Source organism: Haliotis asinina, chromosome 11, assembly GCF_037392515.1.
Source record: "Haliotis asinina isolate JCU_RB_2024 chromosome 11, JCU_Hal_asi_v2, whole genome shotgun sequence".
In the NCBI taxonomy this organism is placed as follows: Eukaryota; Metazoa; Mollusca; class Gastropoda; order Lepetellida; family Haliotidae; genus Haliotis; species Haliotis asinina.
Window position 1 is genome coordinate 34,415,700 of NC_090290.1, and position 111,791 is coordinate 34,527,490.

Genomic DNA, 111,791 nt, shown 5'->3' on the forward strand with positions numbered 1-111,791 from the left:
TTTCTGAATCTTCAGACTCACTGGCCTCTTTTTCATTTTCAGTGGGTGTATTTGTTCAGTCAATATTATATATCCAGGAACTATAAGCGGTAGTCTATACATCAGTGGGCGCAGTACTCAGCACAGCCTTGGAGCAAGGCTGCCATACTCGGGACTCTCGCGTTTAATTGTTCAATCGATGTTTTGAATCTAGTTACTACTCTTGCACTGGTCTGTATCATTTGTGTGAGACGTCGTTTTACTGTGTTGGTAGGTTTTCATAAAGCAACAAGCTTAACTGATATTAGATCATAAACAACGGTTCAAATTTTCAAGAAGTTCCTGATATCAAAGAAACCTAACCCCGAGCCATGGAAAGTACAGATCATATGTGGAACTCTCTCTTTGTGCTTGAGAAAATGCAAAAGGGTCGTACCCATTCTGATAAGATCATGAAATAATTCGAATAAACGCGTTTTGTGATAACCAGCGCAGGGAGATAACCAGCGCAATCGGGAATTCGAACGTACGATCGATTTATTCTTGTGCACCTACTATCGCATAAATGTGCAAATATGTACATGCGTGTGCGTGCATGCCTGAGTGTCCACTTCAGTGAAAATTCCAAGAAACATAAGTAGTTATTTCAACATGAAATATAAAACTTTAGTGAGAGGAAACGGGGAATGTAGGGGTAGCATGTGCGCGTGTGTGTGTAGTATATTCTATAAAGATCACGGCTATGTCTAAGAGCTATTTAACAAACTGGCTCCGAGGAGATAGGCCATTCTCCATGAAGCTCTTTCATAGACTGGCACGTGATCAGAGGCGTATTGAAAACATTTCCCCTCACAATCGCCCCTGAAAACCAGCCGTAATATGAAGGTACCAGACATAGCGCTGGTTTTAAGATAGTGTGTTCTTGTTTTTAAAAGCTGACTGATATCTGACATACGATAAGTACACTAACATTGTTTTAAAGAACGAATGCACTGCGTGAACAAAATAAATCACATTTTTCCTCTATAGAATATCCCTTTCTCTGTTTCTCAGACTGTAATGCTCATCACATTACACGGCGCAGCAAAGGAGAAACGAGGGTCTTTGCGCAGGCTCGTTGTGTGACCTGCCTAAGTGTGACCTTCACGACAAGTGTGACCTTCATGATGAGGGAATGTACGAAACCTGCTTCGTTTCCGGTGTTTAATTTCGCGACATCTTGTAACTCGAGACATTTTCGACATTACTCAGCCAACAGCACTACCCTATTTCTGCCGTTTGGACCAACTATAATAAACTTAATGATAAGTGCCGTTTTCAGAATGTCACAACAGGAACATCTAAAATGTGTCATGACACATGATCGTCAATGTACTTCAATCAGTGTATCTCTTTTGTGAATGCTGAAGACTGATTTTGGTAAAACCCCAGCAATATCATGGCTGAGACATCAGCAATGCGCAACAGACATTGTAGCCATTTTGGGAATCGAACCCTGACCTTCCTCCTTGTGAGTGAGTATCGTTTTACACTGCTTGTAGCAATATTATAGCAAAATAACTACGGGGGACACAAGAAATTTGCTTCACACAATGTAATCAAATGGGGAATCGAACCTGGGTCTTCGACGTGACGACCGAACACTTTAACCACTAGGCTACCCGACAGGCCGCTTGATATTAACGAACACCGTGGCTACACCATAGCCACCTCTTTTCTCAGATGCAATATGAGATACAGTTTTCTCGGGTATTTATTGATAATTTAGAGGAAAATATTCAAAACAAAGAATACGTTTCTAAAACAAAGTGACGGCGATATAGCAAAGTAGTTAGAAGGTTTGCTCGTTACCCTGAAGGCCCAAGTTCGATTCCTATCATAACAAAAACCCGTGAAGCCCATTTTTCGTGTCCCCTGCCGTGGTATTGCGGCAATATTACCAGAAGCGTCGAAATACAAAAGTCACTCCAAAAACAATTATTATAAATATACGCACCATGCTTTCTTCTACAAAGAAAACTAATATCAAGATCGGAATATCTGTTGATATATTATACGTATACAGTATGTAATTATGTATGGCACACAATATACACAATTTCAAAAATTATTAATGCGATCATATGCAGTGAAATTGTTTTTATTTAGGTGTAGCTGGCACAAAAAGTATTTTCCTGAAAACATTTGATGATTTAAACCTTGAGAACCAGCACCGGAAGTGGCACACAACTTAATTAGGATGCGTAAGGGTGTTCCCCAGCTAGATGCACGATTTTTACATGCTTAGAGCAAGTGGGGGAAAGTGCCCAATCTCACGATTAGCTGTCTACGTGAAACTTGTAACGGTCTCGTACTCCCTCCACGTGCGTAACTAATCTCGAGATTAAATGCTCGAGCTGATATCGCGAGACAGGAGCCCAGTCAAGATTGACTTTTTGCTGTGCTATCCCACCCTGACAAATTAAGCACGGCTCGGTGCCAATTTTTTTTTTGCCCTCATCTGATGAGGCAAAGGAAGAAGCTGTAGTTTTCATAACAGTATCAGTTTGATGAGTGAAAGCCGCATGGTGTTGTTTATCAACAAATTACTCACGATGAGGAATGACGTGACAACAGCTTGTTCATCACAATGCGTAAAAACCATTATATCAGTAAACAGCTTGAGATTAACTAAACTTCCCAATGCTCTCGGTTTCTGAAAAGGTGCAGGTCTCTTCATCAGATGAAGATGTCTCAGACAGCACTCAACGGTTAAACCCAGATAAATCAGTCGTCAAATCCTAGATAACATCGCCGGTCCTGGAATAACTCTCAATACAGCGACATTCCGCATAACAGGACCACGTTAAAACGGAAACCGCTCCAACCAAATTGTTAAAACTGTCCACAGATTATGAAATAGCTGCTATTCCGTAACCACGGTGTTTTTTCCGAAACGGGATAATTCCAAAGATTCATTTATCGGTTTCATATCGCGTTAACTGCCTGTGTTTGAAGTACATGAGTGAGTTTAGTTTTACGCCGCCCTCAACAATATTCCAGCTATATGGCGACCTGAAAATAATCGAATCTGGACCAGAAAATACAGTGATCATCAGCAGAAGCATCGATTTGCAAACTTTGGAGCCCATGACATGCGTCAACCACGTCAGTCCACCCCATCCCGTTTGTCGTCTCTTAAGACAAGCATGGGTTACTGAATGCCAATATTCTAAGCAGAATCGTCACCGTAGGCCTGTGTTTGAAAAATTGGAAAAGATTATCGATTTAGGACAGAACAGTCAGTATTAAAACAACAATATCGGTTGTAAACTGGAGGTTGCACAACCCGCAATGTTGAAACTATGCAAGGTCAACCGGTTGTTTAATGCCGCACCCAGCAATATTCCAGCAATACAGTCTGGAAGAGACAACCCAGCGATCAACATCATGGCCATCGGTCTACGCAGTCAACCTAGTCAGCGGGCCTGACCACCCGATCCCGTTAGTCGCCCCTTTCGACGCGGATGTGTTGCTGAAGACCAGTTCTAGCCGAGATCTTCAGGGGTCATGCATCTGGCGACGCATTGCAAAACGAACATAGAACAGTTACCTGAAGGAGTTTTCCCCACTATCACAGACATCTTATTCCATTCTTTACGTCCCATTTCTGGTTGCTTTTTTACGTAATTCGTCAGCAGTTATAACTAAATTACAACCGACGTGACTAGAAATCTTAACTCACTCACTCATTCAACACAACCAATAGAAATCACATCTGCCTTTGTTTACAAGACTTTGCGGAGGCAGAATGTATTCACCTAAAACCCATTTTTCATATTTTTCATGTTTTCACATAGAAAAACTTGTCTAACCTTGTCAAAACGTCCTGATGCTGAAATTTTGCCAACAGATGCTAAACGCAGCATCTTTAGCAGATAAAAGTTTTCACAGCATCAAACGGTTGGTATACGTGTTTAGCGGACAGTTTAGGATCTTATAGAGAGAAATTGATCTGATCTGCCCCAAACGATTAAAATTCATGTAAATAACAAGCTGGGAGAGTAATATTCACAACGCACACTAGAAACATTTTTTTTATATACAAAGGCTTCGAATGTGAACCCCAAACCTCTTTAAATCATTTTAATAACAAGCCCGTGTGATCTGAAGGAGAATGACACGGTATCACGTGATACACACAAGAGCGATAACAGCGTCTATTAGTTGTCTAGACTGGCGACAAATCTAATAAAAAGGCCTTGTTATGTCATAACACTTGGAGAAATAAATTAGCGATCAAAGGATCTCTCCAGAGGGATCGGGTTACTTGTCTCGGATTTTACGGGCGGTTTGAGAAGCGACTAATGACACTTTTGGTTCTGCGAGATGTTCGCAGTGTTAAACAGTAAACATTATGTTCCCAAACGTTTGTGAATAATTTCTTAACTTCGAATAAAATTTATTCGATTGAAGCACTCCATTAAGAACGTTATACATAAAATTGTCCGTGTTCAGCCGGAATTAATTTTAAAAGATGGGCATCAGATGTAGCGCTTGCTATTGTTTCCAGCAGAACAGGTTCTCGTATTACGAAGGACTGATCACTTATTAATCATATAACACTAGCCAGCGTTCTTAACGGTATTACACTCTACAAAGTGCGGTATTACGCTGTACAAAGTGCGGTATTACACTCCACAAAGTGCGGTAATTTCTTTTTAAGAACGAAGCGACTGTGATTCCCTTTCAACGAGCTATATTTTGATACCCTGCGGCTAAGGATGTTTCAAACACATGTCCATCTAGCCTTGCTCCAAAGCCGTACTGAATGCTAAGCCCATGGATTACAGTAACTGTATGCTTCGAAGAGGCAGTCTATTGATTGAAACTGTGCAGTCTAACGATCCTGGTCTCTTATTTCAAGTATAAATTCATTATTTTTTAGAGATTTCCATTTATCTCATTATTTACTATCCTCTGTGAATCTTTTGCAAGAATGTTGTATTTTCAAACATGTATAACTCTTCCACAAATAGACTTTAGTGCATCAAAGTTTACACCCGTTTAGAAGAAGGACTGGTAATGTCTATATAACCAAGCAGATACTGACAGATAAGGGAGACGTTGAGCGCCATGGTGACGAGGTAACACGACCCCGACGTCGCTCTCCTGACTCTCAGACCATTCTCTTTCAACCTGTTCCACAGTTTGACCGGATATCCTCTGAAGTCCAGGCACCCTGGCTGCTGTACTCTCGCCCGTGGCAGTACGACCACGCACCTGTACATGTAGTACCGGGATGCACCGATCTTGGACTACAGTGGTAACTCGAAGTCTGCCTGTACGGGGACAGTCATTTGTTATACCTGTTTGGTTGTAATGAGCTGCAAGCCACGATATCTTCCTCAGACAAACATTCCGACGCCTGGCAACAGAAGATTGGTTATCTCCAGGATGCATTCTTTCAGTGGCAATGTTCATGTCGCAGAGCTAAGCCGTGACGTAGTGATTCGACCTTGAAACTCCTTCAAAACGAATGCCAATTTCTGAAAGTAATATGAAAGAGTGAATGCTCTTTGCTGCACAATTTCAACTTTCAACTTTCTGTTGCGTAGTGGCGATGCCTTTCTTAACCTTGTAAGAAATCTAAATAAAATCAACATTTACAGGTAAAAACGATTTTTTAATTGTGCAATTGCGTAAAAACATGTTATCAACGCTGTTGTTACATATTTTGACGATTGTTTGAAGACAATATTCAGTTAACAGATATTTTAACAATACAAATCGCCTATGGGTTTCCTTTTTGGGGATAGTATATTAATGTATGCCTTCGAAACTTGTGCAAGTCTATTGTCCCCCTTAAACCACCCACCCTTTCCCCAACCCTAACACTAAAAGGGGAAAATAAATATGCATAAAAGTCCCTAAGGATCTATAAAGTACAAAAATACCTGGATTCAGGCATCCTTTTTCAAAAAGTTCAACTGTTCAAAGTGAGTGAGTATGGATTTATACCGCTTCTAGCATTATTCGATCAACATCACGAAACCAGGAATGGGCTTCACTCGTTAATTGTACTCAAGTGGGGAATCGAACCCGAATCTTCCGCATGGCGAGCGAACGGTTTAATCACGAAGCTACCCTACCCACATATCTGAACATTCTTGTTAAAAATCATTGTTTTCACAAATGGTTGCACCTGTCAAGCAAACAAATCGAGACAGCCAAAGTTCGAGACAAATATGAGAGTTGATTTGAGACCGGAATGACTGAAAAAATCAACCAGCTTGAGGTGGCAAAATCCGCTTTGTTGAACAAATAGGAGGTCGAGTTAATCAACCTGGACCAACATGGACTTGGGGTTTAATTTGACATCGACACTTTAGTCTTCTCAATAATATACGGTAAATCGATAATCGCATTGCCAGACCTACTCATTGTCCTTTTACGAAAGTCTTTGCCAAAACATTATTTCCATTCTTTAACCATTGAAAATCCTTTCTGCGTCAGTTTATGGTCACACTCTTTTGAACTGTACACTGATATTATGATACTCCACGGTTTAATGGCCTCATCTAAAATATATTTAACACCATATACGACTTTATATCGGGAACTACTTGCCCGTCCATTCTGCAGATAACTGCTTCAGGCGTCAGCTCAAAAGCCTGAAACGCCAGTCCACGTTTGTGGACGATGGTGGCTGAGATCACATGGCTCGTTGGCTAATGATGTTATGTTTCGAAGAATTAAATGGCGGACCAACGTTTGATGTTAGAGTGGTCTCAGAGCCGCACCGATCAGGAATGCCGTAATATCATAAGCACTACATTTACCATAATTGTTCCGGGGAGCGTCTGCTGTTCTACTGCGTCGCAGACATGAACGCTTGATGGAGTCAGACTGGGAGACCGGTTCACGCAGTACGCATTTGGCTTTCATTTAGGTGTAAATTTGGTGTACAGTAATTGGCCCCTCCCGCTGGTGAATTATTGGACTGATGAGTTAGGTATATAGAAATAGTTGTTCTTAACAGATCCGACTGCATGAAGAACAGTAAATATACTGTTGTTTATTAATTATTAATCATATTCCAGAAGAATTTCGTGCCTGTGAGCGACGGTGTCTTTTAAAATACATCATAATTATGACTTAATTATTTATTAAGGAAGATACAACCGTGTTACACTACTACTACTACTACTGCTACTACTACTACTACTACTACTACTACTACTACTACTACTACTGCTACTGCTACTGCTACTGCTACTGCTACTGCTGCTGCTGCTGCTACTACTACTACTACTACTACTACTACTACTACTACTACTACTACTACTACTACTACTACTACTACTACTACTACTACTGCTACTGCTACTGCTACTACTACTACTACTACTACTGCTGCTACTGCTGCTGCTACTGCTACTACTACTACTACTACTACTACTGCTACTACTACTACTACTGCTACTACTACTACTACTGCTGCTACTACTACTACTACTACTACTACTACTACTGCTACTGCTACTGCTACTGCTACTGCTACTGCTACTGCTACTACTACTGCTACTACTACTACTGCTACTACTACTACTACTACTACTACTGCTACTACTACTACTACTACTACTACTACTACTGTCGGGGGTAGAATAGTCCTTCAACAACCATGCTTGCTGCAAAAGGCGACTATGCTTGTCGTAAGAGGCGACTAACAGGATCGGGTGGTCAGTTTCGCTGACTTGGTTGACACAAGTCATCGGTTCCCAATTGCGCAGATCGATGCTCATGTTGTAAAATTCAACTCGCTCACGCACTCACTCACTCACTCACTACTACTACTACTACTATCATTACTACTATTATTATCATTACTACTACTACTGCTACTGCTACTACTACTATAATTACTACTACTACAACAACAACTACTACTATAACTACTGCTACTACTGCTACTGCTACTGCTACTATAACTACTACTACTGCTGCAGCTGCTGCTACTCTTACCACTACTCTAGAGTCTGATGTGTCGCTCTGATGCCACAAGTAATTTTAGAACTGCCACAACAAATAATTGATACTCCTCGTAATTATTTTGTTCAGATAATTTAGAACTGATTTTCTTACTGTGAAATTTACTCATTTCAGACACTAGATATTGGTCTGACGCTGCTGCTGCTGCAGACGCCATCACTGGCAGCAGCATCACCAACCACGATTGCATATCATGTTTCATTGTACTAACACTCAACGTCGTCACTTTCTCCTTGACTGGTTTCATGCTTTTTTGACGCAAACACTCCTCTCTGGGATGCTGTAATAAATTCCAGTGTGTATGAGAAATATGCGGAGGAATCTATAGGATCAAGTTATTAACCGTTAAGCCAACTTTCCCGAGCCTCCAAGACCCCCTGCAGCCCCTCCCCTCAAAACACACACACACATCTCATCCCACATTCACATGTACCTATGGCAGTGTTTATCTCCATGAGTGATCTCCTGCCACGAAAACAGGATACACTCAACGCATGTTGGTGGCATGGCGTTAATTGAGGCAATATTACGTTCGAAATATACAGCTGCGATGTGAGGTAACCTTCTCCAGCTGTGATGTGTCAATGTCAATATGACATAACCACACACATATCAGGGGCCGTCTCAAAACCCGGGACATATTTAGAACAATCCCTGGGAATGCTTTGTTTGGCTGCTTGGGACGTTTCTTGTAAACAATGTCAGTATGACCTGGAGCCATGAAGGACATCTCCCTGGCGTATTACATTTTTTTTCAAAGAATTCCATTTTAAAACGTACCGGTTTCCATGACATACGCCGATGTATGAAGTACAAGCTTAAGAAAGAATGGAAACTGATTTTGACGGAATAATTTACAAACGTTATCACTGAATAAATAGAATACCGATTGAAACCGCGAAAACATAAGGTCCGAAGCGGTTGAACTCTCAACAGAACTCTTTTTGTGTCCTGCAGTTTAAATATCGTTAAACCTCGTTTTTGCAGAGATCGTGTATTTGTCATGATAATCATCTGTAATGGACTGTTTGTCTGCTTTATACTCATATCAATAAAGATAAAAGGTCATAAAAGGTCATAAAAGGTCATAAAAGATCAGAAGGTTAAGAATAGCAGGTACCGGATGTAGATAAGACTATTCCTGTCCGATAATATAAATTCAGTACAAAAATAGGCGGTTTGAAAAGCAGACATTGTATTACTTGATGAAACGCAGTAATATTCTCCGTTTTCATCGTACACAGTAAAAAGCACAGTGCAAAGATTTATTTATTCGGTATCTTTGTGGAAACTGCGAGTTAACGCTATACTGCCTGATATGTGATCATAACACTATAGGAAATTTATTTGTATGCTTATATATAACGTCATACGTTCAATGTAGAAATAGGTTCCTTTAAATGACGAAACCGTGACGCCCGCGCGCGCGCACACACACACACACACACGTACATTCACAAGCAAGCAAACAAAGAAACCATACACAAACCTAATTCCCCCTTTATAATTGTACATTCCTCGTCGACAGAACAATATTTAATATATTTCATCGTATTTCTTTAAAATATATTTCGAATAGTTCATAACCACGTGGCATGTGATACACAAAGCATTTAAAAAACAAAAAACTGTATTTAGACGTAATAAATATGTACAATACCTAAAAAACTACGAGGTCACGAAATGTCAAGGCATCTGCATGTGCACTTGAAACGCAACGATTAACATATGAAGGATCAGATGACAAGTTACCAAAAAGTCATCAGTGTTAAAAGAAAAGGATTAGATGCAGATGTTTGCAAAGAAGGAAGAACATCTTCAAAAACATACTTCGAACCAAATAGCTGTCAGGAACAAGAGGTCGATTGGTACTGATGAGAGAGCACGGCAACCGTAACGTCTGGAAATGTCAGACGTTCTTAACCTAGGCGACGCGCGACACCTAGCAAGCTCAGTGACAACAGATGGATGGCCCAGCATCGAGACAAAGAAAGTTGCTTTCTCTCTCCTTTTCTCTCTCTCTCTCTCTCTCTCTCTCTCTCTCTCTCTCTCTCTCTCTCTCTCCTATTCATCACCTAAGTTCAGCTGATACTTTCTGGGTGAAAAACGTGATGTGCTACTTTTTGTATTTCTTCGACAAAACATGTGCAGCGTTCGAAAGACGTAAATGTAGTATGAGTTGGAGACGATGCTGCATTAACTTCTGTCGTCCCCGTGTCTCAGAAACTAACTCTCCATGCACAGAACTGTCCTGCCACAAAACTGATGCTCGATACTAATTGTGATTGAAATGGGAATCGACGGATTAAGAAAGTAGGTACAGTTTAAGGGTGTGATCAGGGGATTTCCTGTATAAAATAAAACCATGATGCTCTTACATTTGTCACGCGTTTTTCAGTTTGAAAAGTGAAAAAGTTCAGAGTGAAAAAATAGTAACTGTTATATTTGCTTATAGATACAGCAGACAAACTTCAACATAAAACCGGATAGTCCATATTGTGTTTATCCGTGAACCTATCCCCATTTTTTCACTCAGTATAAAAATAAAGGGACAATATTTAGATTCTTTAGATTCTTTAGTTTTACGCCGCACTATTTCAGTCATATGGCGTAGTATTATCTGTAAATAACCGAGTTTGGACCAGATACTCCAGTGATCAAAGGTATGACCATCGATCTACGCAACTGGGATACGATGACATGTGTCTACTAAATCAGCGCGTCTGACCATCTGATCCCGTATGTCGCCTCTTACGGCAAATATGGGTTCCTGAAGATCAATGCTAACCCAGATCTTCACGACAAAACCGTTTCTATTTTCGAAAGTAATCTCAGTTTTGACTCTATCATAAGTATGTTATTGTCTGATGCTGCATTCAACAGTATTACAGCTCTACGTATCTGTAAACAATCGAGTCTGGGCCAGACGCTCCAGTGACTGACTCAGGGAGATATGAAAAAACATGATTTGATAATACGAAATTTGATTTCACGAATTCACTAGTACTACAAACGTCATCTCGGTTGTTCTGTGGCTGCATCGTGTAACGTACAACTAGGACACCGTAACATAGCACCTTCAACTGGAAATGTAATGTCAGTTATATTCACTTTATATGAAATATGGTGAGGTAGCCCATTGGTTAAAGCGTTCGCTCATCACGCCGAAAGCCCGTGTTCGATTCCTGACAAGCGTACAATGCGTGAAGCTCATTTCTGGTGTCCCGCGCACAACTGGAATGTTGCTACAAATGGCATAAAACCCAACTGAGTCACATTCCCCGAAACACCATAGCATCTATTTGAATGTGTCTAGGGAGCTATGACGATATGTCAATAGATATCGATTGTAATTTTCCCATTACATCTGTAACTGAACCAAATAATGCTGAACAGACGAAACAGATGACATGGCTCAGAACTAACTCACATTCTTGAACTGGAATCGAGTAGCATGTGCATACGCACATATTTTCATATTTTTATTTCATGGACAGATGCCATTCAAATGCATGAATATAGTTTAAAAACAGAATGGAGAGAATATTGATGTTTGAAACGATGGGTCTGTATCACAGTCGAAATTGTTTGAAAATTAAAACAAAGTAACCTGAAATTATTCTCATTTTCTATTTCTGAAAGGACATGTTTCATGCATTCAAAAAGTATTCAATTTCTCGCAACACTTTCTCGTAACATTAGGATGTTTTGTACATTTACATAGGAACAAGGCAACAAAATGTACATGAAAGTGTCTGTAAATCTCTTTCCCATTCCAAATTAGATGAATGTTCAAGAACCTTCGAGAAACATGAGAGCATTAAAAATTAGCGTGTACCATAAATCAGTCTCTAAGGCTATTCCAAATCATTATGTACACGTCCTTCCTAGGACAATTGTTTGTTTGTTTGTTGCTAAACACAGTTTTTTCAAAATATCCGGCTGCGTAAAAGGAAGAATAGAGATGGGTACTGGCTACAATAACAACATTTTATGCAAAAACGTTTGTTTCGGTCTCAGGTACAACCTGCGTTAGGAGTGAGCTATTTTATTTTGCCGTCCGTGAAGATCCGGGTTAGAATTGATCTTCAGTAACCCATATTTGTTGTATGAGGTGACTAACTAGATCGGGTGGCCAGACTCGCAGACTTGGTTAAATTGACACGTCATCGTATCCCAATTGTGCACATCAATGCTCATGCTGTTGATCACTGGATCGGCTGATTCACACCCGATTATTTACACCGTCATATAGCCGGAATAATGTCGGGTACGGCGTAAAACTAAACTCACTCACCTATATTTTGCTACTTTCAAGGCAAACCGAATAATCTCAGTGGAGATGTCTGCCAACCTTATTGATTTTGTTTATCATATAGTGAAGCTGTGTCTGCCACTCTACGTCTGGTAACTGACAGAAGTCATTCTGGCAGAAGTCAGTAATCAGTGGTCAATAACTTCTTTTTCACAATACAGAGCAGCAGACTATTCTGTTTGACCGGTGCCATGTACGTTCAACCAAATGAACGAAACTGCTGTAAATAATAAACATCCACCAGCCTCTTACAGAACGAGCTATGGGTGACACGATTAGAAGTCGTCTGCTGCTCATTTCCTTGACAGACGGCAACGATGAGAGTGCATGCAGCCCCTTACACATCCCCATATTGCTACAAGACGTCAGTGGTGTACACAACATCTAAACTGGGGTAATCGTCACGGGTAATGTTTTAGCTGTATCGGTAAATAGCATAGTACTTCGTGACAAAGTAGTTGGTACTGTGAAACAAATGCACGTACGGTACGTGATGAGCGTTAACTTAGACCAACCATACTTGTAAAACAAAGTGATTTGAAAATATGATCGTTTGTTACCAACTTTTATCCTAGGTTGAATGAAAATCTCAGACTAATATGTTCAGTTGGCAAGGTAATATTATGAGGATTCGCAACCTTAATTTCAATTTATTCGATTTATGTTTTTGGGTTTTTTTTGTTTGTTTTTTGTTTTTTTGTTGGGTTTTTTTGTTTTGTTTTGTTTTGTTTTGTTTTTTTGTTTGTTTGTTTTTGTTTTTGTTTTTTTTTTTTTTTTGTTTTGTTTTGTTTTTGTTTTGTTTTTTGTTTTTTGGTTTTTTGTTTTTTTTGTTTGAAATTAAATTCATCGGTACGTCTGCACTGTAAACACACTATAAAAGGGTATATGTTTTACAGTCAAAATTATATATTCATAAGCGTTAGTCTATTTCACGATTCTCGTAAGGTTTATTTGGAGAAGGAGAATTATTTCATGTTGTTGTGGTGTTACAGTCGCGACTGAAATGTTCTGGACCTAATTATAGTGTGGTGACTGGTAAGTCATCCTCATTGAAAGAAAGTGCAAGACTAACTAGTCTCTGAAATGAGAGTATTTTACAGAAAGAACAATGAAAACAAATATATCAACCAGAATGAAAAAGAGCCCTGAGACTTTCTTCTTTTTCAGAAACTGAAACTGGAAAGCAACACTTGCCACACATTCCAGACGGACATGGGTTTTCATGGATTATTTGTTTCAGAGACTGTATAGTTTCTCGTACACACCCTAAAGCAAATATATTTAAAAAAGCCCCTGCAAGTCTAGAAAATATGGCAAGTCTAGATTTCCTTAGCTTCTGAAAATGAAAAAGTCTCAGGGCTCCATTTCATTATATAATTTTTTACTATGAACATTTTTCAGTAAAATATTGTTATAGTGTCTACTCCAGGACAGCCAAATAGCCATGTCCAAATATTTCTACAGACCAAAAACTATGCAGCCAGGCTATATGATATTTAGTTATTATCATTCAATCTGCAATCTTGATCTTTATCACTACCGCAGAGTACATTGTTTTGTCAGCTACCTCGTTCCTCTTTGTCACTTCCATTAATTACTGTATATGATATTTATGGCCTTTATTGGTCACCCCCCTTGGTTGTGTCTGTCATCACATGAACTGTAGAAGGAAGTGCTATTTCTTTCTCTATCTGTCCATTGTTGAATCTTTGCCTGTCTGTTGTTGTTAAAAACTATATATATGTATGCTCACATCTATACTGGGACGTGAGACGTGAGATGTGAGTGTGGAGACCTGCATTCTGTAGGGACAACAAAGGAATGGCAGGAATATGCCACTCGCAGGAAAGGCCCTGAGGTTGAGCTTGAAGTCCGCTCACCTCATTCATGTAAACTTGTTTGTCATGTCTTGTGAAACCAACTAAAGAAGTTCGAACTAAACTATTGCCTTCGTCTTCATCAACGTATTCATCATTTCGTCAAAGTATTGCATGTATGTAACCACGTCAATCACATACTACGCGTTGACATAGGATCCCCGTTGACAATATGTTCATTTCAGAGACTAGCTGTTAGTCCGGGGACTGTACGATAAACTATACATTGCTTAGTCTTGCCCCAAATATTGTACTGAACACTAATCTTTTGAATGCACAGTAATTCTATCTCTTAAAGAGGTAGGTCTAGATAAACGGACGCTCGTCTGTTAGAGGTACACTTATATGTTTTTAGAAATTATTATTTAAACTGTTCATTATTACCTTAGAGACTTGTGCAAGTCTATAGTTCGCCTAATAATTGCCAGAGTGGGACATCGAACCGTTTCAACTTCGGTAAATACAGGGGATTCTTACTTATTTCATGTAAATAGGTATTAACTGATGAAAAACACACATTTAGTTTTCCAAGATATTTGACCTTCACATCGTCGCCTTAGGTGACCAGAAGAATGTGTGCCATTGGAATCACATGCCAGATGAAGGTTAGCACTGGAAACTTTTCCACTGCGTTGACTTTTCTGTTGTCAATGTATGAGACTTGTGACAGCAACACTCAGTAACTAGTCTTTCAACAAATTCGATTTGGTGCCATTTAATACGATGTAGAATCTCGCGAGATATGACCGTGGAACGAGAACTGAGAGCGCTGAAAGCCCTTGTCATGGCCAGTATATATTATCATTGATCCTGTTCTCTTTTGGGAGATGTCTGCTCTATTGGTTAAGTAACGTGGGTGACTTCGAGGTTCCAGGTGGACATTTTGTCCATTTCAATCACCAGAAAAGACATAGTTGCACTAATGTCTGCAGAAATCGTAGTCTTCCTGCTTGTGTATTTTGTTCAGGTGCAGCCAGCTAGATCCGGTTTGGTGTGTTTGTTCGTTTAACACCGCGACAATATTCCAGCTATATGGAGGTGGTCTGTAAATAATCGAGTTTGAACTACACAATCCAGTGATCAACAGCAAGAGCATCGGGATAAGCAACTACGACACGATGACATATGTCAACTAAGACCACCTGATCCCGTCTGTCAACACTTACGGCAGGGTCGGGTTGCTGAAGATCTATGCTAACCCGGATCTTCACGGGTCTCCCTCCACCCAGGTACATGCAATAGAAGGTCGCAGAGCTGGAGATTCCTCTATTACCTTCCCGACAGTCACAGCTAATGCCATATTGTATATTGCGAGAGGGTATAAAAAGAGATAATCTAAGTATTTAATGAATTAATCATTGAAATGGCTATGGAAAATCAAATACACAAGAAAGCCATTAAAGCGTTCATCTCATAGTAAAGTATTTCGTTTACTGTAAAATCCCAATTTCCAACATAAGTAATGTTCACATTTTTAAAATGGCCAATATAGTAGTCGTGTTGCAATCGTTCTTAAGGCCTCAGCCATCTTGTTTCAAGATATAACGTACATGTCATACGTTTGCTGTGATACATTTTGTGAGTCCTTGCCGTTTTTCCCATCCTTCGTTGTATAGTTGAATACAGATTCCCGTCAGTTATCTCTCTAGCAAATTTTTGTGACTCCAGTCCTAATATTCGAACCATTTTTGTTTATCTGGAAATATTTGTTAAACGGAAGATTTCAATGACGCTGCCCGATTTAAGCCAATTTTTCAGTACAGATATTCACAGTAGTTTGTATCAAGGTCTGATCTCCAGATCAGGCGAGAGATGAAAGCGCACCCTCCACCTGTTTGTCTAGAAACCTTGCTGCACTCTTCACTTCACACATAATTTGACAAGATAACACTAACAGTAAAAGATAATACGCTCTGAAGTTAAATAAACGAAGCAAAGGGGCATGCACCGAAAACTCAATACCGCTATCGTTCAGCCGGATATGGTTTATTTTTCTAGGCCAAGAAACAGGACAAGAGGCAAGGTTGTTGTGAGACTGATACTGTTTCTTTATGGATAAGAGAAAATTTAGACATTTTGCGTCATTAGAGCCCCTGGCTTCAGCTAAATGTGATGCTTCCTGTCAAAAGATTTTCAATGTAAAATTCTATTTTAAACACAGAAAACACAGATGTACGACGATGGTTATACATTAATACCAACATATTCGAGAAGGGCGAAGCAAAGAATGCTCTTCTACGCTGAAAAAATATACTGACTTTTTTCGTAATCCATGCGGAGCTGTCCTCTATCAACAAGTAGTTTCTGCGGCACTTGATAACAACCGGTTTCTGAGTGACGAAGAGTTTCAGTTAAACAGACTGGTATCTGATTGGAACCGACCTGTACAAAGAGCGGGACCCATCTTTCGTGTCTGTGTTCCATAAATGGCCGCTTCCATGTCTGCGAGTGAGCTGAGTGAGTGAGTGAGCGCCACAGCCCACTCTGCGAAATATAGGATTAAGGGAGTGAATGAGCTGCACAACTGAATCTATGTGTAAGTGAGTGAGCATGGTTTTACGCCACCCTGAGCAATATTCCATCAATATCTATCAAGACGGGCTTCAGTTCAGCTTGAATCTGTTAAGAGCCTAAAATATGTTGAGAAGAGGCATCTATTGTCTCATTCACACGGATTTACATATACCAATCTGTTCCACCGGCGGTCCCAACGCCAAGCCAAGCATTTTCTCAATCTGCAAAGTATCTGAACTCATTTAGAAGTGAATTATGGTCTGGTCGCATAAACGGTTATGCGGAGCTTTTTTCAACTTGTTTTCCATACAAAGACGTTATATATGTCTCGGCAGTCCGACAGACGATCAGTAAAAGCAACCGTGTTTTTAAAAATAAATCCCAATAATGACGATGTAAATCTGTGACGTTAAAAATAAAAACGTCTCTACTTAAAATGCCATATTGTCGTGAGATATCACCCACTTGCGTAAAGTACGTCAGTAAGCATGCGTCAAGTAGGCATTCGAAGTCACCTTTGAGTACTGGGAACGGCGTAACGAGCAAAAAACCGGGTCCGTGTTGAATCGCTCTTCCCATGCTGTTGTTTATTTGTGGCAATAAATTACCTCAGGAAATTCATCCATGTGTTTATCACCGCCTTGGGGGCATCAGGGACTTCGACAGAAAAAGAAAACGATAAACAACATACATCGCTGTGCGTCATGTTGTGTGTTGATCAATAATATAATGTTTTCTGAATATAGCCTTTGGCTGGAATGGATAGTCTTTTTGACAAAAAAAATGTTTCTGCAGCAAAACATGTTGTAACCATGTGTGAAGGTTTCTAGCGATCAACCACCGAAAACCTGACAGATTCACCTATCTGATCTTCAGTAAGAGGAAACTACCGGGATTTGTTGGTCAAGTTCACTGACACACGTCATAGCGTATCTAGGAGCGCATGCTGTTGATCACTGGATTGTCTGGTCCAGAGTCGATTATTCTAAGACGGCCGCCATATAGGTGGAATATTGAGCGTTGCGTAAAACTAAACGCATCAATCGCTCACCCTCTCTCTTTCCTTCGCTGTCCCTCGCTCTCTCTCGAGCATATGTGATCGAAGGGAGGTAACTCCATTAATTTAGAGGTCCATTAATTTAGATGCGCTAAATATTAATTCGTTTGTTTACTGGTAATCCTCGCTCGCTTATTACCATGTGTACTGTAGCTGCACAAAGGATAATTCTAAAACTTCAGTTTATCAAGAGTTTAATAGTTATTTTATGGACGTTGTCTCCTGGAGGTGGTCACTGCAAGAACTACTCGAAGCGCACGTAAATATTGATTAACGCGAATAAGGCAATTACATCCTGTAAACATATGAACAGAATACGGTGTGACTAAGACCGTATGATGCTCTGGAATAGTAATTGAAATATTTGTTTAAGTGTTGTGGGCATCCCGTAAATAACTGTCGTTTTTTCCTATCCAAGAGTACAATGAAACTTACACACCAATGAAAAAAAAAACAAACAGAGAACAAAGGCACGAGCTGAGAAACTATCACCAGTTGTTGTGTACAATTTTACAGTATTAGATTTTTTAAAACACATGACATGGAACAGTTATTGTTGTCAGTTGCAGATGAATGGAAGATCTGTCCTTAATGTAGATATTGATGGATACACTTCTTCGAGCAAGTCTTATATGAAGTCACTAACAACAGATCGTGTACTGATATGAAGTTTCAAGGTGCATGAACATATCAAAATAAGTTAATTATGCTAGGATTATAATAAATTTATAAGGCAAACATATAAAGACGTGCACTGATTTCGTTTTCTTTCAATCCTAACCTTTTAACAACTTCCAGAGGAAGTTTAAGTCTAAAAGGTTTTGATTTGTTATCATAACAATCAAGATGGAAATATAATGGGTAAACAAATCATCTTTGCTGATCAATAGAAGGATAAGTCCATACTCTTCTTTAAGTGGCATGTTTAGAAGTTGGTGAATCAGATAAGCACAAACTAAAATATGATGAACAACTTTTTTATTCACATGATGAATTTGAATACGTTTCGATACAGATTCTTGCATCCTTGTCTTCTTGCTTGACAACGATAGATCTACAAGGTCCTACACTGAAACGTCGCACCATGCGAAAAAAGATTTTGTTTATCCATGGATAAACTTGGCGCAGCTGAGATAGGTCCCCGGTCATTTCATCAGAGTACTTGGGGAGAAAAAACACAGAAACTATAAGCATCAACCTAAAAACCCTAAAACTTAAACCTAACCTAACGATAGTGAAAGGTTGTTTGTCTCAAATGCAACTGGTGAGCACTGGAGCGTGATGCAAACAGCGATATAGCGAGACAGTGGGTTCGCGATATAATGATCGGGTAGTTGCTCCGCATCGGGTATGCAGCGCTGGCTGTGACTGCGCCCAGTAAACTGTATTATACCCACAATCAGTCCGGAATTGCTCAAGATCAGTGCTCCTTAAGTTTTTTAAAGCAAACAAAAAAACTCCTGATCTTGTTAGTTGACACGGTGTTAAAATGTTTGGCTATTCAGTCATTTGTGCGAGTGTGCAGCGAGCTGTTTCAGCACGTATTGTTTTCGGTTGCTACGGAAACACCCAATCTTCCATAACAAGGGTCGGTAACTCCGTGTTGTTGTTGTGATAGACGACCCCGTCATTTGTAAATTATTACAGAATTGGATAAGAAGCAAGCACTGACCCAGCAACGAATTCTGAGGTGCTGATTTCACAACAGCATCTGTTACAGGTGAGACCGTTAAACGAGAACTAATACATAAAACAGCATCAACAGACGTTCGTGACAGACGTGCTCACGCTAAAATGGCTCCGTGCCAAAACAGCTACAGAATTGTCATAGAAACAGACACGTTTTTTTCTCGAATCGAAATTCCACAGTAGCTATTTGAGCAGAGACCAAATAATAGATGGTCTGTCACAGGCATATTAAGATCAAATACATTTTATGAATGTATGGATTATTTATTCATACATTATTTTAATTACGTCACACATAAGGCATGATCACATCTTCAGTCATAGTCCTAACATGGCATAAATGATTTATCTTGGGCACTTTGAATGTAAACACAAACACACTTAGACACCCACACAAACATTCACTTAACTCAGAGAGGGTTTTGTGTTAAATTTCTATTTTCAGGGATGATATTGTATTGTTATTCTTCCTTCCTCACATGTAAAGGAATCTATATAGTAAGACACTTTCTTTTTCATGGCATAAAGTTTCATTAGTATTCAGTAAGCAGTCACACTGTCACTCACTTTGTTTTGATCAGTTCACAGAATGGACTGTGGAGGTCCCTCCCTCTCACTCACTCACTCGCTCACTCACTTTGTTTTGATCAGTTCACAGAATGGACTGTGGAGGTCCCTCCCTCTCACTCACTCCCTTACTCACTCACTTTGTTTTGATCAGTTCACAGAATGGACTGTGGAGGTCCCTCCCTCTCACTCACTCACTCCCTTACTCACTCACTTTGTTTTGATCAGTTCACAGAATGGACTGTGGAGGCCCCTCCCTCTCACTCACTCACTCGCTCACTCACTGTTTTGATCAGTTCACAGAATGGACTGTGGAGGTCCCTCCCTCTCACTCACTCACTCGCTCACTCACTGTTTTGATCAGTTCACAGAATGGACTGTGGAGGTCCCTCCCTCTCACTCACCCACTCGCTCACTCACTTTGTTTTGATCAGTTCACAGAATGGACTGTGGAGGCCCCTCCCTCTCACTCACTCACTCGCTCACTCACTGTTTTGATCAGTTCACAGAATAGGCTGTGGAGGTCCCTCCCTCTCACTCACTCACTCCCTTACTCACTCACTTTGTTTTGATCAGTTCACAGAATGGACTGTGGAGGCCCCTCCCTCTCACTCACTCACTCGCTCACTCACTGTTTTGATCGGTTCACAGAATGGACTGTGGAGGTCCCTCCCTCTCACTCACTCACTCGCTCACTCACTTTGTTTTGATCAGTTCACAGAATGGACTGTGGAGGCCCCTCCCTCTCACTCACTCACTCGCTCACTCACTGTTTTGATCAGTTCACAGAATAGGCTGTGGAGGTCCCTCCCTCTCACTCACTCACTCCCTTACTCACTCACTTTGTTTTGATCAGTTCACAGAATGGACTGTGGAGGCCCCTCCCTCTCACTCACTCACTCGCTCACTCACTGTTTTGATCAGTTCACAGAATGGACTGTGGAGGTCCCTCCCTCTCACTCACTCACTCGCTCACTCACTTTGTTTTGATCAGTTCACAGAATGGACTGTGGAGGTCCCTCCCTCTCACTCACTCACTCGCTCACTCACTGTTTTGATCAGTTCACAGAATAGGCTGTGGAGGTCCCTCCCTCTCACTCACTCACTCCCTTACTCACTCACTCACTCACTCACTGTTTTGATCACTTCATAGCATGGGCTGTGGAGCATCTTCTGGATACACCAACTTGGAAGACATTAGATCCTACTCCTCAACCACAGCCAGCAAGCCCACAAACAACATGCAGGCAGCTCCAGAAACGGCCTCCATGACAAAGAAGGATGAAGATTCAAAATCTAATGCTGAAGAGTTGATGAAAGATCTGAACATCAGTAGAGATGATGAAACTGTCAAATGGTGGGATTTGGTGGATGACCTGATTGTCCGGGATACCCCTGTGATCAAACCCCACACAAAGGTGAGAACTTCAGCTAGGAATGTGTGTAAGTGAGTTTAGTTTCATGCTGCACTCAGCAATATTCCATCTATATATCAGTGACCAGTAAATAATTGAGTCTGGATCAGGCAATCCAGTGATCAGCAACATGAACATCGATCTGTGCAACTGGGATACGATATCCTGGCAACAAAATCAGTGAGTCTGACCACCTGATCCTGTTAGTCAGCTCTTATCAGGAAGGTTGTGATGAATGGAAAATAAAAGCTCATGTTTCAATGGTTTGATGAAAGCTATATACCTAAGGGACAAATCATGTCTATTCTTTAAGAACTTGTTACATATGTCCTCCCAAATGCTTACAACCAATTTTACCTTAGAGTATTCCCCTAAACCCCACCCAAAACCCCACCCAAAATCACACCCACACCTTTCATACCCTCCCAAATTTTCTCTGGGCATGCTGTATGACTTAAGAACTTGAAAATGTGTTATGGTCACTGTAAATGTTTTGAGCTCTTGTCACTGAAAATATGATAAAATATTGTAGCAATACAAGTGACAAAATAGAATGATCAAAATATATCAACAAACTGATTACTACATCTCTCTGATTGGTCTCTCGTGAAGACTTTGCTATACTCAAAATGTTGCATACTATAACCAAAAGAATAGATAATAATTTTAAGGCCATGTATACATGACTTACATAACCCAAGGTGCTAGAAAGTAATTGGTCATGTGACTTATCCCATCGGGTACCCATTTTCTACCAGGTGAACAGATAGAGCATTTTGTGTTATTATTAGTTGTTTTACAAATTATTATAGATTTAATTTGCATATACAGAACTGATATTGAACATAATACCAGTATGCCATTCTTATACATTTGAATCTGAAAATTGATACTTCAGTTTGTAATCAATGACATTTCTAATCTGACCTGAATAAAATGATAGTTTGTCTAACACTCCTTTCCAGCGCAAGACATGGAAGACAGTTCGTCTCTTCATCAGCTCCACATTCAAGGACATGAGTTCAGAGAGAGAGGCCCTGGTGAAAGGGGTGGTTCCATCACTGAGACAGTGGTGTACTGAGAGGCGCATACGCCTCGTGGAATGTGACCTCCGATGGGGTGTACCCAAAGATTCTGACACCCGGGAAACATTCCTGGCCTGCTTGTCGGAGATTGACAGGTAGCATCTTCACCTTTGAGGGTCAGTGAGGTAACCTAGGGGTTCAAGCATTGTCATGACAAAGACTCAGACTTGACTCCCACCTGGGTACAACATGTGAAGCCCATTTCTGGTGTCCTCCACTCGGATATTGCTGGAATATTGCTAAAGGCAGTGTAAAACAGTTATCACTCTTTAACTTTGTACATTTTTACTGTGGCAGATCTGTACATTGCTGTAATATTGCTAAAAGCAGCGTAAAACAGTGCTCACTCTTTAACTTTGTACATTTTTACTGTGGCAGATCTGTATATTACTGGAATATTGCTAAAAGCAGTGTAAAACAGTGCTCACTCTTTAACTTTGTACATTTTTACTGTGGCAGATCTGTATATTACTGGAATATTGCTAAAAGCAGTGTAAAACAGTGCTCACTTTTTAACTTTGTACATTTTTACTGTGGCAGATCTGTATATTGCTGGAATATTGATAACAGCAGCATAAGACCATACCCACCCAATCACTCACTGTTCAACTTGTTTACTTTGGTGGACCTGTACAATGTGTCATATATATATATATGTTTTGGTTCGCTGTTTGAATGTTTGTGTTGTCAAAAATGGAGAGTACATTATTGCAGCAATTAATGGAACGCAACCTGAAATTATTGTCATTTCTTGTTTGATTCTGATTGATATGTACCAGCAGTCTTTGAAAATCCTGCTGGTTTTCCCGTCTGATGGTACAATATTTTGATAAGGATAAACAGAATTTGAAAAGACTTCCACCCCTAACCCCCTAACACCCTTAAAGTGGATTTATACTTTTCAAACCATCCATATTGTGATATTATCCGTGAGTATTTTGGCAAGAAGTATTGCAAACATTTCATGTTTGTTTATTATTCACATTGTTTAAACTAAAATCGGCATAGAAATTCATTCACAAATGATGTTTCAATTCAAAAGAATCCAAATGACTCACAATAATCTTCTGACCCTAATTTTTTTTCAATTAGTAACTTGACATTTTCTCACTGCTTATGCAATTTCCACACTCCCCATATCCACTGTGTCAATAAATGCCAAACCATGATGCATGAAAACATTTAAACTTAATATGTGAGATGGATTTTATGCTACTTTGGCACTGTTCCAGCTATAACATGATAGGGTAATGAGAAATTAGGAATCAAATCTGGACCCTACACCCCCTTACGCTAACTGATGTTGTAACTGAAAAGTATAGCTTGACATGCACCTATGTGAGTTTATCGACCCTCTCATCAATATTCCTGCAGTATCAGGGCAAGGGACACCAACACTGGACTTCACACATTGTAACCATGTGGGGAATCGAACCCAGGCTGTCATCAAGAACGAACACTTTAACCACTAGCTAGGGTATCCCTACAATCACAGTACTAAAGAATAACCAGACAAATGTTGAAAAGGGACTGATGTATTAAAGAAAAGTATCTTGTAGTACCATACAATAGTAAAGTGACCATACTGTTTGTCTATGGTGTTGAAAAACAAACAAAAAAATACAAAATTAGTGTATCACTTATGTTTCATAGATATATGCTGATTTTTGTCTGTGAAAACGTACCAACATATGTTTCAGAGGAAATATTCTGTTTTCTATACGATCTCTTTTTTTGTAGATGTCGAGAACAAAATGAGTGCCCATACTTTTTGAACATGTTGTCTGAGCGCTACGGGAGTGTCATGAAGCCGGAGGAAGTACCAGAAGACATCAAAGTCAGGTAATGCATGGAACAAAAAGAACCTTTGGTTACTAACATCCAGGGTAGTTAGGTATTCTGCAACTCAAGACAGTGTAGCGGCATGGTAACTTACTTTGTTTGCTTGTTGTTTAATGAACACTCAGCATTATTACAGCTATATGGTGATGGCTTGTAAATAATCAAGTCTTGACCAGACAATCCAGTGACCAACATCACGAGCATCAATTTATACAACAGGGATATGATGACATGTGTCAAACAAGTCAGGTAGATACCATCCAATCATGTTTGTCAGTGTGCCTCTTACACCAAGCATGGGCTGTGTGCCAGTGACCTGCATCCAAGTTCCATTCCTTTGGAAATGTTTCATCTGTATGGACATATATTACTTTTTCTCATATCTGTTGGACTGGCAACACTGGTTGCTCACAAAAGGGAACATACTCTACCTTTCTTTAATGGTATAGAATGTCAACAAATCTATATTGGATTCCCATTGTTACACTATCTCGTAATAAGACATGTTCATATCTAGATCTGTTCCCAATCTAGTTGATCTATTTAACTCAAAAGTTCATCAATAGTGTTTATATTTATTTGGGGGGAAAGTGTGTATCCCTCTTATACATACAACATCCATTTACCTTATCCACGCAACCCACCATCATACATATCTACACGTGCCTTACTATGAAATCTGTAATTCTATGTTGCCAAAATGAATGGCATATGTAATATTATTGAAAAAGCTTCATAAACACATAAAATAGAAATCAAGTATAATTTATCCCCAAAAGTGCCCCATATGCAAGACCAAACTTTCCACATGTCAGTTCATAATTTAAACAGATGTCTAACAATATATCTAGATGATAGCATATCAAAAAGTCTGAAAATTTCAATGAAGTGGCTACTAAATTACACAGGAAATTAAAAATACATGTAATAGGTCAAAACAATGCTGATCAGGCAAGTGGTCTCATGTAGTAGATTGTATTACTGATGGCCCACTTTAAATAGTATTTTCAATCAATATATTAAGAGAGATTCATTATCAATTGAAAATGTTATTGTGTTGACCTTCAAGTCATGGTTAATATCCATTAGGTACCATCCATTTGACCCAAAATGCCTTCAAATATTTATTTTTTGAAAGCCATCACTGTCATGTTGACTTTGTAGGTCAGGGTCACAAAGACAGACAACTCATGTAAGCAGTAATCTCTGACAACTAATTATGCTTCTATAAATGGGCAGGAGCTGCAGTATGCCAAATTTAATAAGGTTTTATTAACTTTAATAAAAAGTAAAATTGGAAACATTGCTTTTTTGTAGGAAGTGAAGCTGAAGATTAAAAAAAAACAGCACAAAAACAAATCACCATTCTTTAAAAAAGAAAAATTGTGAGGATAATGCTATAGACTAATGGTTAGATTTTATGAATCATCCAAAATCATCTTTCTCTGTTGGTATACCATTATAAACAGTGTCTGTTGTTTAAGGTTGCTCAGCTACAGTTTTAGTGTCAGAGAAGTAAGTGATGCTGTTTGATTGGTATGTCATAGTAACCAATGATGTCACAATGGTCTTCGAAGCATTGTGATGTAGTTTCATTGAATGACAAGTCCTGTGGAAGACTGGATGATAAAGGTTTTATTTTCGTCAGGTACAAATGGCTGCAAGGGATGTCAGTGACGGCACTTGAAGTCTTCACAGGTGCATACTGGGAGAGGAACCCCAATGTGAGATGAGGAGCTTTGTAATGTTTATACTTGTTTAAGATTAGTGTCTATATGTAAACCTAACAAGTGTGTCACGTGTGTGCGTGATGTGCTTAAATACAAAATGAAAGCACACACTTTGTTTGTGTGTTCATTTGTTGCTTAAGCCACACTCAGCAACATTGCAGCTATGTGGCAACAGCCTGTCAGTGATCAAATCTGGACCAGTTGATCCAGTGATCAACAACATGAGCATCAATCTATACAAATTGGATACAATGACATGTGTGAACCAAGTCAACAAGCCTGACCACCTGATCCTGTTGTCACCTCTTACAACAATCCTTGTTTCCTGAAGACTAATTTGGACAAAATATAACATGAAAGCACACAGAGAGGTTGATCAGGAAAGTAGTATACTGCACATTTGGAGAGGACTGTGCACTGAGTTGTGGTTGTGGTTGTGGTTGTGGTTGTGGTTGTGGTTGTGGTTTTGATTGTGGATGTGGTTGTGGTTGAGGTTGAGGCTGAGGTTGTGGTTGTGGTTGTGATTGTGGATGTGGATGTGGTTGTGGTTGTGGTGATATTAAATATAGAGAAATATATGTGTGGAGATAGAAGTTATTTAAGTATCATAAATTATGCAATATTGTAGTAGAGTTGGAATGATTCCTTGATGTTGGAAGCATTTTAGTTGAATTCAGAAGCTAAATTATGTTTTTGCAGGCGCTGTTTATGATGCGTCAACCAGGCTTTTTGAAAGGTATAAATGATGAAAACATTCGCAACATTTATCAAGAGACTGATCCTGAAAAAGCTGAGTCTCTTCGGGTCCTGAAAGGTGAGTTTTGGAAACTTTTATATATCTATGTATTTATTACAAGTGTAATTGTGTTTGTTTGTTAGTTTGTTTAACTGCACTTAGTAATATGACAGCTATATGACCTTTGACCTGGTCCTGTCAACATTTTAATAGACCCAGGCCAGTGGCATAGTGTGAATGTTGAGCCCTGTAATTGTAGTGCTAAGATGGCAAGTGGGCCCTGGACTCATGTTTGTCTCTTTGTGTGCCAGGCAAGATCAGAGAGAAGTTCCCCGACAGGACATGTGACTACAGCTGCCATGTGGAGAAGACGGAAAACGGCAAGTTGATACTTGGGGGACTGAAAGATTTCAGCATGTATGTCCACAACCATTTCAAGGTAATGATAATGATAGTAATAATATATACTGAGATAAACACTGGTAATTGAGTGTAGGAAAATTCAAGAGGTCCTTTGATATTTTCCAGGTCTCATCACCAGCTTTGAATAGTGCTGTAGTGACGAAAAGTGGAAAGTAGTAAAGGAATACTTGAATTTTAAGGTGATCCTTTATTTGTTTGTCTATATGATGACCTTTACCAGCCTGACTGTGACATGATCACCCGAATACCAGGTTCATTGTGTGCAAGATTCCATTCCCGAGTGCGAAATAGTCTCCAAATGTTGCTAGCCAGTCAGGCAATTTATCCCTTAAAGTTTCCATCTCACAATATAATTCACTAGCCAGAACTTTCTGTGCAGAAACCATGCAAAAGATTACAAAAATGTAAAATGCCATGAAACAAATAAGAAAACACAAGTCTGAATTCCTGAAAACTCTCTAACCAGTTGAGCTAGTGATTGTAGAGCCTTACCAGCCACAGGCTAGAGATTTCACACACTGTCAATTTCCGAGGCATTTATTTATTAATATCCCCAAATTCTCAGCTCCCTGGGGACCATACAAGATGAAGGATTTTACAATATCTCAACAATCTGAATGTTGATTATATTCAGAATTTGAATTTGAATCAACTAACCAACAAGGAGAAGGGCTTCATTCAGACTGAATGTCTGGATGTTACATGTATATCTGAAGATGTATAGAAATTCTAGATGAAAAGTCTTGATAACCTCTTGCTTTCTTCTAGACGTGCAGGTGGTGGGGTAGTGTAGTGGTTAATAGATACAATGTGTGAAACCCATTTCTAGTTGCTAGGATATTGCTGAAAGAACGGTATCTAAACACACTCACTCACTGTTCCAGGCGTGTATTGAGAGGCAGTACCCGGATGACTCTCTGCAGCAGCAGATGACGGAGGTAGAGGTGGCATATGCTGAACAGGAAGACTTCCTTCTCCTCAGATCTCAGGTAATGATGATAATAATTACAAACATATTCACAAACAAGGGGGCAGTGGTGTACCCTGATGGTTGAAGTGTCCATCGACTCTCACAGTGATCACCCAGTTAGGTCAACTACAGTGTAATGCCACAATTAGGCGACCTACAATGCTGTGTCACCATTAGGTGAGCTACATTATAACATTACAATTACAAGAGCTACAGAGCAGTGACTCAATCAGGTGAGCTACAGTTTAGTGTCACAATAAGGTGAACTACAGTATAATGCCACAATAAGCTAAGTTACAATGTAGTGACACTATTAGATGAGCTACGTTACAGTGTCACAATCCAGTGAACTACATGTAATGACACTATAAGGTGAGCTACAGTGTAGTGTCTCAGTTAGGTGAGCTACAGTTTAAAATTGTCACAGTTAGGTGAACTACAGTATAATGCCACAATTAGGTGAAGTACAGTCTAATGCCATAATTTCTTGTTGATTGTTGCCAGGGTTTGAAAGGCCGTGATGACATACTTGACAGAATCTCCAACTACATCAACACCAATGCTGACAGCAGGTGCGTCATGTACCTGGCTGGATCAGCAGGGGCTGGGAAGAGCTCTCTGATGGCAGCCTCAGCTGGGAAGGCCATTGGAAATGACAAGTTCAAGGTTGGTCTTGTGGTCAAGGCACATGGACTGAGGCTTTGTGTTTGGGACAGACTGTTAGATTCGGTCCCCTCTATATAAACCTGAAGTGTGCTTCTCATTCTATATTAGGTCATCTCTTGTCTTCCCAGAATAACCGCATCTGAGGTCTTTGTTTTGTAAGTAAGACCTCTCATCAACATTCAAATGAATTGTATGAGTGTTTGAAATCAATTGAAAAATATCGTCCATGATTAAGTGCAAATGTTTTCCCAAGCAAGATGGAACTGCATCTCTCAGATTTGTTTGCAGATGCTCTACCACACGGCCACCGGGCCAACAAAGGATGTGGGTTTTAGTTATCTGTCTATAGTTACTGTCATTAAGTTGATTTCACTTGTGCTTCAGTTATTGTTGTGTAGCTTCATTAAATGATCATGTGCATTGTAATTATTCATCGTTGACGGTATATATGTGGAAAAAACACTTCTCATCAGTTTTCGTAGACAATGTCAAACTATCAGGGTCAGGGAATCCCTCGGGGCTATGTCCTTCCCTCCCCTTCATGTTTTACATTGTCTGCCAAAGCCTCAGAGGCACCTTTTCTCCTGTACATAGTGGAGCAGATGGAGTGTCGCCAAGGAGAGTGGAACATTGGTGGTTGGATCTAAAGGGTTATATTTGAGATAACACTTTCTGACTAAAGTGTAGGGTGGTGGGATAGCCTTGAGATTAAAGTGTCCGTTGGTAATGACGAAATGAGTGATATTGCTTAATGTCCCATCACCAGTTTTGCAGCTATTTGAGGTGATCGTCACATTGAAGACCCAGTTTCAATTGCCACATGGGCACAATGTATGAAGCCCATTACTGGTGTCCCTCACCGTGATATTACTGAAATATTGCTAAAAATGGTGTAAAACTGAACTCAGTTACTCACTAAATCACAGATTCTAGTAATTTTATTTGTTTGAGACCCCTCTGGGATTTCGAAGTCACACCCTCAGTGGTAGTCACCTAATCATTTGCATACAACATCCATCTCACTTAGCCAAGTGCTGGTGCTTCAGTGCAGTGGAAGTCATTCACCTGTCTGTCCTGGCTGTGGACACCTCTGGCAGTGGAAATTGGCATACCTACCACTGTACGACTTTGGAAGGCTATTAATACATAATGCCATTCAGACAGATTTCAAATGTAAAAGTACTAGAATCTGTAATTTACTCAGAAAATGTAAGCCCAAATAATCATATCATATGCTACGTTATTTACTACATTCTAAATAGCATTGCATATTCATTATGGTTTGACTCCTTAACTGAATCTAAACGTAGGTTTATCTTGACGCCCTGATGAGTTGATATTTGGCTCCGTCACTGAAGCAAATGATAAAAATATTTGAATATTTAGCTTAAAATTTCCTTTTATGTCTGGATGTGCAAAATAACCATTTTCAAAAAAGCTACCATCAGTCCATATTGTGTTTCTCAGTCTTTCAGCCAGAGCCATTTAACTGTGAAGTCCTGGATAATCCCTGCTCTGGTTTTAGTTGCCATCTGCGCAATAGAGCAGAAAATCAGTGATTCAATCCAGTGGGCTGTCACACCAAAATGCTCAAGGACAGTACTTGTTGGTACTTTACCTGATGCTCAGATTCACAGTATTGAGACAAGAATGGTTTGGTTTGGAGTCAGCATGCTGATGCAGTCAGACTTCCAAGTCCAATAGTGGCATGGTATCTCAGTGAGTGAGTGCATTTGGTTTTATGCCACTTTTAGCAATATGACTGCACGGGACACCAGATACAGGCTTCACACATTGTGATCATGTGGAAAATTGAACCCAGGTCTTCACATGGTTTCATACGAGGTAGATTTCTTGCTGTCTTACACCACATCCTATGGTTTGAAATGTAGTTATCACCTTGTTCATTCACACTGTCATTTCTGTTGCCTTGATGACTCAACAGAAAGTCCTAGTACAGATCCTTTGATGTATAGCAATCCAACAATTGGGAATTGAACCCAAGCCTTCAGTGTGACAAATGAACGCTTTAACCACAAGGCTACCCGCCACCCGGTATCCCAGAGAAGTGGCTGTGGGTGTTGATTTAAAGGTTCATGTAGATCACTCACAGCCCGCTTTGTTAATCTTTCCAGGTGTTCTTCCATTTTGTTGGTGCTACTCCAGACTCCACAAACATGTACCGAATTCTGTCAAGGATGTTTCATGAGTGCATGCCCCCAAACACCGTTCCTCCCATTGACTCTGATGAGATGATGCGGTACACAGAAACCATGTTTGAGAAGTCCACAGAATATGCTCTTGATCAGGGATACGAGAAGCTGGTTGTGTATATTGATGCTCTGAATCAGATGGATGATGAAGGTAAGTCCTTTTCTACCTGGGGATACCTGTAATCAGGTGTCTGAGATTACAATGAACATAACATGTTTTCGATGTAGTGCCTTACAAATGTTGCTTACTGTCACAGTGTACAACAAAAACACATTTTTACAGATCATGACTAATAGGATGGAGTGTTCAGGCTAGCTGACTTGGCTGACATAAGTCATTGTGTCCCAGTATTGTATATCAATGCTCATGCTGTCGATCATTGGATTGTATGGTGCTGGTTACATACTGCCATCATAGAGCTTGAATATTGTCATGTGCAGCATAAAACAGACCTTGGTCTTCGACATGATAAGCAAACACTTTAACCACAAGGCTACCTCAACAATGTGTGAAGCCCATTTCCAGTGTCCTCAGCCGTGAAAATGCTGTAATGTTGCTAAAAGTGACATAGAACCATACCCACTGACTCACTAACTCACTAACTCACAGTGTAAGATGAAACCCAGTGTTAACAACGTGATCATTATCCTCAAACAGGGATGGCTCATAAACTTGGATGGCTGCCTCGTAAACTTCCAAAGGGGATGCGGCTCATTGTCAGTACACTAGAGGGAACCACCCTACATGCTATGAGGTCACATGAGGTCCAGTGTGATGAGGTTATGGTGGAACCTCTGAACCAGGACTACAGGACCAAGATTGTTAAAGAATATCTGGCCGACTACAACAAGCTGCTGGACAAGGAACAGGTAATTACAACAGTGGCTCAAATGAATTCAGTGTTGGTTGGTTGGTTAGTTAGCTGGTTGGTTGGTTAGTTGGGTTGGTTGATTGGTGAACAGGTGGGTGGGTTGGTTGGTTTGGCTGGTTGGTTGGTGGGTGAGTTGGTGGGTGTGTTGGTTGATTGGCTGGTTGGTTTGTAGGTGGGTGGGATATTGTTTGGTTGGCTGGCTGCTTGGTTTCTTGGGTTGACAAGTTGGTTAGTTGGTTCTTGGCTGGCTGGCTGATTGATTGGTTGGTTGGTTGGTTGGCTGGCTGGTTGGCTGGTGGGTGAGTTGGTTGGTGTGTTGGTTGATTGGCTTGTTGGTTTGTTAGTGGGTGGGTGGGATATTGTTTGGTTGGCTGGCTGGTTTGTTTCTTGGGTTGACAAGTTGGTTAGTTGGTTCTTGGCTGGCTGGTTGATTGATTGGTTGGTTGGCTGGTTGGTTGACTAGTGGATGAGTCGGTGGCGTGATTGGTGGACAGGTGGGTAGGTGGGTTGGTTTGACTGGTTGGTGGGTGAGTTGGTTGGTGTGTTGGTTGATTGGCTGGTTGGTTTGTTGGTGGGTGGGTGGGATATTGTTTGGTTGGCTGGCTGCTTGGTTTCTTGGGTTGGCAAGTTGGTTAGTTCTTTGCTGGCTGGTTGATTGATTGGTTGGTTGGTTGGCTGGTTGGCTGGCTGGTTGGCTGGCTCGTTGGTTGGTTTGTTGGTGAGTGGGTGGGTTATTGTTTAGTTGGCTGGCTGGTTGGTTTCTTGGGTTGGCGGGTGGGTTAGTTGGTTCTTGGTTGGTTGGTTGGTGAGTGGGTTAGTTGGCTAGCTGGCTGGCTGGTTGGTTGGTTGGTTGGTTGGGGGGTTTGTTGGTTGGTTGGTGTGTGGGTGGGTTGGTTGGGTGGGTGGCTGGGTGGCTGGCTGGTTGGTGGGTGGATGGGTGGGTAGGTGGGTTAGTTGGGTGGCTGGTTGGTGCGTAAGTTGCACACTCAGCAGTGTTCCAGCTATATGGTGACAGTCTGTAAATAATCAAGTCAGGCAAGTGTTGACTGACGCAAATGACATGTGCCAACTAAGTCAGTGAGTCTGACCATCCAATCCTATTGGTTGCTCCTTTAGAAAAAGCATGGGTTACTATCACTATCTTCACAGGCATAGAGTTAGTGTCCACCAACAGCTTTAATCCTCTCGCTGTTTGTTATTCTTGCTGCAAGCAGTACTGTTATATCCTCACTGTGTTCCTGTCATTTATCATAGGTGAGTGCAGGCTGTGAAACAGCTACTGGCCTGCAAAGCTAGTAAAAATTCAGTAGAACCAGTAGACAGTAAGTGAATTTTCTTGGGGTCATTTTGTAAATATATCTCTCTCTTCAACTTAATTTATAATACACTTTCAAATCTTGCAAGATTATGACTTGATTGAAATGTTCATATCAACAACTCAGAGATGAAACCCATGTATATATTCTATGTCGGAGTAGTGAATTTTTCTGTGGGCTAGTAACTTACTGGCATAACTGTCCCAACTGGCTTGCAAAATTTGCAAACTTTCACACTCTGGGTGAGTGAGTGAGTTTGGTTCCATGCTGCATGTAGCAAAAATGGGGGGACAGCAGAATGGCTTCATACATAGAAGCCATGTGGGGAATTGAACCCTGGTTTTTAGCATGAGTGAATGCATTAAACAAAAGACTACCCCACCATCCCCATTTCCAAGATCTTAGATGACATTTTAAATGAATAATTTGGTCATGAATATTTTGTTTTGTTGCAATTCTTGAGATTTAATGTTGATGTTACCACCCTTGTTTCTAGGGCCACTGGAGTAGTCTAGTGGTTAAAGGACACACTCATTCTGCTGGAGATCCAGGTTCGATTCCCCACATGGGTACAATGTGTGAAGTCCATTTTCTGGTGTCCCCCGCCCTGATATTGCTGGAATATTGCTAAAAGCGGCGTAAAACTAACCTCACTCACTCACTATAACAACCTTTGGTTATTGAAGATCAAATCTATACTGGACCTTCATGGGCCAAGAGATTGTGACTTTTGTACGACAAATCCTCTGGATTACAACTTGACTGAGATTTCTAATGTGTTCAAGTTCAAGTTGCACAGTGAAAATTTAATGCACCTAAGTCACGCAAAACTTCAGAGCGAGAAAACCCTAGTGATTGACCACTATCACCACTGATGACCTCTTTGTTCATATGGTCAAAGCCTTTGATGTTCATTGTTTGGCTGCTGTTTGCTATAGTATTACATATATGGCAGAGGTCTGTAAATAATCAAGTCTGGACCAGTCAATCTAGTGATCAACAGCATGAGCATCTTCACAATTGTGTTGTGATGACATGTAGCGAGCTTGACCACTCCATCCCATTAATCGCTTCTTTTCCATCAAGCATGGGTTGCTTAAGACCAATTCTAATCCAGACCTTTATGGGTCCTTTGAAGCTGGATCAGAAGGGTTGTACTTTTTGTATCCTTGCATTCACAATGCATTCAGTATTTATTACATTTTAGAGGAGAATTTTGAGTATTTTGTTCCTCTGTTTATTCAGATGCAAATATTGGTGACAAAGCAGGATGCAGGACGGCCGTTATATCTCGCTATCTCCTGTGAAGAGCTCCGAGTGTATGGGGACTTCCGGAATCTGACCAGTAAGATTCAGAGTCTGCCTGGAGACCTGTCTGGTGTTATTGAAATTGTAAGTTTGAACATTCTACTGAGCACTAAAATTTAAAAAAAAATTGTCTGAAAGAATACTGTACTCAAATTACCTTCATTATTTCATTATACTAGACATTTGTATAGTGCCAATATCCATTTCGTCAGTTCAGTAGCTCAAGGGCACTTTGTTTTTCTCCCGATCATTGGATGTCCATCACAACAGCATGTCATATTTTCACTCTCGACTTCCTGGGGACATACAACTCTTGCAGCCTGCTAGGCACACCAAGTTCACAGCAAACAGTAGATATTGATACTTTTGGTTGTGTCATAATGTAATTTCTGCTTGAAACTGTTCCTTGACAAACATGGACACCTATAACCTCTTCCTCAAAGCAAACTCAAAACCAAGTTGATTCTTTAACAATGGCTTCTGACAGTCATCACACTGTGTCTAATTGTGTATGGTTCAATTGTTTAATTGTAATTATCTGTGTAACATAACTACATTTCACATGTATTTCAGGTGTTTAATTTCAGTAGGGGTGTCTGTAATCTACATAGGCCCATGGTTTAATTTTTCTACCTTCCCTGTTTTTCATGTCACATGTATTTGAGATGTTTAATTTCATATGGGGTATCTGGATATGGTTTAATTGTTCTACATTCCCTGTATAGCAGGGCATGCTTTCAACCCACTGATGACATCCTTACATGCTCAGCTTACTGACGATGTTAACCTCTTTGGTCATGTGGACAAGGGGTCTGACTTTGAATCAGAAAATCCCTAGTTCGAATCCCAGCACGCGACTCTGTAATTTTATGGCATCTACACCTGCTTTACATGCATGCCTCCTGTATTTCAGGTGTTGAATCGTATCATTAAAGAATATGGAGGGGACAAGGTTTCGGCCACACTGTGTCTCATTGAAACATCAAGGTTTGGCCTGTCTGAAGCAGAGCTGGTGGAACTCCTGGCAGTGGAGCCCCTCATCCCAAGCAGCAGCAGCACTGCAGTCCAGTTCACAGGGCAGAACATTCATATGGCAAAGGTACTGTGAGAATACACAATGTCATGTAGAACATACTCAGATGTAACACAAAGTGGCATGCGATGTTGGGTTTACACTGTCTCAGAAACATACAGATGCTAGTACTTTTAGTGATTTGAGTCATATCCTGGATTTAAACCCACATCGTGAGAATCATTCACCTAATTACCAGTGCTCAAAGTCAGCTGTGTAACCCACTCAGGAAACATAGGGGCAGGGTGGCTGAGTGGGTTGAATAGCTGAGCTTGTGTACTCGCAATTAGGTGCCAGACTCTGACAGTGTACCATATATCACCATGTATAAGCCGACCCTACAAATAAGCCAAACCCCTTAAAATCAGAGTCAAAATGGTATCTTTCATACATAAGTTGACCCCTAGAGATGGGTCGCAGCCAACTTACACCAAAACACATCTGGCAGTTACTGTCTTGGATGTAAAAACATAAGTATATTTGGTGAGAATATTTATAATATAATACAGATTATATGGACCATTATTCTAGAAACCCATGTTTGTTTTCCTTTTCATATCCACGATACTATGTTAATCCATTCAAAAATTAGGGTTTTGTTTAGTGTTAAGGTAAGATTTAGGGTTTGCGTTAGGGCTAAGGTGATGTGACACTAGTAGTCCCATATTCTGTAAGTGTACCAACACCATATGCCGAAAAACCAAATGAGCACATTTTATCAACAACTCAAGAACAGTGCTCTTAAAAGTTTTCAAATGTTAATTATAACTTACTATTTCCATCTTTTTTGAGCGATCGTGTAATGTAATTCAAGTGACATCTTGGCCTTTGTTGCCTCAAACTTTATGCATGGACTCAATGTTTAATGCTGAAGTACCTAACACAATACTTACACTAAGTTAGAACTCAACCCAACAAAAGTACCTGAATCTCTGCTTAACTTGGAAAGTGTAATATGAAACATATAGCGTGTTGCAGTATTGTATACCTACTTAAATCTGAAATGCATTAATACATACTTATGGTAAGGGCTGGCTATCTTTATACATCAAAGAGTTGAATAACCGTCAACAAAATCTTGATCGATTATTGATTTTGGAATTATTACAGATATTTGCTTTCAGCATGCAGCTGAATGTTGTACTCTTTGATATGTTGCATCCACAGTTGGCGATTTTTCTTCAAAACTGGAATTGGCATTCAGCAATGCCTGCTTGTCCAGGCTTAGTTATTTACAAACTGCAATCATATAGTTGTAGACTGTTAAACAACAAACAAACAAAACCAAGAAACAAGTTGAAATGTGCAAATTCCCAATCAGTAAAGGGACTTAACTCTGCCAGGCTAAAAGCCAAATTTTGCCCAAGATAGAACAGTAATTTGTATTTAAGTTTTTGTTAATGTAACTTTTGAGCTGAATGAAATTTTGTACTTCATACAATGAATTATAATTCCATTGTATTGCAAGAAATGCATATTTTCCAAGACAAATAAGTCTTATGTTACTGTAATATAGACCCATGAAGGTCCAGGGTAGAATAGGACTTCGGCAACCCATGCTTGCCATGAAAGGTGACTATACTTGTCGTAAGAGGTGTCTAACGGGACCTGGTGGTCAGGCTCGCTGACTTGGTTTACAAATGTCATCAGTGCCCCATGCTGTTACAGCCTGCTGCCATATAGCTGGAATATTGCTGCGTGTGGCCTAAAACTAAACTCACTCACGCACTTATGTATATAAATTAATGTGTAAATAATGATCAAGAATTATATAATTATCATTAAAGGGGCGGAAACAATAACAAAAGTTTACACCAGTCCACGGATATTGCTCCGCATCAGTGCCCCTTTAAGAAAACATGTAATAGTCCATAATCAAACATGCAATTATCAGTTAAAAAGCCTGGAATTACTGGTAATCTAATAGTTTAATAAACCCTATGTGTAAGTTGTCATGGTTCATTGTCATTCATCTCTCTTTCCTCCTGCTCACAAGTCAGCTAAAAACATTCACATTCTAAACATTTTCTCAGAAACATTCTTTCACATGAATTTTTAATTCAAATTTACCACCTGTCGCACATAGAAATTTATACCTGATACAATTAGCTTTTGAAATGTTTTTTAGATTCTTTTTGTTGACAGATTATCGCTCTATCCGGTAGTAGCCACACTGACTAAACTACATTATTGAAATGTTACTAATTATTTCTACAGCATCTCTTTGTAGGCAGCAAATGTAACCAGTAAACATATATATGTATTTAAGACCTAACAATAATTGGATTCTACTTAATAGGTTGCAAATAATAATTATACGCCTTGCTTGAAAGGGAATGTATTTTTGTAGGCTTGATACCTATGAAATTACAACACAGGTAACAATTTATTGTATACAGTAAGGGTATCAGGTATCTTTTTGTGTAAAACTATGGTTACCTTTGACCTTAGCCAGCAGACCCATGAAGATCTGGGGTAGAATAGGTCTTCAGCAGCCATGTTTGCCATAAAAGGCAACTATGCTTGTCATACGAGGCGACTAAAGAGATCGGATGGTCAGACTCACTGACTTGGTTGACACATGTCATCAGTTCCCAGTTGCGCAGATCAAAGCTCGTGCTGTTGATCACTGGATTGTCTGTCCAGACTCAATTATTTACAGACTACCACCATATAGCTGGAATATTGCTGAATGCGACATAAAACTAAACTCACTCACTCACTCACTCACTTACTCACCTCACCAAACATGGATGTGTCTAACAGACAGCTGATTGTGTGTGCTTGTGATTAGGTGCCTGAATCTGAGAGTGTGAGTTCAAATCCCAGATGGGACTCAACCCAATAAAAGAACTAGAATCTGTATCTTACTGGGAAAAACTGATTCCAAGGTCATCTTAGTAGTCCTTATTGAACGTCTTATGTTTTTTAGCAGTGGATATGTGATTTCAGTGGACATATTTATTGCATTGATAGCAACGGCAGAATACTTCTGGCAGACACTCATATTGAACCAGTCTTGAAATCAGTCTTACACCATACACTCACCTTGTTTCAGTGGGCATTTGTGTACCTGGGCCTTCATCAGTTCCTGCGCCCTTGTGGAGGGGGTTCAGATGATGGACGACTAGACTTCTACCACAGGACATCCAGCAAGGTTGTGCGCCAAGTATACCTGAAGGATGAGGCCACCAAGATGGCCTATCACAGACGACTTGCTGCCTACTTCAAACAATGGTAACTTCCACACCAGTTCATTGAATAATTAGCAATAAAATTACTATAGTTGAGCAGGGGAAGCCATAAGAATAATACAACAATAATTAAAGTCTTTTTACTGATTGAATCTCAAGTTACACCATATTTGGATGAACCCACAAAATGATTTTTGTGGTACTTTGTACCACATTGTGTCATTACTTGACATCTTTTAGACCTTATCTGTCTGTCGATTACCCTTTTTTGGTTTCATTCAAGTCCTTGTTTGACTTACAACATTTCAAGCAAATTGCTTGATATTTGCAGCTATTTTCTTGATTTTGCTTTGCCTAGCAAACATGGGATTCTTTTAAACATGTAAATTAAGACTTTGATAAGGACCTGGTCCCATTCTGCTATTATGTATATTACATGCCTTGATTTGGCACTGTTAGAGGCAGACACCGACATGATTTGTGCATATTGCATGTGAGTCATATGCAGCTGACAGTCCTGGTCACCCTATGCAAGTTTTGCATTCATGCAAACGTTTTCATTGAGTTCATACCTTTTCTGCATCTTATGTTTAAAGTTTCTGGTTGACGTATGTCATGATATCCCATTGCATTGATCAATGCCCATGCCATTTATCACTGAGTTGTCTAGTCCAGACTCGATTATTTACAGACCACCACCACATAGCTTGAATATTGCTATAGTGCGGCATAAAACTAAACTCACTCACTCATCCACAGTTATTATGATGTTTGTTTTGACAAATCCTTACCAGCAAGGACATTTCAAGGAAGTGCGAGGAGCTTCTATACCATCTACTGGCAGCCAATGACAAGGCTGAACTCCGGGAAGTGCTGACAGAGAGAGAAGTATTTGAGTATATGTCCCAGGACAAACACAAGCAGTACCTGATGAAGGCCTGGCAGCACCTTGGGGGATACGAAGAGGCAGCTGCTGCCTACACTGACTTCCTGAAGGAATACATTGAGGTAGGGGAGACAACTGTGTACACTGAGTTACTGTGAAATACATTGAGGTAGGGACACAACTGTGTATATTGAGTTACTGTGAAATACACTGAGGTAGGGGAGACAACTGTGTATGCTGAGTCACTGTGAAATACATTGAGGTAGGGGAGACAACTGTGTATGCTGAGTTACTGTGAAATACATTGAGGTAGGGGAGACAACTGTGTATGCTGAGTTACTGTGAAATACATTGAGGTAGGGGAGACAACTGTGTATGCTGAGTCACTGTGAAATACATTGAGGTAGGGGAGACAACTGTGTATGCTGAGTTACTGTGAAATACATTGAGGTAGGGGAGACAACTGTGTATGCTGAGTTACTGTGAAATACATTGAGGTAGGGGAGACAACTGTCTATGCTGAGTTACTGTGAAATACATTGAGGTAGGGGAGACAACTGTGTATGCTGAGTTACTGTGAAATACATTGAGGTAGGGGAGACAACCATGTATGCTGAAATACTGTGAAACATATTGAGGTAGAGAGCCCACTGAGGTTGGGGAGACAACACACATGTATACTTATTTCCTTCAAGAATACATCCTAGTATGGGGAAGCTATATGTATAGGAATACAACAACATAGGAAAGATGTGATATGTACCAACTGCCTTGTGGATGTTGATTCATTCAATATCTATTTCTATCAAAGAGCTCATATTTTACACCAGTTATTTTTCAAACAAATGTTCCCATTCCACTGAAGATCAAGTACAGAATTGGTCTTCAGCAACCCATGCTTGTTGTAACTGCTGACTTGGTTGATGAATGCCATTGTATCCAGACTGCATAGATCAGTGCTCGTGATGTTGATCAGTAGATTGTCTGGTCCACAATCACAGACTGCTGCGATATAGTTGGAATATTGCTGAGTGTGGCATTGAAAAATAAAAAAGCAAAACAATCCTATTGTTCCTCTTAAGTGAAAGGTTAAACTGTTTTTCATGCCACATTCATCTATATGATTGTAAGTGTAGATACAAGCTGATCTTCCATTCAGAAGAGATCATCAGAAGAGATTTGTTGCTGATCACATTATAAAGAATCAGCGATAAAGGCGATAGTCTTAGCTGGTGATGTGAATGACAAACCATACTCTCGTTGAACATAGAGAATATTCTGGATTTCATTTTCTTTTTATTCTTTGAATACAGTCCTAATGTGTTCTATGGTCAGCAAACAGAATCTGCTAAAATCTCAATCAAGCATCCAAACTGACATTGTATACAAATCCAAGCCCAATTAGAGTGGAGGTGCAATGAACTGAATCATTGAGGATGTCTTGTTTTGGCATTGCAGTACAATTATTACTGATCTTTGTGAAAACAAATAATCTTATTTATTCCACAGTCTCAAAACCTTAAGGATACTGATGAAGGTTACCGACTCCAGACCCGAGTAGGCTGGTTCATGCTGGACATAGGTCAGTACGATCAGTGCCTTGAACTGCTGTACAAGGTCATTGAGGGCTCCGTGAAAAAGTATGGCAAAAACTCAAAGGAACTTGCAGACCCACTGTATGCAGTGATGACTGCACTTTACAGGAAAGGTAAGTGTGTTTCCACAACAGTAGTGGCCGGAGGGTTAGCCGAATGGTTAAAGCATTCGATTGTCATGCTGAAGACCAGGTTTGATGGTTACAATGGTTTCAATGGTTACAGTGTGTCTGAAACCCCTTTCTGGTGTCCCACACATACTTACTTTAGCAACCAGATCTGTGTGTTATCATGTGTGTTTACAATATTCCATCAAGTTTGAGGTATTTAGTATGGCCACAGCGTTTGAAATAACTACCGGCCCAGAGGCACAGCGACGCTTGTTATTGTAACAGGGCAGCAGTTTCAAATTTGTGGAGGCCCTTAGTGTAAATTATCCCTCAATTATTTTTCCACAGAAATGGTTCGCCTTTTTTCTTTATTAACGTTTGGGAATCATCCACGATCCATCATGTTACAATAACTTACAATTCAATTCCTGGTATTTCTGTGCGTTTACGTCAGATTAACACCAGTTTAGCAAATACAATCTCTCTGTGTCTTTAGTTTTGCTTGATTTTGTTTAAGCAGTGTGAAACCATGTACAATGTAGTCTATTTTTTGGCCTTGCTGATTTCATTCAGGGCCTGTAGATTTTAAAAGTCTGCAGGTAGCAGCAGGCCCTGATGGCCAGCTGGTAAATTTAAGTGTTGCAAACACTGCATGGCCATCCCAGGAAACACTAAAATACTCTCATTGTTTTGACCTTGCAATCTAGATGACAGAAGTGTAAATGCCAACTGTAGACAAGTGTGGATATTTTTATGACAATGATACTTGAGTGAGATTCTAGTTACCAGCAAATACCATTCTTCTGTCTTGACTGAAGGGAATACAGATGCACAATATACTCAAGTAATGCATCTACTGTTATTCTTGTGGACTGTTTTATGTCAGGATTCTTAATCCACAGGACATTTGCCACAAAAGGTGAATTGAGAAAGGTGCATGAGGTAACCTGAGAAAAATAAATATAAGTTACTTTATCATGAAATATTTGTATATTCTCACAAACCTTTGCTTTCAGCTCTCACATTTGTGTACAACTCCCACCCTGGGTACACATCCAGCATGGAAAAAGGAAAAAAGTATGCTCCTCACTGTGATATGGTAAACTTGTGTTAACTTGTCTTACTTCTGATCATAATGACTCCATATGCAACATGATATGATTACCTGTCTCTGTTTGAAGCTGATTTAGTAGCCAGTGCTAAAATGTATAATTGTGTCCTTGTTGTATTAAATTTCCTGTGGGAACAAAATAATATGACAGTATCTTTCATACAAGTGTCTAAAGTTTGAACACAGTTTCTTAGAGATGAGCGCTGGTTTAAGTTGAAAAACATATTTGAACATATTCTTGTTTCTCCCTTTAATATATACAACTTGAGATCCATAAATAAGACTGTAGTGCCAATAAACTGAGGTAATGAGACCTGGGCAGATCTTAAATTTGGAAACATGATCATTAGAATATGCTTCTGAATGTTATGGAAGCTTTCATATGGGACTGTAATACCTCCGACCCATGAAGGTTCCAGGGTAGAATAGGCCTTCAGCAACCCATGCTTGCCATAAAAGGCGACTATGCTTGTCATAAGAGGCGACTATGCTTGTCATAAGAGGCGACTCATGGGATGGCTGACTGGTTCGCAGTAGTACAAACCAGTGATCATGTTGTTGATCACTGGTATGTCTGGTCCAGTCACTATTATTTACAAACCGCTGCCATATAGCTGGAATATTGCTGAGTGTGGCATAAAACTAAACTCACTCATTCACTGTAATACCTCCAGCCAGCTTGACTACCTTCTTCTTTTACTGTGTACCCACTTTTCTGCTGGTTAAACAGAGAACGTGTCTATAGGGTGAGACCACATGTATCACAGTGCTTTATTGTGGGGCAGGAGTGATCATGAAGTTCTTGAAACTCTCGCAAGGAAGGTTGTCTAAAAGTAGCCATGGAAAGAGCACATCTGGGGTGAAGGGGAAGAGAATTCCAAAGCACATCACAAGCGTTTGAAGAATCTGGCATCAAATATCTTCAAGATGTATGGTGCTTGTGAAGATTATTGGTTCAGAAATAATCTTCAGCAACCACTGCTTGTCGTAAGAGGTGACAAATTGGACTGGGTGGTTACACTTGCTGACTTGGTTTTCACATGTCATTTAATCCCACTTGTATAGAGCAATGCTCATGCTATCAATTCCTATACTGTCTGATCCAGACTTGATTATTTACAGTGCGCCACAATTTAGCTAGAATATTGCTAGATGTGACATTGAATAACAACAAAATCAACGTGAAAGGTACAGAAAGCAACATTAGTCAACTGCAAAGAGCATAATGGTTGTGTGTGGTCCTGTGCATAGAGCTCAGGTCATGAAGTTAGGCAGTGTTTTCTGTAGACAATCCTTGGATGGGTGACAGTATTTAACAGCTTGTGTCATGAGTGTTTCAAGGACTTCAGTCCTGCTCCACAGTGAAGCATGTGTGGGCTTGCATAAGGCAAGTGAGTACATGAACTGCATCTGTTCACCTAGGAGTGAATAGGTACCTGGTGAGAATAAATACCTGGTCAACTTTCTAGTACCTCACAGGTAGCATGGTTTACCCTGGATAATACTGTGTCACCACAGCATGCACAAGTGTGTGGAAGCAGGTGCTTTCTTCATGGCCATTATTTCTGTATTATCACAAAAGTAATCTCTCTCTTTTTTACTGTCTTCCTTGGCAGATTCACCGCTTGCACTGGGCACCTGATGACGATTACCTAGGGCAGGTGTTGTTGACCTGTGGATATTTTAAGGCTGCACTCCTCCAGGACGGCAGAGAAATCTTCAAAAAGACCCGAAACAAGAAGGGTCTGGCGGAGGTTCTGTACATGCTTGGGGAAAAAGAACAGTACGCTTCGGACATCAGTGAGTGGTATTGACTTCTCCATCATCCATCATGTTGATTACATTTCTTTCTTTGTCATATGGTCCTGTGAAGATCTGGATTAGAATAGGTCTACAGCAACGTGTGCTTGTTGTAATATGTCATCATGTACCAGTTGTCTCAGATCGATGCTCATGATGTTGATCACTGGATTGTCTGGTCCAGACTCGATATATATACATGTATCTGGAATATTGCTCAGAGCCACGTTGAACAACAAACCAATCATATCACCATCATGAATTGCTTTGCTTACATACCTATGAATAACTAAAGATTCAAGCTTCTGGTGGTTCACACATGTGGGAGATTAGTCAACAATAATAACTCTACAAGCTGCTTATCAAATCAGTAATAGTTATTTATCTTAATAATGTAACGTAACTCATTTATGATGTATTTATTGTTCACAGAAGTTCCAGAGGCCTTCTTTGAACAGTCCTTGGCTCTGTGTCTTGCCTCTTTTGGTCGCTATCATCTGAAGACTGCACGATGCTACCAGCTCTATGGGCAGATGTACTGGAATAACTGGAGCATGGACTCTGGGCATATGGACTGGCTTGAGAAGTGTCTGGACCTGTACATGATGGAGCTGGAGATCCTTGAGGAGGTCCAGGGGAAGCTTCATCCCAACACTGTACGATCCCGGGAAGATGTGATCATCATCCTACAGAACCTTGGCAGACATGAGGAGGCCATGAAATACAACCAAGATCAACCGGCTGATGCCAAGACCATTGTGTAACTGTGTCTGGATGGTATTTGTTGACATAGTTTGTGACACAACAATCACTAACTGATACCAAGGTCTTTACAAAACTGAGTGGATGGTGTAAGCACAGGCGAACTGTAGCGCAAATGGGGTTGCGCAACATTGTAAAAATGACAAGCCTTCCTACATGCAAGTAAAGCGAGCAAAGGTTGGCAATGTACTTCCGTCGCTACCATTCAAAAAATCATATTTAATCATCTGATCTGGCCGTATTTGAAAGTGTTTGGTGACAGGATTTAAGTGGGTAATGCCAAGATTATTGCAAAACTGTGTGCGAATGGTGCATGTAAATATAGTGACACAATATTCACCCTGCTGATGCCAAGATCCAGGGATGGATACACCTTTTTGAGAAAGGGTTGTGAGCAGTTCATTTTCATCCATTTTCATGAGAGTTTCAATGGTCATTTAATAAACCCCTATTACAACAGCTGGGGTGTGCATACCAGCACCCCCTACTGGATCTGCCAATGAGATCATTGCACAACAGAGTGTATAGTGTGCGAGGATGTGTTTAGTTACAGAGGTATTTAACCAGCTGATGCTTTATTATATGTTGTTCCTCAGAAGAAAATTGTTGAAGAGTGTTTCCTCGATGAATGAAATTGAGGGTGAAGAATGTCCAAACACAGTAAAACTCTGATTCTTTAGATTCAAGATTAAAAACCCTGGCCAAGATTTTCGAAGTTCTCTTAGCGCTATGCGAGTCCTAAGTTAATGTTACTGTATGTCACATACTACTATCTTTGTGCTAAGAGAGCTTCGAAAATCTAGGCCTTGTAATGGAACCGAGATAATATTAGTAATTTGAGATGAGATTTAAATCAAATTTAAACCAAATTCCTTAAAGGCATTTAGAAGTTTGTGTAATGATATGACAGATCTCATGGAAAACAACTTCTTATTTGTTTCTCCTATTTCTGGGCTAGTTCGTGCCCTTTCTTTATGTGGCTGAAGAAGGGACAAGAACTAGTACAGAAATGCCATGAGAAATAAATAAAGAACTGAACTTGTCATTCATAAGACTTGTCTTGTATTAAATTTTTAAACCATGTTTTCAGGGATCATTCAAGAACCATTCCACCTTCTACTTTCTCTTCTCATGTTGATGTATTTGACAAGAAGAGAAAGTTGTGCGAGATTTTGTTTAACATCCGAGGTCAATCTTCTCTCTGGAGTGTGCAGAGTACATTGTACAGTAATCTGCCCAAAATACTCAAAGGATGCATATCCTACTTTTGTACGCGAGATTTTCAAGTCATTGAATGGGTAGTGATGAGTAGTGATACACATTATAAAGAAGATTTACACAAGTCAACCTCACAGAGTATATTATCTTATAAATGAGAGCTGCAAAACAGAGTGCTTATGTGTGTATCTGTCAGAACAACAGAAGTAATATGAAAAGTATTGCCCTTTGAAAAGGTGACATGTATGTTGTCCTTGTTCTTGTTGAGGCTCAAAGGCTTTGGGCAGTGTAGGGAGATGTGTTTCTGGCAAAAACCAAACAAGTTCTTTTTCTTCCTTTTCACTTTGATCAGGAGTATCACAACAAAATGGCAGAGTGAGAGAGTGAGTTGGGTTTTATATACCTTTTAGAAATATCATGATGGGGAACACTAGAACTGGGCTTCATACAATGCACCCACTTGGGGAATCGAACCTGGGTCTTCGGTGTGATAATAGTAGGCATATATCTATAATGATATCAGTCATTTTTTAAAAAACACAATTGAACAACAATGTGCCTTGTGAAGTTGTGTTTGCTGTACATGATGTAAGTGTGGAAATATGTAAATTATATTGTGATGGGTTCACTCTGAAGTTGGCACCAATGACCCAGTTGTCTCTTAGGCATGTCCAAAATCAGTATTGTGGTTCAGATCCAACATTTGCAATTTTCATGTTTCTATGTTTGTAAACGTCTTTTCCATGCACTACCCACGAGAGTTACCTGGACTTCTGTCCTGCCTCTCAACGAAATATGCATGTGGTCTCATTCTATTCAACTGAGGTGTTCATAAATTACCTCTGTTCACCCAGCAGGAAATGGGTACCTGGCGAGATAGGTCATTTGACTGTTAAACTTCTAGTGTCAGCATTGGATTATCAGGGTAGTAACGTGGTAGTGCCTTGAGCATGCAGAAGTGGAAGCATGTGCTTTAGACATAGCCATTATGATCAGTATATTTTCCCAGAAGTTGTAAATATGGTATCCTGTCACTTCGGATTTCTTATTGTATGTAATTGGAATACTGAAAAATACCACCATGTTTTATTAGACCAAATCCAAGGTAGTTTAACCTGTTGCAATAGTTGTTTTCTATGTTCTGTGATAAAACAGTTCATTCTATTTTTCACAAAAAATGAATTTACAAATTATATTTACAGTTTATGTTTTTATTTAAAACTTTACTTTACAGTCTACTGTAATATTAAAGATTTTTAAAGATTTCCCGCCGTCTGTTTTGTTTGAATAATCTGAATAATCGAACCTGGAACAGACCACAATACACAGTGACTGACATAATGAGCAACAATCAATGCTGTTGGGGCCCAGTGACACGTGACAACCTGTTCAACGAGCTAATGACAAACATGAGTTCTTGAAGACCAATTCTTACCCGGATCTTCACCTGTCCTTTAGTCTGTGTTAAGATGTAATACCAGTGAACTATTGTAAGGGGCACATATTCATTTCATGCTTGCTATAGTTATTTATCCTTAACATGTGTTTGTCAAACACAAGCAGCTCTTTGTCAGCCAACTCTTACATGAGATTATACGCATAGAAAAGTTTCCTTCTTGCTGCAGTAATATCATTGTCTTTGTAACTGCTTCATCCTCACAGCATGTTGTCACCTCTCTAGAGAACACTCTGCATATTCATGAAACCGTTGGTCTTTTCTCTACAAGGGAATGTCAGTTTGGGCTCTCTGTGTGAAATACGCTTGTCGTGACTTGGTGTAGTTCTCCGTGCTTTCCCATGGACATTTTCTGAGTGACGAAAGCTGTATTTTGCGATCTTTTTAGGGGGTTAAGAACCGTGTTATCCTTTCATACAACACTTCAGCACAGTATTTAAATTCGAGAAGAAAGAAGATTTGAAAAAAATATGTTTTAATGTTTTAAATACATTGTGTGACTTCCGGTGGGAACTTTAAAACACGGTGCAAGATCGCATACGATCCTGCTCAGGTGTAACCAGGACACGAGTGGCTTCTACACCATCGCTGTTGGCTAAGTCCCATTGGGGGTGCTTGGCTGTGTCAGTCTGTGATGACTAAACCGCTACATGGACTCTGTGTGTGAAAAAGCATTGCGTTCGCTGAACTTTTAGGACTTTAAGGAGTTTTAGGAGTTTAAGTGCTATATAGTGAGTAAGTGCGTTTTCCGCCGCTCTTAGCAATATCCGTGCACTATCACGGCGGTGAACACCAGAAATGGGCTTTACACATTGCACCCATATGGGAATCGAACCCGTGTCTTCGGCGTGATGGGCGAACGCGTTAACCACTAGGTGCCACGTCGTGATATTGCTGGAATATTGCTAAAGGCGGAATAAAACAACTGTAACTTATCGGGTACCGTCATTGGGCGGTGTACATATCGAGTTTAACTCACGTCTATTCTATGAAATGATTATGATCTTAAAGGATATATTTATAACAGGAGCCCAAAGAAGTTTCCTTTATCTTCTGTCGTCTAGATTTGGCACAAATTTTATTTTTGCTTTGACTCTTGTGTATGTCTGTTTTAGGGTCTGTATGGCAATATGACAGTGTTGTGCGTTGCCTCAACATCCTTTACGCCAGCCACGAACTTCCGATGACGTTCGTTAGGGCTACACGATACTACCGGTATATTGCAATACGCATTTCAAACGATACGTATGGCAACATTTTGTTTTAAGAACCGGTTTACTAGGTAGAGAACATTAAAAAATGTGATTATCTGTATGTATTTAATTAAAATTTCATTCACAACAAATGTTTTCCTCATTCAATAAAAAAACCCGACATAGTGTAATACTAAAATTTGTTCCAAGGAAAGAAAATACCATCCTTGACCATGCAACCTGATTTTGAGACAGGTGTTATCAGAACCATAACACATGTTTATCGACTGAAAATGTAGAAAATAGGACTGACATGTACAATTGGTGTCACTCTCTGTCAAACACTTATGGTCCCAATATATCGCTGTACATATCCCAGTGCGCGAGTATCTGAATCGCAATATATTGAAATACAACTTAAACGTTAAATAGGGACATCATAACTATTGGTTTGAATTTATGTTGAAAGTGTTGAGCATTCCTTACAGCAAGCGTGGCTCCAGAGGCACGAGGCGCCGCAATTAGCCGTAGAAAGTTGCGCCCCTTTGATCTGTCATGATCACGTTCGCTCTCCCACAACTCTCTTCTCTTAAATCAGTTTACATTTTATACGCATGCCACTTACAGCAGATACTCCCTGATACTCCTGATAACAAATAGCATTTTTAATGGTAACTAGATGCAAATAAATTCAATTTATTCTCGACATCACACAGGAGCACTATGCCCTATGGCAAATTGAGGGCTGGGAGCTGAATGCGGTGTACTGGCTTGGATAGGGCTAAATCTAAATAAAAGTATATAAACTTCTAAGGCACGATTGCATCATGTTTAGAAAGGTGTTTGCAGGTAACGTTAAATCAGCTTCTGGGTGATTACAGTTGTGTTTCCGGAAGCAGTAATGCGACTGAAAGAGTTATTAATTCCGAACACACTCCTGATTCCACTTCTTTCTCCGGTAATCACCAAGTCAAGGACGGGGTGTTACTTAAATTAGATACCTGTGATGTAAGAACATAACATACAGGTGCTGTGGGGACACAGAATGAGGTTAGTCTACGACCAGTGAAAGTGTGAACCTTGATGTTTAGTTTCCAGGACACTTTTTCATTCAACACTACGATATTCAATAGTCTTAATAAGATACGTTATTTTGCATATATGGAAAAATGACAGAGATATTTTGTTTGCATTTACAATATGCTATATAATCCCCAACACTATAGTTTACCACTATATTCAGGGGCGGATCCATGATTTTGGAGGTTGCACAAAAATCAAAAAGGCTGAAGGTTAAGGGGAAATGATCCTCAGGGGATTTCGTTCGTCGGGGGAGGGGTGGCGTCCAGCCCTGATGTTTATTTGGCGATTTGTGTTAAAAATTAAGAGGGAATATGTTTCGCGATGTCGTTTCTATCACTACCGACGCCGCTTCCCATATCCAGAGTCGATTACCCGCTGGTCACGTGTATCACAAACACAATATGTTGAGTAGCAAAAAAGTATATTCACTAACAAACTCACAAATGTCCCCACGTGCACGTTAGGGATTCTTATTCTTAACTGGAAAGGTGATCAGGCTCTATAATGCGTTGATCACGGGTCATAAAGTTAAATTGTTTGGGACTTTTGCTCATACTATCAACCATCGGTTTCTCTAGTCCAGATTCGATTATTTACAGGCTGGCGTAATCAATAACCAACGAAACTTTTCTCAGAAGGATGATCTCTATCCAAAAGGTTCAAGCGTTCGCTTGCAAGAATGGAAAAGAGTTCAACTCCAAATCAAATACAAGATGTACTGGTCCAAATCAATACAACAACCGTGACAGTGTAAATCTATTGATAGGACTAAACATTCTTCTCATGCATCCAGTATGGGAAACAGTTTCCAAATTTTACTAGCCAGACGGGCTTGATGTGCCTGAAAGTTTCCAGCCACCAAAATAAAACACTTATGGTCACCCGTCCGATATTTGAATGTAGACACGGGCATCATTAGGTTGTTAATGTGATAATCTTGCATGATTTAAAAGTGTATTGTAACTTAACAAATCGGAGTAAATTATATCTTTACAAAATTACCCCATGAACATTCACCAGCCAATCAGGCCAGTGTCTGTGGAGACTGACCCGCCTGGATGTTTACTCGCCACGGGCTAGCGGTCAATGATTATTTCGTAGACAGTGTGCATCTCGACATTTGAACTTCCTCTTCTTATCAGGATATAAGTCGGGTCGCCTCGTCAATGTCAGCCTGCTCCCTGTACTTTGGCCCGTTGCTAACTAAAAACTGTCCCAGTTTGTCGAGGTCTTCATGGTGGCAAATATTCCAGAAACTTGCGTCCGTGTTCGAAATGTACTGAGCCTCTGTTCTTGAGATTACCTGTTCTTTTGTCAACAACATTTGGAATGTAGAAGTATCAGCAGTCAGGAACAAGGAATAGTCACTAAAGAACATTCAGATACATCAGCATTCACATTATAACGTTTTTACAATGTGTCAAGGTCGTTAAAGCTGCACAAAACACACATGACAATCACTTTCTTCATCCTTCAGATCTAGGTTAGAATCGGTCTTCATCTAACTGTACTTGGCGTAGGAGCCGAGTAACGGGATCGGGTGGTCATACCAGCTGACTTGGTTGACACATGTCATCGGTTCCCAATTGGGCAGATCGATGCTCATGTTGTTGATCACTGGATTCTCTGGTCCAGACTCGATTATTTACAGACCGCCGCCATATAGCTGGAATAATGCTGAGTGCAGCGTAAAACTAAACACACTCACTCACTCACCATTTACGTAGATCGATGCTGATGCTGTTGATCACAGGATTGTTGGGTCCAGACGCGATTATTTACAGACTGTCGCCATATAGCTTGAATATTTGCTGAGTGTTATATGCAACAACAAACCAACAAACAATACTTCACACGTACATATATTTTTCATGATTAATTCTTCTTTAATATTCTGTGGAATCTGCCTCGACAGATGGTCGTCAACAATTCATCGACGTTGATGATTTTAATTTGTATTTGGATCCATAAGATACCTAGGACACCCTCAACATTTGTACCATTAAAAAACAACTGCCATTCCTTGAGGGAATACAGAGACTTCACCACGTCCTTTTTCGTCATTGCATTTTAACGTATTACAAGTGAAAGTTATTGTTCGGGGGGAACTACCATCGTTGCCCGTATGCGATCGACAAACTAGTGGTTGATAGCATGAACAGCCAACGATCACGCCCTATTCCAGAAGGGATACCATCAGCGGGAATCGAACCCGGGTCTTCATCGTTAACAACTAGACAACCCCACCGCCCCACCTAACTGGGAGAGACGTATTGATTGAGGTCATTTTTAAGCAGAGCAATAGTGGCGATGTTGTTCATCATCATTATGACATCGATCCTCTGGATCACCTACCCAACTGATGTGAGTGAGTATACTTTTACGCCGCTTTCAGCAACGTTCACGGCGGGACACTAGAAACAGGCTTCACACATTGTATCTAACACAACTTTGAATCAGTGTAATGCCTTACAGTATCATAAGAACATACCAGCCCGCAACATCATTGAGATAAGAACACACAAATAACCGATAAGTTCATAATGTGAATAATCGGTAATGGCGGATGATAATAATATTAAATTTCAGCACACTGATCAGTGTCTTCAACCTGCTTCATGTAACACTTCCTCCATTAAACTAACGGCTGCTATAAGACTGTTCAAAGCTATGCTCCCTCGTCAGGATAAGTCAATGTGTCTTTACCCAGCTTCTAGCAATTTCGGGGAGGTTGATACCCGAAATGAATAAGCCTCTGAACGATGATAACGCCGAACGATGCTGGTACCTGTGAATAACGGTGTGTAATTCTTCCCATTCGGCTACGTCACAGTGTAAAAATACCCCAAACGTTTGTAAACAACGTTTGTGGATGTGTAATCTGTAAATCAACGACAAGACATTTTATATCTCATAAAACAGGCTGTAGGAGGAGATATCACTATCACAACTAAAATGCCGCTTTGAGAAACGACAATCTCTTTGACAAGATTCTAATACTAACGCGAAGACAGAGCACAGGAAATAGCAGGTCTCCATGTCGATATAAAACGTTAGAGCAACGTGCCAAAATGTCACATCTCATCGAAAATACATTGAAAAAATATGTAATTTTAAAAATCGGTCACTGGAAATATTTAAGCTGAAACATCTGGGGTCGTCAAATAAATCAGTAATCTGATAAAACTGTCATTGAGAATTCAGTCTATAACATCATGAAAAAAGGCGAAAACCTCAAGCGTTGAATGGGTTGAGAAAGTGGTGTCATGAGAGAGAGCCATGCAGACATATGGCGGCAAATATCAAGACAAAGTGACGATCCGCATCCAACAGCTCGTCTACAATGCAGTGACGTAACGTCAAGGTCGGGTTTAATCCTTCAAACCTAACACGTCAATGAAATTTAGTTGTCAGTCATCCAACACTCTCCTGCAACCTGTAACCATCATTGCATGCCCTTGCAAACCATCTCTGAAACGGACGACAAAAGAAAAAGCTCCCTTACCCATTGGCCGGAGAGACAAATCGCTATTTAAATGTCTCCAGCTTTTGACAAACATGCTTCCACTGGATGCTTTGGTAGTGTTTACTCGCAACATTGCTTTCTGCGTGAGAAAATTTACTGTTGCCAGCCGATTGTCAATTTCTTAAATCGCGGCCTCGTTTTCGTTGTCTCGTGCCTCGCTCGTGTCAGAGCCTCGGTCCTGCGTCAAAGCTGTCGTCTGCTCACACCAAAGCAGACGAGGACATCTGCGACAAGCAAAATGAACACTTCTACATGTTTGAGGATATATCCGAAGTTTTTTCAACTTGTTTCACTTTTTCTTTTGGGTAAGTATATCGTATTTTATATTTGATACATTTCAGGCTCCGACAACACCTTCATACGAAAGATACAAATAGGCGATTCTATAAAATAGGCAATCTGCATGTTAGTAATAAATCTTCGCTGTCACGTTTTAACGAGACAGTTCTCCTGTGGTTGACAAATCACTAAAATAGAGAAGACATAAATAGCAATATGCGACTTTACACTGAAAAAGCTGATTGTTTGTGATAAGTTATTTAGGCAAAGCAAGTTATTAACTATGTCCTAAATTTGACTCAGTATGGTTATTTGTTTTGTGCACCAAATCCTAGACATTGTCATTTTTAAATGGACACATTTGTCTCTGTAGCCTTATGAATGCTATATTAACGCATGCGTGTGAGGGTTTAAAGCTGTTAGCAGCGTAATGTCATCGTATGTCTTATTTCATCATATGAGAAGCGAATGGCCCGAGCCATACACGACTCATAGAAACGTCCTTAGAGAACAGCATTGTGCATTTTGTCTCGTTTTCACAACCAACATTCTGGAACAGGTTCAAAACATGAGTATGTTTTGGCATTCCTTCATAACTCCAAGCATTACCTTACTGTCATATAATTTCTGAGTATCATGTAGATCTATGGTGAAGCATGGACAGTGTTAAAATGTTTGAGGAAATCTGAGTGGGTTTTTTTTCGATATTGGAACCTATTGCTGTCATGAAGGAGTTGACAGGATTAAGTCACGCATCCGTTTGCGTTTGGTCACATACGCCGTTGAAGGCGTTCCTGTCAGAGACCTGAAACAAAGTTTGTGATTTTGAAATGTAGAGGTCATTTTGCATTTGTTGGTTTAATTAGCGAGTGAGTGAGATTTGTTTCCAGTATTCCAACAATATCACGACAGGTGACACCAGAAGTGGGCTTCACATATTGTATCCATGTGGGGAATCGAACCCGGGCCTTTGTAACAGACCTGTGGGTTAAATGCATAATATGCTGGTATGCGAGAGGACTGGGTTCAACGTTGTTTAACTGTATCCTGGTTATGTTATGTGTGTTCCGCGTGGGAGAAAACCCCGAAGTTATGCAGGTCACAGACGTGTATAATTACCATGTTTACCCAACCCCTGAGGTTCTTGAATCAAGCAACAAACCTAGAAACATGATAAGATTTCAGGATTCGAACCCAAAAGGGATGGGAGATGGGGGTTACCTGTTACGTTTCAGACGTTTTGATCAAATTATGTATTTGCTCTATCGGTGACTGTGGGGAGCAATGTTTATCAGCAACACATATATAAATACGCTAAAAGAGGCTTGTAAATAGTTGGTGAATTTCGTTTGAATTGGTTAACCACCTGGCATTTTTCGTCACCCCTGTTGATGATTGCGGAATATCAACCACAAATCCTTTAGCCTCCCTGTGTTTATGTAGTTAATCTGAGTGAGCCTAGAAGAGGACTTCCTGGTGGAAACAAATTAAAAGTACTTTCTGTTTTTCCTTCCTTAGTCATAAGTAATTATTATAGTACTATAACAGAGTGAGTGAGGTATTTGCGTTTCACGACACTCGTAGCATTCCAGCAACATCATGGCCGGGGACACTAGAAAAGGGCTTCACACATTGCAAACTTGTGGGGAATCGAACTTGGGTCTTCGGCGTGACGAGCGAACACTTTAACCACTAGGCTAAGGTTCACTACCTATAGATATGAGTCCAATCACTCGAATCCGATATGTTTCTAATAAATCACTGAATAAATACCTAAACATATTTCATAGTGCCTAGAGGCAATCAGTTATAACAGTTCACCGAAAATCCGTGATGACGTAATATTTCATACACAGTACGTATCTACGTATATTTGCGTATCTCTAACGCTAACTCTCTCTAAAGATCGCACTATATCAACGTTAATATGGAGCCTGTGCTACAAGCTCAGAGGCACAAACTGTCTCTGGGACGACTTTGTACGTGCCCCAAATTCAACACGACACAGAATCGCTACTGAGGCTACCGATATAGGTGTGTTTACCAGTAGATATTGCCAACATTATTGTCTGCCCCAGTGATGTCCCCACGAGACTATGCTAACATTTATTTTCTTACACACCAGGCATTAACCTACTTATGCAGAACGATAACTCAAAACTATCTGAACGGGGCTATATTTTTGACAGGCATATTAACGCACTGAATCTTACGAGTCGGCTGTAAATGTCTTATCCAAACAGGCTCGTAGCATGTTATTATGGAATAGGGTCTAGATTTTCGATGCTCTCTCAGCGCTAAGATAGTCGTAAGTTAATGTTAATGTATGGCACTTACGACCATCTTAGGGCTAAGAGTGCTTCGAAAATATAGGCCCTGTTTCAAGGTGAGCTGTAGAGCCTAACATATGGTGTGAACTTGAGTCAACCGAATTGTGATGTTTGAAAACTGAGGGTATTTTACTGTCCTTTATTCTACTCACCCCGTGATTTTTTGACGATTCATTTTTTTTACAATTAAAAAAGTCAAGATAGATAAACCAAATTCTGTTGTTACCAAGACGGTTTGAAATTTTGTCAATCACTGAATTGTTTGGTTGAGACCGGATTAATTGCAGATCGCCGTCATATTCGGTTTTCTCTGCTTCTGTTATGATCCCTGTTTTGGTGTTGTTATCCAACATTGAAGAAGCATTGTGTGCACCCTCAGCTCAGTTCTCGTCAGTGAGAGAAACGTCCTGTCCTTACTAAAGACTGCCACTGTCTAGGACACTTCTCTGCAGTTATATCACCTCATAGTCTTTATGAACCTCCTTTTTCTGGTTCTGTAGGATCGATCCTTTAAAAGTAAGTGAGTGGGTATGGTCTAACGACCCTTTCAGCAGCAAGAGGTGAATTGAACACGGATACTAGGCTACTCTACACTCCCTGAAAGTCTCTATATGGCTGTTGCACTGACATTTCATGGCAATAAGGAGTCGGGTCTGTAAAACTGATTTAAAAACAAAACAAAAGAGTAACCGATAAGCAAAAATTTCCAAATTTTACTGACGTAAACATGACCTTTCTTGGTTTCAGTATTGTATTACCTCCATGTTAGTTTACCAGAATGCTAATTTTTCAGTGTGCTACTGCATCTGTAAATGTGTCGACCTAAAACATATCTTCCTGCCAAATATGGAGGACTATCTATTTTGGCACACAAGCAAACAGAGCGTTTCCAATCCGAAGCTTATTTCGCCATGTATGTTAGCCTTTGACAATACAGTGATCCTGCTTTCCATGACACAGTGCATAGGTCAAATAGGAGCTTGTCAAAACAAATAAAGCAGTCTTTTCTGCAAGGATTTCTACCTCAAATAAATACGGAAGTATTGTATAATTAGCAGCCGCTAATAATGTTCAACCTACTTAGAGATTTAAATATGCTGAGGGTGTACACAAACCTGCATTTAGCTGTCTTGGTTTGCAGTTCTATTGTTGTGCGTAAGCCTTTCGTTATCCGTTGGAAAAACTTTGAAGTGGTTTAATTTTGAAAAGGTTGAATTTTATGCTTTATGTTAGATGGGAAGGGGCAATAGAGCTTATTTTATTTTTTGGGTTTGTGCCCATTGTCTGCACCTCCATGCACCATATCATGATAATACATGTTGCATTTGTAATATCATATCAGAAAATGACCGTGTTTGGCTGCTTAACTCAGACCTGTCCTACAACGAAGCACATGTGATACATGAAGTCTCACTTTAAGCAGTTGAGTTTGTTCAAAACTGCCTCTGTTCACCCAGCAGAAAATGGGTATTCGGTGGGATAAGTGACTATTAACCTTCTAACGAATCACAGGCATCTTGGGTTATCCGGGGTAATAACGAAAATCAGATTGTGCACTTTGAGCAGGATATTAAGACTGGAAATGCGCGTTCTGAATATTAATTATCATTAAGCAACAAACAAATGTTTCAGTTGAATATGGAGATGTAACATTACTTTGTAAAAAGACATTGTAGGTGTTTCGGGAAGAATAATTCAGTATCTCTGTATATTAAATATATGGATTCCTTTTTCTCTCAATGCCTTGATGCGGTACTACAATCGATCTCTTGACTACAAATGTATCTGCTAAGGATGAGTTCTGTGTATAATGAAATTGCAACGTGAGACTGCGAGTTAATTCAACTGGTATGGCACATGAACGTGATATCCTATACACGTGAAAAGTAGAAAATACTTGTAGGGGTCACCAAACTCCTTCCATTTGAATGTCTTGGATTTTTTTCTCAAGAACCAGTAAATGTCAGATCGTGCGCTAGCTCAAGTATGCCACGGGTGCCTCTGTTGTCCGTTTTTCACAACCGCATCCCGCGTTACAGAGAAGTCACTGAAATAGGTGTAGCCCTGTCCTCCAAACCTAAGTGGTCATAATTTCAAACGTCAAAGCAAGATGTGATGGGTGGAAGTATTTCTGTTAACAGACTGAACGTGAGGACCGGATAAGTTCACAGAAAACTTGCAGTTACAAAGTTATGCCGGGTCCGTTATCTGGACAACGATTAATAGTGGCCTTGTCCCACTTACGATCATCGTCACTCCTATACTTCGTCGGAGACTTGATGTGTTCTGAACATCATGTTTTAAGACTTTATCTGCCCATATTAGAATACATTGTTTAACACAATTAACAGCCGCAATGAAGCACCTGTGTCAAAGGTTCTCAAACCGGTTAATCCTAGAACCACAGAAAGCACATATATGTGTAGTATGTTCCCCCAACCCAACTGCTCCAATGTTCTCGTTTGAGTTGAAATGGTTTCCGGCTATAGTTACCTCTAGCTTTGCTAACAGATACGTGAGAACATGTGGACAGCGAGAACATTATGAAGGCGTTCAGAGTCAATCAAAGCTGCCCTTGTTGTTTACCCCTTGGACAGTGAGTTGTGCTCTGGGTTATTGTATAGATACCCGATCTAATACGTGTACGACGTCGTGTTGTAATGATCACGACTCCAAGCACTACCGTTGCTTTGTGACGGTAAGAACTGCCTTTTGCTGATCAGAGTCCAGATCCACAATGGTCTCCTAGCTATATGAAATTTCGTGACCCTTTCCCTCAGTACATCGTCTATATACTGAGACGGTATTTGTTTCATGGCTGCTATTTTCTATTCCAGCGTTAAGACGACGCCTAAAATAATCGAGTTGGATCACATAATTCAGTTCTTGATATTATGAGCAAAGATGTTAGCTGTCTAGATACTAGATACATTCCATGTCCTCTAAAGACCAGGCTAGCTATTCTCGAAACGTTCGTAGCCTTACGAAGTTCTTAAGCCCATTCGTAACACATTTTCGCTACGACCAAAGTTAGGAATTCTTAGGGCTACGAACGTTTCGAGAATAAGGATCCAGCATGGGTTGTTGGGGTACCTTAACTAACAGCGTGCACAACGGGAGCAAATAACTAAATATGGTATGTGACAAAACTCTTAACACTATCGTGATACACAGTAATCCTCTGTCCTCGGGGTGGGGCAGTTCCAGGGAACCCGTTGAGAATAACCAATTTATAGATTTATGAATCATTTTTGCAGTTAAAGGATTTTGTATCATGTGATTTTGTATCCTCATTCGACGCAACAGCTACCTGTACTACTGGAGTTTCACTTTGTAATCTTAATTTGTTATAAAACACATATCTTCAAAGAATCAGTGAAGATCAATATTAGAAGCAGTCTTCAGCAACGTATACTTGTCGTAAGAGGAGAGGATTGGGTGGACCAGACTCAGGTATTTACAGACTGCCGCCATACAGCTGGCATATTGTGAAGTGCGGAGTTAAACAACATCCAAACCAACTCAAAACGTGAAGTGACGCCTAGCGGGATCGGGTGGTCAGACTCGCTGACTTCTTTGACACGTCATCTTATCCCTGTTGCTTGGGTCGATGCTCATGATGTTGATCACTGGAATGTCTAGTCAGGTGCTGTTATTTACAGACTGCTGTCATACAGCTGGGAGCGTGTTGCGTACAACATTAAACAACAAGCAAACCAAACTGCTATGTTGACAATAACGCACCTATTTACCCAGATGTACCTTTACGTATAGACCCCTTTCTTTCTTGCACGGAAGCAAAACACGACCTTCGCCCGCGACATGTTCTTTCATCCTGGATTTGTGGGAGGAGAAACTGATAGTGGGGACTAAGTATGTCCTGCCCTTTCAGTGGCCTTTTTGCAAGAGAATCTCAAACAGCTTAATTTGTCACACCTCACAAGGGCATGAGGACGTTGCAAAATTCATCCGAGGGTCACAATAAGTTACTTTCCTAACGTCATGCAATGGGCTTTCATACTTGGCTGAGCATATCGTCTTTGTCGTTCGAGTCTTTGTAAATCACACACACATGTAAACGAGGATTTAGGATCATGTTCGAATCCTCAGTATTGTTTCAGATAAGCCTACGTGCACCAACATCCGTTAGTTTTGATATGTGAACATCTTGCCTGAATTCGGATAATGCTTAAACATACATCCATTTTTATTGCATTGCGTCACAGTCTTAGGTAAGGAATGTTATTTTAAACCGTGTATTCAGAAACACACACATTAAGCTACTCTGATTCAACAGACAAAAACATGATTTTGAAATTGGCTTTTATCCAAAGTCTGAAACTACATAAATGTCTCTATCTCTATCTCTACGTACTGTATTACGTAATGCAGATTCTATGAGAACAGCGCTTTAAAGAATTTAAACTTCGTTGGTTTTTTTATGCCCAAGCTGTATTGATGGACGATGATGATGGACGTATTCATTGTCTTGGTCTCTGAAGCAAAGGTGTACTGTGATCGAAGTGGATTCAATGCAAATAGCAATATAATACTGTGAATAGTTTACCTTTAAAGATTAGTATGGCCCATGTGCAGAAACCACATGTTCGAAGTGACGAGCGAAAGACGTAGCCACTAGCCTTTCCCATAGACCAGTTATTTACTGTGTCTACGTGTATAGGTGCATTGCTGTACATGTGGGAATCACGCGATGGATGTGGATTATGCCTAATACTCGGGTAACAAGATGAATGAAGATCATTTGTCAAACTGTCTTCTGCTGTGGTGTCGAAGTATGACATACTTGCTCGTTTCTTTAATGATAACATAAAAGTCCATAATTGATTTAATGTAGGATGGTCTTAAGTGGAAGTCTTCTTTGAAAGGTATTTTAGAAGTTGTATAGATGAAGGAAAACCAAGTTCTATGGATAGTCAGCTTCTTTATTGCATTTAGTGCGACGTTCCGGTTCAGGTGCTTTGAAATGGCTAAATTTACTACTTTCTAGTAAACTTTGCAGACTCACAAATACCCTAATAGTCTGTTATGCATTGGGAACTTCGGGGATCGACCCGGTTAAAATGAATGCGTGTTGAATGAAATAAATATTTTAGAGTATTTTTTCTCCATTTTCTGTGTGGCACTTGGCTGTTGAATTGAGATTACGACCCCATGACTGCTCTTAGTTCAAATATTATATGGTTAGGATGTTGTCGACATCGCTATTAATGTGTAGCAGGTTACTGTATATTAGTATGCAAAGCAAAGAAAATGGCTGTAGTTTCTTTAATTCGTTTGTGGAATTGGTATAATTTTGTAATTCTATCGAATGCATAAAATTATTTCAATATTTCAAGGATGGATTATTGCAACATCCCCCTTGCTTATTCTCCAGAAAAGATCATCACCAGATTGCAATCAGTCCAGAACATAACAGCCAGACTTGTTTCACTCTCCCCAAAAAGGCCCTATCACTCCCTGATCCTCAAAAACCTTCATTGGCTTCCTGATCTGCTTAGCTTATCAGTGCTTTATCTTATTTCTGTGAACTGCGCCAGTCCTACATTCCAATCAGATCCCACCGTTCAGAATCTCAACAACTATTCATTGTACCTAAAGTCAGACTGTGTAGTTCCAGACAACGATCATTTCCCCTCTCAGCAGCGTATCAGTGGATCATGATCATTCTCCCTCAACGACTACCTGCTTCTCCTACCTACTCCTCTTTCAGGGCTCTCCCTTACGCGTTAGCTGAACAGGCCTTTTTTCTTAAGGCTTTGAGCAAAATATTCATCCTGGAATGGCTCCATTAAATTGAAGTATCATTATAATTATGTAACTACGGGATATTTTTTGCCAAAAGGATTCATTTCACCAACCCTTAATGCATAGTGCCCGTATATTACGTATGTCCACTAATTGGACGTGATGATGATAGACAGTGAGAATGAACATATACTTAATTCACAGAACTCGAATATCTGTCGTATTGAACGGACAAATTTGTCAAACTGATAAGGATAAACTGACAAGAAAAAAATGAATGATTTTAGTGATAAGAATTTAAGAAAAGAACAATCTGATTTCAGTGGTCAAATAACAGCCAAACCTACACAATGATTCCACCTCAAAGTAAAATGTTTAACACATTAACATCAGCATCTGTGATTTTTCGTTAGACAATATGTGTTCAACTTTTTGTTCCGACCAGAACAGAATATATACGTTCGTATAATGCTTCTGTGTGCAAATGACACCACAGGAAAGTTTAATTTTAAGACTAAACACACATAATCCAGCACGAATATTCTGCGTTGTGTTGACGAAAGCTTCCATAACCCAACATCTCTTCAGCTTTTACAATGTACCTTTTTGTCAAAACAAATTTTAGGAAGTTTAACGCGCTTCCATTGTCTGTGCTTAGACTCAGTATATACACATTTGCTAACTTCTACAAAGTTCTTTTTCTCTTCTTCAACGCTCCGCCCTTGGATCGTCCACAAACCTCCGTCTCTGCCCCGGTGGAGAAATACCTTTGGCTATCTTGCCAACACAAGCAACGTGTTTGCTCAGTATTGCCGTTTTGGCTTTTTTGTTGTGTGATGGAGGCGACTGGAAATGTTTGTCCAAACGTTCAGTGTTTGCAGGCCTTGGCCCCAGTCTCCAGGAAATCCCACATATCTGATCGCATTGGTCATCGCGTTAATATCCGAGTTGTTGACCGAAGTATGACATAAGTTGCTGACATGACGTATTCATCATAATGTCTGTCTGCGTTCAAACAAAACCGCAAGGCAAGTTTGCTTGCCTCTGTTTAAGTGTTTAAGATCTGATTTCCAGGCTTTTCCATTGTCATGGGAATTCGTAACGTGACGATCTTCAGAGTGACTTCTAAACAATGGTTACAATGTTTGTATTTACTGAGATGTGAAAAAACGTGCAAAAAGTTGCTTTAGTACATATTTAAAATCATCACACCTTCACGCTGATGTAAATTCCGATCTTTCCGATAGACGCTTTAACTGAATAAAGTGAGTCATTTCGAGGTTTTCGGTGAATGCGAGAACAACATTCTAGCTACATTAAGATGTAGTGGTTGTTGATATTAAACACGGTGCAAGTGGTGTGATTTATTTATCTAAATTTATGGTACCATTTACAAAACCATCTCCATGATAGGACTGCCCTGCTCTGTATCCACAGACTGCATACCAGGTGACAGTTGTGTTGACTTCATTTATCACTCATCTTTCACTATACACAGAAAGGGGCGGTGGGGTAGCCTAGTGGTTAAAGCGTTCGCTCGTCACGCCGGGTTCGATTCCCCACATGGATACAATGTGTGAAGCCCATTTTCCGTGATGTTGCTGGAATATTGCTAAAAGCGGCGTAAAACTAAACTCACGGACTCACTCACTCACTCACTATACACTGAAAACATCGTGTTACATTTAACTTTAACTAAGCCTGTATACAGACTGTTTCATATATCTTTAACTATGTATTTTGTACAGATTCCTTCATATGTTCAATTATTCACTTTATACAACGTGCTATATATCTGTAACTATACACGGTATACTGCCTGTTACATAATTATCTTTAACTATGCACTGTATACAGAATGTTTCATATCTTTAACTATGCATTGAATTCATCTAGTTACATGTTTTTAACAATGCACTTTAGTCGACGTGTTTAAGTAACGTATTCAATGTGTCACATATATTTTTAACTATGCACTGCATATATGTCTAGTTACATATCATTAACTGTGCACTGTACATGTGTTGTTACATATCCTTATCTGTGCACTGTACATAGCTTATAAGGACTCTATGGATACCTTAACCTTGCAGTGAGGTCAGGTAATGTCAGAGTATGCGGAACATCCTGTGAACTTTTCCAGTAAAAACGAAGTATGCGGAAACGTAAAGTGACACCGCCAGTGTGGCGCTGACAGCTCTAGAGGTTAACCTGAGCCAGGAAGCATATATTACTACTTTTTTAATACAAAGATTACCATAAGTCTGTGCACTGAGAAAAAAGTACATTTGTGCAAATGTGCATGCTAAATGTGTAACCTTCGTAGTTTAACCCATTTCGTTGGTGACACCAGAAATGAAGTACATGTATATCAAAAACCCTTAATGAACACAAAGACTAAATGTCCATTTTACTTCGCCACAGAAATTATCTGTAATAATCTTTTACCTTTGTGACAGTCGACCTTAAAATGTAGAATTTATATTCAATCCGTCCGGGTCGGGGCTTCTTTCAGTTCAGTTTTCTCTGCACGATCTCCTCTGACTTCCATAAAAAATATAGATACTACATTTTCAACAATGACGGTTCACAGTAAACAAGCTAACCACGTCCCAACCCAATTTTTGAGCCGGTCGGGTTAACCTGCTCTCGATACAAACGTCTTTGAACAAAACAGTGAGTCAGGACATACTTTCTTATCCGAAGTGTGAAACAGATGACAAGGTGGATGGAGGAGTAAACAGTTTCTGTGGCACTTTCTCAATTACAACATTTGGGGACACAGGTTGTGTTTTGTGAGTGAGTGAGTTTAGTTTTACGCCGCACTCAGCAATATTCAGGCTATATGGCGGGGGTCTGTAAATAATCGAGTCTGGACCAGACAATCCAGTGCTCAACAGCATGAGCATCGATCTGCGCAATTGGAAACCGATGACATGTGCCAACCAACCCACGAGCCGGACCACCCGATCCCGTTATTCTCCTCTTACGACAAGCAGAGCCACCGTTTGCTGCAAGCATGAGGTTGTTTTTTAATTTATGTACATGTACACGATTATGTATGACACTGACAGAAATGAAGGAATACATCTATTCAATACTCAGTTGTACATGCGAGAATGTTATCTCACACTACGTTGCACCTCTGTGATGTGAAACACCAATGTTTCTTGATTTCTCAGTGTCCCAAAAAGAATTTACATTGAAGTGGCAGTATCTGTCTGGTGCGATCTAGGTTGATTCGAACCCGAGACCAGCGGATAATGAGACGGTGAAAGAATGGCGGTCTGATGAAGAACAGACTAGCTATCCTCAAAACGTTCGTGGCATTTTGAACTTCTTTAGACCATTCGTAACACTTTGGCTGTGATCACAGTTAAGAAGTCTTAGGGCTACGAACGTTTCGAGAATAAGGGCCCAGATGAACGTCATTATGTGACTATTTCCATAACTTATTCATAAATATACTTGGGAATAAACCCTTATCAATTGTTTTTGGTAAGTGTTACGTCTTGATCACTTTTCAGATTACTTATAGTCAAATGACCACAGAAAAAGATATTCCTTTGGCATTTCCCTTTTTGAGTAGAAAAGATGCTCTTATTTCGATTGCTAAAATCTGTCGTTATCTCTCTCTCTCTCTCTACGGAAACTTGATCCCCTATTGAAAGTAATTCGGACGCTTTAATTTGAGGAAAAAAACACCGACAAAATCCAAAATTTACTTAACTTTGGTAAATCAATATGAGAGGACAATTTGTGTCAACAAGCACCTAAATTCGTTTTCTTTCAAGGGTGTGGATATACCACATTGGTGGAAAAGGTCACGACAACATGTGACCTGGACAAAAACTTCGTTTGTTCAAGGACCAAGTCATTTGTTTAAACCAAACATCTTTCTATTTTCTATTCTCTTGTAACATCTGTTCCGGATTTTTCCATTTAGTAAAATATGTTGGCTAGCCTTTCATGTTGTTTAATCCGAATGCTAGGCGTTGTGATCGTTATTTGTGATTCTTCCTCTCAGTTGCATGCAAAGCTTGGAAACGATTGAAGTCATCTGATCATAGCCAACACTCAGGGGATGTGGTGGGAGTAGGGGGGCTCTTGTCCAGGGAGTGACGGGTCAGGTGACGAAGACGACATGTACACAACAGGGTGCAATCATCATGTATGTGTTCAGACTGGACCCCAGCCCGCTACGTTTTTGTAGATGACGGAAAAACACGCATTACGGTTCAGCCTCCCACAAAACGTTACCACGCTAGTTACTGCCGAAGTCCTAATATCATAAATATGATTTCGAGGAATCTTTCTAATCCTTTGAGTCATTGTTACTTTCTGGATCAGATGCTCTTTGGACGTTTGCTCCTTGGAGATGAACGGAACATCGCCATACATGTCCGTGTCAATTACAAGACCGGATGCTGTAAGGTGATGGTGTTTCTTACCAGATCGAAAGCAATAGCATCATCGTGTTCCCTACTATATCTTATAAAACGTTATTGTCTTCCTTTTAAATTTTACATCGGCGTAGAAGTGTTCCTTAGTAAATATTGATCAAATCGTCTTTTCCGGCAGATGTTAGAGATTCTGACATTCTAAAACTCCAGCAGTCAAAGCGATTATCTTCCAAGTCATCTACGCATAATAAGCTGTGCCATTAAGACTATAATGACTTCATGTTCCTCATTCGTATCTCACGGGGAGATTACGAGATGATGCCATAAGAGCATTCATTCACTTAGATACCACGTGATGGAACTGAATTTAGGAAAACAACTTCAGCTCGTTGGTGAATTTGTAAACCTCCATGGTCACAGCGTCGAGATGATTTTTCTTTAAAGTTTGTTGTCGCTAATTTGACCAAAAGCAAATAGAGTGGTCATCAGATGGACTTGTGAGAGTTGACCCGGAATCTGGGGTTCGACCACAAAAACGAGATCTCATTAAATGTTGTGTGTTTTGGATGAAACTGTTAAGATGCGTGTGGTTTCCCAGTTTCATGACCAAACACTGTGGTATTGCAATTGCGATATTTTGTGTGAGCAGGATGTGTTTCTTTGCGCGTGGCTTCATTTTTTTCACATTCATTACTTGCCTTCTTTTGCTCAGGCATTTGAGGCTGTTACTGGGGATGCTGATCATAGCACTGACTTTTTGGTGTCTAACGCCACACTCAGCAATATTCCAGCTATATGGCGGAGGTCTCAACATAATTAAGTCTGACCAAGCAATCAAGACATCTACGTCATGAGCATCGAACTACGCTAATTTATGAAACGACGACATGTGTCAACCAGGTCAGCGAGCCAGACCTCCTTATCTGTTATCAAACAACTGTTTGATATGAAATTATACCCTTAACAAAAGTAGGGGATAATGAACTGTCAATTTGGATAGGAAGTGTAAACGTTAACAATCGTTTCAAGGACAGAAATGTTATGAACGCACCGCCATTTCCCTCTATTACCATCCCTAAACGCAACACATGATATGCAACGCATTAGCCTCATACACGTGCATGGGGTCCCATGCTTGATTTTACGTTTTTTTTCAAGAAGGTCGAGAAATCACTTAGAACATTAATTTTGACACTCATTTTGCATCACACACATATTGTTTCTAGTCGTTTGTTTTAAAATGAAAATTGTATGCATGTACATGCAAATTACATGCCGCACAACAATCATCTTTCAAACGAGACTACATTCCAAATAGCTATGGTTGTAAGGAAGTGCAAATGGTGATGCACTCTCAAAGCATTCAATAATATCATATCAACATTGATTGACTCACATAAATCTCCTAAATATTTTTAATCGTAAATAAGAAAAATTAAGATTCCCTATTTTAAGAGTATATATTTTTACATGCAGATATATTTTCGGTTTTAGTTCCTTGACGTTTCTGTTTTCGAAAATTAAGGTTCATGTCACGAGAACGTTTCTTTAAGTATTTGTGTTGAAAAAACATTGCAAACACATACACACATATATCGTGTCAACATCATGTCATTTCTAAATGTCACTGATTTTAATATCATACAGCTGACAACAATAACGGTCGACTAACGGGATCAGGTGGACAGGTGGTTGAATTATTTCATTATGTATCTGTTGCGTAGATCGACGCCAAGAACTGGAAAAGCTAATCCACTGTCGATTATCTACAAATGACTGTCGTATAGCCGAATGTTTTGCCCGAGAGCGGCCGTAATTGAGGAACAGACCAAAATTGTTTTTGAGCGCTCGAAGCAAAACTGAATTTAACGCAAATACTTATCAACGATATACATACAAAGTTATATATTGCAGTTTCTGGTGTCCTATCACAAGAGACGACGTCAGCAACGGTAGCAACGACGCAAAGTGGAAACTCCTCCAGATGGGACTTCATCCGCTACTTCAATGCCCACAGATCCGACGAAAAACCTGACCTCACGTATGACAAGGCTTGGTTCACCATCAACACTAGCGTCAACTTTGATCTGCAGTTATGGGCACAGACTACACAATGTGTGCGGGTACGGAGATTCCCAGCGTATTGTCATTTAGTGACTGGGGTAAAATAACTAGTATGCAACTGATGAACAGATATTTATATTGACACTAAAATACACGAATGTTATAAATACAATAAGAAAATAGTGAATTGATTAATATATTGTGATATATATTTGAACTGAAGATCCAAGATTGATGAAACTGTTGTATACGACCATTATTCTGTGTTTTAGATTTGGTTACAGTCTGTCATATATACCATGATCCAAATACCTTCATTACAACACATGCCAGTCTAGATAGCAAGCCTAAAGTAGGCAGTAAAAAGCTCAAAATGAGGTGGAGATTTACTGACGCAACTGGAGTTTTACTAGCCACGGGCTAACGGGCCAGTTGCTATTTCGCGCACTGATGCCTTGGATTCACCATTTCCAGTGTCCCTTGAGGCAGACTGACACGATCCATGGCCCCAACACGAGCACCATTCTCATGGACACCAAGTGGCCCATGAGGGTCAAACTGGCTAGACAGCACCCTACAGACCATGTGGAGGATATCTGCAGGTGAGAACCACACACCATACGTATATATGTTTGGGATTACAGTTTCGTGTAAAGTACAGATTCTAGTGCTTTCGTTGTGGAAGTCGTGGTAGCTGAACGGGGATGGGTTCGAGTCCTGGATGGGACTCAACCGGTGTTTGCAATACTTTACTTCACCAGCTGGCCATCAGGGCCTGCTGCTATCTGTACAATGTTCCTACAAACTCAAGCGAAGCCTATGACACACATTAACTTAATATGATGGATCGTGGACGATTCCCCGAACATTAATAAAGAAAAAGGGGGAAACATTCCAGTTGAAATATAACTGACAGATAATTTACTGAAGGTCATAAGGGCCTGCACACATTTGAAACTGCCGGCCCGATACAATAACAAACGGCATCGGACCTCCGAGCCGGCGGTTATTTCGAACGCTGGTACCAGGGGAACACTTTCTGTATGACGATTTAACGAGCACTTCCAGTAGGTCTGATTTCGCACTCTTTGCAATGTGTGTGATTAGTAACACAGACGTCTCCTGTTCCAGTTTTGAGCTGCATTTCCGCGAGGCGGGTGACTACTGGTTGTTCCTGGACTACCATGCTTACATGGAGGGGACGGCCTGCGACCTGTTGTTGGCTAACGAACCCCTACCAGCAGAAATCCGTAAGTGGTCGCGACTGTAGTTGCACTTCTCGGAGCAATATGTCCTATAAGGTTTATATTTAGTACGGTTTTAACTGTTTACGAGTAATCCTTTCAGGAACTTTCAAACCCACGTGATTGATGTTTAAAGCCATATTTGGGAATTTTCGGCTATCTCTAATCTGTCATATAGATATGTCCAATGTAACGCGTATACGTAGAGGTCTAGATTAACAGACTTTCAGGAATGAAGAAAGCTTCTTGGCTGTTTCTTACCTTTTGTTCTTTTTGTGACCGTAATTTAGAAACGGCTTTGTGTCTCGTAAAATATGTTCATTTTCAGAGAACAGAGGTAAGTCTAGACTGTCACATCTGCTGAAATAGTGCTATCGGTGCTGGAAGAACATATTGAGGCAATCATCCGACCGATGCCATTAGACTCTCCAATGCTCGTTGCTCTTGTTACAACTACTGGTTTCTCTGGTCATGTCATAGCGGAAATATTGCTGACCAAAGCTAAAAAAACATTCATTTGTCACAGTATTCACTGTCGTTGACGTAAGCAGCGATTTGGTTATAGCGTGACATTTTAGAAACACTTACTATATTAGATTACACGATGCCATGTAGAAAGTGGTCAAATGCAGCATATGTAATATTTGGGATTTCACTTTCTTAGTAAAATACAAATTCTTGTACTAACTATATTTATCTTCATATCGGTTCTTGGAGGGTGGGGTAGCCTAGTGGTTAGCACGTTCGCTGGTCACGCCGTAGACCCGGTTCGGTTCGAAGAGCCCATTTCTGATGTCCCCCCACCCCCACCCCCACCGAGATATTGTTGGAATATAGCTAGACTAAACTAAACTCACTAATCCATATTAGTTCTACCCGTAGGTCAGGATATGCAAGTACCTGTTGTCATTACTGTCTGTCTTGCAGTTTTTCAGTTACCACTTTACATTTACCTTTTTGTTTTTTGTTTCTATATATGTATTCTGAGCTTATTACACTCTGGCACTGACATTTCAGATTTCTATAATTCTGAAATGATATAAAGCCAACCTTTTAACTTACTCATTAGACCGTTGACTGATGATCTGGTATCTAAGTACCTGCAACAGTGGAGACACCAAGTTTTCGAATGCAGCAGTAGACTCTCTCCGCGATCGTATTTGCCGAGACGCATGACAACAAAGCCTCTTTTATCAACAGATGACCATGGGCAAGGAGAGGTCGACATTCATCACATGTATTGTGTCTATTTCAGCGATACTGTTTACAGTGCTAGGTTTGCTTGGCCTGGCTGGTCTATGGGCCATCATCAAGTGTATTTACAGGTCAGTAGCACACTGAAGACAGGTGACACACAAATAACGTCCACAACAACACAGACATTTCACCAGTAACACGACGGCATGCAATGACCACATACCAACAGAAGGTCTTCACCTACGTACCCCGTCTTACGCCCCAATCACGCCCACTCTGCCCCCACATAACCCGACCTTTAAGAAAACACTAGAAAACGAATGCAAATCAGATTACGACTGACTTACACCGAGAGCATAACTATTGTTTCCATTTGGACTGAATAGTTTCTCATTTTGATCTAAAACTGAAAATCTTTGTATTTGTTGTTAGGTTTTGTGCGGCGTTTTTACTGTTTTGTTTTGTTTTTGTTTATTTATTATTTTTCTGATTTGTTTTTGCTTTGTTTTGGTTTTGGGGTGGGTTCATAATGTCCTTGCAACCAACTTGCAACCGCCGCGTTTCCCGTATCGTCCTTACATTTTATATATGCGCATTTCCGTGTTGTAATCGTGATTCTGTTGATCCGTACAGAAGAACTATTTATTGTGGTATGTTATTGTTATATACTTATGAAATTGTTAATAATTAGGACGGAAATCGGATGATGATGTTCCTTCCCGACTGAGATTTCACTGCTGACATTACAGACGCAGTAGATCGGCGCCATGTTTCGGGAAGAGCGCTGATATTACGGATCCAAGGGAACACTCCGAGGCCAATAATTCCGTGGTAGGTAGCTCCGTGGAATTAATGCCAGCATTTGGTTGTGTTGAAGTATAGCTTGAAATGTTACTTTAAAATAGAATGATGTTCAAAGAACTGGTTGTTCAATTTATTAACCTGAAATGTGGTTAGGCGACGATGAGCTGTTCTGGCAGCAGCATATATACTGACGGAAACAAATAAGGGAACGCCACTTAATCGCACAGTGTCCCTCTATTCTCGGATTCGCATCCACAGTATGATACAATCTTGCGAAAAAACGGTTCCCTTATTTGTTTCCCTCAGTATAATTCTGATATCAAACTGTTCCGCATTATAGGTGACATGCGTATATGGGTGTACAGCGGATCAAACAGATTCGTAGAAACGTTATAAAGCAATGAAGTTTTAAAATCAATCGGACAACTTACGTTACTTCTATTTGTATGGATATTTCATAACGTCAGAAAGACATTACACACACGCGACGTATATGGGACTGTGTGTAAACATGATGTGTGTGGGTATACAAAAGAGCATATCTAACCAAACACTACTAAACAATGCTTACTGTAATAATAAAGTGTTTTGATGAGATGGCCATCTTTTACATGTTCAGAACATGGACCCTCTTAGTAAAGCCAACGGAGATGTAGAAAACGGAGGCCCCAAGAAGGTCACCGAGCCCAAGAAGAAGAAGAGGCTGCGGTCTCTGGACACATTCAGAGGGTACGAGTTTGATTTTCCCAATATACCATATACCCCATTAACTAGGGATAACCTTTCGGCCTTACTGGCAGAAACGTTTTACAGCATGCTACAGCCTCATGTTTAATGACAGCAGTCGATTATAAGTTTTACGATTATGCTGACACAAATGATTGTGTGTATCTTCAGTTTGGCCCTGAGCATAATGATCTTCGTGAACTACGGCGGCGGTGGCTACTGGTTCTTCGAGCATCCCCCTTGGAACGGCCTCACCCTGGCGGACCTCGTCTTCCCTTGGTACGTCAGCGTCTTGTCACAATGCTATTGGGACACACTGTTTTATAACATTGCTAACCCTGGATAGTTTATGCCCTGTTAGTCAGGGAGTGTATTCATCTGGACAACTGGGAACAATGCCCGATTAACAGTGTATCTTTCACAATGGGGAAGTTCTCTGTGTGTAACCAAAAGGCACAACCTGGAGCATAGTCGTGGATGAAATGTGTCAAATTATGTTCACACATACCCCAACGCTTCGAAGAAAAGACGTCACTGTAAAACGGCTGACTAAATCAAAATGATGGGGTTATGATAACCCTCGACGTGATGCTGTCGTGGAGATTGGAATACTTTCATCCTGAAGGTGTTCATGTGAGAAAGATATAATTGATATGTTCGTACTTTAGATGTGAGTAGTTTTATGCCGCACTCAGCAATATTCCAGATTTGTGGCTGTGGTCTGTAAATAATCGAGTCAGACGAGACATTCCAGTGATCAATAGTATGAGCATTGATATGCGCAAATGGTAACCGATGGCGTGTCAACCAAAGCAGCGAGTCGGACCACCCGATCCTGTTAGTCGCCTTTTGTGGCAAGCATGCCTTTCTTAACCCGCACTTAAGATGTACTTATGAAGAAGATATTAATATGTTCACCCTCAGGATTATCTTGTCGTGACGATATTTATACGTTCAACCTTACTATGATCATATGATATATACCAATACCCTCAACTCCAAAGTGATCCTGCGATAAAGATATCTGTTTGTTCTTTCAAGGTTCATCTTCATCATGGGCACCGCTATGAACTTCTCGTTCCGGAGCATGTACAAGCGCGGCAAGACAAGGTGCCAGATTCTATGGAAGATAATCAAGCGATCCTGTATCCTGTTCGGCCTTGGTATCATCCTGGCGACCTCATGGGGACGTAAGTGTCTGAAATATTTCTTGCTTGTCGTCGTAACGTAGATAATAGATTCATTTGTTCACTCGAGTCCAGAGAACAGCTAACAAGAACAAAACATTATTATATCACGTTAAGGTACATTGTTACGAGTAACAACTAGAGCTGACCTCACCTAGTGTAGAATTATGGGAAAGGAACTAAACGCTTTGAAAACGACCTCGACCGACCAATTGTTTCACGTTGTTATAAATCTCAATGGCCATGGAAGTACTTGGGGTACATTTTGATGTACCATTAAAAATGTAGGGGATATTCCAATTCGCAAGCATACCACTAGCCAATGTCACTGCACATGAGAAAAAAAAGTATAAATATATATCCATTCAGATGAAAGATTTCCAAAGGAGGGAATAAATTGTCACATTTTCCTCTAATTTCTCTTCAACATTTGTTTCCTCTTTGGCGTGATCATTTGCATGTTATCAGTCTTGTGAAGTCCAATATCCTACCGTTTTAGTGGTATATGAACATATTTATCCTCCTGCTTGCCAGCCACGGATCTCACCAAGCTGCGAGTACCCGGTGTCCTGCAGAGATTCGGCATCACCTACCTCATCATTGCCCTCACCGAGCTTCTTTGTCACAGGAAAGAGGATTCACATGCGGTGCGTTAAGTGCCAGAATTACATAAGAAACAACAAAAATAACGCCTCCGGGGTTATTTCTTAAACCAGCACCTACCCTTACTGGTATGAATATCAAGTGTCATATTGCTGAATAATACAGATGGAGATGTTCTTCAATGGTCATTAAGTTATTAACGCAAGAGCCTTGGGTAAATATGGTCAGTATTCCAACCGTATCACAATATCTGGATAACTCATATATAAGAGTAGATGTGCATTTGTCAAGGAGCTAAAGCCCGTGATGATCCGGGTTTGAATTGAACCCATGCTTGTCGTAACTAACGGAACAGGGTGGTCAGGATCGCTGACTTACTTGACACATGTCATCGTATCCTAATTGTGTAGATGATAGATGCTCATGCTGTTGGTCACTGATTGCCTGGTCCAGACTCGACTATTTACAGACCGCTGGAACATTGCTGGGTACGACCTATAACTATAATCACTCACTCCATGACCTTAATTGAGCGGTGTATTTAACAAAATAAAATATTTGCAGTGTATATGGACATACAAAGAGATTCGCTCCCAAATACTGGTGTCAAATACAACAACACGATAAAGTTAGTTTTTTTCAACGTGTGATGATGTAATAGTTATCAGTAGTTATGTGGGTTAAAACTCACTCTTCCTCACTCTTCCTCACTCTGCCTCACTCTTCACTCACTCTTCATTAGTTTTCAATAAAACTGTACATTTCCGAACACCTTACTGCCATTAGACTTGCGTCAGTTGAGCAATGTCAAATTTAACGTCATATCATTGTGCGTCGTGTAACTGATGATGTCAAGGCATTGTGCAAATTCTACGGGCAAAACATTTTCTCCTGATAAACTGATCTACGTGATTGAAAACACAAACCCCTTTGAGGTTAGGTGACGGCGCAGGCCTTTGTTTAAAAAAGGAGACTAAATCGATCGGATATTGTGGCCCTGTGATGACGGGGCGTTGCTCATGATATCAACCACTAATGGGTCAGTCCGATTTTTGTTTCCTGATGGACACTGGTACAGCTGACTTGTTCCTGACTGTAAACCTCAATCATCTATATCAAATTGACGAGATTTTTTTCAGGATCGCAAATGGTCTGCTATCCGTGACGTCATCCTGTATCTCCCTGCCTGGGTCTTCCAGCTGTGTATCCTTGGCGTGTACCTCGGCCTCACGTTCGGCCTGCCAGTACCCGGATGTCCCACGTAAGCCATACTTAAAACGACTATTGTTACTATTCATCTGCAAGTCAAGTCTTGTATTTCAAGTCAAACCTCTGTAACAGTAATCACTTTTCAATTCTGAAGTTCCAGGTCACATCCACAGGCTCTCGTGTCTTTCCGAGGATTAATGATTTAAAAGATATTGTTTTTTTGAGATGACCCCCGAATGGAAATGCTTCATAGAACAATACACCATGAGTATTATATAACTTTCTAAAATCTTTACTCTTCGCAAAGACTCACTGGATTGTCTGGTCCAGACTCGATTATTTACAGACCGCCGCCATATAGCTGGACTATTGCTGAGTGCGGTGTAAAACTCACTCACTCACTCACTCACTCACTCAATCTTCGCAAAGACGCGAGGGCCTGTGCACACTCCTGGACCAACCACCCAATATTATGACCGTATTTTCCCCCATAAAACACTGATATGATTCCACGACCTTCGTGCAGTTGCTACTAACAGGATCGGATGATCAGGCTTACTGACTTGGTTGACACATGTCATCGGTTCCCATTCGCGAAGATCGATGTTCGTGCTGTTGATCACTGGATTGTCTGGACCAGACACGATTACTTTCAGACCGCCGCCATATAGCTAGACTATTGCTGGGAGCGGCGTAAAACTAAATTCACTCACTCACTCTCAATTGCTGAATGATGTAAAGGCAGACAGTACCTTCGTGTGTGCATAAAATCCACAGGTAAACTGGGGAACGTCTTGTCAGTGAAGATGATCACAACAAAGGGCAAGAAACTATTTGTCAAGTGGGACAAGTTCACGACAAGTGCTATTTTTGGCGTTACTGTATATAATGTGCATTCATCTACCTAAGAAATAGATCGTTGTAGATATGAAATACTTGTTTGTCTAGGTGTGAGACATTTAACGCTAAGATGTTGCAAACTCCTTAGATTAATGGCACGTCTTATCGTGAGCGTGTGTTTACAGTGGCTATATCGGACCTGGAGGTTTGAGTGATGGCGGCAAAAACTACAACTGTACTGGCGGGGCCGCCAGGTACATTGATTACGTGTTGCTAGGCAACGACCATATATACCAGTACCCCACCCCGCAGGTACGTTATGTCATTACTGGGATCACTCAAAGAAAGCACATTATACCGACTATTTCTTGCAGATAAAATGGAAAAAGTTACACTTCAGTTAAACGATTTAATAGTTACTGATTTGATTTAAACATATCTTATTCACGAAAAGTCAGTAAGCTCCGAGAAATTTGTTTGATGGCCGCTCCCAAAGGCCGCGAATTATTGATTTCAAGGTAGAAAAAAATAACTGTTTTCCAAAGTTCTGTATATAATATTGTATATATAACAAGATAATCCTTTTGAAGCACTGTGCATTTAGTCTCATGTCATTGCTCACATCTGGGTTCTTCCTAGGTGTTAAATATGGTTTTACCTGCTTGGATCAAGTCTACTGTTAAATATTTTCAACCAGCGAGTAACCATAACCGTAAACCTATGCAGAAATACCCCAAACTGGCGCTCTCACTGTTAGAATATCCTGCTGTTTTGTGTTTTAACGTTTACATACCGCAAGAGAAATAGTTCACCCTGCGATTCAGTACGGCAAGGTGCATGGATCTGTAACTGATTATGTTCCTATCATGTCTTCATATAAAAAAGCAGACACTTTGGGGACATTTAGCTCCTTGATTCTCTTACCTACCAGTTCAGTATGCTGGTCATTATGTTCCAGGCATTATACGAGACGCAGGTTCCATATGACCCGGAAGGAATTCTAGGAGTTTTGACATCGGTTTTCCTTTGCTTTTTGGGAGTGCAGGTATGTTAAGCCTGAAACCTTCAGCTGAACTATTGTGTTTTATCTTTCGACAAATGAAACGTCTTTTTCCTGTTAAATGTAGCTGATTCGTTCTTGGTTAGCCAAGGGGTAATTTGTCTTGGGCTGATGGTAAACAAATTCGTTTATCGCTATCGTGGATACACCTGTAACACGTGTTTGCCGAGCGTGGTTTGATTGAGTAACCCTCTGAAATGCTCCTAGTAACAATCATGGGGGAGAGATGTGTTGATGTGTTGAGACAGAGTCGGAGTATAAGTATCTGGGAACCTTCACTGACTGCAAGCTGAGCTAGTACACTAACATTGAAGCCCTATACAACAAGTGTCAACAACGTCTTCAGCCATGTTCACCCATCTGTCATGTCATCATTTTATGCTGTGTTTATTCAGAGTATTTTACCATTGTCCTTCCACTGTTGGTACGGGTCTCTCTCTCAGTTCGCCTCAAATCTAAAGTGGACAAAATTGTTAACACTGCAAGTAAAATCGCCGGGGACAAATTTGAATGTTTATCATTAATATATGAGCGGAAAATCGTGACACAAGCTGTCAAAGCTGTCAAACTTATATTTGACCCAACTCACAACTTAAAGTCGGAATACAGCCTCCTCCCTGCAGGCCGCCGCTGCGAAGTTCCAATTGTGAAAACTAAAAGAACCCTACATCCTGCATTCCAAGTACCATATCTCTTTTAAACAAATGTGAAGATATTTAAATCAATGGATATATGTAAATATGTACAAAGTGTATATTACTGATGTGTCAGTAGCCCCGCTGATGTAACACAAATTCTTCAACAGACATGAAAGTATTATTCTATTCTATTCTATTCTATTCTATTCTATTCTATTCTATTCTATTCTATTCTATTCTATTCTATTCTATTCTATTCTATTCAGGCTGGGCGCATCATCATCACGTACCAGACCCATTCAGGCCGTATTGTCCGGTGGCTCATCTGGGGTGTCATCACGGTAGGAAGGATGCTAGTTCTTGTATATAAGCAAACTGTGACGATTCAGGTTAGAATTGATCTCCAGCCACCCTTGCTTGTCGTAAGAGGCGATTGACGGGATCGGGTGGTCAGGCTGGCTGACTTGGTCGACACATGTCATCGTATCCCCACTGCGTAGATCGATGCTCATAATGTTGATCACTGGTTTGTCTGGTCCGGCCTGCTTATTTGCAGGCTGCCGTGATGTTGTTGGAATGTTGCTTGGTGCGGCGTAAAACAACAAGGCAATAAAACAAAATAGAGGTGGTCTTAGTAATAGGGCGACATCACGATAGGGAGAATTTCATACTTGTATTTTTCCACATTTGCCTATAGTCAGAGGCGATGTTATGTGTGAGGTTGTGAAATAGTTGACGGAGTTTCGTAGTATTCTGGCATTAATCACTTGTCTGTCATGTCCAAATCAGCTTGGTTATTTGCTAGGATGGGTGTTTCACAAACAATACGCTGCTGTCGGTGTGGGGTGATACAAGAAATATAGTCTATGCCTCAGAGATGCCTAGAGTTGAACATAGAAACCCAACTCACTAACTCCGAGCCGGCCAGTTAATGTTCCCTTCTTCGGCAAGGAAATAGGAAGAACCATCTTTACAATGTTGAGATGTGTGGCAACTTCTAAATAAATCAAGAACGTTGAAAAAAAAACCCATTTCATTACATATGTCTTTTAACCTCATTTGCTGCAAATACTGCACAGCTCCTAGGATCAAGACCACTGAATCTGTTGTTCTTAATACCAGACAAGCGAGCAGTGACCATTGCAGTTTCAAATGTTCAATATTGAGGATTAAACATTACAAGGTTGAGATGTGTGGCAACGTCTAATCAAGGAAGGTGAAAAAAAATATTTATTACATGTTTCTTTTTAGGGAGCGATTGCTGCATTGCTTTGCAAGGGTAGTCAAAACGATGGCTGGATTCCTATAAATAAAAACCTGTGGTAAGTCTAGGGTTCTGGCATTAAGCTATATACGTTCACACTAATGTTCATACCACAAAGTCCTGTGAGTCTGCTTTCGTCTACCACAAATTATAACTCATTTATCATTTATCGTTAAATCTTATGTTGTCTTAATTCTAGGGTATATTAATCCACCGTTGATATATGAATGTATGATACGGTTGAAATGTCATAGCCAGAAGAACCAATTTGCTCAGAAGATCAATCACTTGTTTATCGTCCCCAGATTTGACTAATGTACGGACCACTATAATACATATAGCTTATAAGTGAGGCGTTCAACAATGGGGAAATCGTTTTAGATAAAACAATTTAATATGTATAAATAAATAGTAATGCCGTCTTTATTTTCCAGGTCTGTTTCCTTCGTGTTGGTGACGGCTAGTTTTGCCTTCTTCCTTCTGTCGGCCATGTATGTAGTAATGGACATCGTCCACTGGTGGGAGGGCGGGCCCTTCGTCTATCCAGGTAAATCACATGCTGCACGTGTTCTGTAGTTTGAGAAGTATATACTTTCCTGGTTTAGAACAGGTCACCCACATCATTGTCTTGTCCTGCGAGATGACAGACCAGTTCATTATTTGTATGTGTACTCTTGATTTTGATTGGCAAAACATGTCAATTTGCTAACTAAAAATATACTAGTCCCGGCTTGACATAAATTCTTCACTTTCGTGAATCGCATAATTTAAAGTTCATTGCATTTACACCATTTAACCTCTTACCTAGCCTTCCAAAATGAGATGCCACAGGTAAGACAGTCAATCGTCATTTGAAGCGCATTCTTGTTAGGAGCCATGGACATATTTTGGTGCAGGACACTGTCTAATCTATGGTTGTTTCTTCGTTCCACAAAGGGGTAACGTGCAGTTGATCATGCATAACCCCGATACTAGAACGGTACGGCTTGTACGGCTAAGACCTGGTTCACCTACTCGTACTCGTCTGTGTACACTGTTCTAGGTATGAACTCGATCGTGGTGTATGTAACTCGTCTGTGTACACTGTTCTAGGTATGAAGTCGATCGTGGTGTATGTAACTCGTCTGTGTACACTGTTCTAGGTATGAACTTGATCGTGGTGTATGTAACTCGTCTGTGATCACTGTTCTAGGTATGAACTCGATCGTGGTGTATGTAACTCGTCTGTGATCACTGTTCTAGGTATGAAGTCGATCGTGGTGTATGTAACTCGTCTGTGTACACTGTTCTAGGTATGAAGTCGATCGTGGTGTATGTAACTCGTCTGTGAATACTGTTCTAGGTATGAACTCGATCGTGGTGTATGTAACTCGTCTGTGTTCACTGTTCTAGGTATGAACTCGATCGTGATGTATGTAACTCGTCTGTGTACACTGTTCTAGGTATGAACTCGATCGTGGTGTATGTAACTCGTCTGTGTACACTGTTCTAGGTATGAACTCGATCGTGGTGTATGTAACTCGTCTGTGATCACTGTTCTAGGTATGAACTCGATCGTGGTGTATGTAACTCGTCTGTGTTCACTGTTCTAGGTATGAACTCGATCGTGGTGTATGTAACTCGTCTGTGTACACTGTTCTAGGTATGAACTCGATCGTGGTGTATGTAACTCGTCTGTGATCACTGTTCTAGGTATGAACTCGATCGTGGTGTATGTAACTCGTCTGTGTACACTGTTCTAGGTATGAACTCGATCGTGGTGTATGTAACTCGTCTGTGTACACTGTTCTAGGTATGAACTCGATCGTGGTGTATGTAACTCGTCTGTGATCACTGTTCTAGGTATGAACTCGATCGTGGTGTAGGTAACACGTCTGTGATCACTGTTCTAGGTATGAAGTCGATCGTGGTGTATGTAACTCGTCTGTGATCACTGTTCTAGGTATGAACTCGATCGTGGTGTATGTAACTCGTCTGTGTACACTGTTCTAGGTATGAACTCGATCGTGGTGTATGTAACTCGTCTGTGATCACAGTTCTAGGTATGAACTCGATCGTGGTGTATGTAACTCGTCTGTGTTCACTGTTCTAGGTATGAACTCGATCGTGGTGTATGTAACTCGTCTGTGTACACTGTTCTAGGTATGAAGTCGATCGTGGTGTTTGTAACTCGTCTGTGTACATTGTTCTAGGTATGAACTCGATCGTGGTGTATGTAACTCGTCTGTGTACACTGTTCTAGGTATGAACTCGATCGTGGTGTACGTTGGGCATGACCTGCTGTGGCGACTGTTCCCCATCAACTGGGAAATCGAGGAAATCCACTGGAAGCTTCTGCTGCAGGACGTGTGGGGCGCCGGCATCTGGTGTTTCATCGCCTACCTCATGTTCCGAAAGAAGTTCTTCGTTGCAATCTAAACGAATTGTTCTCGAAGAGGCAATATCTTCCCGGAAAGTGCCTTGACCATGGCTAGATAGGTGAAGAACATATATTCCTGTTGTGTAACATGAATGTGTTCCACCTCTGTTGTTCTGCCAGATCATTGTGGCAGTGTAACCGTTTGAGGTTTGAGAGTATGGTGAGCGTAGGAAATGAAGCTCTCTGACTACACGATCAGATGATAGTGATAAGGTGTTTAATACAACCCGATGCAACATACATAACAATACATGTACATGATACAAACCGGCATTTCAAAGTAACCATTCCATTTTAGTGGTGTTCCGATTATTGAAATAATTTAAGATTGGTCGCAGTAACCACGTGACCAAGCAATCGATCGTATTTTCTCATAAGAAAACAAAATTGATTTTGGAACTCTTGTTCAAACCCAAAGTGGGTTTGGGGTTCTTTCTTGTTATAGTCTTCAGGACTTGTGACGATAAAACATATCCTCAAGTTGTCAGGGCCTGAAAACTTTGTTTAATTCTTACAAAACTCACTTCACTAACTGAAAAAAATCGCGACTGAATATTTCTTGAATACGCCAGGATGTGCACGTTCATATCAGTGAAATAGCAAGTTGCACCCAACCTGGATAGGAAAATGTGAAAAATGACACTAACCAACCTTTTTCGATTGTTCGTTGATAATGAAAAAATCATCAATAGTGAAGTTTTAAGCAGTTACCAACACTATCCCAACACTATTCCATTTGTTAATGCGTGACCCTGTCTTCTAGTGTGTCGCAATTCGCACTGAGTAATTCTAATCCAATTCCTGTTTGCTCTGATTTATTTACCTGGTTTGGCAGCACACGAACCTCATACAGTGTATGTTAGAAAACCATACCCTGCCCGTGGCCTTTCCAAACCGTTTCCTACATGAAACATGGACGCCTAAATACAGGACTGAAATATTATTGAAGGCGGCCTCAGTGCGACTTCACCCATTCGATCATTTGAAGCGGTTCTGCCCTTCATGTTTCTCTTCTCAAATCCTACAACGCTTTGGTGATCACTGTCCTTTTATCCTAGATAGACGAACATACATATTACATCCTTCATGCCTATAGATCAGGAACTCAACGAGTTCAACAACGAAGTGTGAAGCATCGATGTTTGGAACTTCTGGTCAGTCTCGGCTGCATATCTGTTTGAATGAAAGTACACCCCTCATTTTACTGCTTTTTTTACATACATCGTGGTATCTGTTTGTAAAATATAAGTTAGGATTTGTCCAGACCAACGCGTCCGGATATTTGCGACCTTACCTGGTTCGTTTTAGTTAAGATATGAATACATTACTTGATATTATGTTCATTTGCGACGTTTCGGTGCAGGTACTAACACCGTTATCGAGCAAGTCAGCGTTAGTACCTGCACCTAAATGTCGCACCCAATGCATTAAAGAAGTTGACTATCCATAGAACTTGGTGTTCCTTCATCTTTACAACTTCTGAAATGCCTTTCAAAGAAGATATTCATAAGTAAGTATGCAACTGTATCAGCTACTCTCACAAGTGTAGTGTGATTATGTTAAGACGCCAAAGCTGGACATCAAAACATTTAATTCTTAAGAACTCATTTCATCCGAGTCTTATATATTTCACTGTATTCACAATATCTATCTTTTAGCTTGTTGTCTCCAAATACTTTAGGATGTAAACTAATAGTACTATAGAATACTGTTCATATTTATTCCTAGTGTCATTGTGCACTATTAGTTTCATAGTTCCATATGTATATTGTCATTGTGTGTAATACATGTATATTAAGAAGCTGTTCATGTCATTGTTACATATTTTGTGCTTCCGTAATGTTAAAACACTGTAAAATTTGTATTTATATTTGATATATATCTTGCTTATCAAATATGTTATGACCCATAAAGATGTATAATGGCTGACTTCTCTTGTTTTTGAGTTGTCAATATCTCCAACACTACTGCTAGACACATATTAGATGATCCTGCGCACTAAACGCATTTGTGACAAGAGAGGCGGTACAACGAATTGGGCGAGTACACTTGGCTGCTACAGGTAGCTTGACGATTATGCACGTGCAATACATGCTAATCGTGACATGAAATCAACACCGCTACTGATTAACGCCTGTCTCGCTACTGTGTAACACCTGTCTCGCTACTGTTACCATTCAGTAACAGATAACTTTTAACATATTAAAAAGTTAAATGAAACACAATGAACTATATGTAGTTATTATCTATCTAATATTTAGCAGACGAAAAGTCAGCTTTACCCATTAAAACAACACCGCATATTCCTTCGAATGATAAGACTGCGATTTCAGGCATAAGATACTGATATTCCACGCTAACCTTTAGTTAAGACGAAGACAAATAGATGATTGGGGCATTGACAAGCGTTTTAGATATTCAACAATTTTGTTTTAAAAAAAACGGAAAATGACATTTGCTTCGTGAAATGGATCGGTGGTCCTAAACATATTTGCTCAGTATGTTGTGTTGATTCAATTCGTTGGGATTGTACCTGTTCCCAAATCGTGTGTGCTATAATAATTCATGCGTGAAACGCACGGGGAAAATGAACTTCTCGATATTTATCAGACAACCTGTCTCCCTCTTGTTTCAAGATCGTTCTGTGGGGGGTTCCCAAGTATGCAAATTGGGGTCATTTGTCAGGTCGTGCATCTTATATGTGTTTACCAGTAGCACTTCAGTAAACCGGCACTAGAAACTGGAGCCGTTCCCGAGATTACAAAGGAACCTATTTGTTCTTTATCTTCACTAATATTATTATACTTCATGTAATCGCAACATGCGCATGACTTGTTCCTCAGAAGAACTATTTTATGAATGCTTCATGCAATTGCCCTGTTGCCATCAAATATTTGAAAAGAATCGTTATGTGAGGAAACGTGGGGGCGTTATCTTGCAGACAAGGGGCCTTAGAGAGTTCACGTCGTAAATTCTCATTTGAGGAAAAAAACACTTCCAATAGACACCTGAAAACAACCATTCTTCACTATACTACCCGACATCAACATGTCGCTCCCACACAGCTCCTGACTCAAACATTCACACGTTAATACTGACGTCAGATGTGCAATAGTTTTCTAATCTTAGGCTCTCCTTTTGCGAAATTATAACTTTCTCACCATTCGTCAACTACGGAGCACAACACAACATACATTTGGATACAAACTGGATGTGGTAAAGATGCCAAATGTTATCAATTCGAATGACCATGGCATACACCGTCAAGCATGGATGTGCTCCTTGTGTTGACTGGCGACTGTTTGCAAGTGGTTCGTAACTCTTAACTTTCAGAATTGTATTGGTCCCATACAGCCCACCTTGCTCTTCACTGTGAAAGCGACAGACCTCCTTAAATAGTTCTAGAGTTAACGCAATCACAAGAGTCAGAAATACAGTGTCCTGTGTGTATAAGATGCGGATGTGGTGACCATTGGTCTACCAATTCGTTCTTGTATTGAATTGAAGCGAGTAAACCGAACGCCTAAACGGAATACTGCTCTCTGCTTTGCTTTGAAATCATGAAACACGTAACTGCTGGTCGTGCCTCTCCTGCTTCAAGCCAATAAGACGTCTTGCGGCTCTGTGTGTCAAATATCCACCAAGATCCGAGTTGGATCAGATCTTGAGCTCGGATCTTGAGTAATCCATGCTTGTTGTAAGAGGGGACAAAGAGGTTCGAGTGGTCGCGTTGACTGACTTGGTTGACACATCGGATCGTCATCGCATCATCATTCATGCGTAGATCGATACTCGTGATGATCGATCACTGGATTGTCTGGTTCAGCCACGGTTATTGATAGATCGCCGACATATAGCTGAAATATTGCTGAGTGCGGCGTTAAACAACACACACACCAAACCCAATATGATCATCCACCATATTCAGTCGCAGCCGGGGCCGTAGGGTAGCCTAGTGGTTAAAACGTTCGCCCGTCAACGCCAACGTCCCGGGTTCGATTCCTAATGTGGGTACAATGAGTCAAGCCCATTTCTTTCTGGTATTGCTGGGATATTGCTAAATACGGCATAAAACCAAATTCAGTCACTCACTCACTGTACCATCGTAGATGAAAGGTACTGACGCAATACGCCATTACACGCCATACAGTATTCACATAACTATCAGCTGGTTCATTGTAGAGGTCGCAGGCTCGAAACGCGTGTAGTTCAAGTGAATGCCTATTACATATTGTATGACCAGGTGTGGCGATCGATGCAAGTATGATCGTAAACTGGTCAGTGTGTCACAGCGTTCACTAACACCGTGTTCCGTACATCAATACATCTTTCACAACGTAAAGGCTGTGGAATGTCTAACAGCTGCAACTCTGAGGTCTGTATCTGAATAATTCAACATACCGCCGTGAAAGGACCGGTGTTAATCCGGTGGGACTCTTATATGCCATTAAAACTAGCAGTCAGCTTGTACAGTATGTACGGAATATTAGCACTAGATGTTCCTCGCTGTATCAGTATCCGCTCAGTATCTTCATCAGTATTTATATCAGTGAGTGAGTGAGTTTAAATTTATGCTGCGATCAGCAACATTCCAGCTTTGTGGCGTCGGTCTGAAAATAATCAAGTCTGGATCAGGCAATCAAGTGATCAACAATATGAGCATGGATCTGCGCAACTGGGAACCGGTGACGCCTCTTAGTCGAGGCGTAGCCTCTTACGACAAGTATAGTCGCTTTTATCTGTTCCGGTATCTGTATCTGTATCAGTACCTGAGTCAGTACCTGTATCAGTATCTGTATCAGTACATGTATCAGTATCAGTGTCTGTGACTGTGACTGTGACTGTGACTGTGTCTGTATCCGTATCCGTATCATGAAGTATCTCATCTGTTACGGACAGTTATACAGATCTTAGCGCTTGTATATTGTCGGATAGTAAATGTTTATTGTATGGGTAATAAATCATTGCATTTAGTGAGTCTTGACGTGCAAAAAGTATACTATGTAGTGGTAATTCCTAAAGTAGAAGAGTTTAATCACTCTATTCATAACGTATCATCTATGTAATTCTTCTAAATTGTGTATCGAAAGCCTCTTTTAAACTCTCACAAAACCGTGTTTAAACGTGGCGCGAGTGTGATTTTGTCTTTCTTTCTTTTTCTTTTTTCAAATAGAAATAAGTGTTTGTCGAAAGAAAAACAAAACCGAATATATAATACGTCAGGAGTCGAATATAATTATACTTGACAACATGTCTTGCTTATATGTTTTCTACCTGCATTTCGGTCCGAATACCATCGGTGCACCTCAAGAGTAATCGCCCGTTGTTCAAAGGGGATCCGCAACTCCGGTCTGTGTTACGCGTCACGTTTAACAGAAACTGTCAGGCTGTCAGATGTAAGTTTATGTAAAGTTAGGCGTGAAGATGAAACAAGATGACATTCCGGTCATTGTCCGGTCAATCTGACACCACGCCTCACAGGTCTAGAGGCACGGTTAAGGAAACTGTATGGTCTGAAACTTTTTCACGTGCATGAGTGATGCTGCCACTGTTTATTTAACATCTTAATTACAGGAGAGTTTTCAGATTTAGAGATTAATTTTGAATCATTACTTCATTACGTTCCAGATATCGGTATCACTGGACACCTGGGATTCGAACCCACGTAGTTGATCTTGCTGATCATCCATTTAGAAAAAGTAGCAGGTTTTTAAATGAGACAGATTTAGAACTAGTACCTATGCAAATGTAGTTAGTCTCTAAATCCCCCCACCAATGTGGGTCTCATTTGTAACATATGTTATATTTGGAATTAAACTTTCATAGTAAAGTCAATATTCTTGGACTTTTGCTGGGTTGAGTCCCATCCGGGATTCGAACCCACACCCTCATAGTCAGGCACCTAATCGCCAGCACATTAAGTTAGTCGCCTAACTCGCCAAGCCACCTCGAAAAAAAAATACTAGAACTGTACTTAGACAATACTGTACTTTCTAAAAAAGAATAATCCCAAATATAACATGTTACATTTGACCACTTTCTAACTGGCATTGTGTAATTGAGCATCTCCTTACCAGTTTGGATCTCGTTGTCTGTTACTTTCTATCAACATATATTTTAATGCGAAGCAATTCTCTATGTTGAATGGTGTCAAGGGATATATCTCCCATACTGTACACCGCGTACAGTACAGACTCCCACTGTACGCAGTCAGCTATAAATGGCCTGAACAGTGTTGTGCCTGTGTTGGACGAGTCTAATCGCACAGGGACGATCTGCAAGTGCTCGGCCAGGCCACCTCCTGTTGCACGCACGGCTCACAGACACTATCGAGAGGGGTATTCACTGCATAGTGGTCACTCATCGTGGACAGAGGTCATTCCCAGCAAAACAGTCAGATATTTCGAAGAGGAAGTGCATCCCGTGGATATATACTGATAAATACTGCAGATACTTTCCTGGTGTTTTCACAGCTTCCACAACTTGAATAATCTAAGTGCAGGTACGTATTGTAATGTTTCGCTGTTGTTGTCGGGGCGATTTATTGGGTCACATGAAGTTAACCTACATCCACATCTGTTCACTGTCAGCCCCGAGCGTATTAGTAACCATAGCAGCAAGCCATACCATCAACGGTACGCGGTGACTGCTGGTTATGTAAAGGGACGCAACTGCTGGGGAGAATAGAGGCCTTGCGTACACTACCGTTGAGGTTTGTGGAATGTTTTACAAATTCAGTAATAAGCACTTTCACTGCTTGTCACGCGTGACGTGATCATGACATGTCTGTTCATGACCACAGTGCATCTTGTCAGTCATTGTAATCACGAAGTAGCTGATTGTCCGTGAGTTGGCTGGGATCACTCGTGCGGATCAAGAATCAAGGTCATGAAAGTGAACACAAGTGTACAGCCTCGTCTGCACCCGGCCCGTTCTGTTCAGTGCATTGGTTGATGAAGGATTCTGAAGGTGGGGAAGGGTGGTAGATTGTCAGGTGGTGGACCTGTCAGTGGTGATGGTAGGGTGGGAGGAGGGGTTGGGGGATGGATAGGGAGAGATCTTAGTCTACGTTTTTGTAAGAAATGGCGATGGGGGTCCAAAGCCTTCCCCTCAAAAGTTAAGCACAAAATATGAAACTCTATTATCAGACGAATCAACACATTACCGTTGCTGTCAAACAGAATCACTACAGAGCTCCATTTTTCAAGCAATTGAGTATTTACTCCCATGTCAGTGTATGTATGAGAGATTGCAATTTTTGAGGAGTAACTAGCATTTTGTATACACCGACTGGTTTAAAGAATTCTTTTATGAAGAGTTTCCTATCCTTATTGGGTATTTAACTCTCCTAAACATATAAATATAAATGGTTCAATATAGACTCAAAGTTTTTATTAATTCTTATGGTGCCAAATAGCCATTGTTAAATACTCAACATAGAAGTCATGTGACTATTATAGTAAACTCCGGACAGTGGCTCTGGCTATAATAGTATATATATAATTTATATAGACATCACCTACCATTTGCTAATGCTGTTGTCGAGTCTGGGCGCCTCGACGAATCATACGCAAACCAATTTAGTTGAGTAAAGTTCGCAAGGTATTATGAACCTATTGGGTTTTAAGTGATTCTCATGCGTTTTTTGTACTCCCAGATTTGGGATTAATTGAGTAAATGTGATTTTTATTAAGTAAAATAAGCAAATACGCGCCTTATCAGGAGCTCTGGTAACGACATTTTATTTCAAAACAAGAAAGGGCAGCGAGGGAAGCCAGTTCCCAATGATCATGATAAACGACCCAATTTCGGAAGACGGTCTTTGCAAAAGAATACATTGTCGTACAAGTCATATTGATAAGTGAGTATCAGATTTTATGCCGCTCAAAGCAGTATTTCAGCAATGTCACGGCGTTGTAGAGCAGAAATATAGATGACACATGCTGCAACCAGGTGGGGAATTGAACCTAGTGTTGCATCTATTGCAGTCATAACACAGGATGCTACACGTGCACGATTTGATCACGACGGACGCAGATGTTAAAATACACACGTGTAGGGACGTATATCACTGCAGCTGTGTTGAGGTTTATAAACGTTGATGCACGTATGTCCTCCCCAACGTCAGGGCTCGTACATTAAGGTTTATACCCCAGTTTGTCTAGTTTAATCAGTGTGCGTGGTGGAGAGATGACTGACGCTTTGGCTGAACAAGGTTTTATGCCGCTTTTAGCAATATGTCACCAATATTACGGGGGGCACCTAGGATTTCGGCTTTAACCCCTACCTCACTGCCCAAAGCTGGTCCCGGATAAGCGTCATGCTGTTCGTTAGTAAGATTCTAAAAGGGATCAGGTGGTTTCACTCATACGAATGACTTGGATTGTTTTTGTATTCACTCGGGAAACAGAATTAAATACTGCGGCATAAAACCACAAATATACCGAACGTGCGAGTATCACAGGCGTATACCTCTCTCAAAACGACTTCCTAGAATGACAATCACGGTGTGGTTGCCGGTAACGTCGACGTCACGTCACGTCAATCACGCGATATCCAGAAACGTATACTTGTTCTCGCTCATGTGTTAACCCGTTGGTGGCCGACAGTAGTTGTGTAGATGACTGTACTTAGCAGACTCCTTGGAGATTCTGCTGCTTCGCTACAAGTTCTTGTTATGTTTAGAAATGAATTCCAACCACAAACGAAATGACAAGAACCCATGCTTGTTGTAAGAGGTGACTAACGGGATCGGGTGGTCAGTCCTGCTGGCTTGGTGGAAACATGACGTCGTATCCCAGTTGCGTAGATTGATGATCATGCTACTGATCACTAGATTGTCTGGCCCAGACTTGATCGCATACTTATTACCACCCTTTAGCTGAAATATTGCTGAGTGCGGCGTAAAAGTAAACTCATTTACTCATTAACCAGATTAAATGAGCCATCGAGTTTAAACACCTTGAGAAAATATCACTTTGCGTTAGTGAGTCAAAAGTAGAGAACATCCTTAGAATCTAAACACATGTTATATATAACTATGACAAAATTCTGTGAACATACTGATTTGGTAGTTCCGACCATAATGTTAAAAAACGGTTCCACAGAAAAATACGTTTTAGTTGCACTACTCGGGCGATACACTTGAGAATCGACTGATTATCTCAAAGCATGGAACGTTACATCATGATAATGAATATCAGTTACCCACCACGAACATACCCATCCCTTCACGTTCCCCGTCTGGAAAAAATGGTAAAATGACGCATATAGCATTGGAATGTTAACAGTTGAGACATCATCTTCACTAACCCACGCTCGTCGTAAAAGGCGACTAACGGGATCGGGGGCCCGTGAAGATCCGAATTAGAATTGAACTTCAGCAACACATGCTTGTCATAAGAGACGACTAACGGGATTGGGATCGTGTGGCATCTTATACATGGTCTGCATTCATGATGTCGATCACTGGATTCTCTTGTTCTGAAATGACGTTTAATCTTACTGATCATTAATAACGCAAATGTATCCGATGTTCCAGTCGCCATGACGTGGAGGAGTCTCTGGGCCGTCGTGGTGGGGCAGAACCCGGACAGCGAGTTCCTGGAACCGTACGCTGCCTCTTTCATCTTCTTCCTGATCAACATGACTTCTGGAATCATCCTCCGGTCCCTCAACAAGGTGTTTTCTCCCAAATGGGCCCAGGAATATATTGCCGACTTCCTTGCAACCATGGAAGCCTGTGCCTACTTTTTCGAGAACAACTTCGTATACAAGTACTACGGCCCGTTATGGCTTGGTATAGCCATTGTAGTTCAATGTTTCATCTGTGGCCGAACATTCGATGGAGCCTCCGAGAATCCGGTCAACGCGTTTCAAAGGCTGGTGACAGGAGAAATTAAATTTCCCAAGGCAATGCTAAAAATATTTATTCAGAGTTTAGCAGGACTTGCTTCATACAGGTTCGCGCAGCTGGTGTGGTCGCTAGATCTAATCTCGGACCATCATGAAAGGTACTACGAGACTGAGTGTGCATCTGACCTTAACGTGACCTTGACCTTCGGTTTCTTGATAGAGATGGCTGCGACGTTGTCAGATAACTGGTTGGGAATGCAGACAGTTTCCCGCATGTCGTTACTTGATGAGCTAGTCAAGTATGCAAATGGAGCGATCATGATTGTTGTCGGTAAGTATAATTTTATCTTAGAGGTCAACTGTTTACCGTAATAACACATAGCAATACAGCGACAGCCTGTTATGGATGCAAATATATACGTTTGTGTCAGCGATTAGCCCTTTCACAACAGTACTGCAATCATGAATCGACTGAATGTCTGAATTAGGTGCTTGGTAAATGTACCTGACATTTAAGCTGTAGTTTGTTTAAATTTCCTTTCCGTAAAGATATATTGCCTCTTGATCTGAAATCGCCTTTCTTTGAGTAGGCAAGGTCAAATAATTATGTATTTCACACATTTTCGTATGTTTATGAATTGTGAAACAAAAGGATCATAAAACGCCAAAATGCTGGCAATAAATATTGCCCCGTACTATTGTATATCCTCATATGTTTATGATTTATGAAAAAACGGTCATAGAAGGCCAAAATGCCGACATTAAATATTGCTCCGTACTATGGTGTGTTCCGTATGAGGACACACACACACACCCTCCCAAACACCCAAACACACACACACACACACAGACACACACACAGACACACACACACACACAGACACACACACACACACACACACACACACACACACACACACACACGGGGACACCCCCTACCCCCACCGCCACCGTGATATTGCTGGGATCTAGATAAAAAGCATAGTAAAACCGTAAAACCATAAGCCCTCAAGTATACAAGACACGACTCGATCAGCAACCACGTTAACAGTGATCCACTTGAACCTGGTACATGATATATGTGTTATACATATACGCGACGATTAACACAAACGGGCCACGTCCCCTGGAGATTCCGGTTTGGAATGAGTACCAAGCAATAATTTAATATAGTTTTGAAAGGCAATAGGGTGACTAGATCTAGACTTGACAAGCAAATGGAACTTTATATTAGACGCCACCCGAATCCCAAAACGCTTTATGAATGTCATGTTTTCAGGTATCGCCACGACCGGCATGTACTTCAACCCCGCCATGGCGTCTGGCCACACCCTGGGTTGCAAGGGAACCGCCATGTTGGATCACTTCCTGGTGTACTGGATCGGTCCGTTTGTTGGTTGTCTGGTCGCCATTGTACTGAACAAAGTCCTCCACATTGACATGTCTGATGCAGCTCAGGCAGACAAGAAGAAGAAGCTGGAATAATTGTCTCATGCACACCATTAGTATTAAGACAGGTATTACTGAAGTAGGATTTTAAGAGTTTTCTCGTCCTCCTTCTACTTCTTCCACAAGAATGTTACAACGTTTCAAATTATACTGCAGAAGCTTTCCATTGTGCAAGATTTAATGCCACCAATGAAGTTGCTGTTAATTCCATTGTAGCTACAACTAGTGATAATGAACAGTTACGTTCCCGCCTTCCAGGACAAAGGTTTTGTATCATATTCTTGTGACCTGTGTTTTTAGTTATATTATGCTGAACCCCGACAATATTCAGGCAGTGATGCAGTAACGGTTCATGAACGATGCGGTTCGACCGCATTTAAGCCTTTACTCGCTCTATATATGTCTGCGCAGGTAGAATGCGTCGAATTCCCAGTCATCCATATCGGAACTGGCTGCAATCGGTACGAACATTGAAAAAACTAAGAGGAATGTGGTTTTTGAGATTGAAACCTGTTCAACGAAGCGAAGTATAAACCCATACATTCTAGAAAAATATATGTCAGCGTATCCACATACAACAGACATATTTTACTGGGCATTCTGTACAATCTATCGATAAATCAACAAACGCATACAACTAGCTGAAGATAAATTAAACATAATATTTTAGAAAATGAAAAATTAATGGCGACGTATGATGCCAGCGTTGCCAATGTTGAAATATAGAAATAGCGAACCATTGCTGTGTTGCTGACGATATTTTGCTGTAGACACGGACAAGTATATGTTGATAAGACATTGTCGTTTTCATGGCGTTGACGTACAGATGGACGTTGAAAAGCAGTCGACGAATACGACTTAGGGTGCTAACAGAAGCAGGTAGACATTGATATGTCATTATCGACGACGTTATGGTGTAGACAGAAACAGGTGGACGGTAATTAGTGTTTTTGGTAGACACGAATGAGATGTAGACGGAAGAACGTCGACGTTCATGAGCCATCGACGCTGACAATATTATCATGTGGATATTAACGAAAGGGCCAAAAAGCCGAAGAGGAAGCCGTTGTACAAGTGAAGGTTATTAACCTGTTACGCAAGTCACGGCAATTATATTTCTGAGTGGACAGCAAGTGACCAGTGCAATAATGATTTCGAGATGCTACGCGTATTGCTGTGACGTAGTTAAGAATGCTCCCTTACTCTCTCCGTTCACCGAAAGAGTGACAACAATGAAGGTATAATAACGGACGTTGTAGTTCGGAATTTGTATTTAAAGAATTGTTTGTATAGATCCCAAGGATCAAAATAGGTTCGTATACAGGGTTGTAGATATTAGCACATTCTAGTTTACAGTATGATTACATCATTACATTTCCGAGTGACCTCTTGATCTCACGTTTATTCCCTTGAGATTATAGCTTTAATATCAAAATACATTCCCATAGATACACTTCCGTATTTGTTGCTATAGAAACCACGTTATATTACAACAAAACCTTGTTAATCCGAACGGTGCCGAACAGCGTGAATTATCAACTTTCTGGTTTAACGAATCTCGTAATATCTAACGGGCATTTGTACAGTTGTGTCCGGAGTGTGAGGTTTCGGTCTAATGAGGTTTCTTTGTTACAGATTTTATCCTCTAGTTGTTTCATTGTGTGACTACCTCCTTGATGACACCAAGTTTGATTCATTTAGAAATGTTTAAGCCATTTATTTCTACATTCCCTTTCCATGTTTGAGTCCTGAAGGCAGTTCTGAACAGATAAGGTATTTTTTTTGGGAAATGGTGTGGAATTAGATTTGAGGAAAGAATGGAAATTCAATATATTCGTCATCGCATCCTTATATAGTCGTTACGATAACTTCCACTGAACTTTTCTCTGCATATGTGAAATAAGGGTTGTTTGTGTGATGTGATTACCAACAAAAGCGGCCTATTAATCATTCAACACTATCGCTTACTAAGGCAGCAAACGAAGCACTCGTAAAATATCTGCTTCTGGCCTTACCAATGCTGAATTGGCTTTACAGGGCTAACATAGTACTCTGAAGCCATGTTATCAATGTGCAACATCACTTACAAGGCTTAAAACTATATGTCTCCCCACGTACTCACTATACGTGTTTCGTTGATGTATGCGTACGTTAAGCCCACTGGAACAATGAGTGTTTGAGATGAACATTGATTATATTCACGTGTATTCTGCGCCTGTCGATGAACATTATAAAGTGAATGAAATGACATACATACAAGTATTTGCTGTATTATTATCTTTTGACGGTGGAATAGGGCTCAGAAAATTCATGCCGAACATTATGCCTACGGACGCAGTGTCATTTCAGTACGTTGGGCTGTGGAGTCTTGTGACTAAAGCGTTGATTCGCCAACCCAAATATCAGGGTCCTATACCAATTCGGATACAGTGTGTGAAGCCCATTTCTGGTGTACTCGCCGTGATATTGCAGGGTTATTGCTAAAGCGGCGTAAAACCATATTCACTCAGTAAATTGGCGTTTGATTGCCGTTCATTGTGTTCAAACGCTCACTCGTTTCAACGAAGACCATGGTTTCCGGTGCCCAATGCAAATGCTGCACAAACCTTTACTCACTCATTCGCCTATATGCCCACGTACGGTTACCTGATAGCACGCATACTAGCACAAGAGTACCATTACCATCATATTTCGATTTCTTTTTTAGACTTTATTGTTCAAAAACATGGTCGTCAAGTATAACAGACTTTTCGGTGTGTAGTGTCAGTATTCCTTCTCACTAACAGTGTCTCATGTGATATTCCTTTTATGTTATATAGTTAGTATTAACATTTTCAGCATTAGACAGGACAGAACATGTTCAAAATGAAATGATTTTAGAGTTATTGCTATAAGAACTCGGACCATTTCAAACGCTGTTGCTTCTCATCTCGATTATTTTCAGTAGATTACGGAGGAGTTTTATTTTATATTTTCTTTCGATTCCTCATATAATTCATCCTGAATTTAAACATATCTTAAATTTTCTATTAATTTTTCTAAGCGTTTCGGCACCTTTAGCACAACATGCGATAAACACAAAAACGTGCATATTCGAGGCGAAGAAAACCAAATCGTTCTCCTCAAATGTCAGGCGAACGCGACGCACGATTTGCAATTTCTTTCCCAACGACAAAAAATGGACAGAACATATGGTGTGTCTGTGATGAGAAATAATGTTGTTTTTGTGTGGTCTCGTGCGTATCTTACGTCCAGCTAGCATTTCAAATCATCGTGTTCTATATGCTGTATCATGTCCATTGTTATTTTTTATGGGAATGTTTAACATTTTAATTGCTGACGCTGAATTGTTACCATTTAACCACGATCTAGCCTTGTTAATAAAACTAACATGTTTTTGTTGCTTTGTTATTGTCCATGGTTCCTCTAAGTTCGGCCATCGTCAATACTTCATCAAGGGTGGGTGTGCTCAACCTTCGTCCCTCCGCAGTGGCGATAAGAGGCCGATTACGATTCAACAAGCGATCTGGGAAAGGAGACCAGTGAGCGCTCATGTTACAAAGACCACATCGGCCACAGACTTCAGTGTCAACATCGGCATTCACCATCCCTCGATACTTTCCGTAACTGGCAAGAGGACTCGTTCACGTATCAATGAAATATATTTGCGAAATGCGATAAAGCAATCTGAATGCGTGTATGAGATGCACTTCGGTCAAAGAATACTTCCGATTATACAAAATGTACCCAAGATTCAATTAGTTATGTACACTTTATAATTATCAGCTGTTTTCTTTATCTGTTTAATTACCATAATTAAACAGAAACAGTCTCAGTTCCTCGCTCCATTAAAGCTTACGTAGGACGACTGGCAAACGCGAAATACAACAAGGGTGTAGGAAAGTAATTACTGAGGAATTTTGCTCATTGTAATTACACATTGCTGAAGAAATATAACATTTAATATAATGTTTAATAGTCGCTAGCTGTTGTTTTATTGTAGATGATTTAACAAAATGTCAGCAATAGAAATAGTCTGTTTTGATATACTTCATTTGTGATCCGTGTCACTGCAACTTAAGAGTTTGAAAGCAGTATAACCGGTTTGTAGCACGTGCACCATCAGCACATAGCACGTGCATTGGTGGTTTTATTTCAGGTGAAGCTGACCTCTTCTACCATAAGCTAACAGCAAACGTATGTTTACATTGCATTAAGGATATTCGCTCTGAAGTAAATATCAGCTATTGCCGAAATCGAGTTGATGAGTACGTGTGGTTTCACACGGCGTTGGACCCGGGGAGATCCGGAGTAGAGTAAGCCTTCAGCAACCCATGCTTGCCATAAAAGACGACTGTGCTTGTCGTAAGAGGCGACTAACGGTATCGGGTGGTCAGGCTAGCTGACATGGTTGGCACATGTCATCAGTTCCCAATTGGGCAGATCGCTGACCGTTAACAAACTGCCACCATATAGCTGGAATATTGCTGAGAGCGACTTAAAGCTAAACTCGCGCGGCCTTTGGAGATGCATGTCACTAGCGTTGTGGCACAGGAACGTGCGTCCGTGCACGTGTTGGATCATTTTTTAGCGAATACGCACAAATCTGCAGATCGTGATAAACATGCCAAGAGCTTTATGAATACATGAAGCTTGGTCTTGTATCATTTATTGTTTTCATGAATTGTTTTCAGGAATTCACCACGAAATGGAATTGTCTGTCCACTGCATGGGCACAAAATTTTAATTGTACACTTTTGAAACGAAAACAAATGCAACAGCGAATGAGTTTAGTTTTACACCGCTTGCAGTAATATGCCATCAGGGCGGGGGCGTCAGAAATGGGCTTAACACGTTGTACCCATGTGTTGAATGGAATCTGGGCCTTGGGCGTGACGAGCGAACGCTTTAACCACAAGGCTACCCCACCTGCATCAGGAAGTTAATGAAATGAAATCTTCGCACAATTCGCCATAGGAACAAACACGTTACTAAATATGTAGCTAAATCTGACAATTGTGCCGTGCGTACAAGCATCGTTGTTATGAAAGCTATTTGTAGATATTTCCAAGCCAGATTGTTATTTATAAGTTCTGAAATATGGGTTTAATGCAGCATTTAGCACTATTCTGACTTTAAAATGGAGATATGTCAGTTTATATGTAAATCGCCCAGTGGTTGACGTCATGAGCATCAAACTACGTAATTAGGACACAATGGTCTGCACCACCTGTCGCCAAGCCTGATCATACTATATCTATGTAACAATGTAGATAGAATGACGTCGGTTGACACGACTTGCCTATGTGTTTCCCATGCCATATGTCTTACACTAACTGAAGGTCTCAAATTACTCGATTCGTACAGCTGTAGTCAACCTGTATTCCTGAAAATAATAGAACAGAACTGAATAGAACTTTACTGCCTTTCCAGGAATTTGTGCTACATCAGCAGAGGTACTCAGACATCAGAGAGATATAAAGACGTAATATATTTACATAGATTCAAGAATTCAAGTATTTTCACGTTTGTTTAATGGAGATATGGTACTTGGAATGCAGGTTGTGCGGTTCTGTCAGCCTCTCTTGGAATTGGAAGCTCTCAGCAGCGGCTTGAAGGGAAGATATTGTATTCCGACTTCAGTTTGTGAGTTGGGTCAGGTAAAAGATTGACAGCTTGTGTCACGATTTGCCGCTCAGATATTGATAATAAACATTCAAAATTGGCCCCAGCTATTTTACTTGCAGTGTGAACAATTTTGATATTGCTGGATTATTGCTCACTCACTGATGGATATTTCAGTCATTATCACGCCTATAAATGTGGGAGTGATCATCGTATATGAGAGCCAAGAATATGAAGCTTCAAGCCTTGGTCGGACGCATGTATTCAATACCATGACCACCTCAGACACAAGTGGAAGAAGAATGCTTTATGTTAGGAAATATATCTTGCTCTGACTGGTAACTTGCCTCTTGTTCCTTCGTTTTTAGTTTAATGTTGAAGTCATCGACAAAAGCCCGTTGGGAACTGCGATTGCTTGTGACGTACACATAGCCTTAAAGCAGACACATTTCGTTTTCAAGTCAAGAGTCAAAATTAAACTAGAAGAGAAACAGTATTGTGAAAATCGTTCCCATGTTTCTGATTGTCAAGAAGTTCTCTCCTCTCCCGCTGAGTCTACCAGATGGAAGCTAAACCGACGGGCTATCTTCGCTATAGTCGGGAAAGAGTGTATTTCGTGTTTTCAAGATTGGTGCTATGGGGCAAGTAGTAATTCTGTGCAAAGTGTCGAGAGTTACATCCTTACTGACGCAGTTTGTAGTTTTATATTATCGTCAGAAGAATGTGCTGAGTCGGCAGCAGTCAGCAGTGAGTGAGTTTAGTTTTAACCCGCTTTTAGCAATATTCCGGCAACAGTAAAAGAAGGGACAGCAGACATGGGCTTCACACATGACACCCATGTTGGGAATCGAACCCTGGTCTTCCGTGTTAGAAGCGAACGCTTCACCACTAGGCTACCCCCGCCGGTGCGGACCAATCGGCAGAGAAGTACTTGCTAGGTAAGTTTATTAAGAATCCGTTTTTCACCATCCATATGTACATATGTAAGCGAAATGAAGGGGAAATTTACATACATACATAACTCCAACCCTTAGCAACTGATGCTGACTACACAATTAAAGTAATGTATTCATCGTGTGTATATCATATCAGCGCCTGGCCTCTGAAATTAAAATTTATGATAAACAATACAGTCTATTTTAGTAAAATATTTCAGACCTGCATATGTGAGACATGCCAGCTGCTACAGACTTTCTCGGGCTGTATTGGCTAGAGCAACGTATTTGTTTCAGGGCATGTGCATGGCAGTTTATAACGTGTGCCTGATTAGAATGGGGGACAACTGAGGAGGAAACTACTATTGCGATAGCGATAGCCGGAGCCTAGTCTAACAAATTATAGCAAAACCACTGCAACAGCTTTTTTCTCATTGAACTGTCTAATATGAAGTCATGTCCCACATGGACCCGTGAAGGTCCCGGGGTAGAATAGGCCTTCAGCAACCAATGCTTGCCATAAAAGGTGACTGTGCTTGTAAGAAACGACTAACGGGATCGGGTGGTCAGGTTCGCTGACTTGTTTGACACATGTCATCGGTTCCCAATAGCGCAGATCGATGCTCATGTTGTTGATCACTGGATTGTTTGGTCCAGACTCGATTATTTACAGACCGTCGCCATATAGCTGGAATATTGCTGAGAGCGGTGTAAAACTGAACTCACTCACTCATGTCCCACATGAATGTGCACGTTATATGAAACAAAACAGGTTGAAGTAGACTCAGTTTCTTTTGATAACTGACAAAGAAACTGAAACCCAGGTCAATTTTTTTTAAAGAAGTAACACGGGCGGGTAACTCTTAATCAAATCTGGTACTTCTTGTAATTTGCGCTGTGCATTTATCAGTTAGTAAGTCAGTTACTAACCAGTCTAAGTAAACTTAGTCTCAGTTTTATTTGTTACACTCCTCTACTGAGTCTTACAAACCCTAATTGGAGGTCGCGTCAGTTAAAATTTGACATTGACCAGTCAAGGATGTCATTTTGCGGAAATATCAGGTAATGGTAACCATGTCTTTAGAAATGCCTAGCTGTACAAACTTCAGCTCAAATATCCGTGTTTTATACGGAATTTATTTTCGCTTGTTGAGAGACTAGTGTCAGTGACCGGGGAATTTTGTAAGTCCCGCCAAACGCTAAACAGTAGCCGTTGTGTGATCGGTTAAATCCGTTCGATCGTCTCGCGTTTGATTGGACGGTCATAAGTCTTTCACAGGTTACCTGACGCGACCTCCTACTAGGGTTTGTCGGACTCAGTGTAGAAGTATAACGAATAACGCTGAGACTAAGTTTACTTAGGCTGGTTACCAAACTATCGATGGTCAAATTATCGATACATCAATATATATTCGTTACTACCATCGATTAATTTGCTGTCGGAGACTCGATAGTTCGATGCATTGTTACATCCCTACTGAAAAGTAACCATTTTCGACGCTAATATTCTCACACAAATCATATCATTTGCTGGCCATATCTGCACAATCTTTCACCTGCGTCAAGCCCGGCATCAGACTACATTTATCCATTTATTCTAATCGTGGAATGAATCGCAACCAACTGTTCATCGGTACTGATACTTCACTTCCATCAACCTTTCCCTGTTACTAATAAATCATCTTGCATGAATCATGTTCATTCCATTGTGCTTCGGTTTTGACATATATTCATGACGAAGCACGTCAGATAGATATATGTATACAAATGTATCGATTCAAACGCGGAAACCTGACCATATACCGACGTTATACAATGAACTCTTGTTCTTATAAATTTCCCTTCTGGTGTCATATGAATTATTTTACTAAAAAAGTAAGTAGTTTTATTATCATTTATATAGTTTTTGTTTATAGTGGCCTCATATACAGTATTTATGTACAGTAATCAAAGCCTTCTCATATATTTATAGTATATTCATGTAACGCATATATACACGCATGCTCAGGGCGCTGGTATTTCTTTCCTCTCGATTACTGCAACGTCACATAGTACTATCAACCTCAACTCCCCTGGGATCATACATCATGTGGCTATCCCATCCTTGTGAGGTACCCACTCACAGCTGGGTGGACTAGGACACATAGTGAAAGTACTTAGTCTGAGTTCACTGCACTTTGCTGTACCCACATCAAAGTATTCGGGTGGCGACCATCTGGACATGTACTAATGAATTCGTGGGTTCTTACAAGCACAAGGTTGTGTGATGTGCAATATTGTTTGTGACAACACTGAAAGAGTTTGCACACAGACTCCAAGGTTTGACTCCAAGGTTTTTACACCCCATTGCAGGAGGGCTTCACAACGTTAAAAGTTTGAGGCACAATCTCACGATTTGTCCACGGTATTGTGCGCTTTCTTTAGCTTCCTACTGATACAATAAAGACTTCTTATGTCTTACAACTCGCCAGAAATCGACAATTGCATGAAACTTTGAGGCCAACAACTTCCAGACACAACACGTGGAATCATCGGAACGTAACCGATTGCTCCGTACATCGAAAACAGTCGAACGTGGTCTTGGCGGCTGATACCGAACTGGCCTCACTCACAAGTTGCGTTATAGGATATTCGTAAAGAGCGTTATAAGGGACATAACACACTGGAGTTCGCTTAAAATATTGTTCGGTCGGCAGAGGGCGCGATAGTCGATTTAATGCAACGTTGCATTTTTTTCATTACGACTTTATATAGTTCATATGACGAAATCTTAATATGTATTTTACGGAATAAATTATATGGTAGCTTCGCTGAGGTCTGATGAATATAGTCGCCCATGTCATTAATTGTTATCTTGCCTCACACGTAAATGTCGTTTTTGATTGTCTGACTCTGAGCGCTCTTCTGTTATTTTCAATGTACTCCGCTTACTGGTGAGTAACATTTTCCACGTACCAAGCTGGAAATGCCGAACTCATTTGATACTTCGTGCTTGTAATTCAATATCTCGAATAACATTGAATCACGTATAACGTACGGAAATCGCCGATGTTTTTCGAATGTAGATCGAAAAAAGGAGATGGCTCTAAATCTTGTTTTCTTGGTGTCTGCAAAATCTACGGATGGCTACAAAAATGTTTGTACCCGTGCCATTACATGCAAGTCGTCTTGACGACAGACTACATGCAACAGCGCCAGCATCATCCCTATAGTTCTCACTATGATAACATTATTTTCAGTGGTACGATGTGTTGCTAATGAGGGCAAAAAACCCTGTCCGTTAAAAGTTGAGTGCATCTTGAAATAGCGGGGACATATTTCCACCAGAACCATTACCTATTCTATCTCGGCAGAGGAAACAATGATTGTTGCCGTGTGACGGAATTTACCTGACAAAAACAGCGATTTACACGCATGCACCATGTGTTAGCGAGAGTGCAGTCATGATGTAACAGTGCAATCAGAATGCAAAGCAGTCCAGAGATGCTCTAACAGTAAGATTGCCGTTGAAAAATACGATGTGTTTATCTGCTGTCTAAGCCATAAGCAACGACAGCAGATAGACCCTAACGGATACAGCGTATGCGTGCTTATATAAACTATCAACGAATTATACCGCTTCTGTTAGTGTTGGCATTATTACGGTCTGAGAGACAATGGTAATGGATATTTTTCATACATGAATTAAGCTGTTTTTCAAAAGACATTAATCGAATAACGAACAAATGCATGTGTTCTGAATTCACGGTCCACAAGTAACTAGGAGAATTCTGTATTTTAAGAGTTGTTTTTACTAGTTTTGTACACAGTGAGGGAAAGTATTAGTGGTAGAATTACAGAGATCCGAAAATGATAGCAGTGTTAACTTAAATAGTGATAGTAGCTTTATCAGTAGCTGTCCTAGTGTCAGTAGTTGAATATGCAGTCAGTGATGAGTCAGTAGTAATGGTGATGGCAATAGCTGCAGTAGTCGTGACAGCGGTAGTAGAAATAGTAGTAGCAGTGCCAGTAGCTGCAGTAGCAGCTGCATCAAAGGCAGTTTCAGTGATAGACAGTCGTGTTAGTAGTAGTAGAAGTAGTAGTAGTAGTAGTAGTAGTAGTAGTAGAAGTCGTAGTCATAGTAGTAGCAGTCTTAGTAGTCGTAGTAGTAGTCGTAGTAGTAGTCGTAGTAGTAGTCGTAGTAGTAGTAGTAGTAGTAGTAGTAGTAGTAGTAGTAGTAGTAGTAGTAGTAGTAGTAGTAGTAGTAGTAGTAGTAGTAGTAGTAACAGCAGTAGTAGTAGTAGTAGTAGTTGTTGTTGTTGCTGTTGCAGTTATATTTGTCGTGGAGGCAGTTGTTTAGCAGTAGTTGTAGTAGGGACAGTTATGGCAGTAGTAGTAGTAGTAGTTGCTGTTGTTACAGTTATACTTGTAGAGGAAGCAGGTTTGCAGCAGTGGTTACATAATGAACCGGAAAAGAAACGTCACCCTCCCAAAAATGTTGCAAAATACATGTATATTTTATCTTAATTTTTTTTCTTCACTTTTTATAGGTTAGCTAGACCTCGTACGTAGCCATTGTTCAAGAAAATTTGGTTTCAGATTCTGTATTTGATAAAAAAAAAAAAAAAAACAACAACAAAAAACAAAAAAACATGTCGTCAAATCCTAGTTACTAAAGCAATGATGGGACTAGGGTTTTGTGCGCATTTCATTAAAATGACCATGCACTTGCATTCCGAGGTGTCATCCCAATAAGAAGAGCCACCGAACACACACTGAATCATTCACTGTTCGACAGTAGAGACATGCCACGATTATCAAGGAGAACAGAGGGACCGAGCTTTAGGAAGACTGAATGCTGATATGTTGCAAACCATTTTTCTGTTCATGTTCGAACAATATACCGCCTGCAGCAAAGAGTTCAAGCCACTTGCAGGGGGAAATCGGCAGATTGTCCGTCGTCACGTGCAAAATGCTTGGGCTGTGGAAACTGTACGGACAACCGTTGGCAATCAACAGAGACACATTAGCGCCGACAGAGTGCGGAGACGTTGGAGGTAGAGAAACGTCAGATGTCGCGGAGTTTACCGGGGTTCGATCCTCACTATTCGACATCGTCGTGCTCGTCTGAAGTGGAGTCACCGGGAGTGGCGAATTGTAATCTTTTCCAACTAAAGTCGGTATTGCGTGTCGACGGCTGATGGCAGAGTGAGAATGTGGCGACGACGCGGGGAGCGTTTTGCATATGATTGTGTCCTGGAAATAGACTCATCGGGAGGTCAGAGCATAATGGTGTGCCATTGTTTCATTCACAAACCAGGTCCTACGGTGTTCCAGAATATTGGTCCTGGTAGAGGAAATGGTGTAACATCTGCCCGCTACATTGATCAAGCGCTGAAACCCTTCGTCCTGCCACATTTGGTCGTCAAGACAACGCACGGGCATACTGTAAAACATCCGGTGGGGTGGGGTCTGGGGTCTTGGGCTGGAGTCTTGGGTTGGGGCTTTGGGCTGGTTTGTGAACTAGTCTGGGTTCATAGCATATGTTTTCTGTCCGAAGTTGGCAATAAGTAGCTGACACATGTAAACAAAGCTGTGTCTGTGTAGGATACAGCTAGATATACATGTATCTCACAGCCTGCCGGTGCTGTCACTGTTAGTTAGATGTTAAATATTAATGTTAAAAAGGTCTGGCTAAATGCAATAGTGGAATAAATTCCACAACATTGACAGTTTATTCTTAAAATGTACATGAACTAATTGATGTGTTCAGAATTCAATAGCTAGCATTTACAACAACTGAATCATGATGTTTCAATAAATGTTTTACTATCAAAATGATGTTATAGAGTCAGTCTTCTGCTTGTTTGCTTATGCATTCTTTCACTATTACATGATTGCTGGTAAGTTTGATTACACTGACTATGAGGAGGAAACGATGCAATACATACTGAACAAATACTACAATAAAAAACATTTTGTTGAAATGTGAGAAACATTGTATTTGGAACTGTGAACATTAGTACATGACTATATGTATTTCCTTAATATCAGAAGTCTCTGAAGAAAGTACTCTATATTAGCATTCCGTTGGTCCCCATGTTATCATAATTACACAATGATATATTATTATAGGTTACTATACTTGACTTTTGGCAAAATCATTTACTACATTGGTATCAATGATTTATTTCCATAAAGGCTTGAAATTAGTACATTTAGGATGTGTATGTGCATATGCCTTTGCCTTTATGATTAGATATTTTCAACACTGATTGACCTGATACAAATTTCTGTGGGCATTTAGTATTTATGTCCTTGACAGCTCAAGCCAAAAGCACTTGTGCTGCCCATGTTCATTTCTGTGGAATGCCGCCTGTGTAGCCTGTCCTAGGAAAAACGTTTTCAGAAGGACAAAATTTCTTAAGAAAAGGGTGACATCATACTGTTCTTGTATCTGATATGTTGTGTTTATAGAGACTATGTAGCTGTAGTTTGATAACAGTAGCATCGTAATGTTCATTTTGTTCACTAAAGGCCCAGTGGCGCCTATCTTGGCAATGTGTTTTGTGAGCAGTCCATGTCATATCATGATCGTACCCTAATAGCCATCAGTTCAAGAACTGTTGACAATAGATACGCATATCTTTTCCTATTATTTGTGTACTCTGTGATTTATGATTCAAATGTATGATCTTCCTACCATTTCTAACTGTGTTAAGTATAATTGAAGGACATTAAACTGAATTTGAATGTTGAGTGTAGGATTTTACTGTGATAATGAACTGACGTTTTAGTGCTGGTTGTCGCCTTCAGTCTTTTGTAATATTTTGTCATTCTGCTAAAAAGATGCAATATATAATGAAAATTTATAGCGCTGTATCCATCCACAAGGTGCATGCTCATAACATGTGTGCGCGTGTGTCTGTGCATATATTGTGTATATGCATGTGTATGCATGTATGCATGTGTATGTATATTGTGTGTATGCATGTGTGCATATATTGTGTATATGCATGTGTATGCATGTGTGCATATATTGTGTATATGCATGTGTATGCATGTGTGCATATATTGTGTATATGCATGTGTATGCATATTGTGTGTATGCATGTGTGCGTATATTATATTTGTGTACGTGCGTATATTGAGAGTGTTCCAACTTTATACACACACTGCTATAAGGAAACAAATGATACGCAATAATAGTATTCAGCTGTGCAAGTCTACTGTCACAGGCTAATGAAGGAAAGGTCTGGTTATCTACTTGTCTATTTTCCACAGATTATTCGACACAACCATCACATAAAATGTAATCTATTACTAGTGTCCTAATGTAAAATGTATTTGGACAATGAAACAAGAGGGACTGGAACCAACTGGCCTTCTGCCTCCACTGATCACTGGTGCATCTGGAGATGTTATCTTGAACATTCCTGGAAACTTAATGTCACATACACCCCAAACTATTAATACCAGCATTTCCACCACCACCAGCCTTCAGTGTTATATTTACTGACACATTATAATGAGGAACATCAGAGTTAGTTTAATAGATAAATCCTTAGTCTCTGAATATATAATTTTGCTTCATATGGAGCAGGGAGGACTTAGCAGTGGGGTAAATAATGCCGTTCTGGGACTGTGAGACAGACCATAGCTTTTGATGAATATTGAGATATCCTTAGTGTTTATTAACATAAAGTTTTTTTTGTTTCATTATTTGTTCAATATTAGTGCAATACAGTTTCACTTACGTGCTTATGACTTCTTTCAGTTTAGTTTATGTGTTTAGTGATGTGTTGTTATTTGATCTTAAACTGTATCGACAAAGCCCTTTGTGATTTTTAACGTTTACTTTGACGAAAATGCAATGTTTTACAGCGACAATTATGGTAACAAATAAATATATCACTATGTATGACTGCATTGTTACTCTCTTTAGTCCTTTATGTTACTTCGGTTTTAACACTTTTATGGTATGCCACTAGAATGCATGAATGCTGCTGTCACTACATGTTTGTAATGAAAAACATAACTTCAAAATCTTTGCGCATAAAATTAGAGATAAGATAGCCTTGCTCCAAGACTGGACTGAATGCTAAGCGCATGGCTGTATTGTAATCTGATCCTTTAAAGAGGCACTTCAGGGTGCTAGTTTGTTATTTACATATTGTTTTAAAAACTATTTATAACTACTTTGGAGCCTTGTGTAAGTCTATCTGTAAGACAAATCCAGCATCTGTGAGCGCTGCCACTCTCCCTAGACCCCAGATGTCCCTGGACAGTTTACAAATTCCATCTGATAGTACGCGTAGACCCCAGCCCAAGACCCCAGCCCAAGACCCCAGCCCAAATCCAAAGCCCAAGACCCCAGACCACACCCCACCCCAGGTTTTACAGTATGCCCAACGCGCGTGTCCATGCTGCCAGAGACACTAGAGACTTTCTCCGTCAACATGGCATACAAACTCTTCAATGGCCTGCCCTCAGTCCAGACTTAAACCCGATAGAACAACTGTGGGACGAGATTCAGAGGAGGTTCCATGATGTGGGGCCAAGGTCGACAACTGCAGCCGTATTACCGAGTCTGAGTGCAAGTTCCAGTGACCTTCATCAACCACGTACAGACGACGCAACGTTGTTGTCAATGTTCAGGGAGGCCATACACGTTGTTGACTTCCGGATCGCACTGTCATTGTGACTTGTAATTGTCTGAAATTCGTCTTTAAGTATTGATGATCAAATATGTAAATTTTGAAATCTTTGTTATGTGTATGTGTTTGAATCAAACTAATCATCAATTTCGAAAATGGTTCATTTTTTTGCGGTTCAGTGCAGTAGAGACACTTGTCAGTACTTGTCATACTTGTAGCTGTAGTTACGCTCTGTATATTTGTTATAGGGGTAGCAGCAGCAATAAACTTACCAATATTCTTAGAACAGCAGTACCAGACTTAATTCAGAATAACAGTAGATGCCACTGAACGGAATGACATGCGAGCTCGAAACCAGATATCACTTGTTCGATATTCCAGACTCGATTATTTACAGACCGCCACCATATAGCGGGAATAGTTCTTGAGTGCGGCGTAAAACTAAACTCACTCACTCACTTGTTTGATAAACACCATGTCAACGCGTTCGCGATCCACACACGCATCCTTATTTAACATACGAAGCAGGGAGTCGGAACCCATCTGTGTTGCATCAGTGTGATCACATGACAGCCCATGCGATACCACTTTATCATATTGCCTGAGTCATTCAAGATTTACATTTTGTGTTTGACATAGTCTTTTATTTGACAGGTCTGTGACAGCAGACTGACCAGGCGTATAATTATAGTACCCAAATATTGACTGGGATATGATGATAAATAATGTACAGAGTGAATGAGATATGTTCGGTGTTACACATCTTTCAGCAAAGTTTCAGCAACCTTCCAGCAATATCATTGCTGGGGACGCCTAAAACGGGCTTCGAGATGGGAATCGAACCACGGTCTTCGGCGTGACGAGCGAAGCACGAGGCTACCCAACAGTCTGTACAACATTTAAGTGAATGTCAAAATGATATGAAATAAAATAATTTCACGTCTATTTATACGCCTTCGGATGATAGGTGCATGTCTATCTAAAATGAGAGCATATATCCTGCAGCAAATTCTGCAAAACAGTTCATATATAGTTCTAAACTGAAGCGTACGTTTTACAAATCAAATTATCCATACAGAGAGGTACAGTTACAGGTACCTAAGGTTAGAAACAGTTATAAAGCTGACTGCATCAGTGAGTGTCGTTTTACTGCATCATCAATGTTCATTGACGTGCATCCACCAAGAACCATAAATGTATACACAACTGTTGATGCATTGCAGTGAATAATGTACAGTGGTGAGTACAATACACTCCTGCGTGACTAGGTGAGTGACAATCCAATGATCAACAGCATGAGCATCGATCTGCGCCACTGGGGACCGACGGCATGTGTCAACCAAGTCGTTAGGCGCCTCTTCGACAAACATAGTTGCCTTTTATGGCAGGCCTGGGTTGCTGTGGAAGCCTATTCTACCCCGGCGCTTCACGGGTCACGTGACTAGGTAGGCATGGAGGCGTTGGGGGTAGTCTAATGGTTAAAGCGTCCTCACGTCGCGCTGAAGACATAGGTTTGATTTCCCACTTGGATACAATGTGTGAGGTCCATTTCTGTTTTTCCTCGAGGTGATGTTGCTGCAATATTGCCAAAAGCGGCGTAAAAACAAACTCACTCATTCATTATATACGTATTGCGAATTTGAACGAAATAAGAACGGTGAGAGTGGCGGTGGCTGGGTTGGTAATACGACTGAATCTGTGTGCTAACAAATACGTGCCTACTGTGAGAATGTGGGTTCTCCTTCCCGCCTAGAAATTGGCCACAAATTAACACAATCTGAAAACTGAATTCGAACTGCCTTCAGAGACGTTACTATGTTAGGTTGACATTGTTTGCTTTTTCATTCTCCCACTTAAATTTTGGAGTGGGGTAGCCTTGTGAGTAAAGCGTTCGCTCGTCACGTCGAAGAACCGGGTTCGAGTCCCCACATGGGAACAATGTGTGAGGCCCATTTCTTGTGGTCCCCGCTGGAATATTCCTAAAAGCAGCATAAAACTAATCTCACTCATTCACCTTCTCAAATGTCAATAACTTGTATATGGTGTAACCTAATCGGGATTGGGATTTACAGATTTGCTGTACTTCGTGAAAGAATGCGGTGGACAAGGGCTCGGGGCTACTCCATTTCATTCATTTTGCACAGAGATTCCGTAACTACTCAAGTCTTGTCGATCTTTTGCGCTCTGTACTGGTGTTATAAATGTCACATGAACCCATGGCATGATGACGTCATCGGTCAATAACTACTTGTTGTCAACGTCTAAAACACTCGCCTCCTCTCACATTTTGTGTTGACAATTTGTGACGTTGTTACTCGATTTAACGTTGTTCAAATACAATACAAATGTTTAGGAACTGTCCTATATGCTGCTGAATTTGGTTCAAACGTTTAAATCATCAGATAGTATAAATGAGTGTGTGCTCAAATTAATTTAAAAAATAATGCTAATCAACAGAATTAATAATAATATTTGATACTACATATATACACGTGCGAGGTTTGGCAAACAAGGATATGTTGGACCGGCGAAGAGAACACGTTTACGAGAAATAGGCGGTACACGGTAATGAGCAAACCCATTTGGTCTCTGAAAGGGAGGGTAGATATGTGTTAGTGCACGTGTAGTACACGACGATGAAATTGATTACGGTCTTAAGACTCTCACGCTTCGCCCATCGCACTACACTTAATCCCGGACAACCTGGGACCCCTTCGCTCACAATGGCTAGCGCCAGTGGGCGGTACTCATATACGATAATACGGGCCAATTGTGAGGTCGGTGCTCAAGTTATCCTTGCTTGCCAGTAAATCTCCTGATACATAATTTTGCACATGTGTAGTAGCATTCGTCCTAAAGGGTACAAAGGGATCAAACAGGGAACAGTCTGCTTCTGGGCCATGAAGGTAGTTGTTCTAGACTGCCGTGAATTTGTGGTCTTTGCTGGACGTCATTAACACTTTGATCGCGTGAAATCCATATTACTTAAGAGTTTGAGCTTTTCATTAATACCCGTTGCTGTCTAGACAAAACTAGACGTGTTTTGTTCAGTAATTAGACCAGGTGACCTACAGTTCATCTGAATGAAGGGGGGCGGTGGGGTAGCCAAATGGTTCAAGCGTCCGCTTGTCACACTGAACACCAGGGTTAGATTCCCTACATGGGCACAATGTGTGAAGCCCATTTCTCGTGTTCCCCATTGTGATATTGATGGAATATTGCTAAAAGCGATGTAAAGCCGTACTCAGTCACTCACTCTGAATGAACAAAATAAAATTGTCCCACTGGGCAAATATTAAAATATACCCTTGACCTCTGTAGTACCGATAAGACATAAAACGTCGACTCATGACCTAAAACCAGCCAGTTTCCACCAGCCGTCAAAACCGATTTACACTGAAGGCAAAAGATAAAACGGCACGAAAAGTTTTGAATGCATTGCCGAAAAGCGATGGCGCCAGTTGTCGTCAAGATGGCAAACCAAACCTTGTCCCATGTAGCAAGTATACCATAATTAAAATACAGTAAAACCGATATTGACCAGTTTGTGATAAACCACAGGTACAAAAGATAGATGAATCTAATATAGATTAGACATATTAAATGACGTTCTCTCTTCAAAGGCCGGGGCTCGCACCATTCAT

The 111,791-nt window shown here is 40.4% G+C and overlaps 3 protein-coding genes across 3 annotated transcripts; all 3 read left to right on the top strand.

Moving 5' to 3' along the window:
* Nucleotides 1-21,186: 21,186 nt before the first annotated feature.
* Nucleotides 21,187-47,617, top strand: LOC137255384 (telomerase protein component 1-like). The gene is made up of 18 exons (XM_067792827.1): nt 21,187-21,450; nt 22,413-22,627; nt 24,273-24,374; nt 26,023-26,098; nt 26,804-26,918; nt 27,152-27,279; nt 28,148-28,252; nt 28,738-28,899; nt 31,035-31,263; nt 31,771-31,982; nt 34,546-34,692; nt 35,522-35,707; nt 38,739-38,917; nt 39,669-39,882; nt 41,270-41,468; nt 42,482-42,564; nt 44,193-44,376; nt 44,809-47,617. Exons 1-18 carry the CDS (start codon nt 21,187-21,189, stop codon nt 45,138-45,140), a joined length of 3,132 nt encoding a protein of 1,043 aa, XP_067648928.1. The 3' UTR covers nt 45,141-47,617.
* A 6,186-nt stretch (nt 47,618-53,803) lies between these two features.
* On the top strand, nt 53,804-83,576 carry LOC137255712 (heparan-alpha-glucosaminide N-acetyltransferase-like). Its single transcript, XM_067793204.1, has 17 exons — nt 53,804-53,919; nt 68,307-68,515; nt 68,931-69,058; nt 69,588-69,706; nt 70,956-71,025; nt 71,647-71,728; nt 72,321-72,430; nt 72,599-72,706; nt 73,469-73,617; nt 74,149-74,261; nt 75,357-75,478; nt 76,452-76,578; nt 77,225-77,311; nt 78,231-78,305; nt 79,216-79,286; nt 79,663-79,775; nt 81,471-83,576. The coding sequence occupies exons 1-17, from the start codon at nt 53,853-53,855 to the stop codon at nt 81,644-81,646; spliced, it is 1,926 nt and encodes a 641-aa protein (XP_067649305.1). The 5' UTR covers nt 53,804-53,852; the 3' UTR covers nt 81,647-83,576.
* Nucleotides 83,577-87,899: 4,323 nt separating this feature from the next.
* On the top strand, nt 87,900-96,349 carry LOC137256329 (aquaporin-11-like). The gene is made up of 3 exons (XM_067794103.1): nt 87,900-88,149; nt 91,189-91,833; nt 92,782-96,349. Exons 2-3 carry the CDS (start codon nt 91,194-91,196, stop codon nt 92,985-92,987), a joined length of 846 nt encoding a protein of 281 aa, XP_067650204.1. The 5' UTR covers nt 87,900-88,149; nt 91,189-91,193; the 3' UTR covers nt 92,988-96,349.
* Nucleotides 96,350-111,791: the final 15,442 nt, after the last annotated feature.

What these genes read in the sequence shown, in the direction of transcription:
- LOC137255384 (XM_067792827.1), top strand. Translation starts at nt 21,187, where the DNA reads ATGGGCTGTGGAGCATCTTCTGGATACACCAACTTGGAAGACATTAGA. An exon ending in TGCTTGTCGGAGATTGACAG is followed by an intron (nt 22,628 to 24,272) that starts GTAGCATCTTCA and finishes CTTTTTTTGTAG; the next exon opens with ATGTCGAGAACAAAATGAGT. An exon ending in ACTGGGAGAGGAACCCCAAT is followed by an intron (nt 26,099 to 26,803) that starts GTGAGATGAGGA and finishes ATGTTTTTGCAG; the next exon opens with GCGCTGTTTATGATGCGTCA.
- LOC137255712 (XM_067793204.1), top strand. Translation starts at nt 53,853, where the DNA reads ATGAACACTTCTACATGTTTGAGGATATATCCGAAGTTTTTTCAACTT. An exon ending in CCGAGGCCAATAATTCCGTG is followed by an intron (nt 71,729 to 72,320) that starts GTAGGTAGCTCC and finishes TTACATGTTCAG; the next exon opens with AACATGGACCCTCTTAGTAA. An exon ending in GGAAAGAGGATTCACATGCG is followed by an intron (nt 74,262 to 75,356) that starts GTGCGTTAAGTG and finishes GATTTTTTTCAG; the next exon opens with GATCGCAAATGGTCTGCTAT.
- LOC137256329 (XM_067794103.1), top strand. Translation starts at nt 91,194, where the DNA reads ATGACGTGGAGGAGTCTCTGGGCCGTCGTGGTGGGGCAGAACCCGGAC. An exon ending in AGCGATCATGATTGTTGTCG is followed by an intron (nt 91,834 to 92,781) that starts GTAAGTATAATT and finishes TCATGTTTTCAG; the next exon opens with GTATCGCCACGACCGGCATG.